Genomic DNA, 102,937 nt, shown 5'->3' on the forward strand with positions numbered 1-102,937 from the left:
TTTCCACATCTTTATTTTGACAGTGTGTTTTAAAGACACACTGCAGCTATATTTGAACTTTTCGTGTTGAAAAACAATATCCCACGTATAAGTACAGTAATATACACACACTTAAAGTTAACAAAATGTGTTTTGAGCAAAGTAGGTTTTTGTTGTTGTTGACACAACCACAAGCTTCAAATATTATGCCATAGAAGGAGTTGGTCGGATGTGATGTCATCGGCCTCCCTCCTTGGTTGTGGGAACATCCTGTGCCATGTAATGTCATACCTAGAACCTATTGAGATGTGCCTTTTGTTCAGTAAAACAGGTGCTAAATGAGGTAAAGAAGGGGCTGGAGTGCCTCTTTAAAATGCCATCAAATCTCTCCTTTCTAATGTTCATTTCACGGATGAATATAATTATCTTGTTTTTCTTTCTCAGAACTGCACTCTTTCACATGCAGAAGGGAATTCTGTGTTTTGACTACTCACCTGAGCTCAACGTTCTGGGTATGTGTAGAAGTAATTCTCCGTACAGTGCTGTTTATGATGTCTAATCCAATTACATATAAAGTCAGTTACAAAATTATTGCCACCCTTGATAAAGATTAGCAACAAAAACTGTATAAAATAAATAATACATGCTTATCTATATTGCATGCTCCAAACATTTAAAAATTATATTATTTTATATTAGAATCGAAAAAAGCATGTTTTGATTCCACTGGTCCTGGGGCCCTTGTTAAGGTCAACAGCATCAGTAACTTTAGGAGGCTGACACTTCCAGTAACCCCAAGCACACATCAAAATCCACAAAGAAATGGTTAATTGACTACAAAAATCTACATTTTGCAATGGCCATTGACTTGAACCCCATTGAAAACCTGTGGTGTGAATGGAAGAGGACAGCCTATAAGCGCAGACGAAGGATATCAAGGATCTGGAAAGATTCTGTATGGAACAATGGTCTAAGATCGCTCCCAATGTGTTCTCCAATCTCATTAAACATTACAGAAACATACTAAGGGTCATTATCCTCACAAGGGGAGGGTGCTGGAGTATTGAAAACAGAGGTGCCAATCATTCTGACCCCTATCTTTGAGTTTTTAAAATTTTTATTACTTGTGAAACTAAATCTCTTTCTCTAAGCAAGATGTATTAGTATAAAATAATATAATTTCCCTTTTTTTTCATGCAATATAGCTCAGTATTTATATTACTTATTTTATACAGTATTCTTTGCTGATCTTTCTGTAGCTGTCAATCTGGGTATTATTATTTTGATGCAATATCCCATGATGTGTGTTTGTCCGCGCTTGTTTTCCAATGTTCCAGTGACTGGATGCTTCGATCGGGTTGTGAGGGTCTGGAACCCCTATGTGACCAATCAGGCCACATCACAGATGAAAGGTCACAGCACCATCATCACTCACATCGCTGTCAACGGCAGAGACAACAAGATCATCAGTGTCTCCAAAGACAAGGTCAGATGTCCAGCATTATCACTACAGGGACACTCAATGTCACCCGTTGACTACTCAGATTTGTAATGCTCATTTAGACCACAAAACAGGTCAGGGTCATTTCTTCCTGTTCCAGAATGTGCGGGTGTGGGACCTGCAGGACAGTGTCTGCCTCCAGAACATCCAATCCAAGAACGTCAACATGGGCTGCTTCCCCATCACCAGCACCTACTATAACCACACCAGTAACACCATGGTGATGGCTACGTACCTAGTGTGTGTTCGTTATTGCCTTTAACATGTGTACTCATACACACTCTATTGGTTGTGTAAAGGTTCTTTGGTATTGCTGTGTATTTATTTCCTCATGTTTATGTTGCGCCGGTCAGATTGGAGTTCTTCGAGGGTCTATGGAGGATGCAAACTGCTCTGTACCCACAGCTACAACATCACACGAACAGCCACTCTGTGCTGCTCTCTACAACTCCAACTTCAAACAGGTTGGTGACGGTTCGATACTTGGGAGTGAGGTAAAGGTCAACTAAGGGATGATCATACAACCTATTGAAGCTAGGTAAACCCACCTTCTCTCCACTGCTCTGTGCCCAGGTGGTAAGTGGGTGCCATGCGGGCGTGGTCAGTGTGTGGGACATCCTGACGGGGGAGAAGGTAATGCAGTTCCAAACGACCCCTGAGCGGCCAGTCGAGGTCACTGCCATGGCATTCGACGGGCCCAAACGCCGCCTCATCACCGGGTCTAAAGACGGCACCCTGCGTCTCTGGAACTTCAACAACGGGGCTCTCCTTTCTGAACTCTGCCCCCTGGTGGACAGCAATGAGGTACTGCGCTGTATCCTGCAGGGCACTGGTCCCTAAGTGACAGACCAGACTTGTCTTTCTTACCACCAAGCAATGCCGTTCGGCTACAGAAACAATACTTACTGAAATGACTTGTTGGCAGGTTACAGGGATTCTGTACATCAACGAGAGGATTTATGTTTCAGGCTGGAGCAAACGGGTCATGTGGTATCTGTGAGTGCTTCATGTTTTTACATCTTTGGACTGTATGCAACTTTTAAGCACTTTTTTGGCTGGCAATTGGTCAACTTGTGTGGCTTTTGTATGTTGTATCTGTATTATTTGTATCGTTTGTGTCTGTATGTTTACTTCTCCCCATCTGTCTGTCTGTCTTTCCTCCTGTCTGTCCGTCCGTGTGTCAGGGACAATAAGGATGAGGATAAGATGGAGCACCGCGTGTGGAACCAGTACCACTCAGACGACATCTATTCCATGCACGCCCACGGCAGCAAGATGCTGGTGACCGCCTCCTACAGCGGTGACGTCATTGTCTGGAACATAGATTCAGGGCAAGCCTTCTGCCGTTTCAACGCTAGCGAGAGCCCACTGCCCCTCTTACCCATACGGGTGAGGCGAGACACAATGGAGCGCTGACATTTTGTTTGTCTGTTGATGTTCATGTTGAGTTTCTAATCAGGTGATCGAGAAACCAGGCCAGGTGGTGACTGTTATGAGTCCAGACGGTTTGGGGAAGGAGGATGAGGACGATGTGTGGCTCCGCTCTATGGTGGAATTTCTTGAGACCGTGAGCCAGACTCTCAACCCTCAGGCTCGCCGTCCCAGCTGTGCCAACCCTGCCCACACCAACGTCATACAGGTACACGTGTGTGTGTGTGTGTGTGTGTGTATGTGTGTGTGTGTGTGTGTGTGTGTGTGTGTGTGTGTGTGTGTGTGTGTGTGTGTGTGTGTGTGTGTGTGTGTGTGTGTGTGTGTGTGTGTGTGTGTGTGTGTGTGTGTGTGTACACTGACTTTAATACGCATGTGTGAGTGTGTGTGTACTGATGTAGAGGTGTTTGTGTCCCTCAGCAAATCAATCAAGCCCGGCGTTGCAGTATTCCAGAGCCCCCTCCTGATCCTGTGATTCAGGGGCCTCGCGCCAACATGCGGCATGTAAAAGAATGTTTCGATGCTTCATCTCTTTTTGTATGTTGCCCGTTGTGTAAGGGGTTTCCATTACAGGAGGTTGGTGGCACCTTCATTTGGGAGGACAGGCTCGTGGTAATGGCTGGAGCGGAATGGGTGGAATGGTATCAAATACTTCAAACACATCATTTGCATGTGTTTGATGTCGTTCCATTTATTCCGTTCCAGCCATAATTATGAGCTGTTCACCCCTCTGCAGTCTTCTGTGGTTTCCATGTATTGATGTATGTATGCATGGGTGTGCATGTTTCTATGCATCCCACAGGGCCGGAGGGGTAGCATCTCGGCTCCAGTCTCTGCTTTCCTGCCCCAGCCGGTCACAGTCTCCATGGGTAGGCGGACGACACTGCTGCCCAGACGCAAGAGCAAAACCATCAACCTAGACGAGCTGGAGAAGCCTCGGTTTGCAGTGGAGAAGGTACTGGCTGGCTGACATATACACTGTAACCTATCTGACGGTTTAACGTTGTTCACCTTGATTACTGACAGAGGATGTCAATGACTGTCTCTCCCTCTCTTTCTGACGAGCAGGTGTTGTTTCTGGCCACCCGTGAGCGTAGCCCTGACACGGCCATCCTCCTGACCAGCTCAGCAGACGGCTACATCTACGCCTGGTCTATCGGCCGTAACGGAGGGCTGCTGGGGAAATTCCGTGCCGTGCATAGCAAGGGGCCAGTCATCTGTGCCATGTCCACTGACAGACAGGACCAGATACTGCTCACTGGAGACAGCAACGGATACATCACGGTAGTACTGGAGGGTTTGGACACCATAGAATATGTCCATGTGTTGTTTATCTATGTTGGCTACACCAACTGATGTCTTTGAGTGAAGGGGACAGTGGTGAGAAGTGATCAGGGAGGAGACATTGGCAGGATGTTTTACAAATCGACTATAGACTGATAGTATCTTTTCTCTCTGTTTTTCTTTGTTCACGTCATCCCTCTACACCTGTATTTCCTTTTCCGCAGCTGTGGGACATTGAGAAGTACTGTTACCGTATGAGTGGTGGGGTGGCTGAGGAGGAATCATCCAATGAGGACTCTCTGAGGTTGCCTCAACTCATACCTCCCTACTGCAAAGTGGAAGGACCACGGAGGCTGGTGGTGGAGCAGGACAAAGAGGTAACTCGACAGCAGTGCACACAGAACATAATGACACACCAAAATATTTGTTCAAGTTACAGAGCTTTAGGGAGGAGGGCAGGTTAGGATGAATGTGTAACAGATCTGAAACTAGCTAGTGGTCATTGATGATGTCACCTTACGTAGACGGAACAGACTCTGTCAGAAATAGATTTCCCACTCATTTCTATTATCCCTCTCTGACCAGATTTTGCAGGGACGGAGTGTGTCCCTGATCCCCCCTAGGCCCCTGAGTTCCTGGCGCTGCCACCTGAAAGGGATCGTTCATCTTGAGTATGTGGAGCGTTTCCGCCTCATCGTCACAGCCAGCCTGGACTGTAACGTACGTCTGTGGACCACCGCTGGCAGATACATCGGTAAGCACCACCACTACCACCACTGTAGTTATGTGTATGGTGTCATTAGTTTGAGAACGTCTTATGGTTCTATGTAATATGTTTTATCATCAGCCACAAGGGGGCAGTGTTGGTACGCTCCAACTACTGTATGTCTACTAATACTGACAACTAGTACCCGGTCTGTCTCTACATCTCAGGTACATTTGGGCAGGGCCTGTGGCGGGTGGGCGACCCCAAGGCCCTCCACACAGAGCTCCCAGTGGACCTGAAGAGGATGGGGTCCTGTCAGACACTTAAAGTCCTTAATGAGGGGAAGTACCCGCACTGGGGGTGAGGGGAAAAGTCCAAATGCGCAAGCCCTTCTGTCTCCATAATGTGAACTATATGGCTGATGAAAGGGACTTTCTACACACAAAAACATGCTAGTCATGCACTGTACCCATCATGCACTGTACCCATCCATGCACTGTACCGCACAGGGGCGGCAGGGTAGCCTAGTGGTTAGAGCATTGGACTAGTAACCAAAAGGTTGCAAGTTCAAATCCCCGAGCTGACAAGGTACAAAATCTGTCGTTCTGCCCCCGAATAGGCAGTTAACCCATTGTTCCTAGGCCATCATTGAAAATAAGAATTTTTCTTAACTGACTTGACTAGTAAAATAAAGGTAAAATAAAATAAATAAAAAAGTACCCATCCATACACTGTACCCATCCATGCACTATTACTGAGTCTGATGTTTATCCAATCATGTCATCTGTCTGCATCTCTTTGATGTCCTCCTATGCCTTCTTAGCTGTGCCAAACGCATCCTGGAGGGCCTGACTGCACAGAAGAGTCAGCAGTCAACAAAGTTTGGTGGGGTCACAACACAGCTGAGGGAACTGGTTCCTACCGACCCACGGATCGTCAAGTACACCGACGAGCAGATTGAGAACACATGGAGACTGTGGCAGGAGAAGGGAAGGCAGGTGAGTTACAGATGCCATCCACACTCACAGTAGCCAACGTACATCAGATTAAAGTAAAGGACTGACTGCAACACACCTGTGTGGTTACTGTGCCTAACGATCGAGTGTTGCTTCAACTGTCCTTCCCTCAGACCAGCAGCATTTTAGGACGAGCATACAAACAGAAAGTGAGACATCACCTTCCGTCCTGTATCCCTAACCTCCAGACAACCTTCAGCAGTCAAGAGCAGGTAAGACTCATACCTTAAAGAGCCTACAACTAACTCTATGGGACCATTTCCTGGCCTTAGATGTGTAGTTCTCTGTCATTTTTGAGAGGGTATAAGGCACCATCTCTGTTGTTCGAAGTCAAGAGGGATAATGATGTGCCTGTTTATTTATTTAGTTTGTTTCTCTGTCTCTCTGTAGTTGAGGGTGTATAAGGCCTTGCCCTACAGCGTTCTGCGGCCCGTCACCCTGCCCCCTGTCCCAGAGCTTCTGAAGGACCATCAACACAGGTTAAATGAGGGCACAGACACTGCCGCCAAGCAGAAGAGGAGCACTAAGCGCCGGCCCCACTCACACACACGCTACCTGGCTGCTCCTCCATGACCAGCACCTCCCCGGTGCTAATATGACCCTCGCTGATTACACTCAGAAATAAAAATGAGTCTGGCAAGGCACTATTTCATGTGTTTGTTTTAGACGGATCAGGTCGAGGCAGTTATACAGGACACGTGTAATGCTTTTTGTCATATGTGATGAAATGGTGAAGAGCGCATTGATTTTTTTAAATTTATTGCACGTTTAGAGGATATCAAAAAAATATACATTTTCTCAAAAAATGTGGAGAGTTTGAGGGAACAAGTAATATGTACAAGCCATGTGTGTCTAATAATTCTCCCGGGGTTTAGATCTCCTCTCCATCTGAGAGAGAGTTGGAGTTTGGTTATCAGGTTTCATTTTCCAGCTTTGACAGGCTTGGGACCTCCCCTCTCCTGCTTGGACCAGCCGGGTCACTTCGCCGAATGAGAGGGTTGCATCGGTGTTTGCTGAGGTCCCACCAGTGGTACTTTAAGAAATGCCAAAAGGTCAGCAGCAGAACGTACCGATTGTAAAATATGAATTGAATCCCCAAAGCAGTTTCCCCGCTGGAATCCTGAAGATTCTTCAAACCACTCTAGAAATTCTGATCCCCCTCTTGCAGTCATATGAATCAAACCCACTGTACAGACTCCATTCCACGTGGAGAATATTATTGCCTTTCGTGAAGCTGAGACTTATTGAAATCTGAAAATATATACTTTTGTCTACTGAAGCAATGTATCTGAGTCAACTTTTTTCTTGAGAAATAAGAGGGTGAGGTTAGAAACAACAGGACAAATATATAGAGCGCTCCCCCATTGAAGAATTTAAGTATGGTTGTTGATTTGCTGTCTTCTTTCGTTTGGCCCATCATGGGTTCCGCTACTTATGGAAGATAAAAATGCAATTTGAGCTTTTGATAAAGGGGAAAAGTTCATGGTAAGCAAAAATGTGACACTATGGTGTGGTTGAGTGACGCTGCCCCCGAACAAAGCCAGCTGCCAGCCACACCTTGGAGTGGCACCGCAAGGCCTTGGGTAACTGCAAGAGGGTGGTGCATCATCTCTCTATGATTTTTTAAACATTTACATGTTTTTGTTCTTTTATGTAACCTACCCAGGCTAAACCCGGATGGCGCTGGGCCAATTGTGCGCTGCCCTGTGGGACTCCCAATCACGACCGGTTGTGATACAGCCTGGAAATGAACCAGGGTGTCTGTAGTGACGCTTCAAGCACTGAGATGCAGTGCCTTACACCGCTGCACCACTCGGGAGCCCTCAGTGACTCTCTTGTTTACTGCACTGTACAATTGGATTAGCAGCCCGTTAGCAGATCTGGGGAAACCATTGTTGAAATCAGGAGGGGGGAGGTAGAGAGTGAGGGATGTACAGTGACAGGACATCTGATCTCATCAACTGCTTAGTGTGGTCTCCCCTTAATTTGTCTGCATGTTACACATAATGAACAGCTGGCCATATACCCTATCCTATTCTAAGGCCCACGTGTCTGTGGCCGAGGTAGGTCTCAAGGTGAACTGTCAACTTTGCTCTTATATGTCATGAATTTGTGACAGATGAGCTCAACTGACCCAGAGGGTTAACAGACAGCCACAGGACGACAGTACAGTATGTGCACTACAAGCATGGACAACATGAATTACAGTTCAGCATGGCATAGTATAGTTTATTCATTCTGATAATATTCATACAAAATATTATTTAGTTCTATAAGCTAATACAAGATCAATGACTACTGACAGACAACTTTAACTGCTTTGGTGGATCCAAAAAATGTTGTTGCATATTGTAAAAGGATGAAGTGCCATGGGCTGAACTGAAAGAAGACAATGAATTAGAGCACAAATAATAGGCATGTATGTATCTGAAATAACTGCAACCCTTATCATAATGGGTTCTAAAGAACTTCCATCCTGTCCCTTCGTCCTGATTGCTGAATGCAGAATTCCAGAACACAGGCCTTGGATTCACCATGTCCCTCGTAATCTTTATCAGCTGTCCAGTGGTGTCAATGTGTTACTGCCTCCACCCCCTCATTCACAGTTGGAGTTGGGCTCTCCTGACCCACCACCGTTTACAGCAGAGGAGTATCTATGTCGCTGTAGCTTGGTCGGGGTCAAGGCGTTTCGTTGGGTGGAGGAGCGAGATGATCGGGCGAAGCAGAAGGACAAGGACTTGGAACTGCTACATTCATAGTTCCTATCCTGAGAGAGGGAAAGACGGAGGGAGGGAGAGAATGAAAGAAAGACTGTTATAGCATGTTCATTTATTGGGTATATTTGATCATTTATGCCTGTTCCTTTCTCAAAACCAAGCAAGGAAACCAGTATGTCATGTGGAATAACATACATTAGCCACTAAATTGAATATGAGTGAGGTTCAGTATGTATTCAGTGTGTGGATCCTGTGTTGGGCAGGCCTACTGTACTTACCTCCAGTGTCACGTTACTCTCCAGGCTGGGTTCTTTTCTGACAGCCTGGTTCTGACTGTGGGCCTGACTGGGGCATATATGGCCCCGGCACGCTTCCTCTCTCTGCTTCATGAACCTCTGGTTCACAATCCTGGTGACACTGTCGTTCCTGTGTGCTGGTGCAGCAGGGGGACGAGAGGGCCCTCGCTCTAGGGTTTTATGAGTTGGACTGCATTTCCCCTTCTGACCCCCGCCTGATGCTGGGGCTGGCTTGTCTGCTCGACCACTCATTTTGCGTAGGAACTCAGTGACTAGGCCGTACCGGTTTGCCCCGGCAGGTTTGCTGGTGGGTTTAGTGTTTCCACCACTGCTCAACTCACTGTTTATTGTACTATGGTGGACAAGCCCTGGACCGGCTCTGGGATTGGTGGGGCGGGCCCATGTCGACCCAGCTGGACCACGATGGGACAAGCCCCATAAAATACGCTCGCTGCCTGGGGTGGCAGAAGAGGCAGTGGAGGAGTTGGGGGTTGTGGTGTTGGACATGGTGGTGGTGAAACCAGTCGTGGAAGAAGGGAAAGAGCAGGAGGGGGAGATGGAAGATGCAGAGGCAGAGTGTCTGCGATACAGTTTTGGGGAGGTGGAGCCAGACTTGGGCCTTTCTGTCCTACCTGGGAGCCTCTCCAGGGAAGTAGAAATCTGTTGAGCACGGGCAGAAAGCCGTGAAGGGGAGGCTCTCACTGCACCTATACTGTAGGGCCCCTCCGTCTGTATACCCACACTCACCATCTGTGGGTGCATCTGGGTCTGAGTCCCTGAGGTGGCCACATCCACCGTCCACCCCCCACTCATGATCACCCTCCCTTTCCTCCTCTCTGGCGAACTGGAGTGAACTGCCTGTCGTAAGCTAGCTGTCATCTCCTTCATGTCGTCGCTCAAGTTAGCGGAGAGCCTCAGACATAGGGGAGTGAGAGAGCTTTGGGACGTACTAAGTCTGGTGGAGATTACACTGGTAGTACCATTTCTATCAGTGTTGGAGCTGTGCCTCAGATGAACCAGATGGACTCTCCTTGCAGACAGGGGACTGTAGTAGATGCGGAGGACAGTCTTCTCTGGGGCAGTGTGGCTCCTGTCCAGGGACAACTGGTCCAAGTGCAGATTGAGGAAGCTCGGGGGCATGATGGGATGGTCCCAGGTCTTAAACGGGTCCCCTCTGTCCAACTGAGCTGCCTCATGGCTGAGATAGCACCAATTCTTCTTATTGGACCCAAATGTAGAACTTTCTGGTCTGATCGTATTTCCTGTCTGAGAAGAAATAAGAGTGTCTGCAGATTATTGTGGAAAGAAGAGAGAAACACATGGAAAACAGCCATGTAAAAAAATATGTCTGCTCTTCCTAATTCACAGACTCACTGGGCCTTGACTTGTATTTCTGTCTTTCTCCTGGCAACAGCTAAAATATTTGCAATAGTTTTTATTTGATTTAAATTGCTATTGTGTTTGCCAGGAAAATAATATTCTATACATTAAAATGTAATCATGGAGACCAGAAACCTGTTTTAAGTTATCATTCAACATGTGGTGGGAGAAACCACTTCCCTGTTTAGCATTTTGCACATTTATAGACGTACATAGGATAAACAGAATGTGAGGGTTTTACGATCTAAATGTAGCCTACTATTGTCTTTGGACAAGTATCCTCAAACCACAAGCTCAGGAAGTAGAGTGAGTTACGAGTTCAAGGCGCTTTCTTTTCTACCCACACTTCATTCCAAGTTTCTCTCCACACTCTGCTTCTTATCACCCTCTTTCTCCCTTTCACCCTCTTTCTCCCTTTCACCCTCTTTCTCCCTTTCACCCTCTTTCTCCCTTTCACCCTCTTTCTCCCTTTCACCCTCTTTCTCCCTTTCACCCTCTTTCTCCCTTTCACCCTCTTTCTCCCTTTCACCCTCTTTCTCCCTTTCACCCTCTTTCTCCCTTTCACCCTCGTTCTCCCTTTCACCCTCGTTCTCCCTTTCACCCTCTTTCTCCTTTTTCCTTCATTGCTCTCACTTTCTTGCTCACACATTTCCCCCCTCTGTCTCTGTCTGAGTCTTGTGATGTCGTCAATGCACATGCCGGTCCAGCAGTGCTGCGTTTGGCAGTAGCCCCCACAAGAGCTTAGCCTAAATACTATGGCACAATTGATCTTATGATGGCTGTACTGATTGCAGGCAGGCCAGGGAGAAGCCCTGCCAGATAGAAGCCATCAGCTGGGCTTACTGCTGAACCACATCCCATCACATGCTACCAAACACATCACAGGACAGATGAACAAAAGACTTCCTTACCTCAGTCACCTCACTCTGTGTGTCCATAGGGTGACTTGGTTGGACTGAATAACCCTGTGCCCTAGTCGTACCAGTGTTGCACTCCATCTGAGTTATTACAAGGAATGGGAAGGTATTACAGTCTGTGATGATTACTCAGAATCAGGATATCTGTCTGATCCCCTCCTTGCCTTCGAACATAACAGCGGTGTATCCCTCATTCTACGGGACAATGTACTTAAAGGGCCACTTCAACCTCATATTCAATATCTCCAGCACAATACCCGTGTCTACATATGTGAAAATGGTGGGTTTCTATGTTTTGTAGTAAAACATCTAAAGTTACAAAGTGTTCATCAAAACGTGGGGAGAAAGAAAAGAAAGATATTTCCCTGGTGCTGGAGATGAAGGATATGAGGTTGAAAAGTGGTGGAATTGCCATTTAGTACTATATCACAGTCATATCGATGTATGTAATTGGACAGTCACTTCATAGGCTGAGCCCACAGCGTGACAGTAGCATTAGCTTACCTTGGAGATTAAGCCGTTCCAGTCTGATGCCCATGTGGCCTTGGAATCCTGTCCTGCTAGACTGTCCTCTGAGTCCTGCAGCTCTGTACCCAAGTACTGCAGCAGCCCGTGTAGCATAGACATGGTCGTAGGATCTCTGCTCTGCAAAAACCAACAGTAACACTTTCATGATTACTTGCAGAAAGAAAATTATTTATGAACATTTCAGTTACAGTATGTTGCAATTCATGTTCCCCTACATTCCCCTCCTCTCATACCTCCTTGCCCTCCTGGCCAGATCCCTTCCTTAGACAGTGCTGATGGAGGACCCAGAGCATCTTTAAGGTCAGCTGCATCATGGGGTCCATGCAGCTGTCCAGGTGGTCGGACTGTGTTGCCCATTTCACTTTCTCCTTCAGCACTACTGTGCACAGGCCTTCGCCATTTTCATGCTTGGCTAAGACCTCTGTGTTGTTCTTTGTGTCCTGATCAGCCAGGGAGGGGATGGTGATTGGATCCCCTTCAACCCTCAACTGTCCTCCTGGTGTCACCAGGCTCTCCACCCTCACAATTAAGGCCAACAGCATGGCCTTCAAAAGCTCCAGAGCCTCATACAGGTGCCCTTGCAGTGGGTCCAGAGCCAGAGGCTGGGCATTACCCTGAGGGTAAGACGTTGCCCGGGGGAGGTGGGGAGACAAGGCAGGGGAGCTGTGGCCATTTTGGGTTGGTGAGGCAAGAAGTTGGATAGCTGAAGTCACAAGGCAGGCATGATCTCGCAAGGCAAGGAGGGCCTCATGATCTTTCACATTCAAGGCATTGGCAACACTGCCTCTGCATGTATCACTCTGCTGGTTGTCCAGGGGCTCCCGTTCCCCACCTACAGGCCCCTCTCGAGGGATCTGTTTGAGGGGACCCAGCCTCTCTGTCTGGGATTGGTCTCTATGCTGTATTTCAATCACCTCCTCCTGAGAACACTTAATCACGCATCTCCTCTGTCTCTCCCTCGCCGCCTCCTCAAACTGGATGTACTCCATTGTCAAACCCCTTTCACCTTCCTCTGCATCCCTAAGATGGGCTGGTGGTAAATCCCCATGTTCCCCAACACCTTCCTGCAATGACTCCTCTTCCTCCTCTCCTCCTACTCTTCCACTATCCCTCATGTCGCTCATCTCCGCCCGGAGGCCACGGTTCTCCACCTCCAGCTCTACGATACGGCGGCTCAAGAGCGTTGCTTCCTCCTCCACCAGCCGCAGGTGAACCTTGACCTCTGCCTCCCTGGTGTGCGGGGACTTAGCAGTGGCACCCTCAGAGGAGTGGGCAGCAGCGTCTACGTCTCCGTAGGCTGAGCGGAACTTTGCCAGTTCCTCACGCATGCCCTCACTCTCCGACACCATCTTGGCCAGCTTCTTGCACATGAGAGATGATTCCTCCTTGGCGAAGTGGAGCTGGCACTTCAGATCAACACTGTCATCCTGAGGAGTCAAATCACACAGACATAAAGAATCCTAACTTGTGATATGCAGTCGTAAGCTATTTAAGATGCTAATAACATGATAATAACATGAAACTTTTACCTGAGATGACAGCTTCTTCTCAGTCTTGTTGGTTGGTGATCTGACATTTTTTCTCTTCAAGGAACTCTGTGGAGTAGAACAAATGTCAAAGAAAGTTGAAGATTCGACAGTACTATTCACAGCGTCGTTACCACCCCATGAAAAACATGACGGAGGAGAAGATATATTTGTCAAATGTCATCCAAAAATGAACCCCTCTTTCTTTCAGCTCTCCTCTCCCGTCGCCTTCCTCTCTGTCTGTCTTTGACCTTCATATAGACATTCTGACAGGAAATCAGTGTTTTCTCACAGTCCAAGAGACACAAACCAAGAGAGTCAAAGTACATATGTACACAAACTCACGATTTTTCTCTCTCTTAGAAAGTTCCATCAGAGTGCAGCACTTCATGTATGAGTTGGTATGTTTACAGAGCTGAGTATGAAATGAATGTAGGCTGGTGTCACCGTGTCAGTCGCTGTCTGCAGCTTTGTCTGTTGGCAGGCTGGGGTCAAAGAGGTTAAAATAAATAACTAAAAATAATAATCTTACTGAGGCGTTGCAGTGGGAATTACGAATAAATAAGCACATTAACCTAACCCTATCTGTTGGTCTGTAGCCTAGTGGTTAGAGCGTTGGACTAGTAACTGAAAGGTTGCAAGTTCAAATCCCCGAGCTGACAAGGTACAAATCTGTCGTTCTGCCCCTGAACAGGCAGTTAACCCACTGTTCCTAGGCCGTCATTGAAAATAAGAATTTGTTCTTAACTGACTTGCCTAGTAAAATAAAGGTAAAATTTTTATATATATATTTTTTTAAATGAACGAACCCAGAGGCAGTGAATAGTGAAAAAACTATAATCGCCAGTAGTACTGTATGATTCTGTATTTTATATATAAATATTATGTGAGTAATACTACCCTTCTGGATTCAGCAAGGAAGCAAACCACACAGACAACTTGCAGTAACAGCAGTTCTTCCATGTTGACTAGCTTCCCTTGTACTTGTCTGCCCAGATTAGGTAATCTAAGTAGATTTCCTAGTCAGGATCAGAGGGAGTAGCAGCTGAGCTGATGCCAAAGCACTGAATCCTGGATTAAACTAAAGCACATGTAGATGGACTGCACTGCACTATAATAAAAGACCTGGGCTCCTCCATGGCCACCAGTTGATGACATTCAGTGATAGTATGCCAACATACCAGGACCTAAACCACTCATTTTGATGCTGTAATACATCCTCCTGACCCAGATTTACCCATGCTTAAAATAACCAGAGGAGAGGGAGAGGGGAGTCTTGAGAGAACTATTGCTCTATTTTGGTCCATCTTTCTCTCTCGCTCTAGTCCCTGGTGCAACCTGGTCTCAGAGAATTTTGTATCATTATGTACATAAATCCAGGACACTCCGTTTAGTATGATATGTTAAATTTGGTATGGTATGTATTCGTTGGTGGATGTCCATCACCCATTTCATATGATATGTTACAAATTATAATTCATATTATGTTACCAATTCTAGCTAGGTGGCTAACTTTAGCTAGCTGTCAGCTAGGCTTAAGGTTAGGGTTAAATTCATGAGTTAGGTTAAAGGGCAATGGGAAGGGTTAGCTAAATGGGTTGTTAGGTTGAGGGTTAGCTAAAAGGGTTAAGTAACCATCTGTCTTATGTAATCATACCAAACATAACATATCATACGAAATGGAGTGTCTCGGATTTATGTACAGAATAATATGAAATGCCCTGATACCAGGTTGCCTGGTGAGAAGAATGTCAGCTGTGCCCCCCATGTTCAGCCTCCTACATGCCACACCCCTCTACCACACCCACCGCCCAGCAGTCAGCTGCTAGCAATGTCCTCATTCTTCATCCCGGCAAAGCCCTAGGATCCAGTCAGGGTCATGTGTCACCTCACTTCAGAGTGACAGCAGGATGATGGGGGAGTACCAATCTGGGTGAGATGGGGCAGCTGTAGTGTATATACTAGTATATGAAGAAATAGGACTCTGGACCAGAGCACTGTGGGTTAATGGTGGGGTTATGTTTAAAAGGATACCACTGAGGGCAGTGGGTTAAACTAATACAGTGGGTGGTAGATAGTAGTAGTTGATGGGGGTGTATAAAAATAGTAGTACCTCTCTGGCTTTCTCCATCTCAGCCTGCAGAACTTGCTTCGCCACCTCCAGCTCCTGCTGCATCTCCCGCAGTGCCTCATTCTCCCACTCTAGCCGGGAGTTCTTCTTCTGCACTGACTCCAACTCATTGTGTAGGCGGAGGGATACACTCTTTGCTACCTGTAAACAGAAAAACCTGATAAAGCAATGACTGACAGTAATTGTCCTCACTATAACTGCCTTCATTAGCGGTCGTTATTGTCGTAGTAGTGCATTCATTTCATAGATTTTTTATTGGAAAACAAAAGGTCCTTTCTCAGATATTAGCCTTCAGAACAACAACACTGTTATTGATGTCGTCATTGATGTAATAAGGTGAATGAAACATCACACAGAAACGCCTAAAAGGCCCCCCCTTTTGCAAATCTGACAATAACTCTTATCCTCCTGATTCCTGCTTACAATCAAAAACTCAAACAGGAAGTACCAGTGATGTGTTCAATACAGAAGTAGTCTGATGAAGCAGATGCTAAACTACAGGACTGTTTTGATAGCACAGACTGGAATATGGATTCAGTCGATAACATTGAGGAGTTTACCACATCAGTCACCGGCTTCAGTAATAAGTGCATCGACGATGTCGTCCCCACAGTGACCGTGTGTACATCCCAACCAGAAGCCATGGATTACAGGCAACATCTGCACTAAGTTAAAGTCTAGAGCTGCTGCTTTCAAGGAGAGGGACACTAATCCGGACGCTTATAAGAAATCTCCCTACGACCTCCGACGAGCCATCAAACAGGCAAAGATTAAATACAGGACTAATATAGAATCCTACTATGCCGGCTCTGACGCTCGTCGGAAGTGGCAGGGCTTGAAAACTATAACAGAGGGAAACCCGTCCGCGAGCTGCCAAGCGATGTCGAGCCTACCAGAGGATCTAAATGCCTTCTATGCTTACTTCAAGGCAAGCAGCACTGAACCATGCATGAGCGCACCAGCTGTTCCGGGTGACTGTGTGATTTCGCACTCCCGTAGCGGATGTGAGTAAAACCTTTAAACAGGTTAACATTCACAAGGCCGCGAGGCCAGACAGATTACCAGGGTGCATGATCAGAGCATCCTCTGAAAGTGTCTTCCCTGACATTTTCAACCTCTAACTGACCCAGTCTGTAATACCTACATGTTTCAAGCAGACCAACATAGTCCCTTGAAAGTCATGTGCAATGGCTCACATCAACACCATCATCCCAGACACCCTGGACTCCAATCCGCACACTGGCCCAACAGATCCACAGATGACACACTCTATTGCACTCTACACTGCCCTCTCCCACCTGGAAAGGAAGGACACCTACACTACATGACCAAAAGTCTCATTGAACATCTCATTCCAAAATCATGGGCATTAATATGGAGTTGGTCCCCCCCTTTGCTGCTATAACAGAATCCACTCTTCTGGGAAGGCTTTCCACTAGATGTTGGAACATTCCTGCTGGGACTTGTTTTCATTCTGTCACAAACATTAGTGAGGTTGAGCACTGATGTTGGGCAATTAGGCTTGGTTCCCAGTCTGCTTTCCAATTCACCCCAAAGGTGTTCGATGGGGTTTAGGCCAGGGCTCTGTGCAGGCCAGTCAAGTTCTTCCACACCAATCTCGACAAATCATTTCTGTATGGACCTTGCTCTGTTAACGGGGGGCATTGTCATGCTGAAACAGGAAAGGACCTTCCCCAAACTGCTGCCACAAAGTCGGAAGCATAGAATTGTATAGAATGTCATTGTATGCTGTAGCGTTAAGATTTCCCTTCACTGGTACTAAAGGGCCGAGCCCGATAAACAGCCCCAGACCATTATTTCTCCTCCACCAAACTTGACCGTTGCACTATGCATTGGGGCAGGTAGCGGGTTCCTGGCATCTGCCAAATCCAGATTCCCCAGTCGGACTGTCAGATGGAGAACCGTGATTCATCACTCCAGAGAACACATTTCCATTGCTCCAGGGTCCAATGACGGCGAGCTTCACACCACTCCAGCTGACGCTTGGCATTGCGCATGGCTTGTGTGCAGCTGCTCGGTCATGGAAAGCCATTTCATGAAGCTCCCAACGAACAGTTATTGTGCTCAAATTGCTTCCAGAGGCAGTTTAGAACTCGATAGTGATTGTTGCAACCAAGGACAGACAATTTTTATGCGCTATGAAATTTAGCACTTGGCGGTCCCGTTCTGTAAGCATGTGTGGCCTATCACTAAGCAACTAAGCCGTTGTTGCTCCTATTTGTTTCCACTTCACAATTTCAGCACTTACAGTTGACCGGGGAAGCTCTAGCAGGGCATTAATTTGACAAACTGACTTGTTGGAAAAGTAGCATCCTATGACAGTGCCACGTTGAAAGTCACTGAGCTCTTCAGTAAGGCCATTCTACTGCCAATGTTTGTCTATGGAGATTGCATGGCTGTGTGCTCAATTGTATACAGCTGTCAGCAACAGGTGTGGCTGAAATAGCCGAATCCACTAATTTGAAGGTTGCGTCCACATACATATAGAGTACATTTGGAAAATATTCAGACCCCTTGACATTTTCCACATTATGTTACGTTATAGCTGTAACGGCGTTCTTCGTTTGTGGAAAGAGAGTCGGACCGAAATGCAGGGTAGTGGTTACTCATGTCTTTAATGAAAGGAAAAAAGCGATACATGAAATAACTATACAAATACGAAAACAACAAACGGAACGTAAACCCTATTACAGCCTATCTGGTGAAACTACACAGAGACAGGAACAATCACCCACGAAATACACAGCTACCTAAATACGGTTCCCAATCAGAGACAACGAGAATCACCTGACTCTGATTGAGAACCGCCTCAGGCAGCCAAGCCTATACAACACCCCTAATCAGCCGCGATCCCAAATACTACAAACCCTAATACGAAAATACAATAACATAAACCCATGTCACACCCTGGCCTGACCAAATAATATAACGAAAACACAAATACTAAGACCAAGGCGTGACAATAGCCTTATTCTAAAATGATTTAATAGTTTTTTCCCTCATCAATCTACAGACAATACCCCATAATGACAAAGCAAAAACTGTTTTTTAGAAATGTAAATATCATATTTACATAAGTATTCAGATCCATTACTCAGTACTTTGTTGAAGCACCTTTGGCAGTGATTACAGCCTCAAGTCTTCTTCTTGGGTATGACGCTACAAGCTTGGCACACTGGTATTTCTCCCATTATATCTCACATTCTTTTCTGCAGATCCTCTCAAGCTCTGTCAGGTTGGATGGGGAGTGTCGCTGCACAGCTATTTTCAGGTCTCTCCAGAGATGTTCGATTAGGTTCAAGTCCAGACTCTGGCTGGGCCACTCAAGGACATTCAGAGACTTGTCCCGAAACCACTCCTGCATTGTCTTGGCTGTGTGCTTAGTGTTGTCCTTTTGGAAGGTGAACCTTCGCCCCAGTCTGAGGTCCTGAGCGCACTGGAGAAGGTTTTCATCAAGGATCTCTCTGTACTTTGCTCTGTTAATCTTTCCCTCAATCCTGACTAGTCTCCCAGTACCTGCCGCTGAAAAACATCCCCACAGAATGATGCTGCCACCACCATGCTTCACCTTAGGGATGGTGACAGGTTTCCTCCAGATGTGACACTTGGCATTCAGGCCAAAAAGTTCAATATTGGTTTCATCAGACCAGAGAATCTTGTTTCTCATGGACTTTAGGTGCCTTTAGGCAAACTCCAAGCGGGCTTTAATGTTCCTTTTACTGAGGTATGGCTTCCGTCTGGCCACTCTACCATAAAGGCCTGATTGGTGGAGTGCTGCAGAGATGGTTGTCCTTTAGAAGGTTCTCCCATCTCCACAGAGAAACTCTGGAGTTCTGTCAGAGTGACTATTGGGTTCTTGGTCACCTCCCTGACCAACGCCCTTCTCCCCCAATTGCTCAGTTTTGTTGGGCGGGCGAGCTCTAGGAAGAGGCTCGGTGGTTCCAAACTTCTTCCATTTAAGAATGATTGAGGCTACTGTGTTCTTGGGGACCTTCATTGTTGCAGACATTTTTTAGTACTCTTCCCCAGGTCTGTGCCTCGACACAATCTTGTCTTGGAGCTCTACGAACAATTCCTTCAACCTCATGTCTTGGTTTTTGCTCTGTCAACTGTGGGACCTTATATAGACAGATGTGTGCCTTTCCAAATCATGTCCAATCAATTGAATTCACCACTGCTGGACTCCGATCAAGTTTTAGAAACATCTCAAGGATGATCAATGTTAACAGGATACTCCTGAGCTCAATTTCAAGTACATTTACATTTACATTTAAGTCATTTAGCAGACGCTCTTATCCAGAGCGACTTACAAATTGGTGCATTCACCTTATGACATCCAGTGGAACAGTCACTTTACAATAGTGCATCTAAATCTTAAAGGGGGGGGGTGAGAAGGATTACTTTATCCTATCCTAGGTATTCCTTAAAGAGGAATACCTAGCAAATGGTCTGAATAGTGATGTAAATAAGGTATTTCTGTTTTTTTATTTTATAAATGTGCAAAAATGTCTAAACACCTGTTTTCGCTCTGTCATTATGGTGTATAGTGTGTAGATTGAGGAGTTGTTTTTCACACCGAGAGTGTGCCAAGCTGTCATCAAGGCAAAGTGTGCTACTTTAAAGAATCTCAATTATAAAATCTTATCTTTTGATTTGTTTAACACTTTTTTGGTTACTACATGATTCCATATGTGTTATTTCATAGATTTGATATCTTCACTATTATTGTAAAATGTAGAAAATAGTCCAAATAAAGAAAAACCCTGGAATGAGTAGTGGTGTCCAGACTTTTGACTGGTACTGTATATATACTCCGTACTCCGACATTGCTTGTTCTAATATTTCTATATTTCTTAATTATTTTACATTTGTGTGTATTGTTAGATATTACTGCCCTGTTGGAGCTAGGAACACAAGCATTTCGCTACACCCGTAATAACATCTGCTAATATGTGTATACGACCAATAACATTTTAGTTTATGTTGATTTGACATTATAGTGCATGGAGAATGGTCTTATTTCGATCAGGATAAAGTAGATGCTATTTCCACTTGGAACCGATAGATAGACCTTATTTATGGTTTCAATGCATGTAAAGGTAGTGGAATTATTAAGTAAAGGTCAGAATAGGGTGTATCTGTAGACACACCTCAGCTACAACTTAATTTAATCGATCTCCACCCCAAACGATTAGCCGGTGAAAAGCATGATATTCTCATGCTTAAAGGGATACTTCAGGATTTTGGCAATAATGCCCTTTTATCCACTTCCCCGGAGTCAGATGAACTCGTGGATGCTATTTTTATGTCTCTGTGTCCAGTATGAAGGGAGTTAGAGGTAGTTTTGTGAGACAATGCTAACTAGTGTTAGCGCAATGCCTGGAGGTCTTTCAGTCCGTTGTGTTAACGCTAGTTAGCAATTGCTGCTCTAGGGCTACTTAGCAACTTCCTTCAAACTGCACACCGAGACATAAAAATGTTATACACAAGTTCATCTGACTCTGGGGAAGTGGATAAAAGGGCCTTATTGCCAAAATCCTGAAGTATCCCTTTAAGTTCCAGGTCAGAATACTCATATAGAGAAAAGTGCATAAAAAGGGAATTACGTTTCATTTGCACGCACTCAACTCGGGTTGGAATTTCCCCCTAAATGATTATATTGTGGAAGATATTAATTCTCCCAATGAGAAAATGTTTTAAACACAGATACTATACTTTTGTTAAAATACCTACTTTTTAAACTTGGTGGGAACACACAGAAAGAGAAAATCCATGTGTTTGAAAAAATGTAAGGCGTGAAGAAGGGGGAAGCCAAGGGTATCAAATTCACTGCCATGCGGCTGGTTGGTATTCTATTACAACACACAGCTGTGCAAATAAACTCAGCATTGCAACCTCCAACAGAGGAATCAGCCCACATACCAGTAAACTTTCCACAGTGATCTGCCCAGTACCCACTCAACCCACAGTCTTCAGAGTGATCATGGGTTATTTGGTAACCCAGCATTGGGTAAATATTGGACAGATCACACACTGGGTTATTCTGACCCAGCCAGTTGGGTTGCGTGAATATCCCTACATATTCACGCATGTAGGGGATATCCTGCTTTCACTGGAACAGGCCGAGATCCACGCCTTTTGCGTGAAGAAAATACGCCAGAAAAGGGGCCTGAAAATCCGAAGTGAGCGAGTAAACTCCCGCTCCCTTCCATTCATTGGAAAATAAAATTGATGACCTACGATTAAGATTATCCTACCAGCGGGACATTAAAAACTGTAACATCCACGAGACGTGGCTGAATGGAGATATAGACAATATAGAGCTAGCGGGATTTTTCATGCACCGGTAGAACAGAGACGCTACCTCTGGTAAGACATGGGTGGGGGTGTGTGTCCTTTTGTCAATAACAGCTGGTGAGCGATGTCTAATATTAAAGAAGTCTCGAGGTATTGCTCGCCCGAGTACCTTATGATAAGCCATAGATCACACTACCTACCAAGAGAGTTCTCATCTGTATTATTCGTAGCAGTCTATTTACCACCACAAAACGAAGCTGGCACTAAGACCGCTCTCAACCAACTCTATGAGACCATAAGGAAAGAAGAAAATTCTCACCCAGAAGTGGCGCTCCTAGTGGCCGGGGACTTTAATGCATGCAAACTTAAATAAATTTTACCACATTTTTACCAGCATGCAACCAGGGGGGAAAAAATCACCTTTAGACCACCTTTACTCCACACACAGAAATGCATACAAAGCTCTCCCCGGCCTCCATTTGGCAAATCTGACCATAATTCTATGTACCTACCGCCTCAACAGATCCACAGATGACGCAATCTCAGTCGCACTCCACACTGCCCTTTCTCACCTGGACAAAAGGAACACCTATGTGAGAATGCTGTTCATTGACTGCATCTCAGTGTTCAACACCATAGTGCCCACAAAGTTCATCACTAAGCTAAGGACTCTGGGACTAAACACCTCCCTCTGCAACTGGATCCTGGACTTCCTGACGGGCCGCCCCCAGGTGGTAAGAAGAGTAGGCAACAACACGTCTGCCACGCTGATCCTTAACACTGGGGCTCCTCAGGGGTGTGTACTTAGTCCCCTCCTATATTCCCTGTTCACCCACGACTGCGTGGCCAAACACGTCTCCAACACCATCATAAAGTTTGCTGACGACACAACAGTGGCCGGCCTGATCACCGACAACGATGAGACAGCCTATAAGGAGGAGGTCAGAGAACTGGCAGTGTGGTGCCAGGACAACCTCTCCTTCAATGTGAGCAAGACAAAGGAGCTGATCATGGACTACAGGAAAAGGCGGGCCGAACAGGCCCCCATTAACATCGACGGGGCTGTAGTGGAGCGGGTCGAGAGTTTCAAGTTCCTTGGTGTCCACATCACCAACAAACGATCATGGTCCAAACATACCAAGACAGTCGTAAAGAGGGCACAACAAAACCTTTTCCCCTTTCAGGAGATTGAAAAGATTTGGCATGGGTCCCCAGATCCTCAAAAGGTTCTACAGCTGCACCATCGAGGGCATCCTGACCGGTTGCATCACCGCCTGGTATGGCAACTGCTCAGCACCTGACCGTAAGGCGCTACAGAGGGTAGTGCGAACGGCCCAGTACATCACTGGGGCCAAGTTTCCTGCCATCCAGGAATGTTATACGAGCCCATAAAATTGTCAGAGACTCCAGTCACCCAAGTTATGGACTGTTTTCTCTGCTACTGCATGGCAAGTGGTACCGTGCCAAGTCTAGGCCCAAAAGGCTCCTCAACAGCTTCTACCCCCAAGCAATAGGACTGCTGAACAACTCATCAAATTGCCACCGGACAATTTACATTGACCCCCCTCCGGTGATCCCTTTGGTGCACTCGCTGTTTGTTGGTTATCTATACATAGTCACTTCGCCCCCACCTACATGTACAGATTACCTCAACTAGCCTGTACCCCCGCACACTGTATATAGCCTCCACACTGACTCGGTACCGGTGCCCCCTGTATATAGCCTCCACACTGACCTGTACCGGTGCCCCCTGTATATAGCCTCCACACTGACTCGGTACCGGTGCCCCCTGTATATAGCCTCCACACTGACTCTGTACCGGTGCCCCCTGTATATAACCTCCACACTGACTCTGTACTGGTGCCCCCTGTAAATAACCTCCACACTGACTCGGTACCAGTGCCCCCTGTATATAAACTCCACACTGACTCGGTACTGGTGCCCCCTGTATATAACCTCCACGCTGACTCTGTACTGGTGCCCCCTGTAAATAACCTCCACACTGACTCGGTACCTGTGCCCCCTGTATATAAACTCCACACTTTCTCAGTACCGGTGCCCCCTGTATATAACCTTCACACTGACTCGGTACTGGTGCCCCCTGTATATAAACTCCACACTTTCTCGGTACCGGTGCCCCCTGTATATAGCCTCCACACTGACTCGGTACCGGTGCCCCCTGTATATAACCTCCACACTGACTCTGTACCGTTGCACCCTCTATATAACCTTCACACTGACTCGGAACTGGTGCCCCCTGTATATAGCCTCGTTATTGTTATTCTTATTGTGTTACTTTTATTATAACTTTTTTTGTCTGCTTGGTAAATATTTTCCTCTTCTTGAACTGTGCTGTTGGTTAAGTAAGTAAGTGTTTCACGCTAAAGTCGACACTTGTTGTATTCTTGCGCATGTGGCAAATAAAGTTTGATTTGATTTGATGTTGGGTTGTTTGGATTATCCAAACATGGGCTATTTCAACCATTAGTTGGCGTTTTATTCACTTTCATGCTGGGTTGACCCAGCAGCTGCTTAATGTAATCCAGAGGTTATATTCAGAAGGTGTGGCCTATTAGGGGCGTGGCTTTCAGGTAATCCCACCAATGAGAGTAAATGTCATTCCTGTTCATCAGGTTAAGTTTGTAAATTACAAATAAACATTTCCTTTAATATTTTTGCACATTATATATTTGAATATAAAGTGAATACCATTATTGCACTGAACAAAAATATAAATGCAACATGTAAAGTGTTGGTCCCATGTTTCATTAACTGAAATAAAAGAGCCCAGAAATGTTCCATACGCACAAAAAGCTTATTTCTCTCAAATTCTGTGCACAAATTTGTTTACATCCCTGTTAGTGAGTATTTCTTCTTTGCCAGGACAATACATTCACCTGAAAGGTGTGGCATATCAAGAAACTTATTAAACAGCATAATCATTACACAGGTGCACATTGTGCTGGGACGACAATAAAAGGCCACTCTAAAATCCTCAGTTTTGCCACAGATGTCCAAAGTTTTGAGGGAGCGTTGACTTCAGGAATGTCCACCAGAGCTGTTACCAGAGAATTGAATGTTCATTTCTGTACCATAAGCACCCTCCAACGTTGTTTTAGAGAATTTGGCTGTACGTCCAACCAGCATCACAACCGCAGACTACATGTATGAAGTCGTGTTGGTGAGCGGTTTGCTGATGTCAACGTTGTGAACAGAGTTCCCCATGGTGGCGGTGGAGGTATGGTATTGGAAGGAATAAGATACAGACAACAAACACAATTGCATTTTAACGATGGCAATTTGAATGCACAGAGATACCATTTTTTTAAGGTATCTTTGACCAACAGATTCATATCGGTATTCACAGTCATGTGAAATTGATAGATTTAATTTAATTTTGCACGCCCAATTTTTCAGTTTTTGATTTGTTAAAAAAGTTTGAAATATCCAATAAATGTCGTTCCACTTCATGATTGTGTCCCACTTGTTGTTGATTCTTCACAAAAAAAATACAGTTTTATATCTTTATGTTTGAAGCCTGAAATGTGGCAAAAGGTCGCAAAGTTCAAGGGGGCCGAATACTTTCGCAAGGCACTGTATTTACATATTCTAACAAAGTGGTAACTATCCCAACATTTGGATATGCATAAGCTCGTGAGGAACTCATACACTTGTGTAAGCCTTGTTTAAGCTACAAAAAGTGTCAGTGTTCAACCTTAACATACGCACACTGGAAAACAGCATCTAGTGGTTTAAGTATAGACGTTGCTGCAAGCATTTAGATAATATCCCCATAATCTAATATAGACATAAAAGAAGGTTTGTGCTCTCTTGACAAGAGTGGTGGTGTTGTTGGTCCATGACAAGTGCTCAATTCCGAGGAATTTAACTTGTGACTCTCTCTACTGCAGTCCTGTTAATGTGGATTGGGGCATGTTCCATCCTCTGCTTTTTGAAGTCAACAATCAGTCCTTTGTTTTGCTGACATTGAGGGAGAGGTTGTTGTCATGACACAATGCCAGTTCACTTAGGTTCTCCCTATAGGCTGACTCGCCTACAATCGTGGTGTCGTCAGCAAAATGGATGATGGAGTTGGTGTCGTGCAAAGTCACACAGTCGTGGGTGAACAGGGAGTAGAGGACGGAGGACACACCCCTGGGGGGCCCCTGTGTTAAGAGTCGGTGTGGAGGAGGTGTTGTTTTCCAATCCTCACAGCCAATGGTCTGCCCTTCAGTAAGTCCAGGATCCAGTTGCAGAGGGTGGTGTCGAGACCCAGGGCTCTGAGCTTGGTGTTGAGCTTGGAGGAAACAATGGTGTTGAATGCTGAACTGTAATCAATGAACAGATGTGTTACGGCCGTGTGAATAGCAATGGAAATTATATCTTCTGTGAATCTGTTGGAGTGGTAGAAAAATTGGAGTGGATCCAGTGTGACTGGCATGCTGGCCTTGATGTGGGCCATGTCCAGCCTCTCGAAGCACTTCATCATGACCGAGGTTAGCGTTACAGGATGCTAGTCATTTGGGCATGTCACTTTGTTTTTCTTCGGCACTGGGATGATGGTGGTCTCCTTAAAGCATATGGGGACTACAGCCTGGGACAGGTTGAAGATGTCCGAGAAGACACCCACCAGCTGGTCAGCACACTCTCTGAGGACGTGACCAGGGATATCATCTGGGCCGGAGGCTTAGTGAGCATTCACTCTTTTGTGCATTTTCAACTCAATTTTAGGAAGGTTTTCCTAATGTTTTGTACACTCGGTGTTCCTCAATGTTGATGGATGAGTCCTGAGTGGGTGAATCTTTGAACATATTCCAATCAGTATTCTCAAAACAATCCTCCAGCATCTCACAGCGCAGCTCCTCCATCTCATCCTGGACATGACACCAAAGACATCCTCTCAATCAGCATTGTCAACAGCGCCTCACTTTTCTCTGTGTTGGTGGCTTCCTCTTGTCTTGCTGCTTGTAGGTGTGGAGTAGGAACAGAGAGACATGATCTGATTGGCTGAAGTGGGGGCAGGGGATGGCTTTGTATGCGTCACGGATGTTTGTGTATGTTCAAGCACGCTGGATCCTCTTGTGGGGCAGGATACATGTTATTGATATTTTGGGAACATTTGTTTTAGACAGGCTTGGTCAAAAGTCACCCGTGACAATTAAGACTGCTTCCGGGTGAGAGGAGTCTTGCTGGCTAATGACCTTGTAAAGTTAATTGAGTGCCGCCTTGGTGTTTGTTTGTGGCGGTATGTACAGAGCTGTGATAAAAACACACATGAATGCCCTCTGCATATAGGGTGGTCTGCATTTTAGCATCAGGAAACTCCAGGTTGGTTGAACAGGAGCTCACAATGTGTTCAACTTCAGTACACCAGTAATTGCTTATGAGGAAACGTACCCCTCCCCTCCGACTATTACCAGAAGCTGCCGCTTGATCCATTCGGAATATGGAGAAGCCATCTGGTTGATTAGCAGAGTGGAGGGTATTGTCCGTAAGCCACATCTCACTAAAAGCAAAGACACAGGATTCCCTGATGTCCCGCTGCGATTGCAGCCTTACTCGGAGTTCACAATATTTATTTTCCAGCGATTGGACATTAGCCAGCAGGATACTAGGTAGAGGAGGCTGGTGTAGGCTGTCTTTTAAGCCTATCTAGGAGTCCCCCTTTCCTTCCTTTTCTTTGTTGCCGGCATTGCCTTAGGTCATCTCGGCCAGGAGTAACAGGTAAGCTTGCTGTGCGGGGAACAAAGAAGCCAAGAAGCGACCACTCGCTTCCGGTTGGAGCGAGTGGTCGCATCTGCACGTCGCTCCAACGGGTAGTATAACTTTTTCATTATATTTCATTATATCACAACGGTTTGATTTGTCTTATCTTAGCAATTTCTTCTCAGCTAGCTACATAGCCGTCTTTGTATCAAAGATAATTGCGTAATTATCGTATTTCGCCGTCCTAACGTAGTCTTCACTAGCCAGCTAGCTAACGTCCACTGATTAGCTGCACTGAGAAACTTTTACACTCAACTGAACGACTTGATTAGTTTAGTGTTAGCTACCTACATAGCTGTCTTTGCTGTCTTCGTATCATCGTATCATCGTATCCAAGATAATTGTGTTGTTTAGGTTTAGAGTGTGTAGTCTTAGAGTGATTATCTTAATTTACCGAGGTTAGCTAGCCAGCTATTTGTCGTCCTTAACGTAGGTGACTCTGCTAGCTAGCCAACAGCTAGCCAACGCTAGCCAACGTCTTCTGTATAGAACTCAACTACCCGGTCGCATTCACAGGTTGTATCACATTTTCACTTCATTTCATTACAGTACAACGGTTTGATTTGTTTGATCGTAGCTAGCTACTTAGCTAGCTACATAGCCGTCTTTGTATCAAAGATAATTGTGTAGTCTAGAGCGATTTTCTAGGTTCGCTAGCCATCTATTGTCGTTCTTTTAACGCAACGTAACGTAAACAACACTGCTAGCTAGCCTGCTAGCCCCCGAATAGCAACACTGCAGAAACTATTACACTCAACGGAATGACTTGATTAGTGTAGTGTCAACAACGCACCCACTGCCAGCTGGCCTACTTCAGCAGTACTGTATCATTTTAATCATTTTAGTCAATAAGATTCTTGCTACGTAGCTTAACTTTCTGAACATTCGAGACGTGTAGTCCACTTGTCATTCCAATCTCCTTTGCATTAGCGTAGCCTCTTCTGTAGCCTGTCAACTATGTGTCTGTTTATCCCTGTTCTCTCCTCTCTGCACAGACCATACAAACGCTCCTCACCGCGTGGCCGCGGCCACCCTACTCTGGTGGTCCCAGCGCGCACGACCCACGTGGAGTTCCAGGTCTCCGGTAGCCTCTGGAACTGCCAATCTGCGGTCAACAAGGCAGAGTTCATCTCAGCCTATGCCTCCCTCCAGTCCCTCGACTTCTTGGCACTGACGGAAACATGGATCACCACAGACAACACTGCTACTCCTACTGCTCTCTCTTCGTCCGCCCACGTGTTCTCGCACACCCGAGAGCATCTGGTCAGCGGGGTGGTGGCACCGGGATCCTCATCTCTCCCAAGTGGTCATTCTCTCTTTCTCCCCTTACCCATCTGTCTATCGCCTCCTTTGAATTCCATGCTGTCACAGTTACTAGCCCTTTCAAGCTTAACATCCTTATCATTTATCGCCCTCCAGGTTCCTCGGAGAGTTCATCAATGAGCTTGATGCCTTGATAAGCTCCTTTCCTGAGGACGGCTCACCTCTCACAGTTCTGGGCGACTTTAACCTCCCCACGTCTACCTTTGACTCTTTCCTCTCTGCCTCCTTCTTTCCACTCCTCTCCTCTTTTGACCTCACCCTCTCACCTTCCCCTACTCACAAGGCAGGCAATACGCTCGACCTCATCTTTACTAGATGCTGTTCTTCCACTAACCTCACTGCAACTCCCTCCAAGTCTCCGACCACTGCCTTGTATCCTTTTCCCTCTCGCTCTCATCCAACACCTCCCACACTGCCCCTACTCGGATGGTATCGCGCCGTCCCAACCTTCGCTCTCTCTCCCCCGCTACTCTCTCCTCTTCCATCCTATCATCTCTTCCCTCCGCTCAAACCTTCTCCCACCTATCTCCTGATTCTGCCTCCTCAACCCTCCTCTCCTCCCTCTCTGCATCCCTTGACTCTCTATGTCCCCTATCCTCCAGGCCGGCTCGGTCCTCCCCTCCCGCTCCGTGGCTCGATGACTCATTGCGAGCTCACAGAACAGGGCTCCGGGCAGCCGGCGGAAATGGAGGAAAACTCGCCTCCCTGCGGACCTGGCATCCTTTCACTCCCTCCTCTCTACATTTTCCTCCTCTGTCTCTGCTGCTAAAGCCACTTTCTACCACGCTAAATTCCAAGCATCTGCCTCTAACCCTAGGAAGCTCTTTGCCACCTTCTCCTCCCTCCTGAATCCTCCGCCCCCTCCCCCCTCCTCCCTCTCTGCAGATGACTTCGTCAACCATTTTGAAAAGAAGGTCGACGACATCCGATCCTCGTTTGCTAAGTCAAACGACACCGCTGGTTCTGCTCACACTGCCCTACCCTGTGCTCTGACCTCTTTCTCCCTCTCTCTCCAGATGAAATCTCGCGTCTTGTGACGGCCGGCCGCCCAACAACCTGCCCGCTTGACCCTATCCCCTCCTCTCTTCTCCAGACCATTTCCGGAGACCTTCTCCCTTACCTCACCTCGCTCATCAACTCATCCCTGACCGTTGGCTACGTCCCTTCCGTCTTCAAGAGAGCGAGAGTTGCACCCCTTCTGAAAAAACCTACACTCGATCCCTCCGATGTCAACAATTACAGACCAGTATCCCTTCTTTCTTTTCTCTCCAAAACTCTTGAACGTGCCGTCCTTGGCCAGCTCTCCCGCTATCTCTCTCTGAATGACCTTCTTGATCCAAATCAGTCAGGTTTCAAGACTAGTCATTCAACTGAGACTGCTCTCCTCTGTATCACGGAGGCGCTCCGCACTGCTAAAGCTAACTCTCTCTCCTCTGCTCTCATCCTTCTAGATCTATCGGCTGCCTTCGATACTGTGAACCATCAGATCCTCCTCTCCACCCTCTCCGAGTTGGGCATCTCCGGCGCGGCCCACGCTTGGATTGCGTCCTACCTGACAGGTCGCTCCTACCAGGTGGCGTGGCGAGAATCTGTCTCCTCACCACGCGCTCTCACCACTGGTGTCCCCAGGGCTCTGTTCTTGGCCCTCTCCTATTCTCGCTATACACCAAGTCACTTGGCTCTGTCATAACCTCACATGGTCTCTCTTATCATTGCTATGCAGACGACACACAATTAATCTTCTCCTTTCCCCCTTCTGATGACCAGGTGGCGAATCGCATCTCTGCATGTCTGGCAGACATATCAGTGTGGATGACGGATCACCACCTCAAGCTGAACCTCGGCAAGACGGAGCTGCTCTTCCTCCCGGGAAGGACTGCCCGTTCCATGATCTCGCCATCACGGTCGACAACTCCATTGTGTCCTCCTCCCAGAGCGCCAAGAACCTTGGCGTGATCCTGGACAACACCCTGTCGTTCTCAACTAACATCAAGGCGGTGGCCCGTTCCTGTAGGTTCATGCTCTACAACATCCGCAGAGTACGACCCTGCCTCACACAGGAAGCGGCGCAGGTCCTAATCCAGGCACTTGTCATCTCCCGTCTGGATTACTGCAACTCGCTGTTGGCTGGGCTCCCTGCCTGTGCCATTAAACCCCTTCAACTCATCCAGAACGCCGCAGCCCGTCTGGTGTTCAACCTTCCCAAGTTCTCTCACGTCACCCCGCTCCTCCGTTCTCTCCACTGGCTTCCAGTTGAAGCTCGCATCCGCTACAAGACCATGGTGCTTGCCTACGGAGCTGTGAGGGGAACGGCACCTCAGTACCTCCAGGCTCTGATCAGGCCCTACACCCAAACAAGGGCACTGCGTTCATCCACCTCTGGCCTGCTCGCCTCCCTACCACTGAGGAAGTACAGCTCCCGCTCAGCCCAGTCAAAACTGTTCGCTGCCCTGGCCCCCAATGGTGGAACAAACTCCCTCACGACGCCAGGACAGCGGAGTCAATCACCACCTTCCGGAGACACCTGAAACCCCACCTCTTTAAGGAATACCTAGGATAGGTTAAGTAATCCCTCTCACCCCACCCCCCTAAGTTTTAGATGCACTATTGTTAAGTGACTGTCCCACTGGATGTCATAAGGTGAATGCACCAATTTGTAAGTCGCTCTGGATAAGAGCGTCTGCTAAATGACTTAAATGTAAATGTAAAATGTAGTATTCTACATTGGATCAATTCGTGATCCAGACGTGTTCTCAGTCGTAGAAAACTATTGCACGAACATTCTGATCAAACAAACAAATTATTGATGCAAAAATAGACTTAAAAAGGAAAGTCGAGCAGGAACCGTCAAGACACGCGCTCTCCTCAGCGCCCTCATCTCATCACAGGTGCCCAAAAATAGCTATCTGAAAGCCACGTCCCTACTAAGCCACGCCTATAGTCTTCTGATATGTTTTTTTTTACGCAACTAAGTGACCCAATACCTGCAACTCAACAGTTGGGTCATCCAAACAACGCACTATTTTGTTATGTGCTTGATTTAATGTCTCTGTCACACAGGTTAACAACTTCCACCACAACAAATAAACACAAACAAAAGCTGCCGCACACACAAGGATTCATTAAAATACCTACTCCAAATATTTTGAAGCCCATCTGACAGGATTTGGCTGAGCCATAACTTTGTTAAATACTGTAATTACGAGCCATAACATTGTCAAATACTGTAATTACAGTTTAATGTGCACTTATAAAACTAAGACATAGGATGTGAGCAGTACAGTTGCTCTAAAACGTTTTGGACTCATGACACAGTAGAGTGGTATTTGGTACAGCCATTCAAGGGGCTTTTCAAGGGAGTTTTTACATTGACTGGAATACTAATGACTCACTCGACCCCACTGATAACATTGTGCAACATAGCAAGAGATGGAGGGATTACGGTACAATCCTTATAGGAGAAAGATGCCTGGGTGCTGCAGCACCCCCTGAAAAATCGGGCAAAAAAAATATGAATAAGCAGTGCACTGTGCCTTTAACAGTCTTGTATTAGCAGTTCGATATAGCCTTCTGTAGCAGCAGAGAAAAAAAATGTAGCTTGGCCTTGCAAACCTTGTTGTAATCTGATAGCCAGGGGTTCATTTAATTGTGAATTGGGAGGTGGGGAGCCCTCCTTTTTGGTGACCAATCGAAACCAAAAGCTGTTTTATTGCTATTCAAATATAGGTTGTGATAACTGTAAACCTAATTGTATTTCCATTTATTCGCCCAGTAGGCTAATGTAATTTTGGTTTCATTTGGTTTCATTTGGTTTCAACTTGCTATTTCGAGCGTTTCCCCAAAATACATTTTTGGATTCGAAGACAATAACAATTGTAGGTTAACAAATCTGCATTGTCATACAGTGACAGAATGATAATTGAGATGATGCAGTTAATGAATGATTAGTTGGGATAACCTTTTTAACTTCTTGGTGTAGTCCTACCTGCCTCTGGTATAATGCGTTTCCACCTCTCACTCTATCAGTCTTGCTTGTCCATCTTCCTGAATTAAAATGAGATATTCTAACAGATCAATCTTGGTGGAAAAACATAATTGAATATTGATAAGTTATTTAGCTATAGTGTGGATGTAGAGCTGTTTATTTGTATAGAATGAGTACCCAGATTACAACATGTTGGTTGGAAGTGCCTGAGACAGTGACACTGCTGTCATAGTAAACTGTATGCAATTTACAATTGATCCTACAATTTCTAAAGATCTGCGTGCCAGTTATGATTTTCATATAAGCATTGTAGGATACTCAACTCTGCCCAAAAGATGTATCACATTTTTATTCATTCCTTGATTGAGTTTGTTTGTCTTTATGCATCCTTGTCGATTGTAGGACTAAGTCATTCCTTTGATGTATACCTGTAATTTAAATGTGTGTTTAGGATTTATCTGGCATAGTTTGCATCCACAGTCAGCTTCTTTTTTTTTTTTAGCTCGGATTACTTTCACATTGATATCGGTATTTGAATTCGGCCTTGATAGCGTGTATTATGTATCTATTTCATGTTGCATTGTATGCTCTGTTCCACACGTAGGCTAAATGAGTCAATGTTGCCTATGTATAATGAGGTTGAGTAGTACATTGTACACGCCATTCCACAGACCTTTAAACCTAATATAAACCTAATATTGCGGTGATAATGTCTGTGGGACATTTTTGTTAATTTTTGCGGTTCTCCAAATAGCTTTTTAGTGTTTCAAAATTGTGTAGAAACCTAGTAAATGATCTTCAACTGTTGGGTGTATTTCTACACACCCCACTTTGCCATAACCTAGGTTTAGCTTAACTGAAGCCACTCACACACACACACACACACACACACACACACACACACACACACACACACACACACACACACACACACACACACACACACACACACACACACACACACACACACACACACACACACACACACACACACACACACACACACACACACAGACAGATGCTTCACCTTGACGTCGTGTTCGAGGGAGCGGACTAGTTCCCCGTCCACTTGCCCTGTCTGGGCCACCCTGAGGCTGCGTCGCTCGGCCTTTCGGAGGCGGTACTGCAGGATGCGACACATCTTATTGGCCTGCTCCAGCTGCAGCCGCAGCTCCTGCAGCTGATACACCTCATCCTCCAGGAACAGATCCCGCATCTCCAGCATCTCACAGCGCAGCTCCTCCATCTCATCCTGGACATGACACCAAAGACATAAATCTCAATCAGCATCAGCAGCATCATCATCGACAACAGTATCACCATCATCATCAGGCTACTTTATTAGGCTTTATTAGGCGAGTTATGCACAACCAAGTGTCAGTTCTAAAGGTGGAACTGTTGAATTCGTTTTTTTCTTAGTCAAGCGCCTAATGTTTGTGTGTGTGTATCAAATCTAATTGTATTTGTCACATGCAGCGAATACAACGAGTGTAGACGAATGCCCTTTCAAACGATGCAGTTTTAAAAAGCAGGATTCCGGGAGTACCAGTACCAGATCAATTTGCAGGGTTATACTTTTTGTTTTGCTTTACCCCAACCTTGAACAACCCAGGTTGGGATACATACACACCCACTGTGGATATTGACTTTTGATGCTCCTTGCGTGAGCGTGCTGCTCCTGCAGTCACGTGTAAGTAATTATGGTTGACACGGCCAATTACATAAAGTATTTAATCGGCTCTGCTAAGGAAAGTCTGGCCCTCTTACCCTGACAACAACTAATGTCACGAGTGTGTCTGCGTTGTTGTTTCAATAGTCCACTTCAGTATTAAACTCTATTCAAATCAGTCGATATTCAACTTATTTTCTTTATAAGGGGGATCAAGACTTGAGGAAATGTGTTAAATAATAAAAGGCCTCGTTTTTAGGGGTAATGACATGACAATTAAGTGAATCGTCTTACTTTTAAATACTCATTTTCTGATCTCAAGTCGTCGTTTTCTCTGACAAGATCCTCGTGCGTCTCGTCCACGAGCTCCCGGGTCAGTTCTGAATAAGACAGGGATGCTACACTGACATTCAGCGAAGGAAGAAGAGACCCTCCACATCCAGGAGATGTCCATGGATGGTTTCCACCCCTACCAGAATGCATGATGGAATTGTCATGTGATATGCCTATCCGTGTGAATGGGTTGCCTCCAGTACTCATATCGGAAACACTGTTTAGAGCATTCCCACTCAACCTGTCACTATTTGCATCTCCGTCTCGAACACTTGATCCAGTCTCGCTGCTTGGAGACTGAGTGTCCGCAGAAAGTTGGTTTTCCTCTGATGCAGTCCGAAATCCCTCCGTGCAGTCAGACATTTCAGAACTGCTGTCGGATGATGATAGCTTCCCCGAGACGCAATCTGAGTCCTTGCTCAAATCCCCCGAAGCATTTCTGGCATCAGATAGTTTCCTATGTGTGATTTGATTATTTTGGCACTCGGTAACGCATGGCACGCCATTTCCTGTACACGTCCCTTTCTCCGATTTAATTTCATTCCCTTTGCCCACGATGCGCCGTATAGTCCCGGTTGACTTGGATGAGCCTGAGGCATCTTTGGTTTGCATACTCGATGGGGTTCGGTTCTTCTTCATGCTGAAAACGTTTTGCGCCTTGGGCTGTCTTTGTCCCCGGTGCGCCTGTTTTGGCACGGGACTGTCACCATCCCTGCTGTTCATTTCTTGTCCTTTTTTGTTGAAAGGAGTGCATAAAACGAAGAATTTCCCTAAATTAATCTTTAAAGTCTATCATGTTTAGTTGAGTCCAACAAAATCAACATAATGAGTTATAACAGAATTGCCACAACTATTTTCTGTGGAAGCCAAAATCCAGACTTTACGCACAGAGCGCGCATGAACACTGTGAAGTACGCTGTGGATCTCTCCTTCTTTCGGACAGTCGATCAAGTGGTGGTGCTTGATTTAAACCGGGCCATATATTTAAACACACCCCGCCCATTTTTTATTCGTGCACTGTGGCAAATTATGGGGTGCGTCAATGGCGTTGCCATTGGAATCCCAAATTTATTCAGTTGCTGTGATGAGCTACATTTTGCCATGGAAACAGTCTATTAGTTATGGACAGATGTATGAGAAAATGAAAAAGCCCATCCAACGTGTGTAGGCCAACTCAATGCAGAGGCCTATTCAATTCAGCCCTGTCTGCGCGCATGTTGTTTTTTATTAAATCAATGACGCCCTCACGTGGCCAGAATAGAAATTAAAACATTTGCAACACTGACACTTGAACGCACACCTGTCAGGCTATCAGATAACGTGATGTATTATAGCGATTATAAATAACACCCGTTATCCTGGCCTTTTTCAGTGTCTTGTACGCGGAGAGGCACTGTAGACCATCATACCCATCATGCATCACTATTCTTCCATTGGATATAATGGTAGGAGGGTCAAGAGATTCTTCTGTGCAAAACAAATTCAAGGCTAATGTAAATCATTTAGGATATTGTCAATTAAAATCTAAACTTGAACTTGCTTTCCAAATAAACAGCTAGACTTATATGGACCATTACCATTCAAGAGGGTCTTAATGGGTCACAAAACTTTTTTGTCGACGATTTTAGTGGCATTGTACTGTATCCACGTGTGGTTGTACTGTGTTTAAAATGGTCAAATAAATCAAGTAAAATAACAAATTAGGCTACTGAATAGATACCCATATTGGGCAATATGGAATTGGTGTCCATCACTAAAATCTCTGAGCATCTGGTGCATATCTTACTGATCAATGCATAAAATATTTTTAGACCTTTATCCGTTCTATCCATTCTATTTCTATTTTTCTTGCACTGTCTATGACAGGACAAAAACCCAAGATTGGGATTGGTTGACAGGCCTATCAGTAGCATCGTCCTTACCGCCCACTTCCGCCCCCTAGAGTTCTTCAAGACTAGTACACTCTTCGTTGTTTATGTTTTTAACAGCAACACATTTGGACTTTGAAAGGCTGGTAAATCACATTTACTACATTCCTTAAATTCTTTACATTGTATTTAGGCACTTTCAGTCGTTAGCTGACGTTTGCTAGCCGTCTGAATCTTTGATCCAGCACCAGCTCACTTTGCGCGCAGTTTTCGCAGAATCCAAAGACATTGGAGTGACTGACTTGTTGGCTGACATTAGCTGTAGCTGGCTACAGTAGTACTGTAACGTTAGCTAGCTCGTGGTCCTAGTTGCTAGCCAGCCCATCACAGCTCAACAAGCTAGGGTATTTCGCAATAAGTACATTGATTTTCTCATGGATAAAAAAAATAAATATAATTGTATTATTAACTGTAATTATTTTCGTATTTTTCTTGTGGCACACACTGATGGATGGGAATGTGTGTTTTTGATTCCAGGTGTCTGTTAGGCTTGGATAGCCTGAACCACAAGTACCCGGCCAAAAAATAAAGATGTGTTTTGAGTGACATTGCACAATACTGCTCAGAATGAACAGCGAGGAAGAGTTCTACGATGCTGAGACAGGTGGATGCATGCTTTAGAAATGTGATAAAAAGTACATTAGCTAATTGGTGGGAGACTAATCGCTATGTGTTTATAATAGCAGACGCCCGTGACTGTCTAAGGGAGACTTCTTAGTGTGAGTGACCCTTTTTTCTTGTATTTCTCAGGTCTCGAATCAGATGAGGACTCTTGTGAGGTCAATTTTGAAGATGCCCAAGTGTATGACAGCAAGCATTCATCCAATGCCAGCACACCTCAGGCAAATGGAGTGTGGGAGCGCAGGTGAGGTTGCAAAGGAAAGATCTATGTCCTGTAGCATCACAGTTTGCATGTGTATTCAGTGTCCATCGTTTTTCATGTCTTTGTGTTGGTCTTTATTACAGGAAAACCCTGCCTGCTCCAATGATCTCCAGATGTGACTACAGTGTATGGGGCATACTAAAGAAATGCATTGGCATGGTGAGGATGTCTCCAACACTTCTATGCCCCCAAAACCATCCACTATACAGACGCACAAACAGAAATCATAACAAAGCTACAAATTGGATGACATTCTGTTTTACCCACATCTTACAGAGGAGTTCATACAAACGCTTTAGGGTAAATGTAATAAACAAGCTATTATCTATTAATAACTCTATTCATTTGTTCTTTGCTGCGTTTACACAGGAGCTGTCCAAGATAACGATGCCCATCGTGTTCAACGAGCCCCTGAGTTTCCTCCAGAGAATGTCAGAGTACATGGAACACACTCACCTCATCCACAAAGCCTGCACCCTGTCAGACTCCATAGACCGCATGCAGGTAAAGAAAACAGATGGGATACACTGACACCCTCCCCTCAACAAGGCCTATAGTTGTACCTGCTCTTACGGGGCTTCACACAATGACAGACTTTGTTTTCTCCTGTGTTATCTCTATCAGGTGGTAGCTGCTTTTGCAGTTTCTTCTGTGGCATCTCAATGGGACAGAACTGGAAAGCCATTTAATCCGTTGCTGGGGGAGACCTATGAACTCACACGGTACAGTTAGCATTTTTCATACTGTACCTCTTTTTCTGGAAACCTTTTTGAGATTTGTATTGATTTCAGAGGACAGTTTAAATAAGTCGAATCTCTTTGGATAATCGATTTACTGAGGTGTCGAGTATGCTCTTTTTAACATGCTCTTCTCCGTCTTAGTGAGGACGAGGGGTACAGGTTGATCTCAGAACAAGTCAGCCACCATCCACCTATCAGTGCCTTCCATGCCCAGTCTCTGAAGCAGGAGTTTGAGTTCCACGGCTCCATCTACCCCAAACTCAAGTTCTGGGGCAAGAGCGTGGAGGCGGAGCCTAAAGGCACCATGACACTGGAGCTGCTCAAGTGAGTGACTGCGTGTAAGAAAGCGTATGCAGTATGTACGTTGACATCTGTGTGTACTAAGCACACAATACAGACTCTCACATCAACCGCTAGTGACGTAATAACAACTTGTTTTGTTGCAGACGTAAAGAGGCGTTTACATGGACAAACCCTCTCTGCTGTGTACATAACATCATCATGGGCAAACTCTGGATTGAGCAATACGGAACTGTGGAAATAGTCAACCACAAGTAAGACAGCAAATGCCAAACCTTGATTCAGAACAAACGTTTATTATGATTTATTTGATTGAATTTACTATAAATAAATGAATATTCTCCCTCCCGCCTCTTCTGATTGGTCAGCACGGGGGACAGGTGTGTGTTGAACTTCAAGCCATGCGGCATGTTTGGGAATGAGCTGCACAAAGTGGAGGGCTACATTCAGGATAAGAGGTGAGAGAATAGAGTAATGAGCCCACAATTAGGAATTTGTTAAGTCATAGTAATACACTACCTTTCAAAAGTTTGGGGACACTTAGAAATGTTCTTGTTTTTGAAAGAAAATATCTTTTTTTTTTTCATTAAAATAACATCAAATTGATCAGAAATACAGTGTAGACATTGTTAATGTTGTTAATGACTATTTTAGCTGGAAATAGTCATTAATAGTTAATGGAATATCTGCATCGGCGTACCGAGGCCCATTATAAGCAACCATCACTAATGTGTTCCAATGACACGTTGTGTTAGCTAATCCAAGTTTATCATTTTAAAAGGCTAATTGATCATTAGAAAACCCTTTTGCAATTATGTTAGCATAGCTGAAAACTGTTGTGCTGATTACAGACGCCTCACAAGTCCTCAACTGGCAGCTTCATTAAATAGTACCCGCAAAACACCAGTCTCAACGTCAACAGTGGAGAGGCGATTCCAGGATGTTGGCCTTCCAGGCAGAGTCCCTCTGTCCAGTGTCTGTGTTCTTTTTCCCATCTTAATCTTTTCTTTTTATTGGCCAGTCTGAGATATGGCTTTTTCTTTGCAACTCTGCCTAGAAGGCCAGCATCCCAGCATGTTTTGCGGGTACTATTTCAATGAAGCTGCCAGTTGAGGACTTGTGAGGCGTCTGTTTCTCAAACAAGACATTTTAATGTATTTGTCCTCTTGCTCAGTTGTTTCAGAAGAAAGTTATTTGTTTCTAGACATTTTGAGTCTGCAATCGAACCCAAAAATGCTGATTCTCCAGATACTCAACTAGTCTAAAGAAGGCCAGTGTTATTGCTTCTTTAATCAGAACAACAGTTTTCAGCTGGTCTAACATAATTGCAAAAGGGTTTTCTAATGATCAATTATCCTTTTAAAATGATAAACTTGGATTAGTTAACACAATGTAGCGTTAGAACACAGGAGTGATGGTTGCTGATAATGGGCCTCTGTAAGCCTATGTAGATATTCCTTAGAAAATCTGCCGTTTCCAGCTACAATAGTCATTTACAACATTAACAATGTCTACTCTACACTTCTGATCAATTTGATGTTATTTTAATAGACAGAAAATGTGCTTTTCTTTCAAGAACAAGAACATGTCTAAGTGACCCAAACTTTTAAACGGCAGTGTGTGTCGTCTGTTATGCATTCTGTCAGCATTGACGTACAATAACGACTGGATGTTTTAAGTTGTATCTCACTGTTTCGTGTGGTTGTTCCTAAATGAACTGTGGTTGCATTGTTTTGGGAACAGTAAGAAGAAGCGACGTGTGCTGTATGGGAAGTGGACAGAGTGTATGTACAGTGTGGCGCCTAAGGTGTATGAAGCCAACAAGAAGAAGGCCGAAAAGGGAGATGCTAAGAAAAATAAACCGGTGAGCACTCAGAAGTGATTTGTCCAAGAACCGGCCCAATGGCAACAACAAAAAAGGTGAAATAATTTTCCTAAAATTGTGTTTCTTCCTTTCACATAAACATGCAGTGGCTTTAGGTGAAGGCATTGTAAGTACTGTAGGCATAGTGTGCTAGAGCAGTTCTAGTTATGACTGTTCTATTAGTGTATTATGGTAGATGGCTCTTTATGTTGCTTTAAAGTTTGTGTAAATGCAACTGTCTGTAGTTTATAGTAGACTAATGTGCATAGTCTTGTATGTAGGAGCAAAGTGCTGGAAAACAGGAGACTGAAGATATGCCTGGGGTTCAAGAGACCGTCTCTGTGATAACAGGAAGTGCCTTACTGTGGAGTATAACCCCACGACCTGCACATTCTGAAGAGGTAATACACACACACACACACACACACACACACACACACACACACACACACACACACACACACACACACACACACACACACACACACACACACACACACACACACACACACACACACACACACACACACACACACACACACACACACACACACACACACACAGGGAGCCATTAGGGATATGGTGTTTCTTACTGTTTCTCCTGTGTACCTAGTTAACCCTGACTCTCATACTTGGTCTCTCTGGTATAGATGTATAACTTCACCAGCTTCACCATGACACTGAATGAGCTGGAGCCTGGTATGGAGAGGCTGTTGGCACCCACAGACTGCCGTCTACGACCTGACATCAGAGCAATGGAGAATGGAGACCTGGGTAATGACTCACATTGAAACACAGACGCGCGCACACACACTATTCGATAACAACATTCAAGATGAATCGATAACCAAACAAAATGGAGCACATTGGTTTGTATATTGCAGACACAGCAAGTGTAGAGAAGGACAGGCTAGAGGAAAAACAGAGAGCTGCACGCAAGGAATGTTCCAAGGATGAAGAAGAGTGGTCAACCAGGTGTGTTCGCTATGCAACAATAATAAGAATACGTATGCCCTGAAATGTGAATGTGTTTTCATGTTAATGGAATCCAATTTTGATTCAATCATTTCCCTGAAACAAATTCCTGTACCATTTCTTTTGAACTTCACAGGTGGTTTCGGTTGGGAACAAACCCTCACACAGGAGCCCAGGACTGGCTGTACACAGGGGGATATTTTGATAGAAATTACACAGACTGTCCCAACCTTTACTGATGGGGCAGGAGGAACAACGAAGGGTTTCCATCACCACCCGTAGTGGACTGATGTTTGTCCAATGATCCCGTTCGTTCTCAGCCTTAGAATGTCAGGCAGCTGAGCCCACAATTTTATTACAGTTTTCCCAACCTAGACAAACCTCTCTCGCAATACAACAATGGAATCAAGAAGCGAATATGTATGTGACAAACATGATTTACTTCCCATTTTGCAAGTGACAAAGGGAACATTTGAGCATTGTGAAAGACTTCAAATCGAGGCTAAGATAAGAGAATATTCAGTCTTCCTAAATGGCCTGGGCCTCCTGGTTAATTAACTGTAAGAATCCCACTCATCTCTGATGGTTTTATTTATGGTACCCAAAAGGCTTTCTAAGACCACATCCGATAATGTGACATCTGTGGTGGTGGCCATTGTTCAGCAGTGGAATAATGTACTATAGCTCTGCTCGACATACACTATCATGTTGAGCTAGATTGGAAGGAGGAGTTTGTACAATACTCACTGTACAAACACAGTTACATTCAAAGATCAGGCGTCATTCACACAACTTTTATTCATAAGTTGTGTGTGAGTGTTAAGAGTTTTATTTGAGATGTTTCTAAAACATGATGTGCACATTGTTCATGTTCGTTCTTAAATATTCAGGATTTGAACGTGTTGTTTTGTGACTAGAAGTCTAGAACTGAAAGCTGCTTAATGACCATGTTTATACTAACTTAGTAAACTAAGTGTTATTTGTAAATGATTGTTATGGCATTGAAAACTGTAAAAAATGCAGATGATAATTTGGTGTGTGTGTGCGTGTGCGTGTGTGCATGGTCACCTAAACAATTATTTACACAAACGAAAGCCATACAACACTTGAAAGATTGTTTTTCCAAATCGCATCCCGCCTTTTCATTACGTAAAGCTCTGGTATTGATCACAGCAACATGAAATAAAATGGAGCACCTTTTAAATGTCAGCCATCGTAAATCTATGCAAACAAACATGACCATGTTTCTCTATCTACTGCACAACTAGGAGACATAGAATGTGAAAATAAACAAACATCACTTATGGGCCTCCCTCATTGGTATCTGACTGTTGAAGATTCTGTGCTGAACATACAGTACTTCTAGATTTGGAGAGGGTGTCATACTCCAATGGGATAGCACTAGTTATCTCTTAACACTACCATCTGAGTATGCTTCCAGTCCTGTGCACAGAATGATGGTATCTGACCTGCTTCCCCCACCCTCACATCTTCACAACACTTATGTTTTGTTACCCTTAATAAAAAATGTTTTATGTAGAAGTAGGCTACGTTTGGCATGTTTCTAACAGTGTATCCCCTCAGATATTGATTGGTATCATTAATTAGCTGTCAGGGTTATGGTGCACAGTGGAACACTCAAAGGTCTGGTTACATATACTGTATATACGTACAAAAGTAGATGGACACCACTTCAAATGAGTGGATTCGGCTGTTTCAGCCACACCCGTTGCTGACAGTTGTATAAAATTGAGCACACAGCCATGCAATCTCAGTAGACAAACATTGGCAGTAGAATGGCCTTACTGAAGAGCTCAGTGACTCAACGTGGCACCGTCATTCGTTAGACTTCTGCCCTGCTTGAGCTGCCTCGGTCAACTGTAAGTGCTGTTATTATGAAGTGGAAACTTCTAGGAGGAACAATGGCTCAGCCTCAAAGTGGTGGGCCACACAAGCTCACAAAACGGTACTGCCTTGTGCTGAAGCGCATCTGTGCTTGGTTGTAACACTCACTACCAAGTTCCAAACTGCCTCTTGAAGCATTGTCAGCACAATAACTGTTCGTCAGGGGCTTCAAGAAATGGGTGACCATGGCCGAGCAGCCGCACAAGCCTAAGATCACCATGCGCAATGCCAAGTGTCGGCTGGATTGTTGTAAAGCTTGCCGCCCATTGGATTCTGGAGCAGTGCAAACCACCATTATTTAACCAGGTAGACCAGTTGGCCCTCAAACCATCATGGTCACCTAATAATCCCCAGTTTACAATTGGCTCATTAATCCCCCTCCTCTCCCCTGTAACTATTCCCCAGGTCGTTGCTGCAAATGAGAACATGTTCTCAGTCAACTTACCTGGTAAAATAACGGATAAATAAAATAAATTTAAAAAATGTGTTTTCTGGAGTGATGAATCTCGCTTCACCATCTACCAATCTGACGGACTAATCTGGGTTTGGCGGATACCAGGAAAACACTCCCTGTCTGAATGCAAAGTGCCAACTGTAAAGTTTGGTAGAGGAATAATGGTCTAGGGTTGTTTTTCATGGTTCGGGCTAGGCCCCTTAGTTCCAGTGAAGGGAAATCTTAATGCTACAGCATATAATGACATTCCAGACTATTCTGTGCTTCCAACTTTGTGGCAACAAAGCCCCCATGCACAATGGTTTGTCGAGATTGGTGTGAAAGAACTTGACATCGAACGCCTTTGGGATGAATTGGAACGCCGACTGCGAGCCAGGCCCAATCACCCAACATTAGTGCCCGACCTCACTAATGCTCTTGGCTGAATGGAACCAAGTTCCCACAGCAATGTTCCCACATCTCGTGGAAAGCCTTCCCAGAAGAGTGGAGGCTATTATAGCAGAAAAGGGGGACCAACTCCATATCAATGGCCATGTTTTTGGAATGAGATGTTCGACGAGCCACATACTTTTGGCCATGTGTAGTCTTAACATTCTGTATACTCCCCTTGTCCTAAGGGTAAAAAATGACCAGCCTTCACTAAACCCCTCAAATAAAGCAGCTTAATTGAATTGTAAACCCCAAATCTATTTTGCATGAAGGAACAATCTGTCATTCATCACAAACTTGGTGAATATCTGGGTTTTTCCTCTTCACAATGCACAATCAGTGGACACCACTCATTTTTTATTACAACACACCTGTCATAATTGTTTTCTTTACTAAAGTAGAGGTTTATTATTATTATTGCTAAAGGTACTGCATAGGTGTAAACACATTTGTAGCATTATTTACCCTTAAGACAACACTAGGGAGTTTTTCCTCTACACCTGCATTGCTTGCTGTTTGGGGTTTTAGGCTGGGTTTCTGTACAACACTTTGTGACATCAGCTGATGTAAAAGGGCTTTATAAATACATTTGATTGATTGATTGAAATGTATACATGTCAGTCCTAGTCAATGTACTGGCACATATACTGTTGTTTCTGTTGTTTTCCTGCACTTGTACAGAGCTTTTGCGAATTATTACACACATCTATCGCCAGGTTCCAGAAACACGCCTTACTCTACTATATTGTGATGTTCTTACTGTACACTGGTCATTTGCAAAGAAGCAACATTTCTGAAATAAAGTATCAGGACCCATAATTGAGAATTTTGTGTTTGTTATTGATGTCAAAAGAAGATGTCATTTTCATTTCACTTTTGAATATACAGTCTAGAAAATGTGAATGTACAGTAAAATAAAGTTATATTCTATATCTGGCTGAACAGCACAAAATATATATGTTGTGTCGTTTAAAGGTGTAACATTGACGCATGTTCTAACCAATCACAGCCATGCAATGGTAGTAGTCAGCCAATCGCAATAATGTTTTCAGAAAAGTTTTGTTTCACCCTCCTGTCAGATTGTTTCTGCTCTAGTAGCTGAACGTTCCTCTAGCAGCAGGATATTATGCTGGCAGCACGATCACAGATTGTCCTTCTTCAAAATAAAGATTTCCTGCAAAGACATGCTAAACTTTGGAACCAGTTTTTTTTGTACTCTAGTGGAGTACAACTGTTTTTCACATAATTGGAACCACCTTTGAAAAAATAAATGGATAATTTGACATATTTTATTTTTTATATTGTATTATTTATGCCAGCATTTCTTTTGAAAGTTTACACAAATGCTGGTATGTTGAAAGGCTATATTTAAAGAAATACACTTTCAATCAAATACAAATATGTTTTTGGAACTACTCAACAGTCTGATAAACCTAAATTGGTCTCTTGTGCTCGGCAGCAGGTTTAATACAGAGTGTTGGGGACTCCTTACTCCACCCACTCCATTTACTGTAATGCAATACACATTGTGTGGGATACTTATTGGCCTGTAGAGAAAAAAACGTTACTACCTGTCTCAGCCAAAGTAGGGTGGAAAATACTCAGTAGGGTGTCCCATGTACAGTCTATTACAGTTTATGGCATTGGGTCTATGTGGTGGAGGTGGAGAACGGTGTTGTTGGATATGTACGACACAGTCCCCCCCAAAGAAACTACACATATTTGGTCAGTAGAGACCCCAGTGAAACGTTTTTTTCTCTACAAGCCGATATGTATCCCATGTGCAGTCTATTACAGTGAAATTCATTGGGGGGCTGTGTGAAAAGCCAGCAGCAGGCCGTGTGACACATCCCCCTCAAAATCAACCATATTTGGTTCTTAGAGACCCAACTGAGTGTTTTCCAACCCACTTTAGCTGAGTGTCAACAATGTAATATTTCATTGGTCTTATTTTTTAATTAACATTTTTTTTGTATTCGTTTTTATAAATTACCCGTTGGATTTTCTTGTTGGCACAATTACAAGTGGCTATTGATTAGAATTCAATACCTTTTGATTGAGTTATCCTCATTGCAATGTTTTGAAATGCAGAGATTTATTTTGAAGGTTTCCTCATTACCACAACAACGTGATGTTCTCGTTTGTGCTGGTGGCATAATGCTAATAGTCTCAAGTAGCTACTGGTGCAATCTGATTCCAAGGCCATCTCGCATCTTCGATCTCAAAGTAAAATGTAAGTTGTTGTTATATTTATTGCCTCTATTAGCTAAGAGAGTAGCTACGTTTTGAATTCAGGATAATAATGCATTTTAAGGTTCGGTTGCTCCATCGTTTACATAGGTAGCTAAATTCGGTAACGTCGTTAGCTGACTCACTGGGTAACGTTAGCTAATGGAGTAACGGTAGGCTTTCGTAACGGTTAGCTAGCTGTAAACTGCAAGCCAACGTTTGTCACCGTTTGTCATAATCTCGCTCCTATTTGCACAACGCCAGATCATCATCATGTCGGGAGCTCTGTTTCCCAGTCTGGTGTCGGGGTCCCGCGGCTCCTCTAGCAAATTCCTGGTTGAGTTTCGGGCCGGGAAGATGACCATGAAGGGTAGCACGGTGACTCCAGACAAGCGCAAGGGACAAGTCTATGTTCAGCAAACCGACGACTCCCTCATTCATTTCTGTTGGAAGGATCGGACCTCTGGAAACGTGGACGATGTCAGTGGCACTTTTCTGTTGGTGCTGAAACTGCACCACCATATTCTCTCTCTCTTTCTCTCTCTCTGTCCTTTGTGTTGTCATGGCTAACTAACCCCTGTGATGAATATGGTTGTCCCTGTTCAGGACCTGATCATCTTCCCAGATGATTGTGAGTTCAAGAGAGTGAACCAGTGCACAACTGGTCGGGTGTTTGTGCTGAAGTTCAAGGCTGGCTCCAAGAGGCTGTTCTTCTGGATGCAGGTGTGTAATGACCATTTAAAGATACTAACGTTACGTAATCCACACCCCTGCCTCTTTTGTTTATTTCATATCCCTCTGCCTCCTTTGCATATTTCTCTGCAGAGGAAGGTAATGTTATCAGCAGCTGATTGTATGAGAAAATAAGTTCCTGATGTAATACACTTATTTCTATTTCCCTGTTGTAGGAGCCCAAAACTGAAAAGGATGAGGAGTACTGTCGTAAAGTGAATGAGTATCTGAACAACCCTCCCATGCCTGGGGCCCTTGGCAGTGGAGGCAACAGCGGGCATGAACTGTCTGCTCTGGGGGGTAAGGATTAAGGAAGGGTGCACGGCACAGTGCACACACTCACAAACAGAGAGCAAAGGTACTGTGGCATGTTGACACAGGAAGATGACAATTGTTTTTAGCAGTGCATTCTCAGAATACACTCAGCCTCTCCTTTGTGCATGATGCGTTGATCCGTTCTGAACATTTTGCATTCTTCCTCCTGTCCTAGGTGAGGGTGGACTGCAGAGTCTGCTCGGTAACATGAGTCACAACCAGCTCATGCAGCTCATTGGACCAACTGGACTAGGTGGTCTTGGTAAGTCTTGGCAATCTGCAAAGTACTCTGTACAGTAATATTTTTACCCCACGTACAGTGCCTTGCGAAAGTATTCGGCCCCCTTGAACTTTGCGACCTTTTGCCACATTTCAGGCTTCAAACAAAGATATAAAACTGTATTTTTTTTGTGAAGAATCAACAACAAGTGGGACACAATCATGAAGTGGAACGACATTTATTGGATATTTCAAACTTTTTTAACAAATCAAAAACTGAAAAATTGGGCGTGCAAAATTATTCAGCCCCCTTAAGTTAATACTTTGTAGCGCCACCTTTTGCTGCGATTACAGCTGTAAGTCGCTTGGGGTATGTCTATCAGTTTTGCACATCGAGAGACTGAAACATTTTCCCATTCCTCCTTGCAAAACAGCTCGTGCTCAGTGAGGTTGGATGGAGAGCATTTGTGAACGGCAATTTTCAGTTCTTTCCACAGATTCTCGATTGGATTCAGGTCTGGACTTTGACTTGGCCATTCTAACACCTGGATGTTTATTTTTGAACCATTCCATTGTAGATTTTGCTTTATGTTTTGGATCATTGTCTTGTTGGAAGACAAATCTCCGTCCCAGTCTCAGGTCTTTTGCAGACTCCATCAGGTTTTCTTCCAGAATGGTCCTGTATTTGGCTCCATCCATCTTCCCATCAATTTTAACCATCTTCCCTGTCCCTGCTGAAGAAAAGCAGGCCCAAACCATGATGCTGCCACCACCATGTTTGACAGTGGGGATGGTGTGTTCAGGGTGATGAGCTGTGTTGCTTTTACGCCAAACATAACGTTTTGCATTGTTGCCAAAAAGTTCAATTTTGGTTTCATCTGACCAGAGCACCTTCTTCCACATGTTTGGTGTGTCTCCCAGGTGGCTTGTGGCAAACTTTAAACAACACTTTTTATGGATATCTTTAAGAAATGGCTTTCTTCTTGCCACTCTTCCATAAAGGCCAGATTTGTGCAATATACGACTGATTGTTGTCCTATGGACAGTGTCCCACCTCAGCTGTAGATCTCTGCTGTTCATCCAGAGTGATCATGGGCCTCTTGGCTGCATCTCTGATCAGTCTTCTCCTTGTATGAGCTGAAAGTTTAGAGGGACGGCCAGGTCTTGGTAATTTGCAGTGGTCTGATACTCCTTCCATTTCAATATTATCGCTTGCACAGTGCTCCTTGGGATGTTTAAAGCGTGGGAAATATTTTTGTATCCAAATCCGGCTTTAAACTTCTTCACAACAGTATCTCGGACCTGCCTGGTGTGTTCCTTGTTCTTCATGATGCTCTCTGCGCTTTTAACGGACCTCTGAGACTATCACAGTGCAGGTGCATTTATACGGAGACTTGATTACACACAGGTGGATTGTATTTATCATCATTAGTCATTTAGGTCAACATTGGATCATTCAGAGATCCTCACTGAACTTCTGGAGAGAGTTTGCTGCACTGAAAGTAAAGGGGCTGAATAATTTTGCACGCCCAATTTTTCAGTTTTTGATTTGTTAAAAAAGTTTGAAATATCCAATAAATGTCATTCCACTTCATGATTATGTCCCACTTGTTGTTGATTCTTCACAAAAAAATACAGTTTTATATCTTTATGTTTGAATCCTGAAATGCGGCAAAAGGTCGCAAAGTTCAAGGGGGCCGAATACTTTCGCAAGGCACTGTAGCAATGTGCTTACAACAGCTGGATTGACTAAGAATGTGTTTTGGACTGGAGTACCTGACTATTGGGTTGTCATTAATTGCAACGCATTTGAATATGTCCTCCTGTCTGTCTGTAGGAGGTCTTGGGGCCCTGGCTGGACCAGGCCTGGCCAGTCTGCTCAGTAGTGGAGGCCCTGCAGCCGGCAACTCCTCTTCAAGGTACTACAAGCCTACGGAGTCACTTCACTAATACATTCAATCTTTTTGTACATTTATGCACTTTCTCTCCAGCTCAGACTACACATTTACTACTTATTAACCAGCTTTTACAGATGGCTTATTCTACATTTATTACAATGTAGTTGCTCTCTTTCTGGTCCCTCTCAGTCCATCTCAATCTCCTGCTGTCACCCCCACCTCTACCTCTGCTGCCACCCGGCTGGGCTCCTCCCAGGTGCCAACCACACCCATCACCCCGTCTGCCACCAGTGCAGCGTCACCCATGGCCTCACCCACCATCCCGGTTGCCCCCTCCATCGCAGCCGGGGCAGCCAGCCCCACCCAGCCCATCCAGCTGAGTGACCTGCAGAGTATCCTAGCAACCATGAACGTACCTGCGGCTGGGCAGGGAGGTGAGGGATTAAACATATAAATTATAGCTCAGCGCACAACGGCTTAGAACAGAAAGAGCCATTAAGAGTCTTTTGAATCATTTTACAGGGGAAATAAGGAACTTTAGTCATGCTGTTACCAGTTGAATAAAAAACCTCGCAGCAGTAGATCCATGATCTAGCCCTCCGTATGTGTCTGTCTGTATGAAATATGAATGACTGATTGTTCTCGCTACAGTGGACCTGGCCAGTGTTGTGACCCCTGAGATCATGGCTCCTATTCTGGCCAATGCTGAGGTCCAGGAGAGGCTGCTGCCCTTTCTGCCGACAGGAGAGTCCCTGCCTCAGAGCACTGACGAGCTCCACAACACACTCACCTCTCCACAGTTTCAGCAGGTATATAACACACTGCTCAGTGTGTTGAGCAGTGCTCTCTTTCTGTGTAGAGTACGCTAGAGCACCAGTTGTCAGACTGTGTGGCAGTGTTCTCTCAGTACACGATTAGTATGGATAGACGTGATCTTGGTTGCTTTTCTTTTAGCTACCGCTTGAGTGACACATTTGGCCTACTACTGTGTGTACGATGTAAAGCAGGGATTATTCTTTCTGTAGGCCATGAGTCTGTTCAGCAGCGCCCTGGCGTCGGGGCAGTTGGGGCCTTTGATGAACCAGTTTGGTCTGCCAACAGAAGCTGTGGACGCAGCTAACAAAGGAGGTCAGTGTCCTGTATCTGCGTACAATGCATGAACGTAAACACAGGGGCCTTTGTACGTTCCATTGTTTAAAGAGAACACAAGCATGCAGTCTCCTGCCTGTGCAGACATTCCTACTTAACATTGACATTAGTGTCAACAATGTTTAAGGATTTCCATAACATCATTAAGGTCATTTCCCTCTTTTGTATCATGAGTGAAATTGAACTTTCCTCTCTTCCAGACGTTGAGGCTTTTGCTAAAGCCATGGAGACAGACAGCAAGTCTGACCATGAGGATGACGCTAAAGACAAAAAGGATGAAGATATGAGTTTGGATTAGGACCCTCTGTTAGTTCTGTTTAACTTAATGTATTTTATTTCAATGATTTACTGGTTGTGGTGATGTTGTTCAGAGCACTGAAGCTGTGGACCATTTACCTCTGTACATGTACTCAGAATAGAGATATTTAAAAAAAGAAAAGGGCATGTAAGACAGCCAAGGCTCTATTCAATCTCTCATGCTTCAGCGACACATCGAATAGAGCTCCTAACCTCTCCTGTTCAATTATGACATTATTTATGTACATCCCCAGAGCTTGATTCAACACATGAAATGTTTTCCCTGATATGTTGCGAACCAGATTACTGCGGCTGGTTAGGACTGGTAGACCAGTGACAGCTGCATGTGCCAATCTGTGACCTGTAGCTTCCTGACAAATAAAATAAAAACTCCAGTCACATGGTCAGAAAAAAACATTTGATAATTTAACATTACTTTTACAAAATTGACACCATCCATAAAGCACAACATTTTCACATTCTAAACAAATGACATGAGGTAATTTAAGCATACATTTGCAAAAACGGAGACCAATTCACACCACAGCAGAAATGAGCAATTCTCCATGTTACTGTACAAAACGTTTTCTCCAAGATCACACACAGATTCACATAACAGTAGGTCTGTCCAGATACTAAGATACATTAAGCAGTCTGCAATTTTCCATGATTTTCACAGATGCGGTGGAACACTCAACAGCAACAAGACAAGTGAAAGAGGGAATAACATCTGGATAGGACAGATCATTATTAAACTGTGGTTTTAGGCACTTCTTACTGTATGTTGAGTGGCGTGAACCAACACTGATAAAAATAAATATGAGAAATACTGTAAAATAGCTAAATAAATGTAACTTTAGGACATTTCACACACAAATAACTGCTTTCTACCTGCACTCATTCCAGAGATCTCCTTTTGTTTGTTTGCTAAATCCCATTTATTTCAAAGATATTTCCTGAGAACTTAAAAATATGACAACTGGCTCGTGGATGATCCAGCACATTGAACAATAGGGTAAGAATACTTATTGCAAATCCTCTCCCTGGATGTTGACAGAACAGCAACCAAGTAATGATAGGAAGTTTGATTTAACAACCGTCACAGAAGAAAAGTCATTTGTGGTCTAGATCGCCACTGCCAACACGTTTCCAGCCAGCAAATAGGCAGTGGTTTGCACAGTGAGTGTGGATTTAAAGTGTACAAAATTAAGTTAAAAGCAGCTACAGTGCCAACCCAAGAAGGTAAATACAAAAACATCCAAGCTGTACAAAATCACAAGTTCTAAACAAATGATACAATGGAATGACAGATGCTTCTACAGTATAGTATAAAGTGGCACTCTGGCCAGCCCACAACTCCCTCCCTCAATAACACAAACAATCATATTGAGACTTTAAGACCAATGATTGATGTGTAATTTTCACAGCAAGTGAAGAAATACTCATTTCAACAAGCTAGCGAGTGCGCACACACATGTAAATTGGGCCTATGTTTCATGAGATGAAATAAAAGATCCCAGTAATTTTCCATATGCACAAAAAGCTTATTTCTCTCCACATTCGTGCACACATTTGTTTACATCCCTGTTAGTGAGCATTTCCACTTTACCAAGATAATCCATCCACCTGACAGGTTTGGCATGTCAAGAAGATGACAAAAGAGCATAATCATTACACAGGGGCACCTTGTGCTGGGGACAATAAAAGGCCACTAAAAATGTGCAGTTGTCACAACACCAAAGATGTCTCAAGTTGAGGGAGCATGCAATTGGCTTGTGCATAACATGAGAAATAAGCTTTTTGTGCATAAGGAACATTCCTAGGATATTTTATTTCCGCTCATGAAACATGGGACCAACAATTTACATGTTGCGTTTATATAAACAGTACCAGTCAAAAGTTGACACATCTACTCATTCAATTGTAGAATAATAGTGAAGACATCAAAACTATGTAATAACACATTTGGTTTGGGATGAGTTGGACTGCAGAGTGTAGGAAAAGGAGCCAACAAATCCTCAGCATATGTGGGAACTCCTTCAAGACGATTGGAAAAGTAAAGCTGATTGAGAGAATGCCAAGAGTTTGCAAAGCTGTTATCAACAGAATCTCAAATATAATTTGATTTGTTTAACACTTTTTTGGTTACTATATGATTCCATACATGTTATTTCATAGTTGACATCTTCACTATTATTCTACAATGTAGAAAATAGTAAAAAAGAAAAGAAAAACCTTTGAATGAGTTTGCGTGTCCAAACTTTTGACTGGTACTGTACGTGTGTCGTTTTGCTAGACATTACTGCACTGTTGGCGCTAGAGACAAGCATTTCGCTGCACCTGCGATAACATCTGCAAATCAGTGTATGCGACAAATAAACTGATTTGAGCTATAAATGAGCAAAGATAACACCAGGCACCATTTCCACAAAAAAATGACTTTTCTGCACCTTTGGACAGTACATTAAATAATTTCAAACTGATATAACAACCATCAACATCAAAGCCTCCTCTCTGTGTGTACTTAAAGACACCCCCATTGGGATGCTACCCCACACCAAGTTGGAGCTATTTTTCAATAAATAGTTAACTTGTACTGTTTGTACAAATAGACATGGTTTAAAAAATATATATTGATCAGAATGCAATACACACCACAGAAAGAAGTTCGGTACAAGCGAATCAGTCCAATATCTTTGCGGAAAACACTTAATCCTTCATATCGTGATAAAGAAAAATTCAATATAAATATTGAGCACCAAACCCCCCCCCCCCCCCAATTTGAATAAGGGACATGTCTGCTACACCTAAACATATTCTAGGGAAGAAAATGCCTCCCTCCAGGTGATGATCCAGGATCAGCATTTCCAATCAATATCATCAGGACTTAAATATCCAAACTGGACCCAGGCCAGTGATTCAGGCCACCTCCAGGCTCCAGCCTAGCCCTGCTGCACCAGCCTGCGGTAATGCGGCATGACCTTGCTGTCAGGGAGGTAGAGCCCCATCTCCAAGGCAACCAGGACAGGGAACTCCAATGGAATCAACTCCCGCCGGTTTATACGAAAACGCTCCTCCAGCTTCTGCTCAACCATGGACAGAGGGGGGTTGTAGTGTTAAGATGGTTAAGAATCTAACTATGATCACTAACAATTCATGGAAAACAAACTTAGTTATCCTGTGAGAAAAAGTACATGTAAGAAATTTCTTAAATGTACATGTAAGAATTTACATCACTCACGTCAATCAGCTGTCGGACCTCCTGCTTCTTCAGATCACTGCTGATCTTGGCTGCCAGCAGGACACAGGCAGCAGACACCAGCTTCCTGTTTTGCTTGTTCAGGCGGCCCTGCAGCACCAGCTTCTCAAAGTACACAAAGGCCATGGCCACCGTGACTGGCTGCAGACTGCACTCCTCTCCCACCGCACGCATGTCCCGCTTCAGGCTGTCAAACAGGAGAGAGGTTATTGGTTACACATGGGTGTTCATGGTAGGCAGGTATGCAGGATTTGCACCTGTAAATGCATGGTTTGGAGACAAAGACACAAAGGGGAGTTTCAGACATAGATATAGACAGTGGATTTTGAAAAAAGAATGTATCGACTTGTCTGCACCTTCTTATCTTGCTGAGGGTCAGTTTGATATGGGGGAACTTCTCCTTGAACGTCTCATTCATGTCTTTTTTCAGGTCCGACGGCTTCACGTACTCAATAACAGTCGTCTGGAAGACAGGGAACAAGATAAATAAACTTCAGTTACTGCTAAACACAGCTGTTAGAATCTCGACGAGAACCCCACAATTGTATATTACTCCAGTGCTAGCCTCTCTACACTGGCTTCCTGTTAAGGTCAGGGCTGATTAAGGTTTTACTGCTAACCTACAAAGCATTACATGGGCTTGCTCCTACCTATCTCTCTGATTTGGTCCTGCCGTACATACCTACACGTAGGCTACGGTCACAAGACGCAGGCCTCCTTATTGTCCCTAGAATTTCTAAGCAAACAGCTAGAGGCAGGGCTTTCTCCTATGGCGCTCCATTTTTATGGAATAGTCTGATTATCCATGTGAAAGCGCAGACTCGGTCTCGACCTTTAAATCTTTATTGAAGACTCATCTCTTCAGTAGGTCCTATGATTGAGTGAAGTCTGGCCCAGGGGTGTGAAGGTGAACGGAAAGGCACTGGAGTGATGAACCACCCTTGCAGTCTGCCTGGCCAGTTCCCTGCTCTCCACCGGCATTTTCTGTCGCTAACCCTATTACGGAGGCTGAGTCCCTGGTGCTTTTCCATGCCGTCCCTAGGAGGGGTGCGTCACTTGAGTGGGCTGAGTCACTGACGTGACCGTCCTGTCCGGGTTGCGCCCCCCTCGGGTTTGTGCCGTGGGAGAGATCTTTGTGGGCTATAGTCAACCATGTCTCAGGATAGTAAATTGGTGGTTTGAAAATATCCCTCTAGTGGTGTGAGGGCTATAATTTGGTAAAGTGGGTGGGGTTATATCCTGTCTGGTTGGCCCTGTCTGGGGATATCGCCGGACAGGGCCACAGTGTCTCCCGACCCGTCCTGTCCTGTCTCAGTCTCCAGTATTTATGCTGCAATAGTTTGTGTCTGGGAGGGGGGGGGGGCTAGGGTCAGTCTGCTATATCTGGAGTATTTCTCCTGTCTTATCCGGTGTCCTGTGTAAATTTAAGTATGCTCCCTCCAATTCTCTCTCTCTCTCTCTCTCGCTCACCCTCTTCCGGAAGACCTGAGCCCTGGGACCTTGCCTCAGGACTACCTGGCCGGATGACTCCTTGCTGTCCCCAGTCCACCTGGTAGTGCTGCTGCTCCAGTTTCAACTGTTCTGACTGCAGCTATGGAACCCTGACCTGTTCACCAGATGTGCTACCTTGTCCCGGAACTGCTGTTTTAGACTCCCTCTCTCTTCCGCACTTGCTGTCTCTAACTCTAAACACTCGGTTATGAAAAGCCAACTGACATTTACTCCTGAGGTGCTGACCTGTTGCACCCTCTACAATGACTGTGATGATTATGATTATCATAAGACCCTGCTGGTCATATACAAACATCTTGGCCATGTACTGTTATATTCTCATCCCAGCACAGCCAGGAGAAGACTGGTCACCCCTCAGAGCCTGGTTCCTCTCTAGGTTTCTTCCTAGGTTCCTGACTTTCTAGGGAGTTTTTCCTAGCCACCCTGCTGATTGATAAATATGAGAACTTTGCTTTCATCCTATTTATAGAGATTCCATGTAAGAGATTCCATCATCTACAAGTGGCTATGTGTTCTCTGGAAAATAATGATCGACATGGAAGGTGTGTTCGGAGTGGAACTGTGCTTCCACGGAGTTGCATTATTTTCCAGAAAATGCGTAGAGCCCCTTGTAGATGATGGAATCTCTTACATGGAATCTCTATAAATAGGATGAAAGCAAAGTTCTCATATTTATCAATCAGCATCCCTTTTATACCATGGCTATAATTTACCCCTAGAATTGTTTTCATTTGCAGGTAGAAATGTGTTCAACATCCACTGAAGTAGCTTGCAAGTTGACAGTAGTTGCCTTGGTTACCAAAGAGACTTGGTAGTTTAGCTAACCAAACCATCAGTCCTAGCTTGCTATTATGAAGATCAAATTCAACAATGCCAATAAATGTTTTCAAGTCGACTTTCGCTTTTAACAGCAGTTCTAACATAGAACTATAGCCACTTCATTGTACCGTGTGTTATAGGGAAATAATGCATGCTCTAGAATGTTTCTGATTGGCTTGAAGGGCAATTACTCAACAATTCCATGATATAATATGTCATTTTTATTATGTGCAGTGAAGTTTACTAGTCATAAAATTGCTTTATTGTTTTTAGTTTATAATGATGCTACTGTACAAAATAAGTGCATTCTGGACTGTCCGTGTGTCCGTGTGATGTATTGTCTTGTCACAAAGTCATGTGTTGCATGTATGATTTCACATGAATGCTTACCATATAGGATGCAAATATAAGAACTCTCTTGTGTCTCCCGCAAGGCCACTGAGGGTCACTGAGTAGATAGGGATCATAGTCTGCCAGGTCTTCTATACCTGTAAAAATGGGGATTAAATCAAATGAGAACACACACACAGTAATGATTGCAAAAACAATTTGCCAGAGGAGAGAGAGAGTGCATGTAAGCCTCTATTCTAGTGAAGTGGAGCGTACTCGGGTCCTGTCCTATGGTGCTGTTGAGTCGAGACGGGTTGGTGTAGTTCTTCTGGCCGTTGCCTCGGTAACGGGATAGGGGTGTCTGTGTTGTGCTGGGCTCTAGTGGTCCACTGCTCTTCGACCTCACCAGGGCATTAGTTGGGAAAAGGAATCGGGCGTACGATACCGTCTGAAGAGGAAATATACATGTTAACTAACACAAAGCACAGACAGATAGTACATAAACGCACTCTCCAGTTCAGCCTTACCTTTCCATATGCCCCTAGCTCCACCCCAAGGCCCTCCAGGCCAGGGAACAGGTCAGAGCCAACCCCAGAGGACAGCCGTTGTCTCTGAGCATCCAGCTTTGGGTCACTGGGTGGGCAGGGAGAGAAACTAATCATGTCACCATCATGCAGCTCCATGTTAAAGCCTGAGATCATTATAACAACTCCTTTCCTGAGGGCGATACATGACACCTGTAGTTGGTTGGGGTTGTGTGTTTGTACCTGAGGTGAATACATTCTCCATAGGGCAGCACTGAGAAAGCAGCACATAGAGACCGCTTGGCACAAATCAGCATAATCCTGCAGGACATAGATAGCAAGTACAGGCACACAATACATATGCAGCGTCAGGCTACAGAAACAGTCACACTACAGCCATCTACAGCATTAGTACTGCACTTATTAGTACAATAAATACACAAGGCAGGCAATACGCTTGACCTCATCTTTACTAGAGGTTGTTCGCCTACTAATATCAAGGCACCCCCCCCCCCCTCCAGGTCTCTGATCACTACGGTTTCCTTTTCTGTCTCATGTTCCCCCAACCCTAGCAACTCAGCCCCTATTCAGATAATCATGTGGCCATTGCAATCGTCGCGCTCTCTCTCCCTCACTACTCTCTCCTCTTCTATCATATCTCCCTTCTGCAAAATCCTTCTCCTTCAGTCCCCTGGTTCTGCCTCTCCTCTCTTTCCACATCCTATGACTTCCACTGTCCCCTTTCCTCCCGGCCGGCTCGACCCTCCCCTCCGTGACTCATTGTGAGTTTACAGAACAGGGCTGTGGGCAGCTGAGTGAAAACTTTCAGAGGACCTATCATCCTTTCACTCTCTCCTCTATACCGTCTCTTCCTCTGTATCTGCTGCTAAAGCCACTTTCTACCACTATAAATTTCAAGCTTTTGCCTCTAACCCTAGGAAACTCTTTCCCACCTTCTCCTCCCTCGTTAATCCTCAACCCTCAATGAGGACAACTTTGTCAACCACTTTGAAAAGAAAGTTGACAACATCCACTCCTCATTAACACAGCCTATTGAGTCCACTGGTCTCACTCCAGATGAAATTCTGCGACTAGTGAGGTCCGGCCGCCAGACAACCTGCCGCACTACCCCATCCTCTCCTCCCTGACCACTGGCTGCATCCCCTCCTCCCTCACCACTACCCCATCCCCTCCTCATCCCTGACCACTGGCTGTATCCCCTCCTCCCATTCCTCATCCCTGACCACTACCCCATCCCCTCCTCATCCCTGACCACATCCCCTCCTCCCTGACCACTACCCCATCCCCTTCTCATCCCTGACCACTGGCTGTATCCCCTCCTCCCATTCCTCATCCTGACCACTACCCCATCCCCTCCTCATCCCTGACCACTACCCCATCCCCTCCTCATCCCTGACCACTGGCTGTATCCCCTCCTCCCATTCCTCATCCTGACCACTACCCCATCCCCTCCTCATCCCTGACCACTACCCCATCCCCTCCTCATCCCTGACCACTGGCTGTATCCCTCCTCCCATTCCTCATCCCTGACCACTACCCCATCCCCTTCTCATCCCTGACCACTGGCTGTAACCCCTCCTCCCATTCCTCATCCCTGACCACTACCCCATCCCCTCCTCATCCCTGACCACTGGCTGTATCCCTCGTCCCATTCCTCATCCCTGACCACTATCCCATCCCCTTCTCATCCCTGACCAATGGCTGTATCCCTCCTCCCATTCCTCATCCTGACCACTACCCCATCCCCTCCTCACCCCTGACCACTGGCTGCATCCCCTCCTCCCTCACCACTACCCCATCCCTGACCACTGGCTGTATCCCTCCTCCCATTCCTCATCCCTGACCACTACCCCATCCCCTCCTCACCCCTGACCACTGGCTGCATCCCCTCCTCCCTCACCACTACCCCATCCCCTCCTCATCCCTGACCACTGGCTGTATCCCTCCTCCCATTCCTCATCCCTGACCACTACCCCATCCCCTCCTCATCCCTGACCACTGGCTGTATCCCTCCTCCCATTCCTCATCCCTGACCACTACCCCATCCCCTCCTCATCCCTGACCACTACCCCATCCCCTCCTCATCCCTGACCACTACCCCATCCCCTCCTCATCCCTGACCACTACCCCATCCCCTCCTCATCCCTGACCACTACCCCATCCCCGACCACTGGCTGCATCCCCTCAGTCGCTCCCCTCCTCAAGCAACCAACACTTGACCCCTGTGATGTAAAACAATAATAATAATTTAAAAAGACAGACCAGTATGCCTTTTCTTTTCTTTCCCAAACACTTGAGAGTGCCGTCTCTGACCAACTATCTCACTATCTCGCTCAGAACAATCTTCTTGACCCTAAAAAAATCAGGCTTCAAGACGGGTCACTTAACCAGACTGACAAATGAGCATTGTGTCACGAAGGTTCACAGCACTGCCAAAGCTGACTCTCTCCTCTGTTCTCATCCTCCTTGATCTATCCACTGCCTTCGACACCATGAACCATCAGACGCCCAGGACAAACACTGGTTGGCAGAGAGACAAGCATACGAGAGCCACAGGTGGAAAGATGGCCCATCTCCTTATTGAAGAGTATGTCCAGGACCTGTCTCTGAGTAACGATTACAAACATTGCCCTGACCTGAAAATGACCCCAGTTGAATTGAAGCCTTTTACGGTTCCCGGGTGGATGATTGAGAAGATGCAGAAGGCCATGGAGGCCCAGAGTTCAGGGAAGGAATAAAGTCCTAGTCAGTAAAGGGCACCCTGTTCTCTGGCCCCTGTACAAAACAGTGCACTAAAGGGCACCATTTTGTGGGCAGCAGGTAGCCTAGCAGTTAAGAGCATTGGGCCAGTAACCAAAAAGTTGCTGGTTCGAATCCCCAAGCCAACTAGGTGAAAAATCTGTCGATGTGACCTTGAGCAAGACACTTTACTCTAATTACTCCTGTATGTCACTCTGGAGAAGAGCATCTGTTAAATGACTAAGATGTAAATGAAGCTAGGACAGCAAAGTCCCATCTTCCAAAAACATGTTAAATAATCCCACAGCACCTCCCCCAAAAATGTAAAAACAATCACACTTGACTCTTTTCCCTCTTACTAGCTCAGACTTTGTTGATAGCTACACAAGGCCAAAAGTATGTGGACATACCTTCAAATTATTGGATTTGGAATGTTCAAAGACAAACATTAGCAGTAGAATAGCCTTACAACGTGGCACAGTCACAGGATGCCACCTTTCCAACAAGTCAATTCGTCAAATTTCTGCCCTCCTAGAGCTGACCCGGTCAATTGTAAGTGCTTTTCTCATTGTGAAGTGGAAATGTCTCGGAGTAACAATGGCTCAGCCGCGAAGCGGTAGGCCACACAAGCTCACAGAACAGCTGCTGAACCGCGTAAAAATAATAATAGTCTGTCCTCGGTTACAACACTCACTACAGAGTTCCAAACTGCCTCTTGAAGCAACGTCAGCACAAGAACTGTTTGTCGGGAGCTTAAGATCTCCATGCGCAATGCCAAGAGTTCGGCTGGAGTGGTGTAAAGCTCTCTGCCGTTGGACTCTGAAGCAGTGGAAACTCATTCTCTGGATTGATGAATCACGAGTCACCATCTGGCAGTCCAACAGACGAATCTGGGTTTGGCGGATGTCATGAAAACACTACCTGCCTGAATGCATAGTGCCAACTGTAAAGTTTGGTGGATGGGAGAAATAATAGTCTGGGGCTGTTTCTCATGGTTCGGGCTAGGCCCCTTAGTTCCAGTGAAGGGAAATCTCGCTACAGCATACAATGACATTCTAGACAATTCTGTGTTTCCAACTGTGGCAACAGTTTGGGGAAGGCCCTTTCCTTTTTCAGCATGCCAATACCCCATGCACAAAGCGAGGTCCATACAGAAATGGCTTGTGAGATCATGTGGAAGAACTTGACTGGCCTGCACAGAGCCCTGACTTCAACCCCATCGAATACTTTTGGGATGAATTGGAACGCTGACTGCAAGCCAGGCCTAATCGCCCAACATCTGTGCCCGACCTCACTAATGCTCATGGCAGAATGAAAGCAAGTCCCCACAGCAATGTTCCAACATCTAGTGGAAAGCCTTCCCAGAAGAGTGGACGCTGTTATAGCAGCAAAAAGGGGACCAACTCCATATTAATAACCATGATTTTGGAATGAGATGTTCGAAAGGCAGGTGTCCACATACTTTTGGCCATGTGTTTTTTGAGGAAAAATGTACTTACTAAGACTGTGATGTGGTTGTCCCACCTCGCCATCTTAAGTTGAATGTACTAACTGTAAGTCGCTCCGGATAAGAGCGTCTGCTAAATGACTAAAATATCATGTACATCACCAGGACAAAAACATGGTATACTGTAAACCGCGTCAGCCAACAAAGCTGCTTCAGCCAGTCAACCTCAGCACAAGAGTAGACATTTGAGTGAGAAACTACAAAACATGTACGCAACCAGTGCAGTATAAATCTGCTGACAGTTTAGAGTAAGCTCAAAGCAGCTGTAAACATCCAGCCATAGCACTTAGGCCTATCTATAGACAGCCTAAATCTACACACAGACACTAAAGGAGCCAGTCCTCACAACACACCAGTCAATAACATACAACGCCAGCCAGCCCAGCAGCCTCTCCTTTGGGATTTCAGCCTTGTAGCTAAAGCTCAGGCCAGACCTTGGATAAGAGAAGCTTATCTCACCAAGGGGGAAATACATACACTTTTTAAATCCCCTTTCTCATCCACTCCAGTGGTTTTACAGTTACTCCAATGCTCTGTATAGACTAAATACAAGTTTATAAGCAAAGACAGAAACGTTGGGAAACTGGTTATTGCCAGAGGCATATATTAAAGAGTTGGAACAATATAAAACATTCTAAAAGGTGGCCCAATTCTAGACATTCAGTTACATAGTATTATTTAAATATTTCCCCATACTAATGGAGCACTAAGATGGCTCCATATCATTTTGAAGTGTCATGTAAATGCACTATAATGCTCATTTTAGACATGACCATGTGTACAAAGCATTAGGAACACCTGCTTGTTCCATAATATAGACTAACCAGGTGAGTCCAGGTGAAAGGTTCTACCTCGTTGATGTCACTTGTTAAATCCACATCAAACCAGTGTAGGTGAAGGGGAGGAGACCGGTTAAAGAATGATTTTTAAGCTTTGAGACAATTGAGACATGGGATTGTGTATGTGTTCCATTCAGAGGGCGAATGGGCAAGGCAAAAGATTTAGGTGCCTTTGAATGGGGTATGGTAGGTGCCAGGCGCACCGGTTTGTGTCAAGAACTGCAACACAGCTGGATCTTGCACAATCAACAGTTTCCCGTGTGTGGGAGGCATTGGAGTCAACATGGGCCAGCATCACTGTGGAACGCTAACAATGGCTGCAGTGCCATATAAAAATGGTCACATAATGCAGAAACTTCAGTGTCCCAACTCTAAATAGAAGGCTCTGGTTATTGCTAAACGATCTTACAACGAGTCAGCGACATGCGATACTGTATTTGCATTTGACACAAGATACACAGGAGACTATGGGTGTGACATTGTCTATGATTAAGTCATCTTCAGGTAGGGTGAAAAGAGCGGGGTTCTAAAACTGTGTTGTTTGCCTTGTTGAAACAGATTAGATGCGTGTCTTATATGCATGGCCCCAGGGGAACTTTTCTTTCTAAAAGGCAACCTAACAGCTGCAGCCGTAGCCCTATACTCACTCACGAAAACACATTGAGTAAGAGACAAAGTTCAACGGAGATAGAATAGGCTGGGTGCAGCCTGAGCATGATATTGCAGTCCCATCTTACATAAGGGGGTGTTTTAGTGTTATTGCCAGAGAGGGTTATATTTCCACAGGACAGCTCTTTGGTGTTTTGATTTGTTTCCAAGGGTGATTCAATTCACACAGTCCTGCTGTGACTCATTTAGGGATCTAGCTAAGTGAGCGGTCTAAGTTCCAGCAGGGCTCTTAGTTAAAAGCCAAATGTATGTGTTTCATTGCAACCAGGCTTAATATGGAACCGGTTGTGAAGTTACTTCTTCTTCCCTCTTTTCTAGACATTACAATTATCAATTCATTGTAACTAATTTACGGTATGCCATGGAGTACACAAACATACCATTTAGAATGCCTTTCTTGATCCCACGGAAGCAAGTGCTATGTTTTGGTTGTCCGTTTCATTAGAATAATAATATAAATAATAATATAATACATGGTTTGCTTAACATCTTCTGCATTCTCATTTACTACTTTAACTCACCTGCTGCCTCGTGTGTCATATTGCCTCATACTCTTGATAAAGTGGACCTTCTTGGCCACCCTTGCGGGTCCTGGAGAGCCCGAATGATTCCGTGACCTACGACAATGGAGTATCCCAAAAGGGTTGTCAATTAAAAACGTCAACATTAATCATGTCTAATGTCTGGACCAACAGATAGCAAGTAGTACCATATCATTTCTCAGTGAGTTGTAGAATATGGAAGTAGACCAAGTCTGTACATGAGGGGAATTAACAATGTGCTTGAAATAATAAATAAGAGACCTTGTAGATTTCTTCACATCACATATTTGAATAACAATGCCAAAATTACAATATTATCTGACAGGGAATTGAAGTAATTGTCTTTTTTTTAAAGATTATCAGAGAGAATGAGAGAAAGATGTGGGGTGGGCGAGGGAGAGATGAAAACACAGGACAATGTCTGACAATTATTGTAATGTTTACTTACACAAACAGTAGATCATTTTGTTAAAATAAGCAACCCAATAAACAAAATATGTAAGAACTACATCAAATAATTGGATGAGCTTTTAGTTTTACTTGGGGATATATTATGCAGCACTTGTAGCTAGCTGCCTGCAAGGTTGTTGTTTTTTATCAGACCTTGACGGGCAGATACGATTTTCTCAATGGGGCAGCTGACAATATAAAAATATATAATCATAATATTATTGCCTTCAGAAAAACATAGCTTTTTTAAACGACAATTTCTAAGGTAGGTCTAGTAAACTGTTCCCATTTAAATAACCATTGATTTCTATAATGAAAGTACCTGTTGGCAATATGCGGAAGTAAGAACACCTTTATAAGTCAGGCCTATTCTGTCAAACGTTGAAACAGCCCATGTTTGTTACAATGAATACAAAAGCAGTTAGTTACACCTACAGTCCCGACGGATGGTCATCATGACAGATCCCTGATTGTTTACCACCCTAATAAAAAGTGTGTATCTAGATAATATGTCCCACCTTTGACGTGTATCCCCCGGCACGGAATTCAGAGTCTGGAGCACAGATGGCGATTTGGCAATTGGATTGAAGGTCTGAGGTCCAGAAATGGGGGACAGGGGGGTATCTGGGGGCACTATGGTGTCTACACCCTCAAACAACACCTCACGGCACCCCACAGCAACACTTGCGCCAGTGTCTGTAGACATACCCAAATTAGGTAGGACTGGGCTCAGTCCCCCAATCCCCGCCACAGTAGTAGCAGCGCCACCGGCCAAGTAGGGTGATACATGGGGGAAGGTTCCGTAGGTACACGGTGAAAATTGAGTGTGTCCAATCGCCTGTGCCCCGGCGGCGTCTCGACTTCGGAGCTCGGCGGCGTCCCTTTGACCGAGGTTTCCATTGCTGAGATGATATAAAGGCCGTCCGTCTAGAGATATGTTGTTCAGGAAAGAAAGAGCCGCCTGTCTCCGTTGTGAGTCTTTACCTTTTCGCAGGTGTTCTTTTTGTGATTTGGCAGTATTACCGCCTGTTTTACACTGACGACCGCACGCAGTCGCCATTCTAGTACTATAATGATTGATTGTGCGCGTTGAGGAACGAATTTAGCCGGCGAGAGGACAACTCCACACCCACCATAAGATGATTGGTTCGGACGTATCATTATGTAAATAAGTTCGTTCTAGCGGATTGGCTGTGAGATGTACACTGAGTATACCAAACATTAGGAACACCTTTTGTCCTCAGAACAGCCTCAATTTTGTCGGGGCTTGGCATCAACAAGGTGTCGAAAGCGTTCCACAGGGATGCTGGCCCATTTTGACTCCAATACTTCCCACAGTTGTGTCAAGTTGGCTGGATGTCCTTTGGGTGGTGGACCATTCTTGATACACAAGGGAAAGCGTTGCAGTTATTGACACAACCCTGTTCAAACGCACTTCAATATGTGTCTTGCCCATTCACCCTCTGAATGGCACACACACACACACACACACACACACACACACACACACACACACACACACACACACACACACACACACACACACACACACACACACACACACACACACACACACACACACACACACACACACACACACACACACACACACACACACACACACACAATCCATTTCTCAATTGTCAAAGGCTTAACACTCATTCTTTAACCTGCCTCCTCCCTTCATCTACACCCGTTAAGGCAGATTTAAGTGATATCAATAAGGGGTCATAGCTTTCACCTGGTCAGTCTGTCATGGAGAGAGCAGGTGTCCTTAATGCTTTGTCCACTCAGTGTATATATGCCATTTAGCATACACTTAAAAAAAAAAAATCTAAAGCGACCTATGTCCTGTGTGCATATGTTTTATGCATGGGGATGAACAAACTATCCTGGCATCCAAAGCAATGCTTTTCCAACTAAGCTACAGATGCAAGAGAGGAATTTGTAACAACTGGTAGATACATCGTTACAATGGATAGAGATACATACTGTAGGTACAACGGATAGATACATCATAGGCATAACTAAGGTATTGTTATACATTAGACCCTATGCATTTATTCAGCAAAACGTTGGACCAAATCTTTGGAAATCTTAACCAATATATTTTTACATAAATTATTAGGGTCCTATTTACTCATTTCATTTCACCAATCGGTGCACTTCATGGTAAGTATATGAAGCTTATTTATAACAGCCAACTACATTGAGAAGGTCGGTGATCATTTATATTAAATTACATTGTGCTGCAGATTTTCAATATTGTGCCCCTATATGAGATGAGTGGCTGGGCAGTGAACTGTTTTCTGTTGAAAGTGATGATAAATAATAAATAATTTTGTGGACACAGCCCCACCTGGCCCAATGACCTCTGGCTGGACTCAGGTGCCAGCAGCCAACAGAGTAGTGTTTCATAATCCACTGATCCACTGCTACATGAGACAGGATTTAGCTGTTTACTACTGGGCCATCTAATCAGAGCAATCTGTCACTTTAGTAGAATGATTCGCTCGGTCTCTCTCTCCATCTGTCTCTGTCCATCTGTCTAATTGTATGATTCACATTTAAACCATTCTACAGTAGTTTGATAACTGTATTTAACTGACCTAAAAGATGGATTTCCAGTTCCCACATGTACTGTACATGTATGTATATTTAGGATAATTAACTATATTTTGGATAACTGTGGATGCATTTGGTTACTGAAAAGCACATATTGAAAGAATGACTTGGTCATAGAAGGTAAACACATTGCTCTTTATTTTCTCAACAACAACATAATGAAAGTCTTTGTTCTTTTTTTCTGCAGTGACCAGCAACAGTCTGGAAAGACCCGTTTAAGGCTTTGATTCTGGTATGTGTGTTTGAGGTACAGCCCAGCCAAACCAGTATGGTTTGATGGATGAATCCAGACCAGAACACTGTATAAGTTAAGCCGTGGTGTTATACACAGGCTCAACAGATAGCACCAACATGGAGCCGTGGCTTCATAGTTCTGTGGCTATGTGGAGATACTGTATTCATCTGCGTGCTAACAGGAGAATTGAGTTAACTGGACAGCATCTTTCTACAACACAATATCATATGAACCCCAATGTACAACATACACATGTGCACCCGCTCCTCACATAAAATTGCTCCCAGTTTCAGCCTCTCAGCCACATGGTTCTGTCTTCTTCTTCTGGATTTGAAGTTAATACGCTCAATTTTTAGTGCTAGACAGATAGAACACTTATTTATGGAGCAATGACAACCTAGATACACACAAAGCACATACTGTATCATCATCATGAAGATTGAGAGAAATCTAAACTATTTTATACATGGCATCCGGAGTCCAGACAAGTTAGACATAATATAGCAATCCATGGTGCAGCAATCCTGCACATTCTGTATCCAGCCTACTTTCTATTTGTTGTACTACACGCATGTTGTTGTAATACCACACCAACTGTAGAAAACATAGTGTACTGAACATTCATCTCGATCCATTTTTTCAAGTTCCCTTGCTCTTTAGAAATCGTCCTATGGATTTTAGACAATTTATTAAGGCTTTGAGATTACTTAAACATGCATAAATAGCTATGACAAATCACACACAGCAGTAAGATATTACATTGTCATCTTCAGGTCAAAATGTCCTGTTCCAGTAGCTCAGATAGATGGATATGTATTAAGCATACCCATGTGACTTATTTACTGTTATGGTGTATTATCATCATAAATCAACAGAAATATTGTCATAGGTATTCATAAGGTTTAGGTATTGTCTCTAATGGTATTTGTCTTGGCTTGAGAGGACATTATTTTGAAGCACGTTCATTGAGGATGGTTTCTATCTGATTGACAGCTAGCCACAAAGCCCAGCTCCTCTTTCTGTGTCCCTCTGCATGTTCACTGATCCCTAACCTTTGACCCCTGGCCCATAACCCTCCCTGTACCATCCCCCTAACCTGAGAAATTATACTGACACCAATATACACACCTCACCTAGTCACCTACTTAAGCCACATTAGACATTGTGTATCTGTCCCAGACCTTTGATGTGAAAACATTTGGACACACTCCACCTCTCCATGTCAGATGCTTCACAACACCGACGGGCGACAGAGCAGAACTAGAGAAGAACTGATCCTCAGAGGGAGTTAGTCAGCTGTGTGCCACTGTGGGGCCTTACCGGCTGGCTGGAAGCCAGTTGAGTAACAGCACTCTCTGCGGTTCACACCGTGGTCTCATACTCCATCACCTCTGTGGGAGAGCCTAGACAGCGGTACTGGATCCTTGGTGTGACCGGAGCAGCACCTTCGAGCACCAGGATGGTTTTGCGCAGCCGGCGGTCGATGAAGTGGGCATCCCAGGCAGGGTACTTCTTCCTGGGCAAGTCAATACGGATGACTGGCCCCTCTGTACTAGGGGCAAGGGGTGGGAGAGTAGCCTTGACTCCTCTTTTAAGTGTTCGTACCAGAAACACGTCTGAATTAGCCCCTCCCATCTGCTCACGGTCTCCCCCTTTAGTCCTCTGCAGGGTCCTGGGGGGGCTGGCCACTACATCTGGAGGGAGAGAGGAAGCTGGGGAAAGGCAGGACTCCACTGCTATCTCCTCCGGCACCCCCCATCCCCACCCTGAGATAGGACCGTCAGGGTGCAGCAGGCAGTAGTATACAAACATAAAGAAGGTGCCCAGAGCGTAGCTACTGGCCACCATACACACTGTGAGCAGGGCATTGAAGTCTGACGTCTGTGGGGCGCGGTACAGATACCAGAATGTGGTGAGTGCCACGTTCTCAATAAATACAACCACACTGTAGACGAGCATACGGCAGCGTGTGCGCCCCTCCCTCACGCTAAACCAACAGAAAACATACACAATGCCGACCACCATGTTATAGATGATCTCCTCCCATTTGGACATGCAGAAGTCTGTTTCGCCTTGAATGATCCAGAATGTCATGATGCACCAATGGGCCACAATGAAGATACCAAAGTAGAGCTGGAATATGGAGGCGAATAGGGCAAAGGCCATCGTACGGGCTCCGATGGTAAACAGGTGCCACAGGATTTGCACAATGACGGCCTTGTAGGACATGGGCAGCTTGTCGTCCCGAGAGTCCCTCAGAACCTTCTGGTAGGAGGCGATCATCCAGGACAGGGACACCAGCGAGGCAGAGGCTGAGAGGCCTGGAGAGAGAGATAGAGGCAGGGAGAGACAGGAGGCAGGCAGAAAGAGAGAGAGACAGGAAAGAAAAGTAGAGGTTTAGCAGTGTAAAAGGGTCTGGCAGTCATGAGATTAAAAGAACTCGCTGCTGAGCTGAGTGTCATGTGAAGCAGAACGCTCCTTTGTAGTCTAAGGAATGCTTCAGGCCGGGGAAACATTCCTACAATCCAGACCAGTATGCCAGAATTTGTGTCAGCTTTCACCCATCTTGGTGTAGGCATTTTTAAATGAAGGATGTTGTGGATTGAAAATCTGGCAGTTCTGACTGAGTGATGTCACATTTGGGGGAGTTTCAGAGGGTGATGTCACTAGTGAGTGATTATTAAGGTATAGGCATAAGCAATATAAATGGGTTTGGGTATAGAATGTGTCAAGATACTGGATAGTTTGAGATGGTGATTAGTACAGTAAAGGACCTGTCAATGTCAAGGATAGGCCATCACAGTGGATTGAATTGGGGAGTTTGAGATGTTCCTGCCACTAGTAATTATTAATGTTCAGGACAGTATTTGTGTTCAGACCGTGACTCACCCTGCAGCGGGAGGACCTGACTGGCCTGGACCATGATGCTTAGCTGCAGGACCAGCTGGGGGGCACTCTTCAGGAAGGACTCCAGCAGGCGCAGCATGCTGATGTCAGCGCTCTCAAACATCATGCGCCAGTAGAAATGACGGCGCTCATGGTCCCCACGCCAGCGACTCTGCACCCCCAAGTACAAGGCATGGACATACCTGTGGAACATCAGACAGGAAGAGGGAGGTGGGGGGATAGGGACAGAGAGGGAAGGGCATGAGTATGATATTGGAATAATGTCACATTTTTTTTGCGAGAGAAGAATCTCTAGCTCTCAAGAAACACTCCATATCAATCTGTTTTATCCACATGACAGCACCATTCCAAGACAGATGGCTCATTGCAGCCTTAGTCCAGCCTCATTCTAGCAACTGAACTTCCAAGTCTCCAGACAGCCTGGGAGCTGTCACTCCATCCAGACAGAAAAACGGGTAATCGTTTGTCTCTTGGTAGAGTGCCACTGAGCCTGAATCAGTCTGGTCACTTCATCCTGTCTTCTCCAGGCTACAGAAGTGATCGCTTTGACAATATAAAATGATACTTTCTCATTTGACATCAACCTCTCTAAATGGAGTGACTGTTTTTGTCATGCGTCATTACTTCTGACTGATCGTGTAAAAGAGAAAAGTGTCTCTGTGATGGAGGAACAGGAAGTAAATGTGGCTTGGTGATGGCTAGAGGGAGGATGGGACAAAACAGAGCCCTGTCCTATAGTATCTCAATGAGCCCAGTGAACCAGGAGGGAGTTAGTATAACCCTTTCTGTTCTGGTTTCCTCTGCCTGGGGATGTCATATACACACAGCACATACATAAATGCATGCTTTTCTTTCCCACTGATGATTATTCTCATTCAAAGTGATCCAAAAGCATCCTGTCATGCCACTCCCATCTAATGTCATCCAAGCTGATTTAAATATAATGACAACATGCTTTGCTGACCCCAGAACAGCATCACTAGCCTTTACTCGCCTCTATCCCAGTGCATATGTCTGTCTGTCTGTCTGTCTGTCTGTGTATCAGTGACAGTTAATTCCAGAGTTAACACCTGAGGGTAAAACACTCAGTGGTAATCCTCTTTAATGTGCAGACACGCCAGTCCAAGACCAGCAGCATGGAACAGAGCACACACAACAGATTTAATGGCATTACAGCTAATACCACTTTGCCTCAAGAGATTTTCAATAGACTCCTCAGATGGGACTGTACCGTATCTCAATCTATACCAGGAAATAAAGAATATGTAAATCCTGCCCATGGAGTAATCTAAAATCAAATCAAAACAAATTGTATTTATCACATGCACTGAATTCAACTGGTGTAGACTTTACAGTGAAACACTTGCTTACAAACCTTTCCCAATGATGCAGAGTTTAAAGATACAGATGCAGTGAAAAAGAGCAGAAAACTGATTTTGCAAAGAAAGAACTGATGGTGTGGTTGTCTATTCAAACAGTGTTTCTACAGTAGATCATGTGCCGGCAGACTCATTCAAGTGACAGTGAATTGACCTGAAGGTCGATCCCTCACATGTAATTGACATACAGTTGCCTAGCTATGTAAACTTACTTTCTGTCCCAGGGGAACAATGATAGAGAGATAAAGAGAGAGAGAGAGGGTGGGGGATAGAAGGACATAGATAATTAATTATTTGCCTCTGAGGTCCATATCACTGGCTGCTGTGAATACTATTAGCCTACCAATCTTCTCACTACAGTTCAAGGCAACAGCTAGAGCCTGTCAAAACCAATCATCACAGACTATGGCTGATTCCAAGACTACTACTTCTGTATCTGTGGCTGATTCTGAAGACTACTGTATCTGTGGCTGAGTAGACCTACAGAGCAATATATCTGCACTGTGAAATGCAATGAGGCTAAGATATATTTGTTACATCCTCCTAACATGTCTAGCCTATTTTTCACAATAATTTTGGCATGCATGGCATAGATAGAAAATCCATAACATAGGAAAACCATGTCCTGAAATCCTAACACTCCCCATCTCACAGACCGACACTTTCACACTCAAACGATGGAAGAAAGACAAATGGGATGTGTGTGTTCATAAAACGAATGGTGTGGATGAGTAGACGATTTTCCCCGGGAGATTATTGACCTAGAAGCTCGTGAGGGGGGAGGAGCCTACAACTCCCTAATCTCGTTACCAGACGTCAAAGAAAGCGATACAAAAGACATATTGACTTTGTGAATAGAGTAGCCTTCTCTGGTCGAGTTTAGTTTAGGAGGGAAAAGGCTGACATTAGGAGATGTTTTAACAATAATGTTTCAAATTGAGCTGTTACAACAAACCCAAACATAGTAGCCTAGTAGGGATACAATAATGTTTTGATCACCATCTAAGCAGAACCCCGTGTCTCTCTCTCTCACACACACACACACACACACACACACACACACACACACACACACACACACACACACACACACACACACACACACACACACACACACACACACACACACACACACACACACACACACACACACACACACACACACACACACACACACACACACACGTTCAAGCCAGGACAGTATCCGTGTATGAGTGATCTTACCTCCAGACCTGTGCTAACTGAAATATATGGATGAAGCATTGAAAGAGCCACATAAAGGCTCTGCAGCAGCCCCGGGCGCCTCCCATAGTGCCGGTCGTAGGCAATGCCCCGACCGCAGCATCGCGGCCAGCGCCCCCTTGCTCGCTGTCCTTGGTGCTGAAATGGCTCTTCGCTCCGGATGCTGCGACCACGGCAGCTGCGGCTGTGCTACTGTCGTTGGTATCCGAATAATCATAGGCGAACCACCTAAAACTCAACACCTGAACCACCACAGATGGAACTATCACGAAGACCAGTGTCAATGCAAACCACCAGTAGTTCCGCCTGAGGTAGTAGTCCGCGGCCAGCCACAGGTCTGAGGCCCCGTCCGAAAAGAACACCAAAAGTGCACATATCGTCCAGCTACAGTCGAGGAGCGAGTAGCGCTTCCTAGCAGGTTGGCACTGAGGCGAGCGTTGAGCTGAACCGGACAGGCACTCGGGCGGGATGTCATTTCGCAACGAGACGGGTGCACCATCAGATTTAGCGGCCATGTTTGTTTTAGAGAAGAGAGTGGGCAAGGGAGATGAGAAAATGATGGAAGGGGGGAGGGGTCGCGTATATGTGTGAATGTCTGAGTGTGTGGGGGAGAAAGGGAGGGAGGAAAGGCGATTGGAGGTGGGAAAGCGAAAACGATATTTCATAATAAATCCAGACGAAAAATGTGATTTATTTAGCTTTACCATATGATAGAAAATTAACAGTAAAATGTTAGCACGCTAGATCATCATACGATTAATGATTGTGCGGTTTTCTTTAAGACTGCATTTGCACTGGCAGGAGGAGCCATGATGAAACAGTTGGACGTTTCATCGGTGCTGAACCGAACTGTGCTGAGATGGCCGTTTTGACAACACAGCACACGGATCATCAACTAGATTCAGCCCCGGGCCGATTTTATGTTGAGCGGATGGTCAGGGGCCCGGAACATAATTACAAATCATTTGTAGACTGCATATGTAATGTTTAGTTTGACTAAAATATAATCATTTCAAGCCTTGCTTATATTTGTATACGATCACCTGTCTCTCTATTATGAGTGGGAATGATCGGGAATAATTCAAATCACTTGGAGCTGAGTTCCTGGTGTTTTTACTGTCTTTTATGTCCAACAATGACCATTGAAAAAAAATGTGTGGGGGGGCTCAGAAAACTTGGGAGGCGAAATTAAATTACCAGTGCGCCGCCAGGTGGGGAAACCTAATTTAGCAGATGTTAAAATGTCATTTTGCAAGTGCATTCAGTACTTTGCTTTATATGAGTAGGCCTAATTTGCTGTAAAGGAGACTGTTGCTCCTCTGTGTAGTTAAGGCCTACATGATCCATGTGCCACAAAGATACTGTACTGGAAACATGTCTTAATAGATGACCTATTAAATACCAAGAAAGGCATACTATGATGGTGTGACACACATAGGCCTGTCAAACCTGTCTGAAAGCAGGCCCCTATTTAATGATGTATATTTTTAAATGTAACCTTTAACTAGGCAAGTCAGTTAAGAACAAATTCTTAATTACAATGAAGACCTACCCCGGCCTAACCCGGACGACGCTGGACCAATTGTGCGCCACCCTATGGGACTCCCAATGCCTGATGTGATACAGCCTGGATTCAAACCAGGGACTGTAGCGCATTAGACCACTGCACCACTCGGGAGCCCATGTCTCCTGGTACAGTCTGTAATTATACTGACACCTACTGGTGGCAGGGACGGACTTAGTGATTTGGAGGCCCCAGGCAGAGGCCAGGCAGAGGTGGCTTTCCAATTCACCCTCTGAATGGCACACCATGTCTCAATTGGTTCAAGGCTTAAAAATCCTTCTTTAACCTGTCTCCCCCACTTCATCTACACTGATTGAAGTGAATTTATCAGGTGACATCAATAAGAGATTTTATCTGTCACTTGGATTCACCTAGTCAGTCTATGTCAAGGAAAGAGTAAGTGTTCCTAAAGTTTTGTGCACTCAGTGTATGTATCCCAAGTATATGATGCTGTCCATGTCCTCTGCTTCGACAACAATGGCAGTATTATCAGCAGCACCTGTCTTTTTACTAAATAAATTTGTAATTTTTCTGTTCAAATGAAATCTTTTTTTTTTCTCTGCCCCGCTCTGAAAGCGTCTCATTGCTGCAACCTAATTTCAATCAGTCACTTTTACAATAATATCGTGTGAAACAATACTCGCAAACTCTTCAGGGTAGAATAGTATATTATTATAAACCAGTCCGTGGGTGATTCAATCGCAGACGGACATCAGGATATGCTGTGTCTCTTTTTACTGAGACATGGCTTACGTACACTTCATTCTTCTATTCCGTAAATCAGGGTGAGAGGCATGTTTTCTCAAACAATTCCTGGTGTATCAAAGTTAAAAACATTGCAACTGCTGTTCGCCCAGCCTGGAGTTTCTTGATGTTAAAATGCAGAACACACTATATGCAGAGGGAATGAATGTGTTATTATCATAACTGTGTACATACCGCTAGAAGCAAACACCAAGGCGGCACTCAATGAACTTCAAGGCTAGGCACACTGGATCCACTCCAATTTGCCTACATACCCCAACCAAAAACCTTGGATAAACGGAGATATCTGTACAATGTTGAAAGCCCGTACATCAGCATTTAATGTCAGCAGAATCAATCCCAATGATTCTTATTGGCTCCACATCCAAATCACACATCTGCACAAGAGAAACACCTATGTGAGAATGCTGTTCATTGACTACAGCTCAGCATTCAACACTATTGTTGCCACGCCCTGGGTCTGGACACATCCCTCTGCAACTGTATCCTGAACTTCCGAACGGGCAGACCACAGGCTGTGAGGATTGTGAACACTCTTAACACAGGGTCCTCCCAGGGGTGTGTCCTAAGTCCTCTACTCCCTACTTACCCATGACTGTGTGGCTTTGCACGACACCAACCCCATCATCAAGTTTGCTGATGACACAACGGTTGTAGGCCAGTTAACCAACAACGAGTCAGCCTATCGCGAGGAGGTAAGAGAACTGGCATTGTTGAATCATGACAACAACCTTTCCCTCAACATCAGCAAACCAAGGAGTTGATAGTTGATTTCAGAAAGCCGAGGAGGGAACATGCCCCATTCCACATCCCCGGGACTGCAGCAGAGTCACAAGTTCCTCGGAGTCCACATCACAGAGAACTTGTCATGGACCAACACCACCACCACTCACCAAGAAGGCACAGCAGCGTCTCTACTTCCTAAGGTCACTGAAGAAATTTGGCATGTCGCCCCAGGTCAATCAAATGTATTTATAAAGCCCTTCTTACATCAGCTGATGTCACAAAGTGCTGTACAGAAATCCAGCCTAAAACCCCAAACAGCAAGCAATGCAAGTGTAGAAGCACAGTCTTCCGCAAATACTACTACTGCACAATCAAGAGCATCCTGACCGTCTGGTATGAGAATTGCTCCATCAATGTTGATGTCCTAATAAAACTTTAAACTTGTTATCACAGTTTAATATGAAATATATACATGGAGAAAAAAAGTGATCCATTCTGAATAATTATTCAGCTGATTGGATTAATTTACTTCTTTGGAGGCCTTTTTTGTCAACAATGTGGCCTCATTAACCTGGGCACAGTGGCCAGGTTAAACACCCTTCCTCCCCATTTCCTTTGCAGCTTCCCACAGATTTAGCTGCTTTTGAAGTGAGAATTAGAGTGCCAAGCTGAGCAGCCCACGACAGCGGGTCGTTTGTTTGGGGGGTTGTATTTAATAACGTTTAATGAAAAAGTATGGATTTCTGCTAACAAAGGCATTCAACCACAGAGGACAAACATAGGTACAAGGTAAGCATTTCATAATTAAACATTTTTGAAGTATTGAGCTTGGGCAAATTTATGTAGTCGGAGCTGAATTCCACAAAGCCTGGTCTCTACTCAACCCCATTGGTGGAGTTCATCAGTAACTTCCTTCACCATGGAGTTGAGTTTAGTCAGCTAGGTCTGACATTCGTGACACAGCCGCGGAAGCAAACCCTGTTGCCGTTGCAGAACAATAACAGGTGACCTGTCTGCCTTTCCGCTCAGCAAGCCTGGCACACACCCTGCACCTGCTTGGGTGGTTCCTCATAAGCCAAGTAGTAGGCCTTTTGCTGTGGCCACGTCTCACGAAGAGCCACTGCTGTTGCATTTCTCCAATTCCTGCATGTGAACATCTCGAGCTTGTCTGCTGCATCGGTCATTTTCTAGGATAAGTTATCAGGCTTTTAAATCATGTCATTAAAAAAAAGGAAACTCTAAATCAGGCTAAAAATAATGGGCCTGAATTAGACAGGATGAACTGTGACGCTTGGAGGCATCATTAACGATGCGACATGGCTGTATTTCAGAAAGGCGAGCTGTCTTATTCTAATTCTATGCCAACAATCATTTAATGTTCCCGCAAAACACTAGAGACTTGCAACAGGCAAAAATTCTTCGCAACTATTGATTATCATCATGTATAGAGAAAATCAAATGCATTGACAAAAGATAATGAAAATGTACATTTTTTATCATTCATAAAAGCTGGAAAATCATTTGCAACAAGGTAACAAGACACAATAGAGTTGGTTTAGTACAACATATTTTCAACCTCAAGACAGAAATCAAGTCTCCTTATTTCCCCTATTCTATAAAACACATTTCCCACAGCTTCATTATTCAAAAAGACAAAACAAGAATATATTATGGGAAAGACGAAAGCATTGCAGCTTCCCATATAAAACAAAGTCACTTAGTAAATATGTTATTTGATGAATACAACTTCTTAAAAGTAATAGGAGAAAGAAAACATGGAAGTTGATGCATTACTGTTGACACAATTACTGCAGATGGGTAAGGTAATGAAAAAGGCCAATATTTACCATTATTTATTTTGCAAACATTTTGAAATGAGCCAAAGATATGAAAATATCTGTAAACAACCTAATTGTCCAAATCCACAATAAATTGCTTGGTAGTCTTCTATGTTTTAAATTGTAATTTATAAAACAGGGGAAAGGGAAAACTCTTCATCATAAGGCTGTCCCATTGACAAAATTAAAAAGAGAGAAAAAGGTCTGGATTTCTTAACCATTACAAAGCTAAGAGTATACATGAAGAATCCTCCATTATTAGAGTGGTGAAGTAGATAATTACTTTTCTGCTATTGTCAAACATCTCCATTCGTTATTGAAAGGGCTTGAAATGCTGGCACGTTCCAACTGGGCACCAGTATTGTATTGCAGCTTCCTACAGGTAGAGACAGAGGACATGTTACTCCACAGGTACTTTTTTTATTCTTTTTTCAGTTTATTCTGACAGAAAACAAATATATCAATGCAAGTACATTAGCTGGTGCCATACTCATGGGACGATGATAACATTAGACACAGATTCCATATCACCCATTGGATCCCATCTTAGCCCACTCACTTGGCTCAGAGCTGCTGTAAGGGGGAGCTTCAGAGCAGTGTGCAATTTGACTTCTTTTCCTTCTTCCTTTCTATCGGTGTTTTCCTATTGATCTGTCTGACCAGGTCATAGAAAATCTAAAGCAGACCAAAGGAGCCAGTAGTTAGAGATACATCTGTTATAAGCCCCAGATAATCACACTTGTTTACTTGATGGGATGTATATTCTTATTGCAATTCTCGTCAACTCCGAGACATAACATACATTAATTCAGTTCAGGTGACTGGAAATGAAAGCGGTGGGGCTTACCTCATTAACGTTGATCTTTGATTTAGCTGAGGACTCTAGAAAGGCACAGTTGTTCCACTGTCTGGCCAGGTTCTGACCCTGCTCCTTGCCCACCACACGCTCATCCTCCAGGTCACACTTGTTGCCCACCAGGATCATGGGGACCTGATACAAAATAATGAGAAATAGATAGAAGACAATGAGAGACTATAGCTCTTTACCCTGTTGCTTTCCAAAGCAAAAATATAGGCCATATAAGTCTCCATAACGTGACAACAAATCAATAATGTACAAACTCTGCATGTGGCAGAAATAAGAGCAAAACTGAAACTGGCAAACATCTCTCATGACATTTCTACTTTGTTATTGCTATGCTCTTCCCGCACAGAGAATACCCTATTGAGAGAACCTATGGCTCTCAGAGCAGTAGGATTACAAGATAAGAGCCAACAGACTCCTTAATTTAAAACACCATTAAAATTGCATATAAATCATAAACGTATCATAGATTTCATAGCAGCTGTAATAAATGCATTGGCAATGAGGCCCAAGTGTTGGAAGCACGTCAATGGCAGTGACTGAGCCCTGATAAGCTACAATACTCACATCCTCAGTGTCCTTTACTCTCAGGATCTGTTCCCGAAGGTCCTGTAGATCATTAAATGTGGACTGCGCCGTGATGGAGTATACAAGAGCGAAGCCTTGACCGTTCTTCATGTACAAGTCCCTCATCGCTGTGAACTGCTCCTGTAGAACAGCAGAGGAAAGACTCCATGACATACAGGTCATATTTACTGTTAAAATCTGTCAATATGGCTAACATGGACACATTCTACCTACTGTTCCAGCTGTGTCAAGGATTTCAAGCATGCACTGCTGCCCATCCACTTCAACTTGCTGTGGGAAGGGAGGGAGTAACATTTAGTAGCATTTTGACATCAGTGGTGGCAATTGAAAAGTTGGTAACTATAGAGCAGCTTACCTTTCTGTAGGAGTCTTCTATTGTGGGGTCATATTTTTCCACAAAAATACCCTGTACAAATTGGACAGTCTGGAAGAGAAAAGGCAAGGAGAGAACATGAATGTAGAGAGTGACTCATACATTCTCCAAATCAAAACAGCCACTCAATCAGGGCTCTAAATTAAACATTTTCATTGGTAGCACAACATGTGCTTCAAAAATAAGTCATATTGGCCCAATAAAGGCTGTACCTAAATCGTATTTTCTGGAAAATAAGATACCAGAAAATATTTTTTTTACTTGATTTAGATACAGCGTTCATTGGGCCTATATGACTTGTCAATATTTTTGAAGCACATGTTGTGCCCAGGAAACTAATCTGTTTCCAGGGTACAACATCTGTTGATTATAAAAGTTCAAATGTGGATACAAATACCTGTCATTGAAATTACAAAGTAATTTGTGGAATATTAGGTTAGCTAACATTGTGGGGGAAAAAAATGTTTCCTAATGAGCTGCATAATGCGGTAACATGACTGAACAAGTTGTTAACGGCCCGCGACATGATTTATGAATGGAAAATATGGCCCGCGACATGGTTTATGAATGGAAAATATGGCCCGCGACATGGTTTATGAATGGAAAATATGGCCCGCGACATGGTTTATGAATGGAAAATATGGCCCGCGACATGGTTTATGAATGGAAAATATGGCCCGCGACATGGTTTATGAATGGAAAATATGGCCCGCGACATGGTTTATGAATGGAAAATATGGCCCGCCAATAGAGACGCATCCAGCTGTAGCGCCAATGCGCAATAGAAAGGGGAAAAAACGTAGTGCCGGTAATATGGTCACAACTTTTCAACGGTTTTGGCTACAGACAAGCCGTTTTTTTCTCTAGGGCTGCTTAATCATTACAACAATTATTATCTGGCAGATTTTTTGTTCTAGATGTACTGGTGCTCCCAAATTGAAATTCCAAGTCACAGAGCAAAATATTTAAGGGCATATGCGACCAAAATGGTCACACTTTAAAGCCCTGCACTCAATGCACCCAGAATGACTCAAAACAGAAACCTTTACTACTAACCAGTGCAGATTTGCCTACACCTCCTGAGCCTAAAACCACTAGCTTGTATTCACGCATGGTGGGGTTACTTCACTCGTCGGCACAAAAGTCTGCAAGAGATGAGACAAGAGAGAGAACATTGGTTAGGCCTACTTACGTCACTATTTATATAATGTTACACATTGCAGGCCACACATGAGGAGAAGCCAATAATTCCCTTCGGTTTTCATCAGCTCTAGACGCCACATTGTGGGCGGTTCCCTTGGCTCGCCCATTATCTAACTACTTTAGTTATACATAGCCACGCCTAAACATAACTGCCTTGTCGCGGTAATCCCCTTTGACAATACATATTCAGAAACTGAAACTCCCCTTTGCCAAAAGAAGGATCTCTCTTTCTGACTCACTATCCAGGTACATCTGCCAACATGATAAGGCCTTCCTTTCAAAAGAAGGAAACAAATAGAGCCAAGATGACCCAGAGATTTATTTCCCCCTTATAAAATAACGCCCTATAACACTTGAGTGACAGTGAACTGATGCTAATTGTCAAACAGCTCAGTCTCTATGGAGACTGTAAGCAATAGCCATAGTGCCACAAATATCTTCATCTAATTAGCATGCATAGGAGAAGGCTATGTGGGGTGAGGCGTCGCCGCCTCTATCAGCTTGGCAAGGTGAGAAGTAAGGCTTGTTAAAATAGCACGACATTATAAAATAACTCATCAGTTTTTATGACTTGATATTACAAAGCTATCCCGTAATCGTTTCCTGTTCGGTCTTGGAGCCAGCCATGGAAACGTGAAGCACCTGCCAAGAGAAACTTTTCTCTACAGAATATTATCCCCATGACACCTTTGGTATTGTTTTGTCTGTATTCCAACGGGACCACGTTGAAAATAAGTGGGATCGCTTCAACGTGTTGTCATTGCATCTTTTCCTCCAATAAATCAATGTCTCTTTATGTCCAATAGGAATTACTAACAGGCATAGGCGAAAACTCCTCCATGAGAAAATACATTTTATGTGCTGTGCAGAGAAACAATCCAAACCCACTATCATTATCTAGCTATGCAAACCTAACAAATTCCAAGCGGCAGCAGCATGAGAGTTGGGCGGTATGCGGGATGTTACAAAGGTCCATTCAATCCTCAGGCCATTGCGATACACCCCTTCCTCTGTGAAAATTATGTGCATATAGAAAAAACAGAACAGAGATCATAGTAAGAGAATTACAATTGCTCTTCTTAAATAATGACCAAACCAAGAAAGGACAATTCTGTGTTTGTTTCTGATATTAGTCCATTTTTAGAAGCAGAAGTTAAACCTACAGCTGCAATAAGAATACGAAACAAAGTGTGTGTCACAAAGGTTTCAGAAAGACATTTCACTTTTATCTGATGACCTTTAGTTGACTGATTACAGGTGAAACATCTGGAGTAGCGCTTAAGCAAATACAGTGAGCTCCAAAAGTATTGGGACAGTCACACATTTGTTGATGATTTGGCTCTGTACTCTAGCAATTTGGATTTTAAATGATACAATGGACAATGAGGTTAAAGTGCAGACTGTCAGCTTTAATTTGAAGGTATTTTCATCCATATCAGGTGAACTGTTTAGAAATTGTACACATTTTAGGGGACCAAAAGTATTGGGATAAATTCACTTATACAGTGGGAAGAAAAAGTATTTGAGAACCTGCAAAATCGGCAGTGTTTCCTACTTACAAAGCATGTAGAGGTCTGTAATTTTTATCATAGGTAACACTTCAACTGTGATAGACGGAATCTAAAACAAAAATCCAGAAAACCACATGGTATGATTTTTAAGTAATTCATTTGCATTTTATTGCATGATATAAGTATTTGATCACCTAGCAACCAGTAAGAATTCCAGCTCTCACAGACCTGTTCGTTTTTCTTTAAGAAGCCTTCCTGTTCTCCACTCATTATCTGTATTAACTGCACCTGTTTGAACTCGTTACCTGTATAAGAGACACCTGTCCACACACGCAATCAAACAGACTCTAACCTCTCCACAATGGCCAAGACCATAGAGCTGTGTAAGGACATCAGGGATAAAATTGTAGACCTGCACAAGGCTGGGATGGGCTACAGGACAATAGGCAAGCAGCTTGGTGAGAAGGCAACAACTGTTGGCGCAATTATTAGAAAATGGAAGAAGCTCAAGATGATGGTAAATCACCCTCGGTCTGGGGCTCCAATGCAAGCTCTCACCTCATGGGGCATCAATGATCATGAGGAAGGTGAGGGATCAGCCTAGAACTACACGGCAGGACCTGGTCAATGACCTGACGAGAGCTGGGACCACAGTCTCAAAGAAACCCATTAGAAACACACTACGCCGTCATGGATTAAAATCCTGCAGCGCTCGCAAGGTCTCCCTGCTCAAGCCAGCGCATGTCCAGGCCCGTCTGAAGTTTTCCAATGACCATCTGGATGATCCAGAGGAGGAATGGGAGATGGTCATGTGGTCTGATGAGACAAAAATAGAGCTTTTTGGTCTAAACTTCACTCGCCGTGTTTGTAGGAAGAAGAAGGATGAGTACAACCCCAAGAACACCATCCCAACCGTGAAGCATGGAGGTGGAAACATTCTTTGGGGATGCTTTTCTGCAAAGGGGACAGGACGACTGCACCATATTGAGGGGAGGATGGATGGGGCCATGTATCGCGAGATCTTGGCCAACCTCCTTCCCTCAGTAAGAGCATTGAAGATGGGTCGTGGCTGGGTCTTCCAGCATGACAACGACTCGAAAACACACAGCCAGGGCAACTAAGGAGTGGCTCGGTAAGAAGCATCTCAAGGTCCTATAGTGGCCTAGCCAGTCTCCAGACCTGAACCCAATAGAAAATGTTTGGAGGGAGCTGAAAATCTGTATTGCCCAGCGACAGCCCCGAAACCTGAAGGATCTGGAGATGGTCTGTATGGAGGAGTGGGCCAAAATCCCTGCTGCAGTGTGTGCAAACCTGGTCAAGAACTACAGGAAACGTATGATCTCTGTAATTGCAAACAAAGGTTTCTGTACCAAATATTAAGTTCTGCTTTTATGATATGTCATGCAATAAAATGCTAATTAATTACTTAATCATACAATGTGATTTTCTGGATTTTTGTTTTAGATTCCATCTCACAGTTTAAGTGTACCTATGATAAAAATTACAGACCTCTACATGCTTTGTAAGTAGGACAACCTGTAAAATCAGCAGTGTATCAAATACTTGTTCTCCCCACTGTATGTTTATTAAAGTAGTAAAAAGTTAAGTATTTGGCCCCATATTCATAGAACGGAATGACTACATCAAGCTTGTGACTCAATTTGTTGGATGCATGTTCTGTTTGTTTTGGTTGTGTTTCAGATTATTTTGTGCCCAATAGAAACTAATGATAAATAATGTAGTGTCATTTTGGAGTCACTTTTATTGTAAATAAGAATAGAATAAGTTTCTAAACACATCTACCTTCATGTGGATGCTACCATGATTACAGACAATCCTGAATGAATCGTGAATAAGTATGAAAGTTAGACGCACAAATATCATATACCCCCCCCCCCCAATGCTAGCCTATCCTTTTATTGTAATGGTAAGAGGTTTGCATATCTTGGGGATATGCTATTTGTGCATCTAACTTTAACCTGTCTCCTCCCCTTCATCTACACTGATTGGAGTGGATTTAACAGGTGACATCAATAAGGGATTTTGTCATGGAAAGAGCAGGTGTTCCTAATGTTTTGTACACTCAGTATGTGAATTTGTCCCAATACATTCCCCTAAAAATGTGGGGGCTATGTACAAAATGCGCTGTAATTTCTCAACTTTTCACCTGATAGGTACAGTGCCTTGCGAAAGTATTCGGCCCCCTTGAACTTTGCGACCTTTTGCCACATTTCAGGCTTCAAACAAAGATATAAAACTATTTTTTTGTGAAGAATCAACAACAAGTGGGACACAATCATGAAGTGGAATGACATTTATTGGATATTTCAAACTTTTTTAACAAATCAAAAACTGAAAAATTGGGCGTGCAAAATTATTCAGCCCCCTTAAGTTAATACTTTGTATAATATTATATATTATATATATATATTATATATATATATGTCTGCAATTTAACCTCAGTCATTGTAACATGTAAAATCTAAAGTGCTGAAGAACAGAGCCCAAATAACAAAGTTTCCCTGTCCCCAATACTTTAGTAGATCACTGCAAATGCCTGTAGAACTTCACATGGTCAATGCCAATGTCAGTATTCCTGCAAAACACATCTAATATGTTGAGTGTCTCCATGTTGACAGGAATTTGGCACATCCACCATGCCCACTGCACACCAGCACAGTGAGCACACTAGCCTCTTGATATGTTATAAGTCAGTGAGGGTTCAGTTTTACTAATGCTCTGTGAGTGGTGCGTTCCCAGTCAGCATAGAATAGCCTAGTTTCTGCACTGAAACTCATTTTATAGCAAAAACACCCACTCTAAGGACATAACCTACTGTGCTCAAGGCTGGAAACGACAACTCCCCACTACATCTAGTGAGGGAAGGCTAGCAGTTCCCAGGACACACTGACATCTGTGGGCAGGTGTGGATGCTGTGTTGGGAGCCAAAGGAGCTAGGCTACTCCAAAGAATCCCCACAAAACTAGGAAAAAGACAGAAGAAATATATAAATTGCATTTAACTTTTTGTGAATAATCTTAGGCCTGCACTTTGACAGAGTTGGGAGTGGGACACACATTGCCAAACAGTAGGTGTACATTAGCCTGAATCATCTACTCATCGGTGAGTATGTTTACATGCACACTAATAATTCAATATTAAACTGATTATGGCAGAATGCCGAGTATGGCGTTAGTCACGTAAACACCTTACTCTGCTTATCTTAATTGGAGTAATGTCATAATCGAGGTAATCATACGCCGATTAAAACACCTGGTTTTCTGAGCAATCTTTCAAATGATTAGGACATGGTAAAAGCTTAATCATCGCTCCAGCTGGATATTTGATTTGCGCATTTGCCAGTGTGGTAGCGCAAGCATCCCTCTTATGTGCGAGTGAAGTGAGTTCTGAAAAACCTAACGAATGCATCATCTTATAAATATTTTTCACATACAAACTTTGTCAGAACTCAGAATCAAAAAGTCTTCTCAAAAATAAGTCAGTGGTAGAACGTTTATCTTGATTGGGTATTTCCTGCATTGATCAAAAGCCCCATCAGTAGCCTGATTTCATGTGTCCATGTAAACGGGACTATTACATTAACCTGACTATCCACAATAATCACATTGTTGTGTGCATGCTACCATGCTGTGTTGGAAGCTTCTCTGAAAATGGAGTTTACCAAGCTACCAATAACTTCACATTGGAAGAAGTTACACTAGACTAAAGCTACTCTTAAGAAAACTATAGTTTACCTAACTAAAGTTACTTTGATGAGGTAGTTCATCCAAACTATGTTGTGAAAATGTGTCATCAGTAAATCTGTATTGTCAGACTACAAATTGCAAGAACAAATCACTTTGGGGTCATATGTTAACAGAATGTTTAACGGATTAATGGAATTTAGCCTATTAATTAAACCCCAAAACAGCTTCAAGTGAGAATTAGGCAAGTCCGATACCGAAAAAGTACATTTTAAAAAGTTGTGTAGTTCCAGTAGTTAGCCTAGCTACACGGCATAAAAGTAATTAACTACTGAAAACTGGACCTAGATTTTAATTTAGGTCAACTACCACCAAGCTACTGGAAAATGTAATGGATTACTAGCTAGTTGAACTACTGTACGTGTACACTGAATGTACAAAATATTAGGAACTCCTGCTCTTTCCATGACAGACTGACCAGGTGAATGCTATGATCCCTTATTGATGTCACTTGTTAAATTCACTTCAATTAGTGTAGAAGAAGGGGAGGAGACAGGTTAAAGAATGATTTTTAAGCCTTGAGATGGATTGTGTTTGTGTGCCATTCAGAGGGTGAATGGGCAAGGCAAAATATGTATGTACTAGAGGTCGACCGATTAATAAGGGCCGATTTCAAGTTTTCATAACAATCGGAAATCGGTATTTTTGGACACCGATTTGGCAGTTTTTTTTTACACCTTTATTTATCCTTTATTTAACTAGGCAAGTCAGTTAAGAACACATTCTTATTTTCAATGACGGCCTACGAACAGTGGGTTAACTGCCTTGTTCAGGGGCAGAACGACAGATTTTTACCTTGTCAGCTCGGGGATTCAATCTTGCAACCTTACAGTTAACTAGTCCAACGCTCTAACCACCTGATTACATTGCACTCCACGAGGAGACTGCCTGTTACGAGAATGCAGTAAGAAGCCAAGGTAAGTTGCTAGCTAGCATTAAACTTATCTTATAAAAAACAATCAATCACTAGTTAACTACACATGGTTGATGATATTACTAGTTTATCTAGCATGTCCTGCGTTGCATATAATCGATGCGGTGCGTATTCACGAAAAAGGACTGTCTTGCTCCAATGTGTACCTAACCATAAACATCAATGGCTTTCTTAAAATCAATACACAAGTATATATTTTTAAAACTGCATTATTTAGTTAATATTGCCTGCTAACCTGGCTCGTTGCGAACTCTGAAGACTATTTCTTCCGTACAAAGACAGCGAACTTCGCCAAACGATGATTTAACAAAAGCGCATTTGTGAAAAAAGCACAATCGTTGCACGACTGCACCTAACCATAATCATCAATGCCTTTCTTAAAATCATTACACAGAAGTAAATATGTTTAAATTTATTTTAAATGTTTTATATTTTGCTAAAAGAAATCCAGGTTAGCAGGCAATATTAGCCAGGTGAAATTGTGTCACCTGGCTAGATTCTCTTGCGTTCATTGCGCGCAGAATCAGTGTATATGCAACAGTTTGGGCCGCCTAATTTGCCAGAATTTTACGTAATTATGACATAACATTGAAGGTTGTGCAATGTAACAGCAATATTTAGACTTATGGATGCCACCTGTTAGATAAAATACGGAACAGTTCCGTATTTCACTGAAAGAACAAATGTCTTGTTTTCGAGATGATAGTTTTCGGATTCGACCAGATTAATGACCTACGGCTCGTATTTCTGTGTGTAATTATGTTATAATTAAGTCTATGATTTGATAGAGCAGTCTGACTGAGTGATGGTAAGCACCAGCAGGCTTGTAAGCATTCATTCAAACAGCACTTTCGTGCGTTTTGCCAGCAGCTCGTCGCTGTGCTTCAAGCATTGAGCTGTTTATGACTTCAAGCCTATCAACACCCGAAATTAGGCTGGTGTAACCGATGTGAAATGGCTAGCTAGTTAGCGGGGTGCGCGCTAATAGCGTTTCAAACATCACTCGTTCTGAGACATGGAGTGGTTCTTCCCCTTGCTCTGCAAGGGACGCGGCTTTTGTGAAGCGATGGGTAACGCTGCTTCGAGGGTGGCTGTTGTCGATGTGTTCCTGGTTCGAGCCCAGGTAGGGGCGAGGAGAGGGGCGGAAGCTTTACTGTTACACTGGCAATTTTATTTATTTAACCTTTATTTAACCAGGTAGGCAAGTTGAGAACAAGTTCTCATTTACAATTGCGACCTGGCCAAGATAAAGCAAAGCAGTTCGACACATACAACGACACAGAGTTACACATGGAGTAAAACAAACATACAGTCAATAATACAGTATAAACAAGTCTATATATGATGTGAGCCAATGAGGTGAGATAAGGGAGGTAAAGGCAAAAAAGGCCATGGTGGCAAAGTAAATATAATATAGCAAGTAAAACACTGGAATGGTAGATTTGCAATGGAAGGCAATACTAAAGTGCCTATAAGAACATCCATTAGTCACAGATATATGAAATACAAATCATATAGAGAGAAATTGTCCTATAATAACTACAACCTAAAACTTCTTACCTGGGAATATTGAAGACTCCTGTTAAAAGGAGCCTCCAGCTTTCATATGTTCTCATGTTCTGAGCAAGGAACTTAAACGTTACTTTTTTTACATGGCACATATTGCACTTTTACTTTCTTCAACACATTTTTTTTGCATTATTTAAACCAAATTGAACATGTTTCATTATTTATTTGCGACTAAATAGATTTTATTGATGTATTATATTAAGTTAAAATATGTGTTCATTCAGTATTGTTGTAATTGTCATTATTACAAATACTTTTTTTATATATAATTTTATTAAATATATATATATTTTTTGTTAATCAGCTTTTTTGTGGGGGGGGGGGGGTGTCCTCCAATAATCGGTATCTGCGTTGAAAAATCATAATTGGTCGACCTCTAGTATGTACTGTCTGTATAAATTGTCAAACGACCTAAAAAGAGTGACAAAAATATGAGCATACTTTACATTTCAAAGTCATCGAATTTTGAGTGTTCATTTAATGTTCAAAGCATTCTGAATTCATCGAACGTGGTCATAGGCCTAAGCCATGTCAAAATACATAGAATTAGCTTTAAAACAGCACAAGTACCTTCCCCAGACGCCCGTCTAGGTCAAATCACCTGTGCGTAACAGAAGGGAGCCACTAGGAGTTTGATCCAACCGTAATGAAGCCGGTAAAACAGTGTACAGTAAGTGTGTATTTTGCATTTGAGAATCGATTCACGTTTAGATGGAGTAATTTGGCAATGAAAATAACATGCAAGGACCTTAGTTGGACCTAAAGGAGCAACGGTACAGTTAGCTTCCTTTAAGAGTACATACACTCTTAAACTTGACAGATATGGTCTAAAATTCCTGACTTGAATGCATACAAAAGGAACACCTGATGGGAAATTGCTTTTATTGCACATGGGTGTGCTCCTGTATGTAAGATTTGACACATGATTTGACATTCTCAAAAGACAACACCAGCCACCCTTACTTACATAAATAAAGGTTGCATTTAACAAACTAGTTAACTAGGCAAGTCAGTTAAGAACAAATTCGTATTTACAGCCTAGGAAAAGTGTTAACTGCCTTATCAGGGGCAGAACAACAGATTTTTACCTTGTCAGCTCTGGGATTTATCCAGCAACCTTTCAGTAACTGGGCCAAAGCTCTAACCACTAGGCTACCTGCCGCCCCTCAATCTATCCATCTACATCAGCCTTTCCCCAACTCCGCGGTCCTCGGGACCCCACGTTTTGATGTTTGCCCCAACACTACAATGCGGATTCAAATGATCAAAACTTGACAATTCGTTGATTATTTGAATCAGCTGTGTGACGTTTCTACTGTACTTAGGTCAAAAACCAGAACGTGCACCGAGTTTGGGAAACCCCGACTAGTTGGCTAACTAGCTAACTAATAGGAAACATAACTTGCAACTATGTGTCTGACATCACATCGACAACAGAACGTTTCAGTGTAACGTTAAAACTCAGAGGAAGGGATCAGCTGTACCTAGCCAGTCAAGTTAGATGGCGAAGTTTGCTAGCTAAGCTAACGTCCCCCGGTCCGATTCAAAGTTATAGCTAACAACTAACGGTATGTCGCTAGGCGAGCTAACCGGGTAGTGCCTGGCTAAATTCTTAATAGTTAGTCAATTAATGTTCAACTAGCCAACACGGCTAGCTAACTAAGGCGTGTGAACCACTGGTGTGAACTAGCTACAGACAACTCCCTTCGGCTTGTTGTTTTAGCTAGCTGCTTCGCTAACGTTAGCCTCCCTTAGACGTTCCATCCGGCCTGAACGTTAGCTGTCCTACCTGGCCATCCGACACGTTTCTAACATTTTCACGACCTATATACATGTTCGAGTATTGATTATCCCCAAAATGTTGCTACGACCAGAGATAATCGTTACTCACCGTGTTTTGTCTCCCCGCCACCTCACTGTAGCTGACTTCAATGAACCTCCGCAAACGTCAATCCCTAGCTAGCTAACCTCTCCCACCATAAATGGCAACGGACGGTGCACACTAGCTACTGTAGTTTCAAGGCAGCCTGACGATTCACAATGTTGTAGTCCATAAAACCATAATGGCTCATCTGAGTATCATGGCAACCAAGCACTCACTGAAAGAGCAAATGTTATTAAATAAGATATTACAATTTTATTTCCATAGTCTTCGCGTTATAAACTTGAGGACTGACAAAAACTATAAAGTAGGCCTACTGCCATACAAGATCTGTTTGGATAATGTGGGCATGCAGAATACTGTAGTCGTGTATGCAATTAGAAAGCATACTTTCCACTTGAAGTCCCAGAAATAAGCCATCTCAAACATATCAGAGGAAACAGTCAAACAGATGCAAGCCAAACACACAATAACACATCCTAGATCGGAATGAAATATTCTTATTAAATACTTTTTTCTTTACATAGTTGAATGTGCTGACAACAAAATCACACAAATATTATCAATGGAAATCAAATTTATCAACCCATGGAGGTCTGGATATGGAGTCACACTCAAAATTAAAGTGGAAACCACACTACAGTCTGATCCAACTTTGATGTAATGTCCTTAAAAAAGTCCAAATTAGGCTCGGTAGTGTGTGTGGCCTCCACGTGCCTGTATGACCTCCCTACAGCGCCTGGGCATGCTCCTGATGAGGTGGCGGATGGTCTCCTGAGGGATCTCCTCTCAGACCTGGACTAAAGCATCCGCCAACTCTTGGACAGTCTGTGGTGCAACGTGGCGTTGGTGGATGGAGCGAGACATGATGTCCCAGATGTGCTCAATTTGATTCAGGTCTGGGGAACGGGTAGGCCAGTCTATAGCATCAATGCCTTCCTCTTGCAGGAACTGCTGACACACTCCAGCCACATGAGGTCTAGCATTGTCTTGCATTAGGAGGAACCCAGGGCCAACCGCACCAGCATATGGTCTCACAAGGGGTCTGAGGATCTCATCTCGGTACCTAATGGCAGTCAGGCTACCTCTGGCGAGCACATGGAGGGCTGTGCGGCCCCCCAAAGAAATGCCACCCTACACCATGACTGACCCACCGCCAAACCGATCATGCTGGAGGATGTTGCAGGCAGCAGAACGTTCTCCACGGCGTCTCCAGACTCTGTCACGTCTGTCACATGTGCTCAGTGTGAACCTGCTTTCATCTGTGAAGAGCACAGGGCACCAGTGGTGAATTTGCCAATCTTGGTATTCTCTGGCAAATGCCAAACGTCCTGCACGGTGTTGGGCTGTAAGCACAACCCCCACCTGTGGACGTCGGGCCCTCATACCACCCTCATGGAGTCTGTTTCTAAATGTTTGAGCAGACACATGCACATTTGTGGCCTGTTGGAGGCCATTTTGCAGGGCTCTGACAGTGATCCTCCTGCTCCTCCTTGCACAAAGGCGGAGGTAGTGGTCCTGCTGCTGAGTTGTTGCCCTCCTACGGCCTCCTCCACATCTCCTGATGTACTGGCCTGTCTCCTGGTAGCGCCTCCATGCTCTGGACACTACGCTGACAGACACAGCAAACCTTCTTGCCACAGCTCGCATTGATGTGCCATCCTGGATGAGCTGCACTACCTGAGCCACTTGTGTGGGTTGTAGACTCCGTCTCATGCTACCACTAAAGTGAAAGCACCGCCAGCATTCAAAAGTGACCAAAACATCAGCCAGGTAGCATAGGAACTGAGAAGTGTGGTCACCACCTGCAGAACCACTCCTTTATTGGGGGTGTCTTGCTAAATGCCTATAATTTCCACCTGTTGTCTATTCCATTTGCACAACAGCATGTGAAATTTATTGTCAATTAGTGTTGCTTCCTAAGTGGACAGTTTGATTTCACAGAAGTGTGATTGACTTGGAGTTACATTGTTGTTTAAGTGTTCCCTTTATTTATTATATATACACACACACACAAAACAATAGCAATATTTATTGCCAACCCAAAGCTTCTAGATACTGTACATATGTACACTATCAACAGCCTGCAGTGTTGTGAGAATGCCCTCTATAAACTAAAGACTTGTGACTCTCACTGAGGTCCTTGTAGCTTTAGTGTCAGGAGAGAGTAGAGAGCATTGTCATCTATTTTCAGTGGGGGTTCTCCTAAATGTGCGATGCAGTACAAGTCACTGTCTTCCTGGGGAAGAATGTTGGAGCTTTTCATAATTATCTCATCATACACATGACAAGTGTCCTCTTCACCCTGAGAGAGAGGAAGAGAACAAGAGAGAGCGGGAATTGGGTCGAGTTTATTTGTTGACCGAGTTGGTGCAGAATGACGGCTGTCTGATGAGGACATGCAAAATCTTATTCAAACTATGATAAAGCATAAACCAAGATCCAATTCACCTGTGCAATGGCTACAGGATCTGATACTTTAGATGCTGGAAATGCTGAGGGACACAAATTAGAGGCTTCAACATATCATAAACAAATAATATTATCGTACTTGCATTATATGTAGGTAAGATATCAAAGAAAGGGAACTTGGTCTTACTCAGTGAGCACGGTATTGACCGTTTTCTGAAGAATACACAAAGTGCAACCATAGTGCAACACATCAACAGTCCGACAGCTCCCACAACAACATGGGCACGTACAAAACCTAAAGGAAAGAAAGAGAATAATTAAACAAAATCTCAATCAAACCCATTTTCCAGTGTTTTTAGAACAAAATAGAGTAGCCTAAAGTTAAATTACCTGTGCTGTCAATCAGAATCGATGAGGATGTTGGTGCGACATCCCAATCTGCAACAGGTAACTTTTTGCATGGCACCATTAAAGTGACATAACAAAAGCATACAGAAGATAAATGGAACATTTATTAGAATAAAAAAATAATTGTACAATAGGAGCTTATTTTTTAAGCTATTTAAAGTTAAATCAACCTGCGTAAATGTGGGGACCTCTGGGGACACATATCTGTTTGTTTGTGTGGTGTCCTTCCTATCAGGTGTAAACAGTGAAGTGACCAATGGAGCTGTGGGTAGAAACAGTAGAGGGTAGACCGAGTATGATTTTTGCGCATTCAAAGACAATCAAATGGGATAAAAGCAAAACAATATGCGTACCTTTACTCACAGAGACATCTACTTTTGTTAAAACATCTCTTCCCCACTGATCAAGTCCACAATAGTAAAGTCCAGAGTCCTGTAATTTCAGGTTTTTTATGGTGGCAATGAAAGTATGTCCATGGACATTGTCATACACAGAAAATCTTCCTACTGTGACAAATGTGTCCGCTTTCACACTTCTGATGAGAACGTCACTGTAGGAACAGGGGTGGCGACACAAATATTTGGGCTTATATTGATATCCATCTGGATATGAACACTTAATGTCTAAAGATCCACCTTCATTTCCATGCTCTCCAATTTTGCTCCTTTTTGCATAACAGCTTAAAACTTGATAAAAGAGAGGACAATGTTATTCTTTATCATAATAACAAATAATAGTTGAAACGTGAAATAAACAAAAACTATGTGGAATTGTTCGGCAAAAGTATATTCTATACAATTTGCACTATGCAGGAGTCTCTTTCACAAATAATATAATCAACAACAAAAATGGTCTGCAATTGTAATCAACAACAACAACAAATGGTTTGTGTTAAAACTCACCTGGCAAGTAAAGGAGAATCATCAGATAGAATTTCATGTTTAAATGTTTTTCTTATTTCACCAGATCCCCTTTTCTCTCAAATGATCCTACTGTCACTATATCAGTCTCTACCCAGCAGCAACACTTGCAGTGGCTTTGGGCTGTTTTTGCCTTATTACAGGAAGTGAAAAAATAAACTGATTGCAATGTTTCAGGAAGGAAGTGCTACAGACAAATGCTACTTTTGTTAAATCAAAAGCCTATGAGGCAGACAGAGACATCAAAGACAGACGAAATATCCCATAATTGTTCATCTGGAGGAATTAAATGACCTGGTTATTAGCTATTAGATGCACTCTCGAAACCAGACACATGAATGTGTTTTGTTTGGTTCTGTAAATACATTTTAGACTTTGCACTTGAACACAACAGGTAGCACCTGTGGCCTGACCGGTCAACCGCAGTGCTTTACTGTCCTCTACTAGTAGTTAAAAATCTTTACTTGTCTTTGTATATTTTAACGTCATAAAACATCTGTATGATACAGTATGTACCCTTCATGAGTCAATTCTAAACCAACACAACATTCTCAAAAGCATTCTCAAAATATATTCCCTCCCTCTCAGGACACAATTTATCACAGTGAAATGTTTGCAAAGGTCAAGAGGTCTCCTGCCATCTATAGGGAAGTCCCTCATACTTTCATGTTGGAAGCAACTGCCATCCCGAAAGACAACTAATAGCGATTAACTGCTATTATATTACACATTGACCAGATTAAGAACCTACGCACACTTCAGATACAAGTTGTGTGTTGCATACTAGCTATGTGTTTGGTTAAATGTTTTATTTAGCTATACTGAACAAAAATATAAACGCAACATGTAAAGTGTTGGTCTAATGTTTTATGAGCTGAAATAAAAGATCCCAGAATTTTTTCCATATGCACAAAAAGCATATTTCTCTCAAACGTTGTGCAGAAATGAGTTTATATCACTGTTCGTGAGCCTTTCTCATTTGCCAAGATAATCCATCCACCTGACAGATGTGGCATATCAAGAGGCTGATGAAACAGCATGATAATTACACAGGTGCACCTTGTGCTGGGAACAATAAAAGGACACTCTAAAATGTGCAGTTTGTCACACAACTCTCTCGACCTTCTCTTCCTCTTCTGAGTCCGTAGGGGAGTTGCAGCGATGGGACAAGACTAACTACCAATTGGATATCACAAAATTAAGGAAAAAAGGGGGTAATAAAAATATAAAAAATAATAAATTAATTGTTGGGTTTATAGTTTTGTTCTGTATATAATATCTTTTAAATCGTGACACTGGAAAATGATCTTTAAAAAAACATTTAAAAAATGTCTTTGTTCATTCCTCTTACGGCTACTTAACAGTCTAAAAATACAAAAAATATGGTGACTTGCAATGTGTAAGCCTTTCCTTTCAGTTGTTTTCCCCTTTGAACTTTTCTGTTTCTGCTGTGCAACTCCCCCATTCTCCCCACCTCTTAGCTGGACAAAGCCTCACATGAAAGAGCAGAACATCCAACTGACCATCATCCAGTAATTAAAAAATAATTATAAATTATTCTTACGTCATAATGTGTCTTCAATGCAATGACCAAATATGAAACATCTAAGGAGAAAAGGAGGGAGAGATTCAACTGAGGGAGTGGGAAGTCAACAGGCCTAACAGTGTAGCCTAAGGTGGTTTCACCAACACCACCTTCTGACTCACAGTACCCACTGCGTTAGATATCTCTCCATATCTCAGCAGCAACAATGGAAGCAAGGCTTCACCCCAGGTACTACTATAAGACAAATGCAGTTCTGTTTCTGTATCAAGTCCAACTTCTTCTTTCTGTGATCCCCTGCCCATTACTGAAGCAGCTCTGGAACATCAACCTGTTAGAGGGTAAAATATTTAGATTAGATTTATTCACCGATATTCTTCCTGACTGTAAATTCAAGGGAAATGCTGGCTTTATATATATATATACATACATACATACATACATACATACATACATACATACATACATACATACATACATACATACATACATACATACATACATACATACATACATACATACATACATACATACATACATACATACATACATACATACATACATACATACATACATACATACATACATACATACATACATACATACATACACAGTGGGGAGAACAAGTATTTGATACACTGCCGATTTTGCAGGTTTTCCTAATTACAAAGCACATAGAGGTCTGTATTTTTTTTATCATAGGTACACTCAACTGTGAGAGACGGAATCTAAAACAAAAATCCAGAAAATCACATTGTATGATTTTTAAGTGATTAATTTGCATTTTATTGCATGACATAAGTATTTGATACATCAGAAAAGCAGAACTTAATATTTGGTACAGAAACCTTTGTTTGCAATTACAGAGATCATACGCTGCAAGTCCATGTTCCGACTCAGGATGTCGTTCATGGTCATCCTTGGGCCGGCCAGCTCAAAGCCGTAGCCCAGCTTCATCAACCTGGTGTTGTTTCTCAACGCATTGGCCATCTCCATCTCTGTCTTGTCTCCACAGATGTGCCGCTGGTTGTGGAAGCGCAGCTCAGTGACGGTTATATTTTTCTCTAAGGCATGACCTACAGCCAAAATTCCCTTGCCAGTGAGGTGGTTGGAGTCAAGGATTACGCTGGTCAGAGACGTGTTGTTCCGCAGAGTTCCAGCAATGGCATAAGCCTCATGGTCGTCAGCCCAGGTGTTGGCTAAAGCAAACATCTTGACGTGTGTTGCGTTGTAGTGCTTCTGCAAATTGGATGAGCGTGTGGGTCTTGATGACATCTGAGTTGTTGACATTGAGCTCCGTCATTAAAGGGTCGTCTTTTCTGACCTGCTCAATGAGCTCATCAAACTTGCTGGCCTCCTCGTCTCCCTCCATGACTTCACCAGCCAGGCGTTCATCCCTACTGCTGTTCTCTAGGTTTACATTGTTGACCTTACTGTATTTACTAGGATTCCTTTCTGTCTCCTTTTCACTGTCTCTCTGTCTTATCCTGGACACTACTTGGTTTCCTGAGGGATTGGGTGTTTTCTCTCTTTGTCCTTCTCATTATTCCTCTTTTTCTTTGTCTCAGTCCCTCTGAGTTCTTTTTGCTTTTCCTCTACTTTAGAGAACATTCCTCTTATCTTGCTATCCTTCATTTTTTTGAGAGTTCTCTTTCTTATCTTTCTTCTTACTATCGTCTTTCTCAGCTTGCCCTCGAAGCTTTGAAATCAGGTCCTTGGTTTTAGAGTCTGTCTTTGTTCTGTTTTTTTCCTCCTTTTCTTTCATATCTTTTTTTGTTTGCAATTTTGAGATAAGGTGAAGGGTTTTGTTACTACACTTGTCCTTTTTCTCCTTTACATTTACATTTACATTCAAGTCATTTAGCAGACGCTCTTATCCAGAGCTTAACCTGTACTCCACTGCTATTTTCAACAATCTTATCTTCCTTTTTTTTCACTGTCTTTGTCCTTATCTCCTCCTAACCTACTATGTGCCCCTTCCTCATGTTCCTCTCTACTCCCTCCCTCACCCTTCAAGTTCTTGCTCTCTGGTTTTTCCTCTTTGTCCTTGGATATGACTTCTTTGTCCTTGGATACGTCCTCCTTAGTGGTCTCCACAGCAGAGAAGTTTAGGTCTATGACATCCTGGTCATCCGGGTCATCTGACTTGAAGTAGAAGAAACTAGCACAGCTCTTCCCCATCTTCTTCAGGCATTCCCATTTCACTCTGTCAGTTGTTGGCTCCTTAAGTATGAAGTATTTAAGAAAAGATAGTTGCATGAATCATAGAAGTATGAAATGCAGTATTAGATGAATCATTATTTAATAATGTACTGTATGTTCATTTCATATATTTTCTGAATGCTTCTGGAATGTCCATAAGTCAGGACACAGCCTATGTAAAACCTATGAAACTTTGCCTCTACGAGCACCCTCTGTAAAACTGTATATCTTGCATATAGCAATCAGGATTTTTTCATCCCTTACAGGGCGACGCGTCGGTGGGGATCTGCGAGCCACTGTGTAAGTAACTCTGGCAGATGTTTCCTTAAAAGGCAGTATGGGTCAGAGCGTTCTGCTCTGGAATTTCATTTGTCTTAGAATTGGAACCAGCATTAACCAGACTCATTATTCCATGAGCCTGTATTTTACCTTGTTCATCAAAACCTTCTCCAGATCTCAAGGGGCTTTGTGAAAACAAGACGACATGCAAACACCCTACAGATGGCCAAGTACAGCTTTGTAGGATGGAAATTAAGTATTGATAACATTTAGGTCATTTAGCAGACGCTCTTATCCAGATAACTATACTACTGCTACATAATTGGTTAACATTTGAATACAGTGTGAATCACATATCCTGCTATTTATACATGTTCTTTTTATGGCTCAGGGGTTCATTTGTTAAGGATAATTAAAAAAATGGGGCTGCCTAGCAACTCCTCAGACTTATGATGCCCCAGTGTGTAGGTGACATTTTGCCTGTTCACAAGACTTCTCTATAGTCTCTATACACGCAGCTGTTTCAACATGGCTCACGATTCCTTACTTGCAACCTGTTGGAGCCTTTATCCAACAGCCGAGTGTCAACATACTCTGGGTCTCTAAAGATAAAGATAAGCTTAGACAGTGAGCTTATTAATCATTAGGATATTAATTGTATCATCTGAAAAAATTAACTTAATTTACAAAATAGGACACTGGTATCGTCATAGTCAAGATCTGAGACTTGTGTAATATGTCATATTTATATTTTACACTAATACAATTGCTCAGAGAAAGATTTTGATGAACATGTCATTTTTTTCTCATAAAAATAGGTAGGGTTCAAAATGCCTGTTTTCAATGCCTTTCACCTTGCGAGGATAACGGCACTGAGCCTTTAAAAAATGTTTTGAGTTGGGAGGGATACAGAATCCTTTCCAGATCATTGATATGAGTCTGCACTCTTCAATTCAACCCACAGGTTTTCAATGGGGTTCAAGTCCGGAGACTGATAGCCATTGCAAAATTTTGATTTTGTGGCCAATTAACAATTTCTGAGGATTTTGATGTGTGCTTGGGGTTATTGTCTTGTTGGAAGATCTACTTGCGGCCAAATTTCAGCCTCCTGGCCGAGGCAACCAGGTTTTGGGCAAAAAAATGTCCTGGTACTGGGTAAAGTTCATGATGCTGTTGACCTTAACAAAGACCAGTGGATTCAAAATAGCCCCATAACATCAAAGACCCACCACCATATTTTACATTAGGTATGGGGTTCTTTTCTGCTTATGCACTCATTTTGACACCAAACCCACCACTGGTGTGCTTGGCCAAGGATCTGGAAGGATTCTGTATGGAGGAATGGCCTAAGATCCCTCCCAATGTGTTCTCAAACTCATTTTAGGAAAAGGCTCAGTGCAGTTACCTTCACAAGGTGAGGTATTGAAAACAGGGGTGTCAATCATTTTGACCCCTACCTTTTTGAGAAAAACAAAATATTACTTGTTAAGCAAAATGTTATTCTCGAAGCAATTTAATTAGTATAAAATATAATTCCCCTTTTTGGGGGGGTTGCGTACAATACAGCTCAGTATTTCAGTTAACTATTTTATAGTCATTTTTGCTAATCTTAGCAAGGGTGTCAATCATTTTGGGACCCCACTGTATGTCTGTATGCCTATTTCTGTCGAACGCCAAACAATTATAGATTTATTTCCAGTAGAGACACTAACAGCAGCTATATTTGAAGTTAGTGGGTGAAATATTGCCCACAAAAGTTTATCATCCCTGGTCTTGAATCCTGAAATTACTACACAATGTCTGGAATCCAGGGTTGACAAGGTGAGGGTCCTGATATACTTGGGCACTTGAATAAGGTGTCAAATTGGTAGGCCAACTTAAAGTACTCAATTGACAGCTGTTCATACATCTAGGATACACTATTACTACTGTAATAACACCATTTCAGAGTTCAACCAGCAAAAACAACTTCTAACTATTGTATTTTTTATTGGTTACAAGCTGTCCTTTACGCAAAACTAACGACATTGGCATCATACCTCAAAGGACAGCTCCCTTTGAATGAGTGTCTTGGTTTCGCGCTCACAGTAGTCAAGCATCGCCCCCCTATTGTATTTAATTGACGGCTGCTTGTCTGTCTGGTTCCTCTGCCGGAGCCCGACTGGCAGTTGGATCCGGGTCAATAACGGTTAGTTCGCGCTGCAGCTCTTCCACCTCGGCGGATGTCAGAGCTGCTAACAGTTTGTCAATATCGGAATCATCCTCGCTCTCCACGGGGCATTGATTCTGCACTTTCCACATTATTTCCCACGAAAATGTCCTGTTACGCAAACCGGTGCGTAATTGGTAAGTCCGGTCTCCAAAAGTCCTTTGATAATAATAGTTGTATTGGAACACTAATCTCAGGTTCATTGACCTCTCCAGTCGCTCTTTGAAATTGTCTTTTAGTGCAATTGAAATAGGTCAGTACCATCTCCTTGTCCAAACTATCAGGAGGACTGCCTGGGCCGCCTCTCGAATAACTGTTTTGCTCAATGCCCAATTTGAGATCAGCGCACCGGAGCTGGACTGGAGCCATATGACAACACAAGGAAAAATGCAAATTGATAGCTATTAAATCATCTATATTTTGTATGGGGCTATTCTAAGTTTGTGCATGATGTCATCAAGAGATTTATACTTTTGTAGCCTATTATGGCCATTTAATTCAAGGTTCTTTTGACTAACACCAATAATCCTTATGCATTCATCACGCAAGAAACCTGCTTATAGGATAGTGGTACAACACAAGTGTTGATATTACGACACCTAGTGGACCAAATTAAAAGATGAAAACCGTCCCTTTGATATTAGGAGAAAATGTTTTTATTCCACAATATAAACTGCAATGTCTCAAACTACCTCTCTCCATTCCTTCCCAAAGTAACCCACCCAAGCACATACACTACATGACCAAAGGTATGTGGACAACTGCTCGTCAAACATCTCATTCCAAAATCATGGGCATTAATATGGAGTTGGTCCCCCCTTGCTGCTATCACAGCCCCCACTCTTCTATGAAGGCTTTCCACTAGGATGTTGGAACATTGCTGTGGGGACTTGCTTCCATTCAGCCACAAGAGCATTAGTGAGGTCGGGCACTGATGTTGGCCGATTAAGCCTGGCTCAAAGTCAGTGCAACAATTCATCCAAAAGGTGTTCGATGGGGTTGAGGTCAGGGCTCTGTGCAGGCCAGTCAAGTTCTTCCACACAATTTTGACAAACAATTTCAGAATGGACCTCGCTTTGTGCACGGGGGCATTGTCATGCTGAAACAGGAAAGGACCTTCCCCAAACTGTTGCCAAAGTTGAATGCACAGAATGTCATTGTATGTTAAGATTTCCTTTCACTGGAACTAAGGGGCCTAGCCCGAACCATGAAAAACAACCCTAGACCATTATTCCTCAACCAAAATAAACAGTTGGCATTATGCATTTGGGATCGGTAGCATTCTCCTGGCATCAGCCAAACCCATACGTCAGTCAGACTGCCAGATGGTGAAGTGTGATTCATCACTCCAGACCAATGTGTTTCCACTGCTCCAGAGTCCAATGGCGGTGAGCTTCACACCACTCCAGTTGACGCTTAGCATAGCGCATGGTGATCTTAGGTTTGTGTGCGGCTGCTCAGCCATCGAGACCCATTTCATGAAGCTCCCAACCAACAGTTATTGTGCTGACGTTGCTTCCAGAAGCAGTTTTGAACCCTGTCGCGAATGACGCAGCCGAGTACCGACAATTTTGACACACTGTGTTTCAACGGTACCTTTCTGTGAGCTTGTATGGTCTACCACTTCACAGCTGAGCCGTTGTTGCTCCTAGAGCTCTCGGTAGAAATTTTACTTACTGGCATGTTGAAAGTCATTGAGCTCTTCACTAAGGCCATTCGACTGCCAAAGTTTGTCTATGGAAATTTCATGGCTGTGTGCTCGATTTTATACAACTGTCAGGAACGAGTGTGGCTGAAATAGCCAAATCCACTCATTTGAAGGTGTCCACATACTTCTGTATATAAAAAGGGCCTTCGGAAAGTATTCAGACTTTTTCCATGTTTTGTTAGGTTACAACCTTATTAATATATATATATAAATAAATACAAATTCTACACATAAATATCACATTTATATAAGTATTCAAACCCTTTACTCAGTACTTTGCTGAAGCACCTTTGGCAGAAATTACAGCCTCGAGCCGCCTTGGGTTTGACACTAGAAGCTTGGCACACCTGTTTTTGGAGAGTTTCTCCCATTCTTCTCTGCAGATCCTCTCAAGCTCTGTCAGGTTGGATGGAGAGCGTTTCTGCACAGCTATTTTCAGGTCTCTCCAGAGATGTTCGATCGGGTTCAAGTACGGGCCACTCAAGGACATTGAGACTTGTTCCGAAGCCAGTCCTGCTTTGAACCTTCGCCCCAGAGCAGGTTTTCATCAAGGATCTCCGTACTTTGCTCCGTTCATCTTTCCCTCCAGTCCCTGCCGCTGAAAACCATCCCCACAGCATGATGCTGCCACCACCATGCTTCACCGCAGGGATAGTGCCAGGTGTCCTCCAGATGTGACGCTTGGCATTCAGGCCAAAGAGTTAAACTTGGTTTCTTTAGGTTCCTTTTAACAAACTCCCAAGCTGTCATGTGCCTTTTACTGAGGAGTGGCTTCCATCTGGTCACTCTACCATAAAAGGCCTGATTTGGTAGAGTGCTTTAAAGATGGTTGTCATTCTGGAAGGTTCTCCCATCTCCACGAGGAACTCTGGAGTTCTGACAGAGTGACCATCGGGTTATTGGTCACCTCCCTAACCAAGACCCTTCTCCCTCGTTTGCTGTTTGGCCGGGCGGC

General features: G+C 43.7%; 8 protein-coding genes across 10 annotated transcripts; 3 read left to right on the top strand and 5 right to left on the bottom strand.

Annotated features, from left to right (window-relative positions):
- The first annotated feature begins 455 nt into the window (after positions 1-455).
- Positions 456-7,143, top strand: LOC124045117 (WD repeat-containing protein on Y chromosome-like). Its single transcript, XM_046364357.1, has 17 exons — positions 456-491; positions 1,317-1,465; positions 1,581-1,720; positions 1,834-1,944; positions 2,054-2,284; positions 2,406-2,476; positions 2,665-2,869; positions 2,940-3,119; positions 3,329-3,412; positions 3,711-3,863; positions 3,977-4,192; positions 4,417-4,569; positions 4,778-4,946; positions 5,126-5,258; positions 5,722-5,896; positions 6,028-6,126; positions 6,305-7,143. The coding sequence occupies exons 4-17, from the start codon at positions 1,855-1,857 to the stop codon at positions 6,485-6,487; spliced, it is 2,142 nt and encodes a 713-aa protein (XP_046220313.1). The 5' UTR covers positions 456-491; positions 1,317-1,465; positions 1,581-1,720; positions 1,834-1,854; the 3' UTR covers positions 6,488-7,143.
- Positions 7,144-8,122: 979 nt separating this feature from the next.
- LOC124045118 (protein SOGA1-like) lies at positions 8,123-35,730 on the bottom strand. The gene is made up of 9 exons (XM_046364358.1): positions 34,765-35,730; positions 33,829-34,053; positions 15,392-15,550; positions 13,282-13,347; positions 11,986-13,179; positions 11,729-11,869; positions 11,219-11,305; positions 8,910-10,193; positions 8,123-8,681 (listed from the first exon to the last, which is right to left on the bottom strand). The coding sequence occupies exons 1-9, from the start codon at positions 35,524-35,526 to the stop codon at positions 8,511-8,513; spliced, it is 4,089 nt and encodes a 1,362-aa protein (XP_046220314.1). The 5' UTR covers positions 35,527-35,730; the 3' UTR covers positions 8,123-8,510.
- Positions 35,731-36,716: 986 nt separating this feature from the next.
- On the top strand, positions 36,717-43,038 carry LOC124045119 (oxysterol-binding protein-related protein 2-like). The gene is made up of 14 exons (XM_046364359.1): positions 36,717-36,817; positions 37,209-37,335; positions 37,482-37,596; positions 37,698-37,773; positions 37,984-38,118; positions 38,239-38,336; positions 38,496-38,678; positions 38,801-38,908; positions 39,023-39,112; positions 40,398-40,518; positions 40,800-40,919; positions 41,169-41,292; positions 41,403-41,493; positions 41,630-43,038. The coding sequence occupies exons 2-14, from the start codon at positions 37,299-37,301 to the stop codon at positions 41,730-41,732; spliced, it is 1,401 nt and encodes a 466-aa protein (XP_046220315.1). The 5' UTR covers positions 36,717-36,817; positions 37,209-37,298; the 3' UTR covers positions 41,733-43,038.
- A 3,352-nt stretch (positions 43,039-46,390) lies between these two features.
- On the top strand, positions 46,391-52,653 carry LOC124045944 (proteasomal ubiquitin receptor ADRM1-like). Its single transcript, XM_046365781.1, has 10 exons — positions 46,391-46,514; positions 46,775-46,990; positions 47,117-47,233; positions 47,419-47,542; positions 47,733-47,819; positions 49,614-49,695; positions 49,864-50,108; positions 50,326-50,483; positions 50,700-50,802; positions 51,024-52,653. The coding sequence occupies exons 2-10, from the start codon at positions 46,784-46,786 to the stop codon at positions 51,119-51,121; spliced, it is 1,221 nt and encodes a 406-aa protein (XP_046221737.1). The 5' UTR covers positions 46,391-46,514; positions 46,775-46,783; the 3' UTR covers positions 51,122-52,653.
- A 703-nt stretch (positions 52,654-53,356) lies between these two features.
- On the bottom strand, positions 53,357-65,391 carry LOC124045945 (CDK5 and ABL1 enzyme substrate 2-like). The gene is made up of 9 exons (XM_046365782.1): positions 64,850-65,391; positions 63,861-63,956; positions 57,808-57,885; positions 57,568-57,673; positions 57,317-57,488; positions 57,101-57,198; positions 54,736-54,842; positions 54,362-54,566; positions 53,357-54,203 (listed from the first exon to the last, which is right to left on the bottom strand). Exons 1-9 carry the CDS (start codon positions 65,389-65,391, stop codon positions 54,063-54,065), a joined length of 1,545 nt encoding a protein of 514 aa, XP_046221738.1. The 3' UTR covers positions 53,357-54,062.
- A 1,691-nt stretch (positions 65,392-67,082) lies between these two features.
- On the bottom strand, positions 67,083-73,248 carry LOC124045120 (XK-related protein 7-like). Its single transcript, XM_046364360.1, has 3 exons — positions 72,702-73,248; positions 70,081-70,280; positions 67,083-69,512 (listed from the first exon to the last, which is right to left on the bottom strand). The coding sequence occupies exons 1-3, from the start codon at positions 73,232-73,234 to the stop codon at positions 68,554-68,556; spliced, it is 1,692 nt and encodes a 563-aa protein (XP_046220316.1). The 5' UTR covers positions 73,235-73,248; the 3' UTR covers positions 67,083-68,553.
- A 4,000-nt stretch (positions 73,249-77,248) lies between these two features.
- Positions 77,249-90,455, bottom strand: LOC124045946 (ras-related protein Rap-1b-like). Of its 3 annotated transcripts, XM_046365786.1 has the most exons (10): positions 90,311-90,455; positions 84,989-85,135; positions 81,553-81,651; positions 80,495-80,583; positions 79,421-79,489; positions 79,279-79,335; positions 79,045-79,185; positions 78,460-78,603; positions 78,172-78,287; positions 77,249-77,988 (listed from the first exon to the last, which is right to left on the bottom strand). In XM_046365786.1, the coding sequence occupies exons 4-9, from the start codon at positions 80,549-80,551 to the stop codon at positions 78,201-78,203; spliced, it is 555 nt and encodes a 184-aa protein (XP_046221742.1). In that variant the 5' UTR covers positions 80,552-80,583; positions 81,553-81,651; positions 84,989-85,135; positions 90,311-90,455; the 3' UTR covers positions 77,249-77,988; positions 78,172-78,200. The 3 variants fall into 3 exon arrangements, with proteins under 3 accessions (XP_046221742.1, XP_046221739.1, XP_046221740.1); XM_046365783.1 differs by lacking the exon at positions 81,553-81,651; XM_046365784.1 differs by lacking the exons at positions 81,553-81,651; positions 84,989-85,135 and having other exon boundaries at positions 90,311-90,452.
- A 1,887-nt stretch (positions 90,456-92,342) lies between these two features.
- LOC124045121 (CMRF35-like molecule 8) lies at positions 92,343-95,111 on the bottom strand. Its single transcript, XM_046364362.1, has 7 exons — positions 94,024-95,111; positions 93,475-93,807; positions 93,292-93,383; positions 93,104-93,164; positions 92,901-93,008; positions 92,753-92,796; positions 92,343-92,606 (listed from the first exon to the last, which is right to left on the bottom strand). Exons 1-7 carry the CDS (start codon positions 94,058-94,060, stop codon positions 92,433-92,435), a joined length of 849 nt encoding a protein of 282 aa, XP_046220318.1. The 5' UTR covers positions 94,061-95,111; the 3' UTR covers positions 92,343-92,432.
- Positions 95,112-102,937: the final 7,826 nt, after the last annotated feature.

Source organism: Oncorhynchus gorbuscha, linkage group LG10 (assembly GCF_021184085.1).
Source record: "Oncorhynchus gorbuscha isolate QuinsamMale2020 ecotype Even-year linkage group LG10, OgorEven_v1.0, whole genome shotgun sequence".
In the NCBI taxonomy this organism is placed as follows: Eukaryota; Metazoa; Chordata; class Actinopteri; order Salmoniformes; family Salmonidae; genus Oncorhynchus; species Oncorhynchus gorbuscha.

What these genes read in the sequence shown, in the direction of transcription:
- LOC124045117 (XM_046364357.1), top strand. Translation starts at nt 1,855, where the DNA reads ATGGAGGATGCAAACTGCTCTGTACCCACAGCTACAACATCACACGAA. An exon ending in ACAACTCCAACTTCAAACAG is followed by an intron (nt 1,945 to 2,053) that starts GTTGGTGACGGT and finishes CTCTGTGCCCAG; the next exon opens with GTGGTAAGTGGGTGCCATGC. An exon ending in CCCACACCAACGTCATACAG is followed by an intron (nt 3,120 to 3,328) that starts GTACACGTGTGT and finishes TGTGTCCCTCAG; the next exon opens with CAAATCAATCAAGCCCGGCG.
- LOC124045118 (XM_046364358.1), bottom strand. Translation starts at nt 35,526, where the DNA reads ATGAACAGCAGGGATGGTGACAGTCCCGTGCCAAAACAGGCGCACCGG. An exon ending in CCCTCGAACACGACGTCAAG is followed by an intron (nt 15,551 to 33,828) that starts GTGAAGCATCTG and finishes TTCTGTTTACAG; the next exon opens with GTAGCAAAGAGTGTATCCCT. An exon ending in AGAGTAACGTGACACTGGAG is followed by an intron (nt 8,682 to 8,909) that starts GTAAGTACAGTA and finishes TCCCTCTCTCAG; the next exon opens with GATAGGAACTATGAATGTAG.
- LOC124045119 (XM_046364359.1), top strand. Translation starts at nt 37,299, where the DNA reads ATGAACAGCGAGGAAGAGTTCTACGATGCTGAGACAG. An exon ending in ACTCCATAGACCGCATGCAG is followed by an intron (nt 38,119 to 38,238) that starts GTAAAGAAAACA and finishes TATCTCTATCAG; the next exon opens with GTGGTAGCTGCTTTTGCAGT. An exon ending in GACCTGCACATTCTGAAGAG is followed by an intron (nt 40,920 to 41,168) that starts GTAATACACACA and finishes TCTCTGGTATAG; the next exon opens with ATGTATAACTTCACCAGCTT.
- LOC124045944 (XM_046365781.1), top strand. Translation starts at nt 46,784, where the DNA reads ATGTCGGGAGCTCTGTTTCCCAGTCTGGTGTCGGGGTCCCGCGGCTCC. An exon ending in GCCGGCAACTCCTCTTCAAG is followed by an intron (nt 49,696 to 49,863) that starts GTACTACAAGCC and finishes GGTCCCTCTCAG; the next exon opens with TCCATCTCAATCTCCTGCTG. An exon ending in ACCTGCGGCTGGGCAGGGAG is followed by an intron (nt 50,109 to 50,325) that starts GTGAGGGATTAA and finishes TTCTCGCTACAG; the next exon opens with TGGACCTGGCCAGTGTTGTG.
- LOC124045945 (XM_046365782.1), bottom strand. Translation starts at nt 65,391, where the DNA reads ATGGCGACTGCGTGCGGTCGTCAGTGTAAAACAGGCGGTAATACTGCC. An exon ending in CACCATAGGACAGGACCCGA is followed by an intron (nt 57,199 to 57,316) that starts GTACGCTCCACT and finishes CCATTTTTACAG; the next exon opens with GTATAGAAGACCTGGCAGAC. An exon ending in AGGTCCGACAGCTGATTGAC is followed by an intron (nt 54,204 to 54,361) that starts GTGAGTGATGTA and finishes ATGGTTGAGCAG; the next exon opens with AAGCTGGAGGAGCGTTTTCG.
- LOC124045120 (XM_046364360.1), bottom strand. Translation starts at nt 73,234, where the DNA reads ATGGCCGCTAAATCTGATGGTGCACCCGTCTCGTTGCGAAATGACATC. An exon ending in CAGTTAGCACAGGTCTGGAG is followed by an intron (nt 70,281 to 72,701) that starts GTAAGATCACTC and finishes GATGTTCCACAG; the next exon opens with GTATGTCCATGCCTTGTACT. An exon ending in TCAGGTCCTCCCGCTGCAGG is followed by an intron (nt 69,513 to 70,080) that starts GTGAGTCACGGT and finishes CTCTCTCTCCAG; the next exon opens with GCCTCTCAGCCTCTGCCTCG.
- LOC124045946 (XM_046365783.1), bottom strand. Translation starts at nt 80,551, where the DNA reads ATGCGTGAATACAAGCTAGTGGTTTTAGGCTCAGGAGGTGTAGGCAAA. An exon ending in TAGAAGACTCCTACAGAAAG is followed by an intron (nt 79,336 to 79,420) that starts GTAAGCTGCTCT and finishes CCCTTCCCACAG; the next exon opens with CAAGTTGAAGTGGATGGGCA. An exon ending in CAAAGATCAACGTTAATGAG is followed by an intron (nt 78,288 to 78,459) that starts GTAAGCCCCACC and finishes GGTCTGCTTTAG; the next exon opens with ATTTTCTATGACCTGGTCAG.
- LOC124045121 (XM_046364362.1), bottom strand. Translation starts at nt 94,060, where the DNA reads ATGAAATTCTATCTGATGATTCTCCTTTACTTGCCAG. An exon ending in GTCAATACCGTGCTCACTGA is followed by an intron (nt 92,797 to 92,900) that starts GTAAGACCAAGT and finishes TGTGTCCCTCAG; the next exon opens with CATTTCCAGCATCTAAAGTA. An exon ending in ATCCTGTAGCCATTGCACAG is followed by an intron (nt 92,607 to 92,752) that starts GTGAATTGGATC and finishes CCTCTCTCTCAG; the next exon opens with GGTGAAGAGGACACTTGTCA.